General features: G+C 42.5%; 2 protein-coding genes across 6 annotated transcripts in view; one reads left to right on the top strand and one right to left on the bottom strand.

Moving 5' to 3' along the window:
* epb41l5 (erythrocyte membrane protein band 4.1 like 5) overlaps positions 1–41572 on the top strand; it is a 168144-nt gene extending 126572 nt beyond the window's left edge. The window contains exons 16-24 of the mRNA XM_043694224.2: positions 1726–1895; positions 2762–2865; positions 6996–7115; positions 8635–8696; positions 13118–13222; positions 15222–15324; positions 32013–32090; positions 33024–33172; positions 33850–41572. Of these exons, the coding sequence (XP_043550159.1) occupies positions 1726–1895; positions 2762–2865; positions 6996–7115; positions 8635–8696; positions 13118–13222; positions 15222–15324; positions 32013–32090; positions 33024–33172; positions 33850–33913 (955 nt within the window). The 3' untranslated portion in view covers positions 33914–41572. The remainder of the gene's footprint in view (positions 1–1725; positions 1896–2761; positions 2866–6995; positions 7116–8634; positions 8697–13117; positions 13223–15221; positions 15325–32012; positions 32091–33023; positions 33173–33849) is intronic.
* A 7447-nt stretch (positions 41573–49019) lies between these two features.
* Positions 49020–114133, bottom strand: klhdc3l (kelch domain containing 3-like). 5 transcript variants are annotated; one of them, XM_043694214.2, is made up of 10 exons: positions 111914–114133; positions 101584–101756; positions 101252–101491; positions 89551–89837; positions 73539–73621; positions 70783–70861; positions 66641–66690; positions 62616–62736; positions 59203–59389; positions 49020–55980 (listed from the first exon to the last, which is right to left on the bottom strand). In XM_043694214.2, exons 4-10 carry the CDS (start codon positions 89711–89713, stop codon positions 55212–55214), a joined length of 1452 nt encoding a protein of 483 aa, XP_043550149.2. In that variant the 5' UTR covers positions 89714–89837; positions 101252–101491; positions 101584–101756; positions 111914–114133; the 3' UTR covers positions 49020–55211. The 5 variants fall into 5 exon arrangements, with proteins under 5 accessions (XP_043550149.2, XP_087845448.1, XP_043550153.2 ...); XM_087989322.1 differs by lacking the exon at positions 111914–114133 and adding an exon at positions 111519–111899; XM_043694218.2 differs by lacking the exon at positions 101252–101491.
* Between the last annotated feature and the right edge of the window lie 30046 nt (positions 114134–144179).

Here is a 144179-nt window from a genome sequence, read left to right as displayed (position 1 = left end):
ATAGGTGGGAGACCAGATTGCTTTCTGGAAGTGGGAAGCCTGAAACCCTGATGCTGAAAATCTTCTGGAAGTCAAGTCAAGCAGATATTTATAAACAAACAAGTGAACAAGCAATGTATACAATGTTTGGTTGCATTAGATTACAAACTGGTTGAATACTTTCAGCTGAAGAGATGATTTTCATTTATCTAACTCAAATTCCTAAAGATCGATTCCAGTTGCATAGTCTAGCCATCTCATCACACCCTGCCAATGGCCCTTCTCTACCTGAGTGAAAGACCTGAGAGGCTGGGTATGTGTTTAACAATTTTGTTGGAATCCAATCCGAATCCTTTCCCAGATTATTTACTGCTGCTTCCCAGCCTGTTCTTTTTCGAGGTGGTGGATGAGTGCCCATTTTGTTCGCCAACCCAAGAACTCGACACCAACCAGGTGTGAAACCTTTTTGCCTACCTGTGACTCCTCATGGTTTGCATTTTGTACTTTGGCAGGGGTTGCTTTTCTGCTTGACTTTAATTCATAATCTTCCTCTGATCCTATCCTGGTGCTTCCTCAAGTCTCCTGTGAAAATCAGAACAGTCTTCTCATTATATCCTACCATCGGGTGCTGTGTTAATGGACTGATACATTGTGCTTCCTAGTAGTTTTGTAGAAATGTCGAAACGTTAATCTCATTTTTAAAAGTGTTTTAAAGGTTGTTGAAAGTCTGATTCAGCATCTGTTGCAATTGAGCCAGGTAAAGTGGTTTGTATAACTGCACAGAAATTGTTCTAAGGTATAGATTGCTGAGACCCATCTAATCTGTCGGAGCAATTTGGTTTTCTGGCCATGAAGCTGTGCTTTTGTTGAATGTTTGCTATGACCAGATTGGTCGTGTGATGTGGCTAATAAAGTCTGGAACAACTTCACTGAAAATTGAGACTAATTAATGACTGCATCTACCTGCGGCTGCCTTAGGCTTATGCCCAAAATTCTTCAGTTCTTTGATTTTCAGCACTGAAATGAACAAACCGATTGTGGGAAGCGGCAGTTTCTGGTGGCCTAAAATTAACTTCTCAAGTTAGATGCGATTCCTACCGGTGGTTCAAAGGTTACATTCTTTTTGCTTTGCGTTCTTTGAAATCCCGAATTGTTGGCCGTGATGATTTGATTAATCTTTGCTCCCAGTGTTTCCAGTACCAGACTGGGAATGTCAATGATGCCAGTGCGACGAAATCAGCAAGTTGACTCTTGAATCAATGTTTAAAAGGGCACAGTCTTCAGGAGGGTGGGTGAGGGGGTAATGGTCTGCCAGTTTTGTAACTTGATTGCATTCATTGTCAGCAGGTCAACTGCAATGTGCACACATGGTGGGTGTGTTACTGCTGCATTTGACACCAGCTAAACATTGAGGTAACTCCTTTATGATAGGCTTGTGGAGGCAGTGCCCCTTTAACAATTGCTAACCCTTTGAGTACTGTAGGAGAACATTTACTGCAGCTTGGAAGGAAGCCTTGCTGAAACGTTAAAGTTTCAGTCAGGACTCAAAGGGTTAACAGAAGCATTAATCTTGTAATAGGCTGGCTGAGAATCTGGTGGTGTTGCTTTCTTTTCCTTCTGTAGCTAATCTGCATGTGGGTGTTCATTCAACATACTAAAGAAGTTTTCCTGAATGTTTGAATACTGAAACCATGTTTCAAGTGATGTTGCTGATTTTTATTTTGTTTTTTTTTTCGCCATTCACAGTGCGCAAATAGCAGATTTATTGGATACCAAAGAGCTCTTGGAGACCTGTGTGGATGAAGTCATAGCAGTGCCTGTTTCTATGACAGCGGCAGGGATTTCAGACACTTCGGTTCAAAGTTTGACCTTGGCTGAAACAAACGAGAGTGCACGTGACAAACCAGATTCAGCAGGTGAGAGGTGATCACTCTGCCTGCTGATGTGATAATAGGGGAGTGGTGATGCTTGTCCTAATTGATGTGTACAATGCCATAAATGATATTTGCACATTGTTCCATTACAAGTGGCCAATCTTGCTCCACTCCAAGAAGGGTTCTTGAAGACCTCCTGCCAAGCTCTGGTCAATCTCCTTGAGACCTCTAGGACTTTCAACTTCCCTCCAAAGCATAGGCAAATGTTGAAATGCAAATAATCTTACTTATTTTTCCTTTTATTTCTTTGTTTGGTAACTTGCACCTAATTTAGACAGAAGACTCCATCTTTGTGCCCACAAATCCTTGCGTAGCCTTGCTGTCCCCCCACCCCCTCCATATCTCTGTAACCACCTCAAACGCTGTAGCCCCCGTGACCTCTCAGCTGTTCCAAATCTGGCCAGATTTTCTTTTTTTTTAATTCATTCACATGTAGCGCTTCTGGCTAGGCCAGCATTTATTGCACAGAAAGCAGTTGAAAGTCAACCAGATTGTTGTGGTCTGGAGTCACGTATAGGCCAGTTTGGGGAAGGATTACAGTGTCCTTCCCTAAAGGGCATTGGTGAGCCAGATTGATTTTTACGACATTTGACGATGGGTTCATGATCATCATTAGACTCTTAATTACAGAATTTGTTTTAAACTTAAATGCGACCAGCTACGGAATTTGAACCCCTGGGTCCCCAGAACATGACCTGGTCTCTGGATCAAGAGTCTAGTGATAATTCCTCAATGGGAGAGGGGGATGCTACTGTTTTTACTCCATGTATGAAAAGCATTTGCAATGGGTACTCAAACCTTAGTTGTTTAACAGATTCTGATCTCTCTTGCCTCGTTCCTTGTTTCAGCACTGGATGAAGTCGTAGCAAAACTGAAACAGCTCCACATAGAGAGCAGTCCTGCTCCTGGGACCAACCCCCACATAAACCTCACTCTGAATGTGAATGGCCAGGTAAGAATGACTCGAGGCAGCTTTAACATGGTTTCAGATGAGTTTCCCATATCAAATGAACATCCCTTTTCTGTTGTTGAAGTGTACAAAGGTACTGGTGATGGTGAACTCTGAAATGATATTATCACACAAAAGGAGGCCATTGGGTCCACTACGTTTGCACTTGCTTTCCCAATGAGCAATTCACTTAGTACAAATCCTCTGTTTTCTCCCTGTTAGAGCCTCTATGTTCTTCGAGGAGCGGAAGTTAGGCCATTTAGTTCATTGAGTCTGCTCCGCCATTCAATCATGGCTGGTAGGTTTCTCAACCCCATTCTCCTGCTTTCTTGTCATAACCTTTAATCCTCTTGATACTCAAGAACCTATCTATAAACTATGACCTGGCCTCCCACCCTTCTGTTGCAATGAATTCCATAGATTCACCACTCTCTGGCTGAAGAAGTTTCTCCTTATCTCCATTCTAAAAGGTCTTCCTTTACTCTAAGGCCATGCCCTCAGGACCTAGACTCTCCTACAATGCAAACTCTTCCCAACATCCACTCTGTCCCGGCTATTCAGTATTCTGTAAGTTTCAATTCTGAACTCCATTGAGTATAAACCCAGCGTCCTCAAAAGTTCCTCATATGTTAAACTTTTCATTCCTGGGATCATTCTTGTGAAGCTCCACTGAACACGCTTCAGGGCCAGTACATCCCTCCTGAGATATGGGGCCCAAACCCGCGCACACTACTCCAATCTGACCTTGTAGATAGTACACTGCTGCTACTGAGTGTCAGTGGTGGCAGGAGTGGATGCAGTGCCGACCAAGCGGGCTGCTTTGTTCTGGATGGTGTCCAGTTTCTTGAGTGTTGTTGAGGCTGCACTCATCCAGGAATGATTTGGAGATGCCGGTGTTGGACTGGGGTGTACAAAGTTAAAAATCACACAACACCAGGTTATAGTCCAACAGGTTTAATTGGAAGCACACTAGCTTTCGGAGCGTCGCTCCGAAAGCTAGTGTGCTTCCAATTAAACCTGATGGACTATAACCTGGTGTTGTGTGATTTTTAACCTCATCCAGGAAAGTTGGGAGTAATCCATCACACTTTTGACACCAGCCTTATAGTTGATGGACAGGCTTTGGTGAGTTAGGTGGTGAGTTATTCGTCGCGGTATTCTTAACTTCTGACCTGTTCTTGTAGCCGCTGCATTTACGTGGTGAGTCCAGTTATGTTCCTGATCAATGATAAATCCTAGGATTTTGATAGTGAGGGAATTCAATGATGGTAACATCATTGAATGTCAAGGGATGATGGCAAGATTGTCTCTTATTGGTGATGGTCATAGCTTGGCATTCTTGTGGCACAAATGCTACTTGCCACTTGTCAGGTGCTGCTTGATAGCACTGTTGATGACATCTTTCATCACTTTCCTGATGATCAGCAGTAGGCTGGTGGGGTGGTAATTGGCTGGGTTGGAATTGTCCTGTTATTTACGAAAGGAACATACTTGGGGGGACACACTTTCCTCATTCCTGAAGAAGGGCTCATGTCCAAAACATCGATTCTCCTGCTCCTTGGATGCTGCCTGACCTGCTGCGCTTTTCCAGCAACACATTTTCAGTTCCGATCTCCAGCATCTGTAGTCCTCACTTTCTCCCCAATTTTCTACATTGTCAGGTAGATGGATGCCAGTGATGTAACTGTACTGGAACGGATTGGCTAGGGGAACGGGAAGTCTTCAGTACGATTGCCTGAATGTTGCAATATCCAGTGCCTCCAACAGCTTTTTTTTAATTGAGAAAGGTTTTTACAAAATTATAAGAGTGCAAAAGATAATATAACAATCTTATGGTACAACAGTAACAATAAACTACCTACTACCTTAGTTTTGGTTTGTTCTGTAAACTATCACAAAGACACAGAACAATCTTCCCACATTACAATGCAATAAATAATTAAACATAATAAATTAAATTACCTTGAATTGAACTAAACTAGCTTGGTTTAGTTTACACCACTCAATGCTCCATTGAAGCTCTCCTCAACGGGAGCATCAGTTAATATACCCATATTTATTCAGACTTCTTCCTGTCAGGGTCCCTGGACCGCCAATCCAGTTTTTGTGGCTATGCAAAGGCCTTAATCAGTATGGGTGACGAATCCACGTCTATATGATTCAAAAAGGGCCGCCATGTCTTATAAAATAAAAGCTTTGTTTTCTAGTGCACCACCAAGAAAGTCTGGGAGACATGCTCTGCCACTAACTTATGCCATCCCATAAGACCCAGGGGGTTTTCCAAGATTCAGCTCATTAGAACGTTCTTCCTTGCACAATACGTGAGAATGTTCAATTGTCTCTTTCCATGCTCATCTAGCAAAGGCAGATTCGGCAATCCCAGAAGGAAGGATACCGGGTCCATCTTAATGTCCGTCCCCAAGATCCTCTCCAACACATACGCTATGACATCCCAATACCTACAGATCTTATGACACGAGTAGACGCAGTGTGAGTGTACTGGTGTCTGTTTTATATTTAGAACATCTTGGGGATGCTCCTTTCTTAAATATTGCTAGTCATTCTAGGGCCAAATGGGCACTGTGGAGAATCTTTATGTTGCAGAGCCTGTGCTTTATTTTCACATTCTCCCATACATCCAACGAGGTTTCTGTTCTAGTGAATTGTTTAATTATCCACCACCATTCATGACTGGAGGTGGCAGGGCTGCAGAGCCTAGATCTGATCCTTTGGTTTTGAGGTCACTTAGCTCTATCACTTGCTGCTTCTACTGTTTGGCATGCAAGTAGTCCTCTTTGGTAGCTTCACCAGGTTGACACCTCATCTTCAGGTATGCCTGATGCTGCTCCTGGCATCTCCATTGAGCCAGGGTTGATCCCCTGGCATGACAGTAAAGGTTGAGTGGGGAAATGCCGGGCCATGATGTTACGGATTGTGCTGAAGTACAATTCTGCTGCTGTTAATGGCCCACAGCGCATCAAGGATGCCCAGTCTTGAGTTGCTAGATCTGTTCTCCCATTTAACATTGTGGTAGTGCCACACAACACGATGGAGATTGTTCTCAGTGTGAAGGCAGGACTTGGTCTCCACAAGGATTATGTGATGGTCACCCTTACCAATACTTTAATCGATAGATACATCTGCAACTGGCAGATTTGTATGGATGAGGTTAAGTATGTTAACATTGGTTCTTTCGCCACCTGCTGCAGACCCAGTCTAGCAGCTATGTCCTTTAAGACCTGACCAGGTTGATATGTAGTACTGCTGCTGAGCCACACTTGTGGTTGACATTGAAATTGCCCACTCAAAATACATTTTGTGCCCTTGCCGTCCTCAGTGCTTTGTTCTAAGTGTTGTTCAACATGGAGGAGTACCGATTCATCAGCTGAGGGAGGACAGTATGTGGTATTCAGCAGGATATTTCCTTGCCCATGTTTAATCTGAAGCCATGAGACTTCATGGTATCCAGAGTCAATGTTGAAGACCCTCAGAGCAACTCCCTCCCAACTGTATACCACTGTGTCTGACCTACCTGTGGGACAGGACATGTCCAGAGATGGTGATGGTGTCTGGGACATTGTCTGTAAGCTGTGATTCCGTGAGTATGACCATGTCAGGCTGTTGCTTGATTAGTCTGTGTGACAGCTCTCCCAATGTTGGCACTAGTCCCCAAATGTTCATGAGGACTTTGTAGGGTTGATAGAGCTGTTTCTGCCATTGTTTTTTCCGCTGTTCAAGTCGATGCCAGGTGATCCGTCAAGTTTCATTTCTTTGAGACTTGTAGCGATTGGTACAACTGAATGGCTTGCTAGGCCATTTCAGAGGGCAACTGAGAGTCAGTCACATTGCTGTGGGTCTGGAGTTGTGTGTAGGTCAGACCAGGTGAGGATGGCAATTTCCTTCCCTGAAGGACATTAGTAAGCAAGAGGGGTTTTAATGACAATCGACAATGATGTCATGGGGGTGAGTAGATTCTTAATTCCAGATTTTTGTTTTCATTGAATTCAAATTCTTAATTGACTGATGGCATCTATTTTTATGTTAAATGAGGTTGCCTCCAGTACTGAGAGTCCACTCAGTGTATGTTTCTGGAAAGGCATCTTGATCTTTAAAATGCTGTCTGTTTGTATCAGGAGGAAACTTTGAAGTTGTTGGACAAGAACCTCAAGAACGCAGCTGATACTCTTTGCTCTGCCATTCCTGAGAATGTGAAAAGTAACATTGTGAAAGCACAGCCAGAGGTTCCTATGAAGGTAAAGCAGTTACAAGACTTTTTTTTCCATAATTAACTATCTCAATTGCTGGCAAATGACCAAGTTTTCAAAATAGAGGAAAATAATTGAAAAATCTGTCAGAACTTATTTTTCTTAAAGCAATGAACAGCTGAATACAGTTAGATTTACATGTCGTTTCAAGAGCTGTCCTAGCTGCACTTTTTATTACAGTCAGCTTGCAGGTGAGACTTACTGTCCTTACTGTCATTTTTAGATAATAGCTATCTGTCATTATTGTTAGTCATGATCTTTGTGAGAAATTACAGCCAAGGGTTTGAGCCACTGATGGACTAGAACAGCTTTCTACAGTCAGCCTTTAAAGACTTTAACCCCAAATCTAGTGCTGAGCTCCAATAGCCTGGTTAGCTCAGTTGGTTTGTGATATGGAGTTATGCTAACAGCGCAGGTTCAATTCCCGCAGCAGCTGAGGTTACTGTGAATATCCCTCCTTCTTAATCTCACCCTGTGCCCAAGGTGTGATGACCCTCAAGTTTAACCACCACCAGTCATCTCTCTCTCTCTCATGAGATCTATGATCACCTGGGACTGTGGTGACTACTACTGCTTGGCTCATGAATGGTCCTTTTCTGGGTCTGAAGATTGTGGGTTCACGTCTAGCCTGACATTCCTATGCAGGACTGAGGGAGTGTTGGACGTGCAGTTTTTCAGAAAGGGCATTAAGCCAAGTGCTCATCTGCCCTCTCAGCTGGGTGTTTTTTATTCTAAGAAGGGCAGGGGAATTCTCCTCTGTCTTAAAGGTCAAAGACACTCAACAAGTTGTTACACTGCCACTCTGGAGCCTCCTTGTCCCCAAATTGCCATTCACAATTCCTACTTTGTGATGTTGGCCAAACTAAAGTACTTAATTGACCTTTTGGGGTGACCTAAAGTTGTAAAAGATGTTGAATAAAATGTAAGTTTTCCTATCTGAATTAGTGGCTTTGCTCATGACATGGTGCCTCCGTGAATCTGTTAACACAACAACTGACCCAATTCCTGCCCAGCACTGATCACAGATACAATGCCAGTGCTAAGGACTGGATTCCAAGCTGTGGGAACCTGGAACACTGGCCTAAATACATAATGTCAGAGAAAATCACAGCCCAAATCAGCTGAAAACTTGAAACGAGGAATGTTAATAAATTGGATCTAACAGGTTTGCATTGCATGGACTGGACTGTATGTAACACAGGAAATCAGTGACATTTAGCAGTGCTCATGAGGGAATTGGAAGTGCTAATATGTTAAATTATACTTAGCTCACACAAATTGAGATTGATTGGGATGTTTTGAATGAGGTTCTGCTGTAAGCTGCAATTTCAAGTGATTGTTGGGATGGTTTAAAATGTGACATTGTTGTGCTTGTCTTGAAAAGTGCAAAACGAATGGTAACCTGCGGCAATGCCCAGTTGACTTTAGGTGCAGTGTGTTTATTTTGTATCTGGTAATAACGGTGTTCAGAATCTTTCTTAATGAAGTCTCGTATCTTCCTCCTCAGGGTCTGAGAGATGCTACCAGACTGAACGAGAGAAACTCCAATCTGTTTGACACTGTCTTCGGGTGAGAGCCAGAACATGACCTTTACTGTCAACCGTTTTCTTTTCCACACTGATTCTCCCTTGGGACTTTTACACAGACTGTGGCAACTCTCTGTAGCTCCCTCCCAAGGACTGTTGTGTGCCTGCAGCCCTAGATTGTGACTGGTAGCAGTTTATTTGACTGTCATCAATCAAATGAAACCTGCTCTTGCACAATGTTAGCCACATATTTACTTGGACACGTGTGTAGATTCCTTAGCCACGTGGGCATTAGGGGTCTACGCCTTTCATTTCAACATCCATTCACCTTCAAATGGCAACCCTATACCAGGTCAAACTATACCGAGGGAGTGCTGCGCTATCAGAAGTGCTGTCTTTCAGCTGTTAAACCAATGCCCAAATGCATGCTTGGGGGAGAACAGCAGGGGCTGTATTCCTGGAGTATATCCCTCAATCAACATTGCAAAAGACAGATTATCCAATCATTAGCATGTTGCTGTTTGTGGGAAATTTGGTTTGTGCAAATGTTTCCTGCTTTACTGTTCCCACATTACTATGGTTTACAAAGTACTTTATTGGCTGTAAACTTTGGGACACCAGGTGGTTCTGAAAGGTACTCATATAAATGCATACCCTTCTCAAACTCTCCTGCCAAATTTTACAGGCTGACATAGCCCAATAGGTTATCTCCCATGATCATACTTTATTGTTGCCTATTTGCAATTCCATAACATCACCCAACTCTCTCTTCTATCACAGTTTATCTACTGCTGGGGCCCTCATTAATGCTTTTTTTTTAGATTACTTAGATTACTTTACAGATTACTTTACAGTGTGGAAACAGGCCCTTCGGCCCAACAAGTCCACACCGACCCGCCGAAGCGTAACCCACCCATACCCCTACATTTACCCCTTACCTAACACTACGGGCAATTTAGCATGGCCAATTCACCCGACCTGCACATCTTTGGACTGTGGGAGGAAACCAGAGCACCCGGAGGAAACCCACGCAGACACTGGGAGAACGTGTAAACTCCACACAGTCAGTCGCCTGAGGCGGGAATTGAACCCGGGTCTCTGGCGCTGCGAGGCAGCAGTGCTAACCACTGTGCCACCGTGCCGCCCTTTGTTACTTTTAGACTTGGCTATTCCAGAGACATCTCCCACAGTACCTGGTGCATAAACCTACGGTCATAGGAACTCTGCTGTTTGTGTATTCACACGTGGCAAGTCTCTGTCACTCCTGTGTATGTCCTTACAAACCAATATTGGATTGTGATCCAGTAACATCTTGATTATAAATTCCCATTCTGCTTTGCATATGCCTTTGTGGCCTGTCTCTGTATTCTCATCAAGTTCCACCATCCTTGGGTATGTGTGTTAATCCAATACTGGTCACTTGAGCATCCCTGCTCTCAACTTGGTGGCCCGGCTTACAGTTGCCTAGGCCCATGAGCTCACCTACACCTCACGATCCTCCTTTTAGGATCCTCCTTGAAACCTCCTCCTTTAGCCAAGCCTCTGGTTATCGGACTTAATATTCCCACATGTGATTAGCTGGCATCTTTGTTCAAGAATGCTCCAATGAAGTGCTAAGTCCATACAAATTGTTAGTGAATTTGTTTCAGAATAATGCTTTTACTAATGCCGTTCAGGGTGGCATGGTGGCTCAGTGGTTAGCAATGCTGACTCACAGCACCAGGGTCCCAGGTTCAATTCCAGCTCTGGCGACTGTCTGTGTGGAGTTTGCACATTCTCCCCTTGTCTGAGTGGGTTTCTTCCGGGTGCTCCGGTTTCCTCCCACAGTCCAAAGATGTGCAGGTCAGGTGAATTGGCCGTGCTAAGTTGCCCGTAGTGTTAGGTGCATTAGTCAGAGGGAAATGGGTCTGGGTGGGTTACTGTTTGGAGGGTTGCTGTGGACTGGTTGGGCCGAAGGGCCTGTTTCCACATTGTAGGGAATCTAAAAAAGACCGAGAGGAGGTAGAATTCCTTCACTCAGACTCATTAAATCATACAGTACCAGAGTCTGCCTGCTAAAAATACATTACTACCTACGTTTAATCCCAGATTTGCACTAAACTCGAAGCCCTGAATGTTATGACACTTCAAGTGCTCATCCAAGTACTTTGTAAAGGCTGTAAGGTTTCCTGCCTCAACTACTCTTCCAGGCAGTGCATGCCAGGCCCCACCACCATCTGGGTGAAAAGATTTTCCTCATTACCCCTCTAAATCTCCTGTTTTAATCGCTTTAAAATTATATCTCCCTGTTATTGACCCTTCGACTAAGAGAAACAGTTACTTCTTGTTCACCCTGTCTCTGCCATCATCTTCTACACCTTAACCTCTGCTCTCAAGAAAACAACTTGAGCTTATCCAGACCCTCTTCAGAGGGTGATGAATCTTTGGGATCCTCTTTTCCACTGGGTTGTGGATGCTCAGTCCATGGATTTCTGGAGACTCGTGACACAAAAGATGTGAAGATAATGTGGGAAAGTGATGTTGAGGTGGATAATGAGCCATGGTCATATTGAATGGTGGCACAGGCTCAACAGGGAAATAGTCTGCACCTCCTTTTATGTTCCTGTGTTAGCACATAACTTAGGCCTCAGTGCAGTATGGAGGGAATTGGCGTTGTCAGAAATTCCCTCTTTTAGCAGAGATACTAAATCGATTTCATTCCTAAAATGGAAGAGATCAACAAATACAACTGTTAAAATAAATAAGAGTTCTCCTATGCTCCTGGCCAACGTTCCACAGCCAATCCACCACACAGCTCTCAAACAATACAGACAGACTGGTCATCGTATTTGTTGTACTGCACCTAAGAGTCGCTAAATCTATGGCATTATTCATTCGCCATCCAGTGCTTTACGCTATCTGAAAACTGTCACGTTTCCTATCTCAATGCATTTCCTTCTCGCTGTAGTTCTTGGCCTTACCACTAGGTGATGCATGAGTGTGACAGGGAATCACCACCTCTCCCCATTGGTTCTGTTTAATTATTCCATACTTGAAGTACAATTGGTTTGTAAGGAGCTAAAGTCCATCTAATTTCTGTAATCTTCAAACTAATTTTTTGAATCTTTCAATTTAAGCTGTTAACTAAAAGTGACAATTTTTAGACATTATTAACATTTTAATGTATATCTATCTTAGTGTCTCAGTGAGTTTAGCCAAAGATCAGCTGACTGGTATGGGTCAGGAAAACTCCAGCGATTTTCTGAGTTAGTTGGTTTTGAATGACATGTCGGTGAGGGAGATGCGGTTGTCCTCCATTTATAGAAGGGTCAATTGGTTTGGTTTGTGACCATAATATCTACCCAACAACTATTGAAACAATTGTCTGGATTAAATCCAAAATCTAAAAACTCCCTCCAGTTCAATAATCTGTCAGAGATTTGCTATCTGGGTGATGTTAGTCAGGTACTGAGGAAATCCACAGAACCTTGACAGAGTTTAGACATTCAAGGAAGACAGACTACATTGGTGTGAGGTGTGGTGTCAATTCCTATTTGAAACCTGTCGATGATAATGTACATTTAGCCTTCTGTCTGTCACCAGGGGTCACTGGCACATTTGTTGGTGGCTACTGGTGAACAATCCAACAACAAAGCACCAACAACCTGGTCTTCTGCCCCAACTGGGGTGGCATGGTGGCAGTAGTAAGCACTGCTGCCTCCAAGCACCAGGAACCCAGGTTCAATTCCAACTTTGGGTGACAATCTGCGTGGATTTTGCATGTTCTCTTCGTGTTTCCTCCCACAAGTGCTCTGGTTTCCTCCCACACTCCAGAGATATGCAGGTTAGGTGGATTAGTCATGGGATATGCAGGGTTACGGGGGCTAGGTGGGTCTGGGTGGGATGCTCTTCGGAAGGTAGGTGTGGACTCAATGGGCTGAATGGCCTGCTTCCACACTGTCGGGATTCTGTGAACGGAAACAGAGTAGACCAACTTGGTGCTCATTACAGTCATATCATCGACCAGATTTGACACCGAGCCACATGAGTTATTAAAGCAGGTCACCAAATACTTGCTCAAAAAGACCAGATTTCAGGAACTTCTTCAAGAAAGCTGGAAAGGTAGGGAGTCAGAGTGGATTAGGGAGTGAATCCCAGAGCTTAAGGTCAAGGCAGCTGAAGGCACAATCAGCAATGATAGGAAATCAAAATCGGAGATGTCCAGGAGGCTGCAGTTGGAGGAATGCGGATATTTTGGACAATTGTAAGGCTGCAGGGGATTAGAGATGGGAAGGAGTGAGGTCATGGGACGAAACTGAAAATGAAGATGAGACTTTTTAAAATTGTGGTATGGTCAAACAGTGAGCACAGCACTGGATTTCTAAGGGAACAATAATTTATACGGCATGAGAAAGTGTTGCTGATTCTAGCAGCCTGTAAGAGTCCTACGTATAATATGGCCACTGTCTTTTGTATTTCAAACAGGGGACCAGGAATCACCGATACCTTTTTATTGATGAGCAAGATCCCAGAGTGCCCAGGTGCCAGAGGTCCACTAAAACCCATACCAGTCAGCACCCCTTTCAATCTGTAAGTACGTTTAGGGCTACAACTCTCACAGGACTACATTTGAGGTTGAAGTATTGGTGAAGTGAGCAGGTGGTTTTGCCCAGTTGCCATTTTACAAAAGGGCAATAGTGGACCGCAAGTGATCACAAAGTACTTGCAGGAAGGAATAAAACCCTAGGTAACAATCCCAATGGAAGATTTTGGAGCTGGAGTCAGCTGCTGATCCTCTCATGCCTGCTCTTCCATTTGATAAGATGGGTTTTTACTGAAAACGTCTGATCTTGGAAACTGAGCAGACTCAGGCCTGGTTAGTACTAGGATGGGAGGCTGCCTTGGAATACCGGGTGCAGTCAGCCTTTGCTGCCAGCAGTAGCTCCTCATGTCACTCCTCTGCACTTGCGTTGGAGTGCCTTCTGGCACAGTGGTAGTGTCCCTGCCCCTGGACCAGGAGGCATGGGTTTAAGTACCACCGGCTCCAGTGGTGTGTAATAACATCTCTGAACAGGTTGCTTCGAAAAATAAGTTGAATAAAATAATTTCACAACAATCAACGATAGTTGCTGTGCCCAATCATTATTGAGAATGTGGTGAGGAATAGAGAGAGAATCTTCAGGTCACTTGTTTGAAGAGGAGGCAGTTTTTGTTCATCTGTTTGAGAGAATAAAGGGAACAATAATTTATACGGCATAAGAAAGTGTTGCTGCATGGATGTTGCATAATGGAGAATGCAATGGAATTCAAATATTTCTTTGCATTTACTCTAGTGGATGGGGGGATGGATTTGAAGTGTTGAATAGCCTATTTGATCATTGCACTGATGCAATGCTCAATCATCAGCATATCAAACCACCATTTCATTTCAGTTTTTAAAAACCTGTATGAATACAATTGCCTTCAAAGCCCCCAAAATTTAAGAATAGGATCTCAGGATCTATTTTAATTGTGATTTTGAAATGAACTAATTAATCAGTTTCCCCAGAGATGAAAACATAAAACAAGTAATTATAGTTCATCACATGGCTATAGATAACCATTGAAAGAAAATACAGCAAACCTTTTATTAACTGGCACTTGTAGTGCCAGGAGTATTCTGGATTTTCAAGAGTTATGCATGACTGCAGTATACTGTATTTACAGCATAAATATACACTGATATAGAATCCCTACAGTCTGGGAGCAGGCAATTTGGCCCAACAAGTCCACACCAACCCTCTGAAGAGTAACCCACCCAAACCCATTACTCTACATTTACCCCTGACTAATGCACCTAACCTACACACCCCTGAATACTATGTGCACTTTAGCACGGCCAGTTCACCTGACTTGCACATCTTTGGATTGTGGGAAGAAATTGGAGCACTGGGAGGAAACCCATGCAGGTACAGGGAGAATGTGCAAAATCCACACAGACAGTCGCCTGAGGTGAGAATCGAACCCAGGTCCCTGGTGTTAGGAGGCAGCATTGCTGACCACTGAGCCAACGTGCTGCCTTCAAGGTAGATCACAATATTTGATGTATATCAAGAGTGCTGGTTAAAATTTGCTGTATGGATTTTTTTTTTTCATTCATGAGGTTGTGGCCATCGCTGGATAGGGCAGCATTCCTTGTCCATCCCTAATTACCCAGAGGGCAATTGGGCAATTGAGAGTCAGCCACATTGTTGCAGGTCTGGAGTCACATGTCGGCCAGACCAGGGAAGAACAGCAGTTTCCTTTCCTTTCCAGATAGGTTTTTCTTCCACAATCAGCAACCGTTTCATGGGCCTCAGTAAACTCTTAATTCCAGAATTTTTTGTTTTACTAATTATTGATTTCAAATTCCGCCATCTGCCATTGTGGGATTTGAACTTGGGTCCCCAGATAATTACCTGGGTCTCTAGATTTATAGTCTAGTGACAATACCACTAGGCCATCATCTCCCTGGCAAAATAACAAAAGGATTGCGAAAGTTACATGCTTTATTAGGCTAGCTGTTTGAGTTGTGATTGTGGCACAATGTGTGTTCCTTGTTTCTTGCCAGTGATGATCTGATTGAGAAGGAATCTGCTGCAAACTCTGAGATTCCAACAATCCCCTTGACTTCAGTTCCCACAGATACGCCCAGTGACTTGCCAGCTCTGAAGGTAAGAAGGAAAGATCAAACTTGCATTTTCCCAGCACCCTTTGCATTCTGAGGACAACCAATTCAAAGCTGATTGAGAGTAAGAAATGCCTATTGGTGTTTTGTATTTAAGGTCTGATTTTCATCTCTGGGATATTGGCTGCTGGAGAAAGTGAGGACAGCAGATGCTGGAGATCAGACTTGAAAAGTGTGGCGCAGGAAAAGCACAGCAGGTCAGGCAGCATCCAATGAGCAGGAGAATTGACGTTTCGGGCATAAGCCCTTCTCCTGCTCATTGGATGCTGCCTGACCTGCTGTGCTTTTCCAGCGCCACACTTTTCGACTACTGGACATGAAAATGTGGAAACAGGCTTGTACTTTGCTATTGATTGTCAAGAGATTCTGTGGATTTTGTTTTGCTGCCAAATTCACCAAATGAACATATTGATGTATGAAACAAGCACTTGTGCACAGCAAGCTCCCAATTGTGCCATTGTTATAAACAGCCAAGTAATTTGTCTGCATCGTATTTGTTGACTGACTCTGAGAGAATCTTTCCTCCAGAACAATCAGCTAATTCTAATCACACAGACCTTGGGCAATGTAAGAGGGTTTTTGATCTAAATCAAAGCCTTACTCTTCCACACTTGAATGTCACTCTATTTCTTTCATGTGAAGGTGAATGTTTGAACATAATGAGATCAGCTTGAATAATGGTTCATTAATACTCTCAAACTAATGCATTGACAGATTCCATGACTGTGCATGAAATAGTGTTTCAGGAGCAGTGAGTGCTACTGCTCACAGTAACTCTTGCCACTTGAGATGTTGTTCAGCCACTTTCCCTACCGCCATATCAAATCTGCTTAGACCAACCGTCGTACGGTGTTTTATCGGACACTTGTGAATTTCTGTATTTTTTCTAAAGCACCTATTCAGATACAACATATCCCTATGGCTTTTTCCTCAAATCCCTTGTTTAACAGAGATTTATATTCATGTACAGTCAATAGATTGCAAATCCCTCCTGGTTGCTAAGGTATCGAGCAGGTTGGGGCTTGTTTGTAATCTGTTTTACCACAAGATGGCAGTAGAATAAAGAACAAAGAAAATTTACAGCCCAGGAACAGGCCCTTCGGCCCTCCAAGCCTGAGCCGATCCAAATGTACTGTCTAAACCTGTCGGTCAATTCCTCAGCATTTGTATCCCGCTGCTCCCCACCTACTCATGCATCTGTTCAGACGTATCTTAAATGAATCTCCCATGCCTGCCTCTACCACCTCTGCTGGCAACGCGTTCCAAACACCCACCACCCTCTGTGTGAAGTACTTGCCGTGTGTATCCCCCTTAAACTTTCCACCTCTCACTTTGAAAGTGTGACCTCACGTTATTGAATCCTTCACCCTGGAGAAAAAGCTTGTCTCTATCCACCCTGTCTATACCCTTCATGATTTTGTAAACCTCAATCAGGTCCCCCCTCAATCTCCTTTTTTCTAGTGAAAATAAACCTAACCTACTCAACCTCCCTTCATAGCTAACACCTTCCATACCAGGCAACATCCTCGTAAACCTTCTCTGCACCCTCTCCAAAGTGTCCACATCCTTTTGGTAATGTGGCGCCCAGAACTGTACACAGTATTCTAAATGTGGCCGAACCAATGTCTTGTACAATTTTAACATGACTTGCCACCTCTTATACTCAATACCCCGTCCAATGAAGGCAAGCATACTATATGTATACCCTTGAGTTTCGAAGACTGAGAGGGGATCTGATTGAGACGTATAAGATTATGAAAGGATTGGACACTCTGGCAGTAGGAAACATATTTCCACTGATGGGTGAGTGCCGGACCAGAGGACATAGCTTAAAAATACGGGGTAGACCATTTAGGACAGAGCTCAGGAGAAGCTTCTTCACCCAGAGAGTGGTGGCTGTGTGGAATGCTCTGCCACAGGGGGCAGTGGAGGCCCACTCACTGGATTCATTTAAGAAGGAGTTGGATAGAGTTCTCAAAGATAGTGGAATCAAGGGTTATGGAGATAAGGCAGGAACAGGATACTGATTAGGAATGATCAGCCATGATTATGTTGAATGGCGGTGCAGGCTCAAAGGGCTGAATGGCCTACTCCTGCATCTATTGTCTATTGTCTATATGCCTTGACCACTCTATCCACCTGTGCAGCAGCCTTCAGAGTACAATTGCACTCCCAGATCTCTCGGCCTATCAACTTTTCCCAAGGCTCTTCCATTCATTATAATTCGCTCTAGAATTAGACTTGCCTAAATGCATCACCTCACATTTGTCTGGATTGAAAGCCATCTGCCACTTTTCCGCCCAACTCTCCAGTCTCTGTATATCCTCCTGTATCCTCTGACAGTCCCTTATGCTTTCTGCACTCCACTAATCTTTGTGTTATCTGCAAACTTGCTGATCATACCAACAGTGCCCTCTTCTAGATCATTTATGTATATTATAAACAACAGTGGCCCCAATACCAACCCCTGTGGAACACCACTGTCACCTTTCTCTATTTCGAGAATCTCCCTTCAACTACTACTCTCTGTCTCCTGTTGCTCACCAGTTCTTTACCCACCTAGCTAGAACACCCTGCACTCCATGTGACTTCACTTTCTCCATTAGTCTACAATGGGGAACCTTATCAAATGCCTTACTAAAGTCCATGTATAAGACATCAAAAGCCCTTCCTTTATCTAAAAACTTGGTCACTTCCTCGAAGAACTCTATTAAGTTGGTGAGGCATGATCTCCCCCACACAAAACCATGTTGCCTATCACTGATAAGCTCATTTTTTTCTAAATATAAATAGCTCCTATCTGTCAGTACCCTCTCCAGCAACTTCCCCACCATCGACGTCAGGCTCATTGGTCTGTAGTTACACATAATATCCCTGCTTCCCTTCTTGTACAGGGGGACAACATGAGAAACCGTCCAGTCCTCCGGTCCCTCACCTGTATTTAAGGATGCCACAAAGGTATCTGTCAGGGCCCCAGCTATTTCCTCTCTCGCCTCCCTCAGCAACCTGGGATAGATCCCATCCGGTCCTGGGGATTTGTCCACCTTAATAACCTCTAACATACCTAACACATCTTCCCTACTTATGCCAATGTGATCCAGACTAATCAAACTTCTATCTCTAATCTCAAGATTCATCATGTTCCTCTCCTCAGTGAACACTGACTCTCCTTGGAAATGGAACAAGCTATCTCTCTTTGTCCTTTGTAATTTATTTTTTAAGCATGTCCTCCCCATACTCATTATTTTTGAAGGCCCTCCCCTGTTTTTAAAGTGCTGATCCTGAGATACGCTTTCTTCTTTTTCTTTATCAATGTCCCTTGACATCCAATGTTCCCTGGACTTGTTGCCCTTGCCCTTCACTCTGAGAGGAACACACTGGCTCTGAATTCTCACTGGAACAGCCCATTGATTGGCCACGATCATAACAAATGGAGGGGCAGGCTTAAAGGGCTAAATAGTCTACTTCTGCTCCTGTTTTCTATGTTTCTAACACCATCATGGCCAAGCTCCTGTCCAAACCATGCACCATCCTGACTTGGAAAGATATCGCCATTCCTTCAGTGTCACTTGCGTCAAAAATCATGGAACTTCCTTAATCACAGCATTGTGCATGTACCTCCCTCGGCCACGGACTGCTGCAGTTCAAGAAGGCAGCTCACCACCACCTTCTTCTAGGCAATTCCAGATGGGAGCAAATGTGAGCAACTATGCCCACATCCCACGATTGGATTGTAAAATAAAACTCAGATTCATTGTCACTTAAAAGGCTGCATCACCACCTCCCCTAGGCGCCACCCAATCTAGAAACCCGTTTTTATAGCTTTTGTCAATATAAACCACTAATATAAGCCAGTGTTCAAAGAAAATGATAAAGACAAAATTGCTGAATGATTTTTCTCTGGGTTTGGTTGAAACCAATAATTTCTAATTCCTGGGCACTCCGAGCAATCCTGGAGGACTGGCGCCTCTACTCTGTATTTTTCCGGACTTATCATTCTTCATGTAGGGGTGTGGACAGGATTTCACTGACCTTCCTTGATCCAGGATAAAAAATCTGGTCGATTTTTATTCATGCCTCCACCTGACTACAGAACCCATTTTAAGTCCCTGTACTTAACACGATTATGTTTAAATAAACTCTTCTATCTTTTAAGCTTAATTGATAGTTAGATTGTTGGCCGTCAGCCAGCTTTGCCTGAAGTCCGCTATTTATGGTGAATGTGCTCCCTCTGTTGAAATAGGTTGGAAATCGCACTGTTTCAAATCAAAAGTTTAGTTGTGTACGTTTCAGAGCTGACCGCTTGGTTTTTGAAACAAAAACAGAAACTACTGAGGAAATTCAACAAGTCTGACAGCACCTATGGGGAGAAAGCAGAGTTCAGAAGGGTCACCGGACTCAAAATGTTAAATCTGCTTTCTCCCACAGATGCTGCCAGATCTGTTGAGTTTCTTCAGCAATTTCCGTTTGCAGAAGCACAAGAGCAGGCCCTTTGGTCTACCAGGTTTGTGCCAACCATGATGCCATTCTAAACTAATCCCATCTGTCTGCATGTAATCTGTCTCTCTCTCTCTCTTCCCTGCCTGTTATTGTCTGTCTTAATACCTCTAAACACTGCTTCAATCACCTCCCCTGGCAATGCATTCCAAGCACCTACCACTCTACCAAACAAAACGGACCTCACACATCTTTAAACATCCCCCTCTCACCTTAAACCTATGCCTTCTAGTATTTGACATTTCCACCCTGGGAAAAAGACTCTGACTATCCACCCTATCCATACCTGTCATAATTTTGCATACTTCTATCAGGTCACTCCTCAGCCTCCGATGCTGTAGTGAAAACAATTCAAGTTTGTCCAACCTCTCCTCATAGCTAATACACTCCAATCTACGCAACATCCTGATAGAGTCAAAACTCCAAATGTGGCCTAGTTAAAGCTTTGTAGAGCTACCATGAGTTGCCAACTTTTATCTCAATGTCCCAACTGATGAAAGCAAGTATGCCATGTGCCGCCTTTACCACCATATCCATTTCTGTTGCCACTTTCAGGGAGTTATGGACTTATACCCCAAGATCTCTCTGTATATCAATGCTCCTAAGGGTCCTGCCATTTCGGGATTCTAAAAACATTTACTGTATACTTCCCTCTTTCATTTGATCTCCCAAAATGCATCACTTCACACTTATCGAGATTAAACTCCATTTGTCATTTCTCTCGCCCAACTTCCCAAGTGATCTATATCTTGTTGTATTCTTTGGCAATCTTCCTCACTATCGACAGCTCCAACAATTTTCACATCATCTTCAACTTCCTAATTAGCTCACCTACAATTTTCATATAAATCATTATACAACATAGGTCCCAGCACTGATCCTTATGGAACACCACTGGTCATATTCAAAAAAACACCCCTCTGCAACTGTCTTCTGTGACCAAGCCAATATTGTATGTAACTTGCCAACAACTCACTGTGGATCCCATGTGATTTGATCTTTTGGACCAACCTCCCATGAAGGAACTTGTCAAATGATTTATTAAAATCCCTATGATACATCTACTGTTCTTCCCTCATCAATCATCTTCATCATTTCCTCATAACACTCTGTTAAATTTGAGAGACAAGACTTCTCCCACATAAAGCCATGTTGACTATCCTTAATACGTTTGAGTAAATCTAGTTGGTCCATCCTTTTCAAAGTGAGTTTTTGTTTCAGATCTTCAGCAACCACAGCTCCTTGTTTTATTTTACATTTGTTTTTTGAGTTGAGATTAAATTTTGAGCACTACATCCTAACTAAAACATCAGATGTGAAAATCCACATTTTGGCTGTACCTGTGATTAGCTGATTTGGGAAGAGCACAGTTTGTTCCTTTATATGGCACCTTTTTGAAGTAGTGCATGTGTCTCAAGCCACTTTGTGGGAATGATTCTTGAAGAGAATTAGGTGTTCAGTACCATAATGCACTATTAGGGCAAGTGAGCAAGAGCTTGGCCAGAGGTTGTCTTCAGCATTGACTTGAAACAAAGAGAGGTGTCCGGAGGGTATTCCAGAAGTCAGGGCAATGGCAGCTGAAAGAATGGCTAGCAGTGATAGAGTCATTAAGACGAGGGACGTAAAAGAGACCAAAATTGGAAGAATGCAGAAGACTTGGAGAGCTGATGAAATTTAGGAATCCGACAAGGTGAGAACAAGCACAATTTGAGAGCAAGGAGAACAATTTTACATTTGAAGTGTCACCAGAGAGGGAGCCCTGTAGGTCAGCAAGCACCATGGTGACAGCAGAATGAAGCTTGGTGCTGCTTTGGCTGAGGGGGACAAAGTTAAAAATCACACAACACCATGTTATAGTCCAACATGTTTATTTGGAAGCACTAGCTTTCGGATCCTGCTCCACAACCACCTGATGAAGGAGCAGAGCTCCAAAAGCTAGTGCTTCCAAATAAACCTGTTGGACTATAACATGGTGTTGTATGATTTTTAACTTTGTCCACCCCAGTCCAACAACAGCTCCTCTTTGGTACTGAGAACTGAATTTTTGATAAGCTTGAGTTTGTAGGTGCTACAAGGAGCGAGGCCACACAGGGTCTTCCAGAACTGTGGGTAGTGTCCTTGCTTCTGAGCCATAAGCTACAGGTTTTTAAGTCCTGGGCTACCGAAGGTGTGTTCGCAATGCAGCCAAATTGTCAGCTTGTAATTCCATTACATCTGATGGTAGGCAGCAAGATTGGGACTGTCTTCTGGTCTCAAATCCTACAGCAATCCCATCCTAACAGTAATCAGATGGAACTCTGAGAAAAATAGAAAATAGGAGCAGGAGTCGGCCATTCTGCCTTCGAGCCTGCTCTATCATTAATTTAATTCATTCATGGGATCTGGGCATCACTGTCCAGGTCAGCATTATTGCCCATCCCTAATTCCCATAGGATAAAAATCACACAACACCAGGTTATAGTCACAGGTTTATTTGGAAGCACTAGCTTTCAGAGCGCTGCTCCTTCATCAGGTGCTTGTTTGGTACTATAAGATAGTTAAGAATTAACCACATCGCTGTGGGTTTGGAATTACATATAGGACAGACTGTGTAAGGATGGCTGCTTCCTTCCCTAAAGAATATTAGTGAACCAGATGGAGTTTTCTGACAATTGACAATGAATCCATCATTTATCCACGACTATCATTAGACTCTTATTTCCTAGAGTTTTATTGAATTCAAATTCCACCATCTGTCATGGCTGGATTCGAACCTAGGTCCCAGAACATTACCTGGATTTGTGGATTTACAGTCCAGTGATATCACTGGGCCGTTGCCTTCCTTAAATATGATTCAATATGATCCTGGCGGATCATCCAACTTCGTATCTATTTGCTGTTTTCTCGCTAGACTCTTTGATACCTTCTTAGCACGAAGAGTGATATCAAACTCATATCAAAATTATAACAGAACATTGCTTAATGTCAAGAAAAAAGATTATTGAAGGAAGTTTGAAAAAAAAAGGCAATGAGAAGGGGAGATACACCAGGTATCCTGTATTGGTGCTGCACTTTAAAGCAGGAGATGGATAAATGACAATGAAAAATAATGATGGGGAGAGTGAGTCAGTGATTCAGGAGCTGAGGGTAAATCAAATCCACCCTTGTTGGGCCCCATAAATGTTCAACATCTCTTTGAATTTCTTTTGTTATGACTCTGTGTTATGCTGCTCATGTCTCATAGTAATTCCATTTCTGCCATTTAGCCATCTCCTGCTTTTCACTTGCGTGATTTGTAGCTGCACAGCTTTACCCTCAAACTTGCTCAATTTTTAAAAATTCTGTTTTATGGTTCAAGAACACCACCTTAGGACAGGGGCTGGGTGGGGGGGGGAAAGCTGGTAACTGTTTCAGCAGCTGATGAGCTGAGGCTGGAGTGGAGTTGAAAGTTGCAGCTGAGGTAGAAATAATAGCAGTTTTAATGAACTACCCTGAGTGAACTTTTGCTTTGTGCCATTTCTCCCTCCTTTGCTGCTGAAAGTACCAATTTCAAATTGGATGCAATTCCCATGCTTTCCTCTGGGATGCTGATCAGTTGCTCATGTATTTGTGTTATCCTGGACAAAGAGGTTAATCAGCTGTTCTGTGACCAATCATTGAAGAGCTTGATGCTGTTAAAATGGAAGGGGACGGTAATCTGCTTTAGACTGAGGCACCTTTCCTGTGTTATTGCAGTTAAGATGTACCATTGAAATATCAGCAATTCCTGTCTCCATGTTTTGCTAGCATCGTAGATAAGTGAGAGCCTCCAGTTTCAATCCCAGGCTATGTTTGCAATTTGACCCTCTTGCTATTCAATAAAATATTTTTTTTCATTAACCTGTTTGGATGTATTAGAATACACCTTGGTGGCACTTGGGACTCAAACCTGTCCCTTCTTGCCCAGACATCGGGACAGTACCACTACACCAGAGTACCCTTCTAAACATTCTTACATCAACCTGTTCAGTCAGATAAAGGGACTTGAACCTGACCCAAGAGTAAGGGCATTACCACAGTGACAATGGTCCTGTATACCTTCCACTTGACAGTCTAGTAAATTGGCTGCACTCTTACCATCATTTATTGTTCAATGAGCGTTGCAGTAACCTGTAAAGGGGGTTTGGGAAGGAGGATGGATTGTAGAGGACTCTCTAGTTTGCACAGGCTACTCCCCAGTCTCCTGTGCTCTCCTAGGTTTCGAAGTGATTGCCCAATTCTGAAACAAGGTCATGGTGCCACTCGAACTGTGTCAACTTGTGCTGGGACTAGTGATCAGAGTAGATCAGGGCAGGTATAGCCACGTGACCAGGACCATTTGGAGGAAATATCAGTTTAAAGAAGCTGAGTTGTGGCAGAGAGCTAACATGGGTGGCACAGTGGTTAGCACTGCTGCCTCACAGCGCCAGAGACCCGGGTTCAATTCCCGCCTCAGTTGGAGTTTGCACATTCTCCCCGTATCTGCATGGGTTTCCTCCGGGTGCTCCGGTTTCCTTCCACAGTCCAAAAATGTGCAGGTTAGGTGAATTGGCCATGCTAAATTGCCCGTAGTGTTAGGTGAAGGGGTAAATGTAGGGGAATGGGTCTGGGTGGGTTGCGCTTCGGCGGGTCGGTGTGCACTTGTTGGGCCGAAGGGCCTGTTTCCACACTGTAAGTAATCTAATCTAATCTAAACTTTCTGGAATTTTTTTCTTTCTGCGATTTCTTTGGTGCATATCAATCAGCTAGTGACCAGATCAGAAAATGTTTTATTTCTGAATCCAGGGAACAGCTTTTCTTCTGTTACCTCAGAGGTCTAATTGGTCAGTCTGTCTGTAAAGGCAGCTACCATATATTGACATTGACTTGGATCTGTGCTTTCTCATCGTGGAACCTCCTGAACCATCTCCAAAATGTTGAATTGCTGAAATTAAGACAAAAATCACTAAGTTGCCACTTCTGGACAATTTAAGCCCTTCTGTGCTCTGCCAAACCTTCTTTAATTCTGTTTCAGGGGACGTTAAGCATTTTGTGTGTCATACTGTGTTGCAGGGTTTTCGAATCGTGCAGTGCAGAAATGGACCCTTCAGTCCAATTCATCCATGCCCACCAGATTTCCCAAACTGGTCCCATTTATCTGCATTTGGCCTATAAACCTTTCTAATCCATGTATCTGTCCAATGTCTTTTAAGTGTTGTAACTATACCTGCATCTACCATTTCCTCTGGCAATTCATTCCATGTACAAATCACCCTCCATGTGGAAAAAGGTTGCCCCTCTCATTCATTTTAAATCATTCTCCTCTCACCTTAAATCTATGCTCCCTGGTTTGAATTTGCCTACCATTGCGAAAAGATGTTAGCTATTCATCTAATCTATGCCTCTCATGATTTTATAAACCTCTATAACTCACCCCTCAACCTCTGCTGCTGCAGGGAAAAAGTCCCAGTGTTGTTGTTGGGACCAATCCCTGGCGAGTGGTTCAGGTCTAGGGCAGTGGTTCTCTCTCAGGTCAGCTTCAGCAGAGGGGAGCCAGATCCTGGGGGTGTAGTTAGGAATGTGTGTGGGAAGGTGGGCTCCAGTTAAGAGTTAGAAATAGGTATTTAACAGTCTAAGGCGAAAGTAAGTACTACAGATGCTGGAGATTACAGTCAGAGTGTCGTGCTGGGAAAGCACAGTAGGTCAGGTAACATCCAAGGAGCATGAAAATTGATTTTTCGGGCAAAAGTCCTTTATCAGGAATGAGGCTGGGAGTCTCGGGGATGGAGAGATAACAGTTTAACCTTTCCGGTGTAACCGTGTGCCCAGTTGCAGTGGAACCCTTTGGATGCCCTGATTTTTTAGTTCATACTTTTGGGATTTTCCACTGTTGAGGGAAATGCTCAGCAGAATCTTTAATTTCCGTGTAACTACACTCTGGCTTCCCCTATATGGAGTGTCCATCTACGCTGCAGAAATGATTGTCAGCCCATCAGAAAATCCAAACTTAAACAGTTTCTTCATTTCAAAGACCCAGCACTTTCTTCGGAACCGGGACCCCCTGAAAGTATGATTTCAGTTTTTGGTATGAAATGTTACCCTCTCCATTGGCACATCGCCACCTTGGTGATTGAGCTTTGTTGTCACTCATTTCTTGTCAAATTGCATTTTCTTCATCAGTATTGTCGAGTGTAACAGTGTAATTTTGGGCAATCTCATGTCGCCAGTTTGCTACCTCCCGATGATGCCTAATGATTTTAAATATACCCGGTACAGCCCTTGTTGATATTTTTGATGTGTGCAATCTGTAATTCTGACCAATTAAAGGGCTTGTTAATTGCACTGTCATTACTCTTTGATCTCATGCAGACGCTAACTCTGAGACATTCTGACGCCTCAGTCTAACTCGAATTGTTGTTCTCTGGGTGGTTACCTCATTGTAGAACCGGCCCCAAAATGAACCTACTTCTGTATGTGCAAAGTGTTTTGTGCTATTTCAGTGATATTATGAGCTGCTGCTTATCTTAACTTCTGCTGTTTAGAAATAACTGGATTTTAGCTCAGTTCTATTCAGCTGCGATAAGCTTAGATGTTGAGTGTTAATAGGTAATCTTTCACAGAAAGGCAGTGAACAGTTGGTATTGCTGTAATGATACTGTTGAGTTGCTACATTGTGGTTTCAGCAATGTATTTGAGGTTGTTTACGCTATCACCGCAGGTGGTATGAAGGAGTTCATATCTAACAATTAACTCACTCATGTAGAATCCGAGACCATTAATAATGTTTATTTTTGGAGGCTGTGTCTCTGTGGGATACTAAAGGATTCACCCAGTCCTGTCCCTGTACTTCTCTTATTGACTCTTGCCTGGCTTTGATTTGCGGAGTTGTTTTAATGTGTAAAATGAAGGCTCTTTGTAATAATGTGATATACTTCATCCTGGCTTTAGATTCATACACAAGGCTTGGCCATCTCTGGTGTATGTGCCAAGTACCTTAAGCAACCACCACCAGCCTCTGCCGTAGTGGCACTTTAACAATTCATAGTGCTTTAATGAGGTAGGGAGGAAAGGACGTCGAGTTTAATTGAATTAGGAGAAGGTCCAGGGAGATACTGAAGGCATTGTTGAAGAGGTGTAGACATTACACACCATCTACAGTACACCAGCAAGAGTTCTTGTGTAGTAATAATGTCCAAATGTTAGGACAAGGAGACCCTGGATTCAAGTCTCACTTGCTCCAGAGGCATGTATTAAAATCTCTCAACAGGATAATTGGGCAATATCTTCTTCCTCCTTAAAATTAGCTAATGAATCTGGATCTCAGTTCTGTGAAGAATCTCTCATGGACAGTGGAAGTGTCCTAACCTCTGGGCAGTGTTCTGGGTTCAAGTCATAGAGATGTACAGCACGGAAACAGATCCTTCGGTCCAACTCGTCCATGCTGACCAGATATCCCAACCTAATCTAGTCCCATCTGCCAGCGCCTGCCCCATATCCATCTAAACCGTTGCTATTCATATACCCATCCAGATGCCTTTTAACTGTTGCAATTGTACCAGCCTCCGCCACTTCCTCTGGCAGCTCATTCCATACATGCACCACCCTCTGTGTGGAAAAAGGTGCCCCTTAGGTCCCTTTTATATCTTTCCCCTCTCACCTTAAACCTTTGCCCTCTAGTTCTGGGCTCCCCCACATCAGGGGAAAAAGCTTTCAGGTCCCACCTGCTCCAGCGGGTGTCATAACATTTAAACAGTTTGATCAAAAATATCTAGAGTACATAAACAGGTAATATGGTCAAACTGGTCAATTGTCAGTGTTTAAGCTCCACATATAACTTTATCAATATAGCTGTCTGTTTCTTTATGCCTCCATAGACTGGTCCAGCTTCCCTCTTAAATGCATCTATGCAGTTCATCTCAACTACTCGTAGTGGGTTGAGTGTTCTTACTGAATGTGCTGTCTTATATTTATGTCTTTCTTATATTTATGTTTGTCTAGTTTGTGCGTGCGTAGATGTATTTCGCTTGTTTATAACCTCTCCAACATCTTCATCATTTTAAAGACCTCAGTTAAAGTGATCCCACCCACAGCCTGCCTGTTGAGGTGAAAGGGCCTCCTGCTTCTTCAGCCTTTCCCGATAAATATATCATCTCCTTTCTGGTGTCATTATTCTTGTATGTTTCTTTCTAATATGAACACAAGTATGCACTACATCAATCTCAAATTTGAAAGTTTGTCAGTTTTTGGACACAGGGTGTTTTAAAGTTCCTCTAATCTTTCTGTCTGTTCCTGATGCTTGAAATTCACCCGCATGCTCATGTTAAACTCTCAGGTTGCACATCACCTATCTGATTGTCAACTGGAGGAGCCTGCTGTTTGAAGCATTGTATGGAATACGTAGATATATAAATTACATCATTACTGTGACAGTCAAATTCAATGAAGCATCACTATTTTATTCAATGCACAACAACATTGTTTTTAAGACTGAATTCAAATGTGCTACAAACTTGCTAAACATTGTTGACTATTGCACTGTACTGTATGAGCAAGTACCAACAGCCGACGTATTGCAAAAGTGCTGTGTCTGTATTGGCATGAATTGGCTCCAGAGGGCAGCAGAGAGACACTCTGGAAGATAAACAGAAAACTCTGTGACTCCTCCTGTTTCCTAGCCACTCGAAGGTCAATGCCAGTGACATAAAGCAAGATCACTGAGTTTCTCAGGAATTGGAATTTTCCAGTTTATCCTGAAGGCCTCCCTTTCGTGAAGCTTGGGCTGGCTGTGGCAAGATTTCTTTTTATGAATGAAGCAACTTTACTGGGTGATGCCATGGGTCTGGTAAGATTTTGCAGCCGACTTGAAGGTGCAGAGAGATGAGCTGTGAGGGTGAGAGGTTTTCTTCGAGGATCTCCAGGTGGGGGCCATGCTGCTGAAGGTAGGGGGAGGTCAGGTGCGATAGAAGGGATGGAGCGATTCGGACTCAGAGAGGTGAAGGTGCAAATGGATTGTAAAACTCAGGCACTGGAGAGCTACTGGTAACTAGGAGACGATGTGTATAATGCAGAAGATGCAGGATCAGTTCATTCCAAAAAGGAAGAAAGATCCTAGGAGGAGGCATGGGTGGCCGTGGCTGACGAGGGAAGTTAAGAAACATATAAAGTTAAAAGAGAAAAAAAAACATAGCAAAGTTAAGTGGGAAAACGGAGGACTGGGAGGCTTTTAAAGAACAACAGAGGATTACTAAGAAGAAAATACGCAGAGAAAAAATGAGGTACGAAGGTAAACTGGCCAAAAATATAAAGGAGGATAGTAAAAGCTTTTTTAGGTATGTGAAAGGCAAAAAAATGGTTAAGACCAAAATTGGGCCCTTGAAGACAGAACAGGGGAATATATTACGGGGATCAAAGAAATGGCAGAAGAATTGAATTGGTACTTCAGATCTGTGTTCACTGGGGAAGACACAAGCAATCTCCCTGAGGTAACAGTGGCTGAAGGACCTGAACTGAAGGGAATTTATATTTGCCAGGAATTGGTGTTGGAGAGACTGTTAGGTCTGAAGGTTGATAAGTCCTGGGGCCTGATGGTCTACATCCCAGGGTACTGAAGGAGGTGGCTCGAGAAATCGTGGATGCGTTGGTGATTATTTTCCAGAGTTCGATAGATTTGGGATCAGTTCCTGCGGATTGGAGGATGGCTAATGTTGTACCACTTTTTAAGAAAGGTTGGAGAGAGAAAGCAGGAAATTATAAACCAGTTAGTCTGACCTCAGTGGTGGGAAAGATGCTGGAGTCTATTATAAAGGATGAAATTATGACACATCTGGATAGTAGTAACAGGATAAGTCAGAGTCAGCATGGATTTATGAAGGGGAAATCATGCTTGACTAATCTTCTGGAATTTTTTGAGGATGTAACTCTGAAGATGGACGAGGGAGATCCAGTAGATGTAGTGTACCTGGACTTTCAGAAAGCTTTTGATAAAGTCCCACATAGGAGGTTAGTGAGCAAAATTAGAGTGCATGGTATTGGGGGCAAAGTACTAACTTGGATTGAAAGTTGGTTGGCTGACAGGAAACAGAGTAGTGATAAACGGCTCCATTTCAGAATGGCAGGCAGTGACCAGTGGGGTACCGCAGGGATCCGTGCTGGGACCGCAGCTTTTTACGATATATACTAATGATATAGAAGATGGTATTAGTAATAACATTAGCAAATTTGCTGATGATACTAAGCTGGGGGGCAGGGTGAAATGTGAGGAGGATGTTAGGAGATTACAGGGTGACCTGGACAAGTTAGGTGAGTAGTCACATGCATGGCAGATGCAGTTTAATGTGGATAAATGTATGGTTATCCACTTTGGCAAGAACAGGAAGGCAGATTACTACCTAAATGGAATCAATTTAGGTAAAGGGGCAGTACAAAGAGATCTGGGTGTTCTTGTATACCAGTCAATGAAGGTAAGCATGCAGGTACAGCAGGTAGTGAAGAAGGCTAATATCATGCTGGCCTTCACAATAAGAGGGATTGAGTATAGAAGCAAAGAGGTTCTTCGGCAGCTGTACAGGGCCCTGGTGAGACCACACCTGGAGTATTGTGTGCAGTTCTGGTCTCCAAATGTGAGGAAAGACATTTTGGCTATTGAGGGAGTGCAGCATAGGCTCACGAGGTCAATTCCTGGAATGGCGGGATTACCTTACGCTGAAAGATTGGAGCGACTGGGCTTGTATACCCTTGAGTTTAGAAGACTGAGAGGGGATCTGATTGAGACATATAAGATTATTAAAGGCTTGGACCCTCTGGAGGCAGGAAACATGTTTCTGCTGATGGGTGAGTGCTGAACCAGCTTAAAAATACAGGGTAGACCATTTAGGACAGAGATGAGGAGAAACTTCTTCACCCAGAGGGTGGTGGCTGTGTGGAATGCTCTGCCCCAGAGGGCAGTGGAGGCTAATCTCTGGATTCATTGAAGAAAGAATTGGATAGAGCTCTCCAGAATCATGGAATCAAGGGTTATGGAGATAAGGCAGGAACAGGATACTGATTCAGGATGATCAGCCATGATCATATTGAATGGGTGCAGGCTCAAAAGGAAGAATGGCCTACTCCTCCACCTATTGTCTATTGTCACTGTGTGGTGGTGGTGGTGGTGGTGCTGAGTGTGGGGGGGCAGTGGGGGTTGGGCATGCATTGCAGAAGACATCAATGATGGTGCAATGTAGATGAACAGGGCTGTAAATGGGAAAGGATACAAATATACAAGTTAAGAGCAGGAGTTAACCTGTCGCGGCTGCCTGCCATTCAGTATACTCATGGGTGATTTAGTTAGTCTGATTTCTGCCTACCACTTAATAACCTTTCACTCCCTTTTTTATCGGGAGAAAATGAGGACTGCAGATGCTGGAGATCAAAGTTGAAAAGTGTGGTGCCGGAAAAGCAGGTCAGGCAGTATCTGAGGAGCAGGAGAGTCAACGTTTTGTCAGGAATGAAGAGCTTATGCTCTAAACATCGACTTTCCTGCTTCACAGATGCTGCTTCACCAGCTGTGCTTTTCCAGCACACACTTCTTCACTCCCTTTTTTTTAAATCAAGTATCTGTTTCCTTTTGCCTGAAAACTATTTGAGAACTCTATTTCCGTCACCTCTCATGAAGAGGAGAGAAGTTGCCAATGGGCCAATATCCTGGAATTCTCTTCCTAAGGGCATTGCAAATCTACCAACAGCAGGTCAAGGAGCCAGTCGCCATCACCTTGTCGAGGGCAACTAGGGGCAGGCAATAAACGCTGGCCCAACCAGCAACAAGTGTGAGCCACAAGTGAATTTTTAAAAAGTAATGCAGTGATGGATTTTGTATAGGCTGGAGACCACGAGGAGTGAGATACATACTTGGGCAGACTTTGTGTTGGTTCACCCCCTTCTTTAGCTTAATGACAAAACAATTCTGCTCATCCAGGTCTCCAAGTGCTAATAGCTTAAATAGGTGACGTGCTGTTGGACCATCATTTAACTGCTCTGGAACATGCACACTTGTGATCTGAGGCAGTTTTGCCTCAATAATTGTCAGCCTTCACCATCTGTGGGAGTTAGTTGCTTTTGCTCTCCTTGTGGCCCAGGGCCATGCCTGAAAAACCACTTCCCAAGGCACAGTAAGCATCAATGACACTGGCTAGTTTCCCATGAAGCTCTTTGTTGTGTTTACAGAATGTTGCTGAGGATCTGGACAACCTGTTATCAGCACTGAGTGAGAATCTGATCGATTTCACAGAGCCCACGCCAGTGGTAGGTTCTGTTTACAAATGTGATTTGTTGCTGTCATTGGAGCCTTGCAGTTTAACCCAACAAGTACAGGTTATGGTCTGGGCAGCAGCCTGCTCACTTCCTATTGACGCAAAACCAAAACTTCCTCTTACACACCCAAAATGCCTTACAGCCATTGGAATCTTTTTTGAGCTGCTGTAATGTAGGAAACACCACCCAATTTATAGACAGCAAGTTCCCACATACAAAGGTGTTGTGATTAAGTAATCTGTCTTAATGATGGTTGAGTAATAGATATTGACCAGGACACTTGGATAGCAACCCTGCGTTCTTTGAGATAGATCCACCTTAGAAAGCAGACGAGGCCTTGGTGTTAGATCTCAGCCAAAAGGCGGCAGCACCAACAGTGCAGCACTCCCTCAGAATTGTACTGGAGAGTAAGCTTGGATTTTTGTACTCTCATTGTAGATTGGGACAACTTGTGACCATGTCGGCCATGACTGACACTAACACGACTAAGGGTTCAAAACCACTTCACATCAGACAACCTAAAGTGTAACCGCATTCCCAAACACCACCTTCCAAATCCAAGGTGTCAAAGGGTCCAGTAGTAACTTGTACTTTTCGACACCTCCTTGGAACTATTTTTAGTTGCATTTAAACACACCCCTTTATTCATGTTCACTATCAGATTGTTGTAAACCTCTTACTTCATTGCACACATGGTTTTATTCATGCGGGTGATTTTCCATTTGGGAGCCGGCTGTACAATCAGAGAGTCCAAATACCAGTCTAGAATTAGCCATTGCTCTTCCTCCTAATCTTATTCCCAGTGACCCTGCCAGTATTAGTCAATCTGAAGTTAAAATATCAATGAACTTCTTTGAAGAAATAGTTAGCTTTGTCTTTAGATGTTTCTGTTTTCTTCAATTTAATGTTTTGGTGTCAATCTAGGACATGGTGGTTCCTAACGGGATATTCAGTCGTGATGTCTCTTCAACTGTAATGGAACCAAATCCATTTGCTGAACCCGCAATCTCTCCATTTCCATCTCCGACTCCAGCTCAACATTTCTTGGAATCAACATTTCCATCAACAACCAGGTAAAGTCTTGTTAATAAAAACAATAATTGCTTGAGATCAGCGCAACATTGAGAGCCGAAGGGCCTATACTGCATTGCAATGTTCTATGTTCTAGAAACTCAGTAGATCTGACAGCATCTGTGGAGAGAGAAAGAGTTGACATTTTGAGTCCAGTATGACTTCTTCAGAACCGCAGAGAAAAAGTCTCATGACATCCTCTACTGTTGGATGAATGAACCCAAGGCTAGTGTCTGGTAGAAAATGGAAACATTAATCGCCAGAACTGAGTGGTTGTATAATCTATTAAATTTGGATTTATCCATCTGTAATGTCGAATGTTACATCCTCGGAACCTTCATGACCTCTTCCTCTTTAACTCGCCACCTCCAAACTGGCCTTCATCTCTGTTTGCTCTACTTGTAACTATTGTGCTGAGTCCTCACTCTCAACCCTCATCACCTATCCCATTTTAACACTAATCCAACCTTCAGACCAAGCCTCTGGACTTTGTCCATCTTCCCATCTGCCTCTCGACTCTTCCCCACCACAGAAAACAGCCATCACTCTTTCATAACCAAGCAATTCAGTCACCTTCCAAAATGCTCCTGACCTCTCTTCAGCTGCTGTGCAGCACCTTGGGAGCTCAAAATGTTAAAGATGTTATCTTAGTCGTTAACATGTTGTTTGTCTCCCGCAGCATTATCACAAAGGATGTGGAGAAGACTGTGAAGCCCAAGGGACTGTTGACAACGGAGTTGTGAGGTCTACAGAGTTTGCCTTTGACCCATTTGTCAAGTGAAAACAACAGTCCAAGGTGCCTGCCTTCATTTAAACTCCTAAGATATTCCATGTGGAGTAACCAAGCAATGTTGATGACCTCCTTTTGTACAAAATCTGAGCTCAACCTTCCCTTCTGAGGCAGTGGCTGTAGGAATACTCCCCTAGTGGAATCTTGATTTTCAGACTCTCAACAAAAATAAGGCTTTTCGTTTCTGTTTGAGAATGTGAATTCCTCTTAAGCTGCTTATGGGTTAAAGTGACTGGAAAAACCGCTCCAAGTATAGAAGGTTACTTGGAACCTTGACCATTGTTTCATCTCAAAGAACAAACTGGCAAGAGGAATAGTTTGTGTTGACTACTACTGTACTTGCAAGAAGGAACTCTTGTCAGAAGCTGGAGTGACAGTAAAGGAGTCTGTTTCTGACTGAATGGGAATGATGCAAGTTGGAAATGAAGTTAAAACACTGTAGTCCCAAATCTCTGACCCAAATTCTCCAGTTAGAGTGTTTCTTTACATGTGAATGAGCTCTGTATTTTGCTTTTATGAAGAGCAGACATTTCCGCGTCTCCGAGATATTAATTTTGAGAGGCACATTCAGCACATAGATCCTGGATCAAACTCCGAGATATCAGCGAAGAATGTCTGAGAGGGGAATTGGAAGCCTGGAGAGAGATGGTAGCATCAACATGAATCCTGGATGACGCTGATTTTTTTTTTCCCCAAGTTTCCTGATACTCTGGAAATAGTTTGAAAAACTTGAGGTCATTGGTAAGGAGATGGGGGAGAGACCCTTTCACAATGCAAGATGATCTGAGCCTTATCGCAAAATATTGTACTTTTCGCAATTGTTCCCTCACCTGCACAATCTACCAGTAACCACCAGAAGAATCTTGGAAATGCCCAACTGGTCAGTCAGTGATGGGTTCACCGGACATTTCTTTATCAGATATCAGAAATGTAAAGGACTACATTGTTTGAGAAGATGACAAAAAGAAGATAAAATAAAAAAAACTGTGCCCATGCAATTTTTACCAGCAATTCTTCTGATACTGTAAATGTTTCCATGTTGAATTTACAGTTTTGTTTTATCCCTAGCACTGTCCTTTCTATTTTGGTCTGTTTGTTGCTGCTTGTTTCTCTCAACACTCCAGCTGATCCCTTATGCCCTACAGCATACCTGCTGCTGCATCATAATTGGATTCTTAAAGAGCTGTTTGTGAGTTTCCTGTGTCTCTCACTCTGTCAGAAAGGTTTTCCCAAATTGTGATGGCCAGAGGAATTAATTCCATGGGGATGGTTGCATGCTGCCTGTTCCACTTATGAGCTATGGTTTTGTCATTGCTGATCTCTCTGTGTCTGTCTGTCTCTTTCTTTCTTTCTCTCTCTTTCTCTCTCTTTTTCTCTCTTTTTTTCTCTCTCTCTCTCACTCTCTCTCTCTCTCTATCCCCCTTTCTGACTCTGTCTGTCTGTTTCTCTTTCTGACTGTGTCTCTGACTCTCTCTCTGTCACTTTCTGACTCACTCTGTCTCACTCTCACTCTGACTCTGACTCTCTTTCTCTGACACTCTCTCTCTCTCTCTCTCTCTCTCTCTCTCTCTCTCATTCAAACGCACACATAAAACGAGGTATGAAATGTGCTCTGACTAGCCCTCCATGTGGAACTACCTATTTTACTCCCCCACCTGAACTATTCTCCTGCTTTCATATTAGTTATCCAAATAGCCACCTTCGGGATCTACTGTTGAAACTCTTACTTAGATCAACAGATTGTGTGTGGATCAGTGCACCCTTTAAAGTTCTTCAAGTTAGTAGTGCACCGGAATGCATCTGGCCATTGATCTTGTTGCCACCTTTTCTCTTTGAGAGGGAAGATATCTCCGGTCTAATTAGCACCTTTTCTTGTTGGTACCATGATTGGGCTTTTTTTAATCATAGGGTCATAAAACCCATTGTAATTGTTCCTTATATATTCTCCAAAATATGTCCAGCTATTTATTATTATTATTTCATTGCACATTTCACTATTTGTGAGGTGGAGTGGTACTGTTCACATTTATCCCTATGTAGTACGGCGAACATTTTATCAACAAGCCCCTATGGGACCAGGAATATTTCAGTTGATCAAGATGTCCACATAATCAATGTCAAAAAACTAGGTAATGGAAACTAAGTAATGCAAGGGTTACATACATCACTGATATGTTTTATTTACAGCATAAATCATTTAAATAATGAAACTTTGCCTTCAGTAAAACTTACCAGCAAAGAGCCTTCTCACTTGCACCTTCAACTGATTACTCGAACATCACAAAGATCACGATAATACAGTAAACGTCCAGTATTTCAGGTATATAATTTTTGCCGGTTTAGCAAGAGTACCAGTTCAGAAGGTGCTGGTGAAAAGTTTGTTGCCCTCATTCTTCTCTGCCCCATGGCAGCCACTCTTTCCTTCCTTTAACCTCTCATGCTATTGTTATTTGAGTGCAACCTCTACAGCTCCTTAGCCGACAGTGGTAATCCCCGTGCCTCAGTACTCATGTTCTTATCTTTCCCCAAGTGCCCAAGCCTTCCTCCGTTCTTTGTGCTGGCTGTGAAGGTTGTGTGTTCAGCCCCTATAGCAGGACACACTGGTGTTTTGCATTGCTAACCTTTGGGGTGGGTCACATCATGAACTGGAATCCTGCCTGGGATCCACCTCATGACCACACTTAAAGGGCAGGAGTTTATCCCAGTGATTCACCTCTCCACCATTTGGAGGACATTAAACTCCAAAGAGCGATATATTAACCTGAACCACTCCAATATTTCAATGATTCACTGTGATTTTTGAGACCTTGGACCCGCTCATTCTGATTATGACAATGCTTCTAAACAGGAATCTTCACCACATTCCTTACTTTTGTAGTGAAAATGTTTTTTTTAAGTGTAGTGTCATTTTGTCATGAGAACAAGTCTCTTGTTAATTGAACTCCTAATAATTGTAATTCACTGACCTGGAGGGGATAAACCAATTGAATATTGTGCTCACAGTTTGCAATGGGACCAGGCAGCTGATATGATTTGAAATGGAGAGACTGACTGATAGTAATTCTCTTGTCAATGCATTTTTATAATTCCACATCCATTTACTCCACTGTACTCCCCGCTGGAAATCAAGGGTGTTTGAAACACACAAGGACAATGTGACCTATGCTTGTCTTCGTCAAACACCCTGGTTAAAGACAAGTTGACATTCTTGAAAAAAAGTGTGCAAAATCCAGAAAGAATAATAATTTGTTATACTCCATTGAGGTTGATGTGTAACTTTAGCTTCATATCAACATAACTTTAATGTAATTTGGTGTTAAGTTTATGTATTGTGTGTGAGGTGAATATGTAACAGTTCCTTGTGAAGTGATCTTGTATTGTTTCAGTTGAAGCTGCTGTATTCAGTGCAAAGCAATGTTCCTGTGATAACTTCCCCAACAAAACCCACCACACCCAGGTCAAATCCTCCTCCTTCATTTGAGGGTGCCTCAGTGATGGCATTATGATGAATTAGGTCTATCTTATTCATAGGAAATAAAAGCTGGAAATATTTGTCAGGTCTGGCAGGCATCTGTACAGAGTAAACCAAGTTGATATTTTTGTTGACTTCAGAAGATTAGAAGCAAACCGTTGCAGATGCTGGAAATCTGAAATAAAACAAAATGCTAAAGGAGCTCAGCAACTCTGGCAGCATCTCATTTACTACAGTCGGCACCCTCAATGCTTTTGCTGTGGGCACCCTCACTATTGTTCTGAGTCATTTTCCCCCAGTCTGTCACCAGCATTTTAAATGCTTATTTTCCAGCTCCTTTCAGTTCTGCAGAACAGTCATAGAGTCATACAGCACGGAAACAGACTCGTTGGTCCAAGCAGACCATGACGCACATAATCCCAAACTAAACTAGTTCCACCTGCATGGCTCCTGCCTCATGTCCCTCCAAACCTTTCCTATTCATGTATCTATCCAACTGTCTTTGAAACGTTGTAATTGTACTCACATCTACTACTGCATCAGGCCCACCACATCCACACACAAACCAGCCTGTGTATGTAAAAAAAAATTGCCCTGATGTCTTTAAATATCTCTCCTCTCACCTTAATGTGACCCTCAATCTTGAAATTTCCCATCAAGGAATTTCCCTACCATTAACTCTCTCTGTACCTCTCATTATTCTATAAACATCTACCAGGTCCCACCGTAAGGGATCCGAAACATTAATCCGATTTGACTCTCCAGAGACGTCCTCAGTATTCTCCTCATTAATTTCAGAATTACTTTGCTTTTATTTTCTTATTTCCTTGAAGTAATTGTTTCAGCTGTATACACTGGTGATGCGCCAGATAACCTTTTCATTTTCCACACTTAACCACAGTCAGCATTTGGAGAGCTCCAACGCTCCATCCATTAAAATGACCCTTTAGACTTTCAAAGCTTGTGTCTGCTTGGAGTAACTGTGTGTTCAGTGGCACCACAATTCAGGAAGGGTATGTTGGTTTTGGAGTGTAAGCATTGAAATGAAACAGTCTCAAGATCATTAGTCTGTGGACCTCTCTTTCCTAGAGAGTATAGAGACAGGGTCTTTGAATACTTTTAAGGCTGATTCATATAGATTCTTGACTGACCAGGGAGCCAAAGTGCATAGGAAATAGTCAGAAAAGTAGAGCCTGCAATCAGATCAACCATGATCTTATCAATTGGCAGTGTTAGTCCAGCTCCTAATTCAGATACTCATATGTAACTAAGACTTATGGAGTTAAATTAGGCATAAATTACTTCAACACAGCTTCTAGTTCCTTGAGTATAGAAAGCAGAGGGCATTATTGTTGGGTGCTTACAACAGTAAAATAAATTTGGTAGGATGGGTATAGTGAATTCTGTTTCCTCTGGTGGGGAACTCCGAAATAGGAGGCCCTATAAACTGGGCAGGAATGAAACCAGGAAGTGCTACTTCACATGAACAGGTTCCGCAAATTTGGAACTGGAGCAATTTGGGTGTCAGACTGAGATTGGTAGGGTTTTGTTAGGTACGATTATCAAGGCTTTTGCAGCAAAGGTGGGTAAATGGATCGAGATACAGATCAATAGTGAAAGGATGGAATGGTGGACCTAGCTTGAGTGGCCACAAGCTGTTCCAATAACATAAAATACTTGCAAACTCAAATTCAATCAGTAATATCTGGAACAGAGATTAGAACTCTAACAATATCTTCCTTATGCCTGATTTCAGCCACATGTCTCTGAGGTTTCCTGTAATGGGCAATCTGGGTAACCCATAGTCAACTTGTCACATCAGCCTAATCCCAGAGCAACTCTTCCGTACATTGAAGATATCTCTGCCATTTCTAAAGCATCCCTTAGAATCAGTTTTCCAAATCAACATAAATTTACTTCGCCAACAAGTGGGAAGCAGAGATAGAAAGTTCACTCAAAAGGCAGTCATGCTGACTCTTTTTGAAAGGATTATCCAATTCGCCGCACCAAAACCAGCTGCTCCCTCCGCACTCTTACTTCCTTTTCAATATTTATCTAATTCCCTTTTTGTAAGTTGCCATGAAATCTGCTTCCATGGTCCTTTTACACATTACACAGTGAGTAATGATCAAGAATGCAAAGAAAATTATCTTCACCTTCCACATTCTGGCGAAAAGTCATCTTGACCTGAAACGTTAACTCAGTTCCTCTGTCCACAAATGCTGTCTGACCTGCTGAATATTTTCACCGCTGATTTTAATCTCTTTACTCCCTCCCAACAACTTTGCCAGTTACCTTAAAGAATTATGTAAAGTATTGTTAAATGTCCCCTTTCCCTGTACAGACAAAAATGCCCCTTAATCTTCTGTCATATTTTAGAGTCATGGTCAAGTATGATTGAGAAAAAATCCAGCTGAGAATTGGGGGTTCAAGCTTGTTTTTTAAAAAAAAGTATCAGTAAAACAGACTTATCGAAATAAAGCTGTATCTACTGTTGTTCCATGTGAGAGCAAACTAAACTGCAATCCCAGCATGGAACCTGGTTTGATAGATCATCTATGTTTTAATTTTGTTTAGTTAATGGAACGGAGGGGAGTCAGTCACTAAAACGTAGGGCTGCATTTGTTCTTTGACAGTAGCCTGAACTGTCTACAATCTAACAACCTGAGGACTTCTTTTCCCAAACTCTTCTGGCTTTGAAAACTTCACAAACTACAATAACCAGTTTACACTGAACTGAACTAAAGTCAAATCTGTTGGGAGAGAAATAGTTCTCTTAACTGAATTTTGCTGTGGGTGAGAAACTAAAACTCTTTTGAATTCAATTCTAAATTGTTCATCACCAAAACGCTGGTGTTCTCCTGAGGTTACTGAAATTAAAACAATGGCCTAATGTGTTTGCACTGCCTGTCACAAACCCAAAGTATGAACATCTTGTTCCATCAATGCTCCAGGGATTCTCCCAAACCTTTCCTTGTAATAACATGTCTTTTTGGAACTGGTGCATTTCAGTCACTGTTTCAGAATTGCTTTCTGACCTCAGCACTAATCCACAAACAGAAGCCAGCGTTTTAAAAACTGTTCAAATTCCTTTTGTGGAGGTGGGTAACAAGGATGTGTTGGGCCAACAGGTTGCTTTCTGTGCGCCATGAGAAATAAAATTCACGGGATGTGGGCATTGCTGACTGGGCCAACAGTTACTGCCCATTCCTGGTTTTCTTCAAAGGATCATTGCAGTCCTCAAGGTGTAGGTATGCCCACAATGCTGGTAGGGAGGGTGTTCCGTGATGTTAACCCAGTATCCGTGAAGGAACCCGTGATGTGCAAACTCTAAGTGATGATGTCTTTGAAGAATGCATGCTGTGGTTTTGAATGTAATCCGATTTGCTTGTGATGCTACACTAAAAATTGGGCAGGGGAATGTGCGGCATCTGTGTTGAGCCATGGATGTTTGCCAGTTGTTTGAGATGGTGACTGTGTGGTGTAGTCAGGAGCTTTGGATAGAGCAATGGATAATGGTGGAGGCTCCAACTTCCTTTCCATCACTTGGCTAACCAGGAATCTGGCCCGCTCTTGCTGCTGCCATTGGTATATTTTGGGAGGATTAATGTTGGTTAATCTGCTCTGTTTTTAATGCACTTTCCACGCTCATGAAGTCCTGCAGTGGGACTTGAGTCCAGGATGTCAGGTTCAGCTGCAACCCACTGTGTTTCACAACCTTTGGCTGGACTGCTGGATGGTTTTCCTGTGTTAGTGCACCTGAGAGAAGGGGGATGTTTTGAATAAAGGAGTACTTAAAAAAAGTATACAAATATATTTCTCAGCTAGTGTACAAGATAGTATCACTGTCTTTCAAGTGTAATTTGTCTTGTTAATTTATAGCTCTAGAATGTTATATACAAGTGCAATTTGCATTAGTCCTCAAATAATTTATTTTTTGATTAAAAAATGCACGTTTTCACAATGAGTAGTCTACATAGAGACAAATATTAGAGGCACAGCACTGATTTCTGTATTCCTGGATTTCTGTAAGTTTGTCAATTTTTAAAAAGTTGTTTGTAGTTTACTTACTCTTTTGTACATTTATACAGTGTAGTTTTTCTTGCCCTCTCAGTACAATAAAAAATTATTTGGATGCAACTGATGGGAAGTCCTTGGTGTTTGTACTTATCTGAAGAGGAGGAAATTTGCAGGATAGGGCAGGGGAGTGGGGGTTGCTGGGTTGCTTCTGCAGAGAGCTGGTACACGTGCCAAGGGTCAAGTGGCTACTGCCTGCGGTAAAACCATTGATTGTTTTCAAACACCCTTGCACTCAGCAAACTCCTTCAGCCCTAAAACCTGTTGAGAACTCTGCTCCTCCAGATTGTACCTCTTGCACATTTCTGATGTCTCTCTCTCTCTCTCTCTCATATACTTGGTCAACTGTACAGGTTTTTAAGGAACATTGTGACAGGAGGGAACACTCAGATATAATTGGTACATCAGCTGGTTGGCACACCTAGATTGCTCAAGAAGCAGAGGGAAAAACTCACAGAAACAGTGTTCGAGAAAAAGAAGAATGATAAATCAAGGCCCGAAAAGCCAATCATGCAAATATTCGTGAAGTGGAAGTTTATTGGTAACTAACACCAAAATAGATGTAAAGGCAAGTTGTGAGAAGGATGCAAACCATTTATGGAGACATATTGATAGGAAAAGTAAATAGTCAAAAAGTTGGCAAATAGATTATAATGTGGGAAAATGTGAAGCTGCTCCATTGTGGAAGGGAGAAGAAAAGAACAGTATTATTTAAATGAAGAAAAACAGCAGAAAACTGCAACACCAAGGAATTTGGGCGTACAATCCTCAGCTAGCACACAGATGCAGCAGGTAATCGGTGTTGAAAAGTGTGGTGCTCGAAAAACGCAGGTCAGGCAGCATCTGAAGGGCAGGAGAATCGAAGTTTCGGGCAGAAGCCCTTCATCAATGTCCATTCTCCTGCTCCTCGGATGCTGCCTGACCTGCTGTGCTTTTCCAGTGCCACACTTTTCAACTCTGATCTCTAGCACCTGCAGTCCTCACTTACTCCCTGCATAAGGTAATCAGGAAGGCTAATGAATGTTGGCCCTTTTTTCAAGGGGGCTGGAGTATGAAAGTTGGGAAATCTTACTGCAATTGTACAAGATGCTGGTGAGACCACATCTGGAATATTGTTAGCAATCTTTGTCTTATTTAAGGAAATATTTAATTGGAGGCAGTTCAGAGAAGGTTCACTCGGATGATCCCTGGTAGGGAGAGATTGTCTTAGGAGCAAAGGTTAAACAGGTTGGGACTCTACTCACCGGAGTTCAGAAGAATGAGAAGTGACCTCATTGAAACATATTAAATTCTAAAGTGGCTTGACAGGGTAAACACTGGGAACGTGTTTCCCCTCATGGGAGATTCCGGGACCAAAGAGCATAGTCTCAGAATAAAGGGACACTAATTTGAAACTCTGATGAGGGAGAATTTCTTCTCTGAAGGTTGTATGTCCTTGGGATTCCTGTCACAGCAGTGGGGACAGAGCCTTGCTCTATATTTAAGGCTGAAGTGGATACATGGGTAATCGTGAATTATGGGGAATGTAGGCATGAGCAATCTTGGATCAGCCATAATCATATTGACTGTTGGAGCAGACTTGAGGAGCTGAACAGCCTTTTCCTGTTTTATTTTGTACAATCTTATTGTCTATTAATCAGCAGTGAAATAAATTTCACTTGCAAAATCGTGGGTTAATTCAGGATTTACTGGAAGCCAATTATGCTTCACAAGTGTAATTGAAATTTCTGGGGCAGCTGAGAAATTTGACCAAACATACACTGACTGCATTAACAGAAGCTTTCAGAAAGCACTTGCACAACCGCACAGGAAGCTCATTTGAGAAAATACACGCCTTCCCCTCCCCCCCCCCCCCCCCAATACTGGTAAAGGTATAAATTGGCTCAGTATGAAGAAGCAAACGATGGTGTGGGATGCTGTTCAAATGGGTGGTGGTTTGTAGTGAGCTTCTCTCAAAGTTTGGGTTCATTGCTGTGATCTTTGTGAACCATCTAGACAGATGTAAGGAGCAGTTGAGAGTGTGGTGCTAGAAAAGCACAGCAGGTCAGGCAGCATCCGAGGAGCAGGAAGATCGATGTTTCGGGCATAAGCTCTTCATCAAGAATAAGCTGTTAGAAATGAAGAAGTCAAGGGTGGGTAACAGGCCAGCATTGGGTGTCCAGGTGGAAGCGGTGTGTTGGAGGTGTGAGAGAGGGTCCTCTGTGGGTCGGTGGGAGGGAATCTTGATTGAAGAAGTGGGCCTGGAGGTGAAGGCAGCAGAAGTAGTGTTCAATGTCGCAACGTGCCAAACTCATTAATCCGGGAGCGTAGAGTGTTCTGGTGAGTGACGTCACTGGTGGATGTGATGTCAGCGATGGAGTCATCCTTGTTCTGGTGAGTGATGTCACTGGGGGCAGAAGTGTGGGCGGCACAGTGGTTAGCACTGCTGCCTCACAGCGCCAGAGACCCGGGTTCAGTTCCCGCCTCAGGCGACTGAGTTTGCATGTTGTCTGCGTGGGTTTCCTCCCACAGTCCAAAGATGTGCGGGTCAGGTGAAATGGCCATGCTAAATTGCCGATTATCTTATGTTCTTTTATGTCCGATATGGTAGAGAAAAAAGTGTTTGTTGTGTGTGTGAATTCTTCTGAGGATGGAGAACACCAGGGGTCCTTTGCAGGTTTGGAAGAGTGGGGCCCTGAGCTGAGGCAGGGCTGACTGTCAAGAGATTAAGTGGTGCCTGCAAGTGTGGAATGGAGAATCCAGAAGAAGAACTGTTTCTGAGGTTTTGGCTTTGTAGTACATACTGGTTGTCCTCTTCAGTCCAAATTGTGTTTGTCTGAATGTAGTCGGGAGTGCATGTGGGATCATACAGTTCTGTAGGCAGGCATTGAGGAAGGAGACGTGGCTGTGGTAACGAGTCTGTTTCAGGACTTGTTTCAGGACTCAGAAGAGCTTCAGGGCAGAGGAGACAACCTGGGGGGTGCAGTGAGAGAGGGACTCACTGAGATTCTTGTAGAGAGAGGAGGAGAACTGCTTCAAGGTAGGCATCCTGGGAAGAGGCTTTGCAGTAAGGTTAAAATCAACTAGGAGAAAGTGAGGACTGCAGATGCTGGAGATCAGAGTCGAGAGTGTGGTGCTGGAAAAGTACAGCAGGTCAGGCAGCAACCAGGGAGCAGGAGAATCGACATTTCAGGCATAAGCCCTTCATCAGGAATGAGCTGTTAGAAATGAAGAGGTCAAGGGTGGGTAACAGGTCAGCACGGGGTGTCCAGGTGGAAGGGGTGTGTTGGAGGCGAGAGAAGGAGTCCTCAGTGGGTGGGCAGGAATATTGATTGAAAAAATGGGCCTGGAGGTAGAGGCAGTGGAAGGAATGTGCAATGTCGCAACACGTGTCAAACTCAGTAATCTGGGAGTGTAGAGGAATGAAGGTGAGGCCTTTGCTGAGGACTGAAAATTCATCCTCAGTGAGGGGAAAGTCTGGATGAATTGTAAAAGCTCCGCAGGGCTGGGAGCTAAGACCTGAGGTGCAGCTGGAGCTGGGTGTGGGAGTGGAGACTGCCACTTGGGTGGGTGTGGTTATGGGATCAGGAGTGATGTCACCAAGGGAAGTGACACGCATGAAGGGCTGATGCCTGAAACATCGATTCTCCTGCTCCTCGATTGCTGCCTGACCTGCTCTGCTTTTCCACATACTTGACTCTGATCTCCAGCATCTGTGGTCCTCACTTTCGCCTAGATGTAAGGAGCAACGTGGGTGGCACAGTGGTTAGCACTGCTGCCTCACAGTGCCAGAGATCCGGGTTCAATTCCCGCCTCAGGCGACTAACTGTGTGGAGTTTGCACGTTCTCCCCGTGTCTGCGTGGGTTTCCTCCGGGTGCTCCGGTTTCCTCCCACAGTCCAAAGATGTGCAGGTCAGGTGAATTGGCCATGCTAAATTGCCCGTAGTGTTAGGTAAGGGGTAAATATATGGGTGGGTTGCACTTCAGCGGGTCGGTGTGGACTTGTTGGGCCGAAGGGCCTGTTTCCACACTGTAATCTAATCTAATCTAATCTAAAAGTTTGGAGATGATAGGAAACTTGGTGAAGCAATTGCTCATAATAAACTTGATAGTGGACTTTAAGGTAAGGTAAGACAGGATGGGGAAATGGACGATGGTTCTGAGAAGCATGAAGCATTCTCACTTTTAAATATTAAAATATTCTGTTCAATAGCTGGGGCACAGTCCCAAAGTCATTTAGTCTCATCAATCCATGCCGACTGTAATCCCAAATTAGACTAGTTCCACCTGCCTGTGTTTCTTCCATATCCCTCCCATCCTTTCCTATTCATGTACTTATCTAAATGCCTTTTAAACATCATAACTGTAGCTGCATCCACTACTTCCTCTGGCAGTTCATTCCACACACAAACCAGTCTTTTTTTTAAAAAAGGCCTTTTTTTACATCTTTCTCCTCCCATCTTTTAAAGTATGCCCCCTAGTCTTGAAATCCCCCACCCTGAGGAAAAGACACTGTCATTCACATTATCTATATCCCTTGTTGTTTTATAAACCTCTAAGGTTACTTTTCAAACTCCTACAGTCCAGTGAAGAAAGTCCCAGCTTATCCAGCCTCTCCTTATAACTCAAACCCTCCATTCCAGTAACTGCTTTGTAAATCTCTTCTGAACCCTCCAGCTTAATAATATCCTTCCTATAACAGAGCTGAGGAGAAAGTGAGGTCTGCAGACGCTGGAGATCAAAGCTGAAACTTTATTGCTGGAACAGCACAGCAGGTCAGGCAGCATCTAGGGAACAGAAGATTCGACGTTTCGGGCACATGCCCTTCTTCAGGAATGGGCATTCCTGAAGAAGGGCATGTGCCCGAAACGTCGAATCTTCTGTTCCCTAGATGCTGCCTGACCTGCTGTGCTGTTCCAGCAATAAAGTTTCAGCTATAACAGAGCTGACCAGAATTGGTCACAGTATTGCAGAAGAGGCCTCAGCAACGTCCTGTACAACTTCAACTTTACATCCCAACTCCTCTATTCAAAGAGCTGAGCAATGAAGGCAAGCATGCTAATGCCGCCTTAACCATCACATCTATAACTTGCTTGTCTGTCTTCAACACTTCCTTATGTAATCTAATTAATAGTTCAAATACGTACAGAGGAATGTCTTCCTCACGTAGTGGATCCCAGAAACAGGGTGGTGAACTGCTACATTCGGCTGTTTGGAGTGAAATCAAGGAGCACTTTCACATGATGGAGTTTCAGTTTTCCAAGCTTCTTCATCTACAAGGTTAACTGCGGTCTGGCAGACTGAGATCACAAGATTTTTGTTCAGCAAAAATATCAAGTTAAATGGAATAGGAATCAGTTAAATGGAATAGGAATCAGTTAATAATCTCATTATTCAGTAGAATAGGCTTAAAGGACTGATTGATTGGTTTGCTTCTATTCATTTGAGTGTGTCATGTTTTCATTCACTTAGATGACAAAGTTATAGGGAATCCAAAGCATCAGTATAAAGCTGTTGAACAGCTTTTGTTCCCGAAACGTCGATTCTCCTGCTCCTCGGATGTTGCCTGACCTGCTGTGCTTTTCCAGCACCTCATTATCGACTCTGACGTCTAGTCCTCACCTTCTCCAGGTTTTGTTCCTTCCAGGCAGAAACATCCAATTCATTAAGACCGAGGATCATAAATTAGCTTCAAACTAAATATCACAGTATGGTTTTATTTTCCTTCTGTGTTAAGTTTTCTCATTTCACCGTGTGGATAAGTCACTGGGGCAGGTGTATCAGAATGCACTGTATAATCAGCAGTTGTAGGATATGTGTCATGTAAGGAATAATTGAATGGAGCACAATGTATGTTGAAGTGTAGTGTTGTGCTTTATGCGGAGGGCAGATCAACACCAGTATCAAAGTAGACCCTGCAATTTATAGGGAACCCAGTTGTGCATCTAGAACAACAGTGGTAATGGGCTACCCAATTATTAAGATACAAGTTTAAGATACAAGTCTCGCCACCAAGTAAAATATAACATTAAAACTGATAACAGGAGGTTCTTCATTGCAGACAGTGAGGCATGGAGTAGACTTCAGGATAAAGTTGGGAAAACAAACAGAACCACAAAGTTTAATGACAGACTGTGGAAAAACCTTCAGCCCCTTCCAAATCGATGACCTATTCTGGAAGTCTCAGTGCAAAGTTATAGCTACCTGTTTATAAGCCAACTTGTGTATTTACAATAATTTTTTAAAAAATCACAAGGAGTTTCATCAGAGTATAATCAGACTTTATTTTTCTTTTGGCTTTGTATTCAAATCAGGGTACTGATTAAGGATGATCAGCCATGATCATATTGAATGGTGGTGCAGGCTCGAAGGGCAGAATGGCCTACTCCTGCACCTATTGTCTATTGTATTAAAAGCAAAATACTGCACGTGCTGGAAATCTGAAATAAAAGCAGAACATTCTGGAGAAATTCAGGAGGGATGGAAGCATCTAAAGAAGGAGAAATAGATGATGTTTTGAGTCCAGTCTGACTCTGGGGAACTAAAAGGTTCTGAAGCAGAGTCAGATTGGACTCAAAACATCATCAGTTTCTCCTTCCATAGATGCTGCCAGAAGTGGTGAGACATGGCAGCCAATTTAGCCACTGGCGTAGGTGTTAAGGAGAGTCCTAAAGGAGGACAGGGAAGTTAAATAGAAGAAAACTTCCACTATTGGAGACTCAGACGTTTGAAGGTTCAGTTATCATTAATGTTAAAGAAAGTGGGTAAAGCACAAGAGGCCAGAGTTAAAACAATGCAAAGGACTTGGAGCATGGTAGGGGTGAAAGTGATTTGGGGTGGTAGAGGGAGCAAAGCATGGAGGGATAGGCTCACAAGAATTAAAAATTAAAAATTACTGTTGGACCAGGAATTAAGCAGCAGCATTTAACTTTTAAGAGCATGAGTGAATCTGGATATACGTGAGGAATTTAATATAAGACATGGTTAACTCAAAGTCTGGACAACGCAAGTCTTAAGCAAATGCTTTAGCCAGTACGCAAACAATGGTGTCGAAGGGACAGCTCAGTGGCTCACAGCGCCAGGGACCCAGATTTGATTTCTTACTCGGGTGACTGTATGGGGTTAGCTCGTTCTCCCAGTGTCTGCATGTTTCTGTGCTCCGGTTTCCTTCCACAGTTCAAAGTTGTGCCAATTAGGTCATCCTAAGTTGCCTTGTAGGATCTAGGAATATGCAGGCTAGCCGTGATAAATGCAGGGTTACAGGGAGAGGATTGGGGGTTGGGTGTGATTCTCTTTGGTAGGCTGAATGGCCTCTTGCTGCCTTATAGGGATTCTGATTCCATGATATCCTGGGGGAACGTGGGTTTGGGGTCTCATTTTCTATGTTTAATGTGATTATCCTTGAGGTTCAATATACAACTAAGCATTCTTGCAGTAATGATAACTTGCAAATTTCTGTGAAGATGGGCTTCAAAAAGAATACTTTAACAACAATCAATGTGAAGCTTTTAAGGAAGTGACCAGAAGCAAATTTAATTGTAAACATTAGCTTTATTTGTAACATGAAGGCGCCTGCTTATTTATGATAAACATTCCACAAGTGGGTAAAGATGTAAAATACAAACAAAAGCATTCTACTGTAAAACTTCAAACCCAACACTTCAGTGTGAGCAACAGCTGCTTTTATCACTGCATTTATTTTGTTTTCTGACTGTTTAGTAAACATTTGCATCGTACACATCTAAAGTAAAACCACACACACACTTTCATTGTTTTAATTCCAGAGCTGAATGCTCACGTTATAGCCTTTGTTTGACATGAGGCATCACTTAAATTTCAAAAATAAGTTAGACAGGTTTACTAACTAGCCTCTGCCTTTTGTGTAAAACTAATGGAAAGAGACGGATTATTCCACTAAGTAAGCAATATTTGATACATTAGTGAACCAGCATCATTGTGCACGATAAATAACCTGTAGAAATTTATATTGGTTTTATTTGCACCACACTTATAGCTGCCTAATAAATGCTGGCCTAGTGACATGCATATCCCATGAATGAATTTTTTTTTAAAAAAGTGCAATAGTCTCATTCTAGAACACTGATTATAAACTATAATAGTGGCGTTTCCGCTACTAGTCAATCTAAACACTCCTGTGCTAACACAGGCTTGTTTGTTCAAATTCTCTCTCATCCTTTTGTAACATAACAAAGAAACTGTGGTTCCTGGGTTCATGCCACAGATGTAGGTGCAAAGACTATCGAACCATGGCATTCTGAAAGCAGAGCTCAAGGATTCCCAATGGCAGCAGCAGACTGTAATGCACAGTCAGCACAGTGAAGGAAACCTCCAACCTGACATGGGCCTTGTACAAATGATGTAAATGCGCAATAACTTCCACAATCCAAACTGCTGGATTGTGCAGCAGTACACAGTAAGAAGATAGACTTTTTTTCTCAACCACACTTGCAGCAATTATTCCACACAGTAACATTGATAACAGTCTGCAGCCAACTTTTCCAACTCATTAGCTAAATCAGTAAATTGCACTGCAGTGGATCCAGTCTAAGCTCCTGCACACAGCAACCCATTCAGTACATCATTGCCCCTGTCACCTGGCTCAGGTTCACATAACTGAGTCAGCACCGTGTGCCTGGTTTGACACTTTGGCTAGTCTTCTGAGGCCTGGGATGCAGATTCAACTCAGGAAGGAATCGGATATATACTTATATTTAATCAAAGGAAAAGATAAGGTAAAACATGAAATTGATATCTCTTTCAGAGAGCCAACACACCCAGGCTCTGGAATGAATGATGCACTAAAAGCATACCGAGTTCTATTGGATATGGTTAGTGTGGCAAGAGACTGAGGAGTCTCAACAATGGCAATATGGCATACTAGCCCGTTATTGCATTCCAACTATTTAGATCCTGCTGTATGTACTGTAAGATTAAAAATAGGAAAATTGATTCCAAGCAGAACTTATGAGTCTAAAAAAGTATAAAAGAAACCTCAATTCACTGAGACTTTAAAGTTAATAGTGCAATAACTTTGTCACTTTCACATCACCTGGCCTGCAAACTAATATCTTGGCAGAACACTGGAGACTACCTTCAGTCCATCCATCTCTACTTTTACAAGCACTTGAGATTGACAAATACATAGATAACATTTCTAATGTTAAATCCAATGTAAATTTTAGATAAGCAATCTGTATATAAACTTTTGCAATATAAATTCTATTTCTGATAGCTTGTATTTTATAACCACAATCATTAGTAATACTTAAGACTACATGTCTCTAACCCACCATATTTCCTCTAATCCCTGTCACTGTCAGTAATATTCCTGACACCACGTAACTAACCTCTAATACCCAAACTCCATATCATTTATATCCTCGGCATTCAGTCACTATTCTCAGTAATATGTGACTGCACATAAACAACACCCAGAAGCTATTTCATTAATACCAGTTAAACCCTGTCACTACTCTCGGTAACAGCTCTGACTCCACATAACTAACTCCTGGTAATACCTCAGGCACATCATTAATAAACAGCAGTATCCCAGATGACACGTGACCGATTCTGGTTAAACACAAACTCTGTGTCATTAACTCCACTCATATCCCAACTCCACACTACTCATTTCACATTGTTTGTCGTTACTCTGAGCAGATGTGGACACCACACTTAAAGAAGGATATATTGATCTTGGAAGGAGTATACATAGATTTACAAGGATAATGCTTGGATGTCAGGGGTTAAGTTTGAGGAGAGATTATACAAATTAGGCCAGATTTTTCGAGAATCTGATCAAAGTCTTCAAGATATTAACAGGAAAAGACAAGGTAGAATTTCCATTGGTTGGGAATTCTAGAACTAGGGGGGCATAGTCTGAGAATTAAGGTCAGACCATTCAGGAATGATGTTAAGAAGCCCTTCTACATACAAAGGGGGTAGAGGTTTGGAATTCTCCTCCACAAATGGCAGTGGGTGCTAGATCACTTGTTAAATTTAAATCTGACATAGACATATTTTTGTTAAGGGAGTAAGGAATATGGGTCAAAGGCAGGTATAGGTCACAGATCAGCCTTGATCTCAGTAAATGGCAGAACAGGCTTCAGGGGCTGAATGGCCTACTCATCATCCTACATTCTTATGATCCGATCAACACCTTTGCACACTCTCCATCACACCTCTTTCCAACCACACATACAGAGAGGATTTCAATATATGCCAACTTTCTGGGTGTGATGAGGACTCTCAACATTTACTGATTGTTTTAGGCTACAGCAAATTTCTTCCCTCCTTTGTTGTGAAACAATTTACTAAGTGATTGATGTCCAAAGTATTTTTTATTAAAAAAAAAGGTGCAAAGGCCAATAATGGTTTGAATTTAAATGGCTTTAGCCAAAGGCACTTGAAAGATTAAAAAGTTCAGTTGCTAAGAAGAGACGAAATGGTTGGTGCTATAAGACTGGAGGCAGAGGATGTGCCCCTCCCATACTGGGGCAGGTCAGAAAGTGATGGTGCATGTAACACAATTGGATATTTACAATAAACTACAAGACTGAGATCTGGTCCACCTCTCACACCTTTCCAGCTGGCATTTCCACACCTGCCACATCCATTACAGAATCATGAAGCACTGGCAGACCCAAATCCCACTGAGAGGCACTTGGACAGGTCTGGACCACCATTCAAGCACCTGCTACAGTTTGGCTGGATATTGGAGCTACAACGGTGCCCTAGCCATTTGTGCAGGGGCTGGGGGGTGATCAATAGATGCCTCTATTGTGTGTACTGAATACATGCAGCACCCTCATAGGTCACAGGATTCTGATGGGACTGAAAACAACACTGATTTTAAGAATAAGTGACCATATAAACAATGCACATGTGACTCACCATCTAATTATAATGGACAGCACATTCAAAATAATACTTTTAAAAATGAACCATGCATTTAAAAAAATCCAGACAATGAGTTAAAGATGATAATTTTAGCTCCGTTTGTCTTCAGGGTTGTTTGGTTAAGCTTCTGCCTTATGGAGGGATTTCTAACGGTGTGAGAACAATTTGCCAGTCGCACCATAAACATGCCCAACCACTCTAATGCAGTGGGTGACAAGTCTATTACTGTCCCAACTGACCAACTCAAAATCCAATGGTTGGTATTGTGCTCCATTCCACTCCACATAAACAACGATTGGAAGTAAGAAAAAACCTCCAGCCCCTTTAGAACAATTTCCAGAGTCCATTTATGATCACTGTATCATAGACACATTCCCCTATTCTGACCCCCCCACAATCTCTTGTAACTTATTTGAAGTTCCTCAGATTTCCCCCATTCCTTGTTAAGAGACCCAGCAGTGCCAATCAACCCATTCAATACACAACAATCCACTGCAATCTTAAAAGCTGTTGATTAAAAGATAGTTCTCAGTGAAGCAACTCGTTACTTTTACTGACTCTATTTTCCCTGTTTGTGATCTCCATTTCATCTTGACTCTACATCAGTGGGGAGGCCCAGTTCCCAAAGACACTAATCAGTTGTAGCACTGCAGCTAAACAGCCAACTACACCACATTCAATGACACCTTTAAAGGTTTCAACAACAAAAACTAATACGCATGCTCAGTACACTGGCTTTAAAAATATTACAGAAAGCAGTCTGCAGTATATAACTTTTTCCAGTACGAGTTAAAATGCATCAACTGTTTAACTCATTGCTACACGTTTATTATCTGCTTTTAATGATACAAGTATTATCATGGGCAACAACAAAACAACCAAACTTCTGATGATCCATATTACTGTAAATAATCATGTAAACATCAACTTCTTGACTTAAGGCTTGAAACCCATCACTTTTCATCGACCGCACGTAAAAACCGACTCTAGCTTTTCAGCAATTATGGCATAAAAATTTCAAGGCCCAAAGAATAATCGTGATGATGTTAATGATTTTAAGTGTATAAATATGAATGAACATTAGAATCTGAAAATATACACCTAAAATGGTTATATATTGGATAATTATGGAGTGAAATAAATAAATATATATACACATATATAGTTTGTAACATTTTAAAATAAACAAATGTTAGCTAATATGAATTCTTTAGTGATGTCGTTTGTTACTTTATCTTGTTGCGAGGTGGTCCTTGAGCCCAAATCAAGCGTCCATGTCGGCCACCAAGACCATTAAAAGTCTCTACCTTGATGTTTACAAGCTGGTTTTGAACATTCAACTACTAGTATTTGCCAGAACTCAGGCAAAGGATCTTGTGTAAAAAACATTTTACCTCCTTTCTCCTTTCAAACGCTGCCTGCATTTCAGCAGTCTGCTTTTACATTTTGAATTTTGCTCTATATTTTCTCTCATCATTGAAGCTCCTCCGAGGAAGCAGTGGGATAACCAGGTCTCTGTTGCACCTTTTGAAGTAGCTTTCACTATAACTCAGGTTTCGTTTTATTTCATCTTGCTAGATAGACAGTGCACTCGTTCTAGCTTAGCAGCCTCAGTTACCACAGCATTTAGACTGGGTTAATGAGTATTTTCTTTGGAGATTGAAGAGTTAGATGAATGTTGCACAGTAAGGCTTGGTAATAGGACTTTTCCCTAATTGCGCTGTGGGTGTGGTCTACAGCTGGTTTAAGACAGCGGCTCTCTGCTATGTTCTCCATGACAATTAGGAATGAGCAACAAATTCTGGCTTTGCCTGCTTGAGATCATCCAACGACAGAACAGTAAATCAAAATTAGGAACTTTTGATGGCTTCTCACTACCAAGGGGAGCAAAGCACCTGAAATTAAGCATCTGTATCATGTGCAGAATCTTCCTGTGCAGATGAACAAGATAAATGGTAATGCAAGACATTGCTTCGGAAGAATGCTGGGCTCGAAGCAAAGCAGTTGACATCTATAACTGGAAGTCAGAAAATGAAGAGGGAGGAAACAGAAAGTGAAATCTATTATTCACCAGCCCAACAAAAATCCTGGCATTAAGAATAGCAGATGGAACAATTGCCAAGAAGAAAAAAGCCCGCTCCCAACCACGATGTCCCTCCATAACCACTCTGGCTATTTGCAGTGTTACTTAGAATGCCAAAGAGCCTTGCCATATTTCACAAGCAAGACTTCTTGGCAAACCTTTTTTTTTTAAAATTGACCACAGCTTGCACAATTCCACTAAAATAATCTTAATCACAGCTTCAACATCAGTCAGGTCTTTTATGCAAACCTGCAGGAATTCCCAATTCTAACCATCGGTGCTTAGTATAAATGGAAGACCATTGTGAGTATTTAATGGGTGCACTTTCCACTCTGTTTGCATGTCAAAATCTACAAACACATTCTGCATATTTGTCAGATTCATATCAGGAATTGTTCTGATACATACAAAGTTTGATAAAAAAATGCGCAAATTTGTCTGTTTGCACATTCTAGCTTATAAGAGTCAAATTCTATATAAAATCTATAAAAATATAACGACTCTTTAGAAAATGTTTGTTCTGAATTAGCAAATCACCACAATGGCAAAAACGTACAAATAAAGCTCTCAATGTTGCATCTCTTGATGACTAAGTGTGCCCTGAAACAAAAACGTTAATTAATTCTTTGATGAAAACAATAATAAGGTAACTTGCAAGGTTTTTTTTAAAAGAACTAGCACTTTAAAAACATTTCACAAGCAAGGTTTTTTTTAAAAGAACTAGCACTTTAAAAACATTTCACAAAGCTTCATTTGCCATAATGAAATGCAGCCATTCTCAGATAATGGCTTTCCACCTACAATCAAGAGGACTTCTGGGAGGCTTTTGCTCGTGTGGAGTGTTACATCGCCTTGGTCAAGGCAGGGTGTCCCGGATTCTCGCAGAGCACTGTCTTCGCGATACTCCAGGGTACTGCCATCTGTAGGAGGCAGCTCCTTCGGCTGAATTGGAAAGCAGAGCCCATTATTTGAACGCCACTCACCCTCAGGATCAGTAGGTTCGGGTGCAGCCAGACTCAGAAGGTTTTCACTGCTTTCAGAAGACCGCATACTAAATGTTTTCATCTCTATGTTCGAATAAATGTTTTTTTCCCTGACCTTGACTGGCGATGGGCTGCAGTAACCGGGTGCCTGTGTGGAAAAATTCAAGCAGCAGGCTCCTTTTAGGGCAGCCAGGCGCTCCCCATTGTGTGCATTGTGCAGGCTGATGCTACTATCCGGGCAGATGAAGCTTGGGGTCGATGCTGTGCAGGAGATTTCATCAACAGGTTTCTCCTGGAAGCTAGGACCAACTCCGACTGTACAGTGATAGATTTTTGAAGGCGGGCTTGTGTCGGTTGCTGGGTTTAATCTCTCCCAGGTCTGTGTTTTCAACTGGAATTTCCACAGGCTGTTGTCCGAGCTGTTGTGGTTCCTTCCTCCACCAAAGATTAACATGTTGTCCTGGTATACGACAGCTGAATGACCCACTAACTGGTGAGGCCCAGACCTATGAGAAATCAAGAACAAATTAGCTTAGAGTCATAGAGCTGTACAGCAAGGAAACAGACTGTTCGGCCCAACTCGTCCATGGTGAGCAGATATCTTAAATTAGTCCAGTCCCATTTGTCAGCATTTGTCCCATATCCTGCTAAACCCTTTCTATTCATATACCCATCCAGATGCCTTTTAAATGTTGTAATTGAACCAGCCTCCACCACTTCCTCTGGCAGCTCAGTCCATACACAGACCACCTTGTGTGTGAAAAAGTTGCCCCTTTAGGTCCCTTTTAAATTTTGCCCCTCACACCTTAAACCTATGTTCTCTAGTTTTAGTCTTCCACACCCCAGGGAAAAAAAACCTCGTCTATTAACCTTATCCATGCCCCTCACGATTTTAGAAACCTCTAGAAGGTCACCCCTCAGCCTCCGACATTTCAGGGAAAATAGCCCCAGCCCGTTCAGCCTTCAATAACAAGTCCTGAAAACATTCACAATTGGCATGCTGATGGATTTGTGAAAACCTGCAACAATCGTGGGTTGTGGTTTGTATTCGGCACACTATGTTTGTGGGAGGATAGAGCACAGGGGGTTGTGTTGAGCTACAGATCACACTAAGGAAGGGAGGTAAGAGACTAGAGATCAGGCAGCTGCATAAGGAACAAGCTTTGCAAAGTAAATCAAATGGTGTTAACCCTGGTTTAGCAGCTGTCCTCATCTAAGAATATGGTGAGAGAAGAAAAAAAAGATTCTGATATCTAGAATGCACTGGCAGTCACACAAATGTTTATATTTCCCCATTGATTAAATTAAATCATGCAGAAAGGCTCAGGACAATGAACTTTCTTTCCCTATAAGGCAGCAAAGCCTCCAGTGAACGTGTTCCTGACTATGAATGGGTTTGTCAAAATTAATGCAAGCTAAGAGTGCACTCTGTAAATGGTTCCAATAGAAAGGAAAAAAGAGTGAAAGTGTGAATGTGGAGATAAGAAAGGAACAGTCAGAACCACTTCCCAAAAAGACCACGGCTCAGTGAGTATGTTATTAGGAATGACCATTGAAGCAGGTAGTGTAAGTGAGTCTAGTGACCAGATGTATTTAAGCTAAAAGAAACAAAAGGAATTGAAGGATATTTAAAGTGAGATAATGTTGAATCTGTCAAAAAAGTTAAAAGCTATACGGACTTAAAAGCATTTTTATGTACCAAAACGTGCAGAGTTTCTCATGAGGAATCTAATTCGTAAAGCTGCAAAAGCAACAGCAACTTGCATTTGTATAGCACCTTTCCTGTAGGTATTTCATGTGTGCATTGACATTGAGACAACAAAAACCTTGGCACTGATCCATATCTTTTTATTCTTTAAGGGAATGTGGGCATCACTGTCAAGGCCAGCACTCGATGGCCATCCTGAACTGCCTTTGAACTGAGTGGCATCCAAGAGTCAACCATGTTGCTGTGGATGTGGAGTCACATGCAAGCCAGATCAAGTAAGGATGGCAGATTTGTTTCCCTAAAGTTAGTTGTTAACTTTAAATCCCAGATAGATTATTGTTCTGTTAAGCAAAGGTATTAAGTAAAGGCAGGTACATGGAGTTAGACCACAGATCAGCCACGATCTCATTGAATAGTGGGTCAGGCTTGAGGGGCTGAATGGTCTACTCCTGTTCTCACATTCCTAAAACACATTTCTTAGCCAAATGGGTTTTTAGAGAAATTGATGACAGTTCCATGGTCACCACTACTGAAATGAGCTTTCAATTCCAGGTTTTTATTAAACGAACTTAAGTTTCACCAGCTGCCATGATGAGATTTGAACCTGCAGCATCAGAGCACTAAATGGGCCATTAGATTAGTTCAGTGACATTTTCACCATGCCAGCACCTCCCCCTAAGCAGCTTCAGGACAGATGTCCAAAGGATTAATCAGAAAGCTAGGTTCTAAGGTCTCACTGAAAGCAGGCATAATGGGTAGAGAACATATGAAACAGGAGCAGAACTAGACCATTTATCCCCTAAAGTCTACTCTGACCCACTACAGGAAACATCAATTTCAAATCCACCTTGCCAAAACTATTCAATATCTTGTAGATTTCAATCAAGTCACTCCTCACTTTTCAAAACTCGAGTGAAAACAAACCCAGCCGGTCTAACCTATGCACATTCCAGATATCAATCTCGTAAACCTCCTCTGAACCACTTCCAATAGGGTTGGTGGCAGACTGGCTAGCACTGCTACCTCAAAGTGCCAGGGTCCCAGGTTCAATTCCAGCCTTAGGTAACTACCTGTTTGGAGTTTGTACATTTGCCCTGTGTCTTTGTGGTTTCCTCTGGGTGCTCTGGTTTCTTCCTAAATCCAAAGGTGTGCAGATTACGTGGATTGGCCATGCTACATTGCCCATAGAGTCCAGGGATGCGCAAGGTAGGTGGTTTAGCCATGGGAAATGCAGGGTTAGGGGGATAGGGTAGGGGTTGGGTCTGGATGGGATGCTCTTTGGAGGCTCAGTGTGGACTCAATGGCCTACTTCCACACTGTAGAATTTTAAAATTCTATATTTTAAGCCTTCTCCAAAAAAACAAAAGAAGCCAAAACTGCACAGAGAATTTGCCTTGTGTTCAGAATTTGTTGCGTCATACTCAATCAACCAATACTCTGTGTAACTGAGCCATAGAGAAGGCTGGGGGAGCAATCCCAGAGATAAAGGCTTTGACAGATTAAGGCACAGTTACCAATGGTGGTGTGCAAGAGACCAGGATCAGTCTGGAGCAGAGTTTCAGACATCAGGACAACGAACGATTTTTAGATTAGATTCCCTACAGAGTGGAAACAGGCCTTTCGGCCCAACAAGTCCACACCGACCCTCCGAATAGTACCACCCGGCCCCATTTCCCTCTGACTAATGCACCTAACACGATGGGCAATTTAGCATGGCCAATTCACCTGACCTGCACATTTTAGGACTGTGGGAGGAAACCGGAGCCCCCGGAGGGAATCCACGCAGACACGGGGAGAATGTGCAAACACAGACAGACAGTCACCCGAGGCTGGAATTGAACCTGGGACCCCGGTGTTGTGAGGCAGCAGTGCTAACCACTGAGCCACCATGCCACCCAGGCTGGGTTTGAGATGAAGATTAATTTTACGAGTAATCTTTAGAATTAATTAGTTATTCAATTAGACCCAGTTGCTGCTCACTGAACCACGACTACATGCGGGTGTCGAAGTCGCTCTTTACCGTGCTCTGATCCTGGACCATATGCAACTGCTGAAGTCCCACTTCCAAAAGTCATTCTGTTCGACAAGGCCAACCAGTCCACCAAACAAGTACATTCCTCTCTTGTAGACAGCTGCAGAGTGACTGTACCGAGGTCCCGGACCTACGTCCCCACAAGGAGTAAACACTGGGCACCAATCTTTGGCAACTGTTGGAAAGATGCATTTTGGTAACACTGAAATTGAGATGCAAAACTGCAAAGTTTATTTATTTTGTAAAGATATTATCTCCCTTTCCTACAGCTTTGCTTTTTCTCATTTTTCTAAAACCTGGTTATGGGAGAGACAGTCCACTGGCTGGGTCAGCAATTAATGCTCAATCAACCATATCGGTCACTCACTGCCTGAGCGGGTAAAGATGGCAGATTTCCTTCCCCATAGGACAATAGTGAAGCAGATTAACTTTTATAACAATTGGCATTAGGTTGGCTTTTTAATTCCAGTTTTTAAAAATGGAATTAAAATGTCACCATCTGCTGTGGTGGGATCCAAACTCTGTTTCATTTCCTCAGAAAATTAGCCTGGGCTTTTGGATTGCCAGCCCAGTGACATCACCAGTGCTTTCCTTTCTGATCAAATCAACCTAGGTTGGGTCTGCTGGGATTGTTGATATTTTAAGTTTACTTTTAGGACAGTGAACGCAGCAGTAAGTTGTAAATTGCACCAACTTAACAGTTATTAACCTTTTTATATTTGAACAACACAGATCTGTTGCAATCTTACATTAGCAGTAAAAGATTACCATACGGCAGCACGTTCTCAAATAACCATCCCCAGAAAATCCCGTGGCCAGCACAGCCCAGCTCACTTGCTGACTGCAGCCGTTTCTGAACCGAGTCCATATGGAACTCCACCCAACGGATACTGCATGTGTTGACCAGTTGTAACGTAAAAGAGCTTCCTGATGTTAGCACTATATTTCCTTTTAGTCAATTTGAAGTTGCACTCCCTTATCTTGCTGTGGTTTCATTTATATTTTTTCTGCGCAGCTAACACATGCTTCAATCCCATCATGCCAACCAAAGAGGCCGCGGTCAACTGGTGGTTTCCTGCTGGGCTAGCTGCAGTACCATTTGCACAACATGCAAAGAAAAACAATCAAACTCAAATGAACAGTTAACTTAGGGTAAAATAATAGACAATAGACAATAGGTGCAGGAGTAGTCCATTCTGCCCTTTGAGCCTGCACCACCATTCAATATGATCATGGCTGATAATCCTTAATTAGTATCCTGTTCCTGCCTTATCTCCACAACCCTTGATTCCACAATCCTTGAGAGCTCTATCCAACTCTTTCTTAAATGAATCCAGAGACTGGGCCTCCACTGCCCTCTGGGGCAGAGCATTCCACACAGCCACCACTCTCTGGGTGAAATAGTTTCTCATTTCTGTCCTAAATGGTCTATCCCCGTATTTTTAAGCTGTGTCCTCTGGTTCGGCACTCACCAATCAGCGGAAACATGTTTCCTGCCTCCAGAGTGTCCAATCCTTTAATAATCTTATATGTCTCAGTCAGATCCCCTCTCAGTCTTCTAAACTCAAGGGTACACAAGCCCAGTCGCTCCAGTCTTTCAGTGTAAGGTAATCCCGCCATTCCAGGAATTGACCTAGTGAACCTACGCTGCACTCCCTCAATAGCCAGAATGTCTTTCCTCAAATTTGGAGACCAGAACTGCACACAGTACTCCAGGTGTGGTCTCACCTGGGCCCCGTACAGCTGCAGAAGAACCTCTTTGCTTCTGTACTCAATCCCTCTTGTTATAAAGGGAGGAACATGATTGTGTGAACCTCTAGAGTAAGAGCAATGACTTAAAGCCATCCTCATAGCTGTTGTGTTCGGCAGACGTGATGCTAGTGTTCATGACATGTGCCTGGATGGTACCATGCACACACGCGTACCACCCCCCCCCCCCCCCCCCACACACACACACATAAAAGATCTTGCTAACCCAGAGGGCCGAGGCAAACGCGATTCTTTCACAGCACCATTGCCAATTACAACGAGACTGCAGTCTGTTCCTCGGCCTTCCACCCAATTCATAAAAGGTTACTTGTCAGCTTCTGCCTTTCAGGCTGTGCTTTCAGTTGGGACACAATATTAGGTATGGCTCACCGAGTTTACCTCATGAAAAGCAAAGACTTTTAGACCAGAAAGATGACAGTTTCGAGTCCCTTTTTGTGCGCTCAGTGAACTGATCTCAGTTGGTCTTCGGAAGGAGTGCTTCGTGTCACTGCACTGACCAGGCTTCCCACTCCTGGTTGGTTTTTCCAGAAATCCAACTGACTGGAGGCACCTGCAGATGGATTTCAGGGGAGGGGAAGAGTGGGCTGAGATCTCGTGAACACCAATGCTCATCACAGCCTTCAGCCTTACATGGCTGAATAATGACATGAGCTACTAAATGGCAATGGAATTTATGCTTCCCCTGCATACAGGAATAAAATAACCCCTCCAGGAGAAGAGGCTGATGCAGGGAGAAAATTGGAGAGGAAACAAAACAAAAATATCACAATGCACATATTAAATTTAGCTAAACTGTAAAAACATGCCCTTCTGGAGGAGCGTCACTGGACCTAAAACGTTAACTCTACTTTCTTTTCACAAATGCTGCCAGACCTGCTGAGTTTCTCAAGCAAACTCTGTTTAAGATTTCCAAAACTGTAGTTTGTCATTTTACCTCCGTATCTACCCTGTCAAGTTCCATAAGAGTCTTGTACGTTTCAATATAGATTGCCTCTCATTCTTCTAAATTCCAGTGAGTACAGGCCCAACATACTCAACCTCTCCTCATGAGGCAGTCTCTCCATACCCAGTATAAGACAGTTTTATTTGTGAACAAAAGGTTGCCGGTAGCAAAAAAAATTACATGTAATTCCAGACACACAAAAATGGAACAGAAAGGACGGCACAGTGGCTCAGGGATTAGCACTGCTGCCTCACAGCACCAGGGTCCCAGGTTCGATTCCAGCCTCGGGCGACTGTCTATGTGGAGCTTGCACATTCTTCGTGTCTGCGTGGGTTTCCTCCGGGTGCTCCGGTTTCCTCCCACAGTCCAAAGATGTGCGGGTCAGGTAAATTGGCCATGCTAGATTGCCCATAGTGTTAGGTGCATTAGTCAAGAGAGAAATGGGTCTGGGTGGGTTACTCTTCGGAGGGTCGGTGTGGACTGGTTGGGCCAAAGGGCCTGTTTCTACACTGTAGGGAATCTAATCCAATCAAAGCAACCACTTAACACCCAACAGATAAGTGATTAAAGTGGCATGTAAAAACATTCCCCACGAGTTATGGTCAATGTCTTGAATATTGAATGTTACACCCAAAGAAAAGACCTATTCTTGAAATAATTTGAATGAATTGCTGGTTTTCTCACTTACCAAAGCTAAAGCTCCAGAACTCCTGTGAGGGTCCCTTTATATCGACATAACCACCATATACATACATTTGAGCCTCAAACACCACAGCAGTGTGGCCCTTCCTATTTTTGGGCACCTGTTTCTGAAGAAACAGAAGATAATTATTGTTAATTGTATGCTCATAACTTTTCAGTCATCCGATGCACTGTGATGTGGTGGTTCAAATCCCATGTCAGTAACAGGCTGAATTTTAAATGCAACTTCTGCATTTGGAATCCAAAGCCTCTATTGGTAACGGTGATCATAAAAACAACTGTAAAAGCCCATCTTGTTCACTAAACCCCTGAAGGTGAGGAAATCTCCAAATTGACTTGGTTTGGCCTAGATTGCCATCCAATGCCCTGTGAAATGACCTTGGCAAGCAACTCTGTTCCATGACATATTGAGAAAGGCAAATGCTGGGCTTGACAGTGAAGCCATTTTCCCATGAAGGAATAAAGGAAGCCTACAACAATTGTGCACAACTGGAATTGGAATTCGGCAATCAGAACGGCTACTGCAGTTATCCAACAGGCCAATTTACTTTCACATCCAATGCACCAGTTAGTGCTTCAACTCCCAGAGGATGATCTGGCACTTCCCACTGGCCTGTGAACACACAGGAGTAATTACAAATTGTACTTTGAGGTGATTTGTTACCTATTAGTGTGGAATTTACTGCCTTAAGACAGAATTGAAAAGATCAAGCAAGGCAAAACAATGGAAGACGCTACAAATACAAAGTTTACAACTGTAATCATGTGGGGCTGTCTGTTGAACTGAACATAAATGACATGTTTAGTGCATATTTGTTAACATTAAAGGGGGATCAGGCTGTCTTACTGAGATGAAACTGCATCATATTAACGCTGGACGATGGTAAGAGCATCTGTGATAACACTAACAATGCCAGTTCCTCAAGTCTACAGCACCATTCAATAAGGTCCAATTGTGGCTTCAACTCCATTTTCCTATCTACTCACTATAAACTTTGGGATCCCTCTCAATCATGAGTCCAACTCAGCCTTAAAAATATTCAATGATCCTGCCTCCACCACACTCTGGGGAACAGAATTCCATAAAGTAATGACTCTCCCAGAGAAAAGAATTATCTTCATCTTTGTTTTAAATATTAAAATTGTATTTTTCTGATCCATGCACCAGAACACCCAGATCCCTCTGTTCCACACAACACTGTAATCACACTTTAGGTAAATATAGATTTTTTTTCTACTTTTTGTGCTGTATTTTCATCACATTTTCCCACGTGAAATATTCCATCTGCCAATTTTTTTGCCCACTTACTTAAATTATCCTTTTGCAGACTCATGTTCTGTTTGCAACTTACTCTCCAGACCCTGGGTAGACAATTAGCCCTGAATTTTCATCCACTGATATTCCGTCTCAGCAATTCTCCTATTTACTGCTTCTTCCACTTGCCAATTCCCTCTCCTGAACACTCAGTGAGCCCGGATTCAGAAGAGAGTCAGCAAGTCAGAGAGGAAGTGAGAGAGAGGTACTTCCAATCAGAATGTTGTGGAGGGAAGCAGAGAGTGAGAGGGAGATGAGCAGGAGCGAGGCGGTGAGCAAGAGGATCAGTTAGCCGACATGTGACAGTTGACATGGGAGTGTTGATGAGAATAGCTGCTAGTCACGGGGTCATGCAGGGAAGGGGAGAGCGAGAGGAAGGATTGGGGAAATAACTCCACAAAGGCTGTTATCCCATCACCAAAGTCACCCTTTATTTACATGTACACATTACTTCAGTGGTTTGGCCTCCTCAGAACTAGCTTGGAGAGTTAAAAGATCTTCTGACACTCCTGTTTATATCTGTCAGCCCCAGCTCCCTGACTGGATCAGATTAACAGCCCCCATAGGGAACTCAGCTTCTTTGTGGTCCATCTTGCTGACTTTGTCACAATCACTGCAACCACACCTCCCCCCCCCCCCCCCCCCCCACCCCAACATCCCGGGACGTAGGTCTTTTTCTTAAAAGCATAAGACACAGGAACAGAAATAAGGCCATTCGGCCCATTGAGTCTGTTCCACCATTTAATCATGGCTGATATGTTTTTCAACCCCATTTTCCCACTTTCTCCCCGAAACCTTTGATCCCCCTTGGCAAACAAGAACTTATCTATCCCTGTTTTAAATATACTCAATGACCTGGCCTCCACAGTCTTCTGTGGCAATGAATTCCACAGATTCACTACTCTCTGGCTAAAGACATTTCTCCTAATCTCCATTCAAAAGGGTCTTCCCTTTACTCTAAGGCTGTGCTCTCGGTCCTCGTCTCTCTTGCCAACGGAAACATCTTCCCAATGTCCACTCTGAAGCTTACAGAATACTGAACAGCCTGACAATCAGATCCCCACCTCATCCTTCTAAACTCCATTGGGTACAGTTCTTGTAGCCTCTGCTGGGGTATTTTCACACTGGGACTAGTTCCTCCACCTAGATGAAAGTGAGGACTGCAGATGCTGGAGATCAGAGTCAAGATTAGAGTGGTGCTGGAAAAGCACAGCAGGTCAGGCAGCATCTGAGGAGCAGGAAAATCAATGTTTCGGGCAAAAGCCCTTCATCAGGAATGTTTCCCTCAGTTAAGGGTGGCATGGAACGGACTGCAACCTCTCTCTTGTGCTTGGAGCATCTCAGAGGAAATTCATCCTCCTCTTGAGTTGGCGAAGGTGTCGAGGCTGTGACATCTGCCATGTCCATCTCAGACTTTGAGGTTTCTTCGACGTTAGACAGAGGGGGAGAACCCCACGTGTTCAGACAGCCTTTCCGGATATTCTGAGGGGCTGGGTATGTTTTGCTCCTGCCCCATTTGCACATTTAAAGCTTTTGCGTGGTCAATGTGCTTGTTCAGGAGCGCCTCACCAATCAGAGCTTTGTCCATCACCTTGCGTCGATCATGCCTCCTTCTCATGCAGGACCATTTCCGTAGGTTCGGCACCAAACTTCATTCCCTGAAGTAAACTGTCTCTCTCACTTACAGGAGACTCGTGTCAGGCATTGCAGATCCTGATGCCTTTTCACCCACCACATCAGGTCTGGGAACACCATCACCTGTAAGTTCCCCTCCAAATCACTACGACGCTGACTTGGAAATATCTTGATGTTCCTTCAATGTCATTAGGTGAAAATCCCCTGGATTTGCCTCCCTAATGGCATTGTGGGTCTACCTACAGCACGTGGATTGCAACAGTACAAGGAGGCAGCTGACGACCACCTTCTTAAGGGCAGCCATGGATGGGGCAACAAATACTGGTCAAGCCAGTGATGCCACACCCCATTAGTGAATTAAAAATAGAGTTTGAGGAGTGGCACAACAGAAGTACTCAAGAGTAAGTAAGTTATGACAAGGTGGATAGTGAGAGACTGGTTCCATTGTTTGCTTGGATAACGACGAATGAGGACACATAGATTTTTTTTAAAAAAGCAACACAATCAAATGAAAGGCTAGAAAAACAATCCAGTACACAGAGAATGTGGAACTCTTTTCAAAAACCATCGCTGAAGGAAAACACAGCAATATTTTGTAAAGGGGGAAACTAGATGTTTGAACAAGTGCAAAATGGAGGTTGTGGGGAGCGAGTAGGTGAATGGGTGTAGACTGTGTGATTCATGTAGAGAAGGATATCACTGCTAAACGATTGGTGAAATGACCTAATTGTACTCTTCAACCAGGTAAAATATATAGGATCAGTATTTACATGGCAGCCATTGTGACCACCAGATGCTCTAAAGCATTTTACAAACGATGAAGTCCTTTTCCAAAGTGTAGTGGCTGCTACAATGCGGGAAAGATGGAAATGTGCGCACAGCAATTTCCCAGAAACATGTGGTAAGAACTAGACTTTTTTTTAAAAATCTGATTATGGGTGAAATATTGGCTCGAATATTGGGCCTTCTTTGCTGACAGATGGCAGACTGATTTAGCTTCTCTTTGGAAAATAAGTATAAATATCAGCACTCTCCCTCACAGAATGAGGAGCATTTCTTACCATGACTTCACTTGAAAATGTCTGGTGCCACCAAGTCCATCTCTCACCATCTGTTAAAAATAAAACCTTCATTTAAATCCAACATGATGTGCAACTACTTGTACGAACCACAAGAGGGTACTTCACAGAGTTTATTAGTTGGAAAACAAAGTCTTTTATTAAAATGGCCTACAGAGAAAAGTCAAACTGAAGCAAACAAGATTCCACAAGTTCTTGGGATTCAAAGCACTCCCAAGTTCAAGCCTGTGGAATTCCCCAATACATTGGAACTCCTAAATTCTGCTTTCTCTTTATGTTTATGTACAAAGCATATAATATTAAACAGTGGATTATACTGGGAAGAGACCACTTACAATTAATAGTGCTGCTGGGATAACACAAATGTTTGAGATTAAGTATATATATCACTTTGATCATTATTTCAATCGCTACAACATCTCAAAGAGGTTACTCTGAGAAAAGCAGAGAATTACCCTGTGGCTAGTGTTTCAACAACCCTTCACTTGTGAACTTATTCCTTTTCCAATCACGGCAGAAAAACAGCACAATTACAAATTCAGAAGAATTCTCTCTTTGTTTTGAACCCTACCCGACTGAAAGATGATATGTGCTTCTGGAGATTCAGTTATTCAATGGTGTTTATTTAAACTGAAAAGCAGACCTTTTAGAGAATCCACATGAGAGTAGATATTGGGATATTTTGTGGATTCATATTCACTCATGATGCAAGGTTACACTGACTGAGATGCCCCAATGTGTTTTATCTGGGGAGAGAGATGGTCACAATTTTATTTTTGAACCTCACTTTGTTCTAATGTGTTCCAGTTTTTAAATGGAACATGGGCTTTGCTGGCTAGACCAGCATTTATTGGCAATCCTTAATTGCTCTCAAGGTGGTAGTGGTGAGTGCCTTCTTGAACTGCTTCAGTTCAAAGTGGGGTAAGTTGAACTGCAGTGCTCTTAGGAGAATGAAATTCCAGGATTGGGACCCAGGAAGAATGATATAGTTCCACATCAGAATGGTGTGTGGTTTGGAAGGGAACTTGCAGACAGTGCTATCCCCACAGAACCTCTAACCTTACTGTTCCAGATGTTAAAGACTAGAAATTTCGAAGATACTGCCTTGGTAAATTTCTGCAGTAAAGTCTGGTGCTAATTTGGGTCAGTGATGGAGGGAGCCAAAATGGGTGTTAACGGGATGTGGATGTTTTGGGGGGGGGGGGGGGTGCAATCAAGCAGGCGTAATGGTGACAAACTTCTTCAGCTTTGGTGGCATTGCATTCACCTGGGCAATTTGGAGGAACTTGATCACAATCCTGCCTTGTGCCTTTTACACAGTGGACAGATTTTGGGGTAGTCAGGTGAGTTATTCAACTCAGAATTCCTTGTCTCTGACCTGCTTTTATACCTGCAGTCCAGTTTTTAAATTAAATTATAATATAGTTTAATCGATATTTGCTGAATGTAATTTTACTAATTAAAGTTAGAGTCAATCTGCAAGCATCCATGAAAATGGTATTCCTAAATGAAACAAAAATATTTTACTCATTTTTACCCATTATTTTTTATTATCGACATTCATCACAGCTGGGTATGGTCACCCAGAGGCTGTGATCCAGGATAAGCATTTAAAAGACTGAATTCAAATGCTAACATGGCAAATGGAGCCGAGCAGCAGGTGACCATGAAAGCTGCTGGAATGTTCCAAGCATCCAACTTACCATTTAGCTCACCAACCATCGAAACCTGCATCCCCATTCTAAGCGATTAAAGACTTAACTGCAATCTCGATTTGTCAATATGTTGCATCGGTTGTATGATACTTTGATCTATTACTGCGATTTTTGAGAATATTTGTAGCTCAGGTTGAGATGCAGGTTGTAAGTTAGCTCGCTGAGCTGGAAGGTTTGTTTTCAGACATTTCACCACCATGCTACGTTACATCTTCAGTGAGCCTCCAATGAGGTGCTGTATGACCTGCTTACAATTTGTGTGTCTTGGTCTGTTAAGGTGGATGGTATTATTCCTGGTTCTTTTTCCCAGAGATTGGTAAATTGGGTCCAAATCGATGTATTTATTGATGGACTTCCAGTTTGAATGTCAAGCCTCCAGGAATTCCCGTGCATGTATCGGCTTGTGCTAGGATGGGTGTGTTGTCCCAGTCGAAGTGGTGTCCTTCTTTGTACGTAAGGATACTAGTGATAGTGGGTCATGTTGTTTTGAGCGTAGTTGATGTTTGTGTATCCTGGTGGGTAGTTTTCTGCCTGTAACAAACACCACATTGGACAGACAGGCACATCCATTCTAGGACAGACTAAACAGAGATATACACGGGAATTCCTAGAGGCCTGGCATTCAGACTGGAACTCAATCAATAAACACATTGATATGAACCCCATTTACAAACCTCTTGAGAAAAAGAACCGGTAATGATTTCACACACCTTAACAGACCAAGACACATAAATAGAAAGCAGGACAGAGCACCAGCGCCTCACCGGAGGCTCACTGTTGTTACCTAGCATGGTGACAAAATGTTTGAAAACAAACCTGCCAGCTCAAGAAGCAAATTTACAACCTGATCTTTTACTATAAATTCTGTGTCCTATAAACCTGCCCCACTAGCTACCTGATGAAGGAACAGCGCTCCAAAAGCCTGTACTTCCAAATAAATCTGTTGGACTGTAACCTGGTGTTGTGTGATTTTTAAATGAATTAAATGTGAAAGTGGCGTTTTATTTGCAACTTCCTCAACCAAATTGGGAGGAAGTGTTTGCTTCAAGAATGAAGAACTGCAGTAACTTTTAAAAAGTTCTCCCTTGTGTTGATGGGACAGGATGTTGGATGGTATTAGGAGCAGGAGGTTGGCTAGCTATTACTCTGAGAGCTCTCATGCAACTGAGCCTAGACATAAAAACATATATGCTGAGGAAGGCTTTAAGCACGGCTGACAAACGACAAAACAGTGAACCCCAAAGTCTTTCCGAGGACCAAGTGTAGGGACGGGGTTGGGGTTCGTTAGAGAAAGAGAACTTGTCCACCCAGACCTGGTAGTGTCATAGAGTCATACAGCTCTTCTGCTCATCAGGTCTGTGCCAACGCATCTACACTAGTCCCACTTTCCAACACTTGCCCCATAGCCTTGAATGTTATGACATTCCAAGTGCTCATCCAAGTACTCTTTAAAGATTGTGAGGTTTCTTGCCTTTACCACCTACTCAGGCGAGGCACTCCAAATTCCCATCGCCCTGCGGTGAAAAATCACTTCCTTAAATCCCTTCTAAACCCCCTCTCTTTCATGTAATAAAATTAAGCCCTTTAGTTACTGACCCTTCAACTCAGGGGAACAGCTGCTTTTTACTCACCCTGTCAATGCCCCCCAATCTTATACAACTTAAACAGAAAGCAAACAGCCAGAGCTTATTCAGTCACTCCTTCTCACTAAAATACTCTGTCCCAGGCAATATCTTGGTGAATATCCTCTGCACGTCCTTCAGTGCAATCACATCCTTACATCTGAGGTGGACATTGGCTCAAAAGCTTACACTGTTTCTGCGCACTACCAAATATTTACCAAACCAGTTAACTTGTATTGTGCAAAATAAAACACAATCTCAAGAGAATGTTGACAGTTTTAGAAAACATAAAATGAAAATACTTTATTGTTAATTTGTAGCTCAGATAGATAGTAAAATAGATCCCAGGTGAGTCAAACACTTAATAGCTGCAATACTATCAAAGTGACATGGCTTTGCTATATTCAGCTATCTCTGTGCCTGCAAGGTGATTTAACAAGTGCAGGGAAAACTGTGATTAAAAAAAAATCAAATTCCTCATTTATTGCAGACAAATTGCAGCTACTGTGAAATCATGAATGTTGCTAAAACCTAATTGGTAAATCGCTTCCATCTATTTTCCAATGGCTTATAGTTCATTTCTTGTACCTTTCCCATAATTTCTGATTCCAAACTATTCTCCTCCTTCTTCCAGGTCACCACAAAATATTTTATAACCTAATGAGCACTTGTAACTGGTTAGATCTTCGGATACAATTTTACTCTGCCAAACGAGAATACAAAGACTGAGAGGATATGAGCCAAACACACTTTTGCATTACAACTACTTACAATACATTCTTCTTACCAATATCGTAGATCCAGAGAGGTGTTCTCCCTTGGGTATATGCAGAGTCCATCATTCCACCAAACACATAGATCATTCCCTTCCAAATCAAAACACAGAAGATTTCAAAGCTACAATGGTATACGAGTTAATAAAAATTGGTCAAAGGTTAATTGCCTTTTCAAAGCACAAGCATTCTTGTTCAAGGTTAAGAGATCTGGTCAGGAAAACAAGGTATGTCACCCTGTCATATAACACAGATCACATAGCCATTTTATTTGTGACTATTTTGTGCGCGAGCAATGCAATTAGTCTCACTTCCATGTTCTTACCCCATGTCTCCTCAAACACATATCCATATCCCTTTTGAAAGTTACTACTGAACCTAGTTTGACCACACTTTTAGGCACTTCATTTCAAATAGCTGCAGAACAAAACTTGTTGCATAGTAGGACTTCTCCTAATGTACCCCTGACTGTAAATGTTCCCATTGGTGTGAAGATTGAGAACAAAAGGCAAAGATTTAAGGCCACTGGCAAAAGAAGCAATGATGCTATGAGAAACTGCTTTTACACACAAAGTGACTAAGGTCTGGAACATACTGCCTGACACCAGCCTCCTTCCATGATATAACATTTCTATGATTCTGTGACTTTTCTTGCCAATTATCTTAAACCCATATCCTCTGGCTATTGAGCCAAGAGTTCCTCAAGCCCCACCTGCTCTGTCAAGTCTCTTATCACTTTGAGCACCTCCACTAAATCTTGTTTTAACCTTTTCTTTCCCAAGGAGAACACTTGCAACTTCTCTCATCACTGCATGTAGCTGAAGTCTCTCATCTCAATACAAGGAATGTGTAGGCTAGGTGGATTAACTATGAGGAGTACAGGGATAAGTGGGCTGGGGCTGGGTGTAAGATGACTTTTGGAGGTTGGTGTGGGCTAAATGGCCAGCATCCACACAATGGGAATTCTGTGACTGGGTTTGCTTTTGGGTGGCATGGTGGCTCAGTGGTTAGCACTGCTGCCTCACAGCGCCAGGAACCCAGGTTTGATTCCCACCTTGGGCGACTGTATGGAGTTTGCACATTCTCCCAGTGTCTGCATGGGTTTCCTCCGGGCGCTCTGGTTTCTCCCACAATCCAAAAGATTAGATTAGATTAGATTACTTACAGTGTGGAAACAGGCCCTTCAGCCCAACAAGTCCACACCAACCCTCCGAAGAGCAACCCACCCAGACCCATTCCCCTACATTTACACCTTCACCTAACACTATGGGCAATTTAGCTTGGCCAATTCACCTAACCAATTTAGCAAGGCCAATTTTTGGACTGTGCAGGTTAGATGAATTGGTCATGCTAAATTGCCTATAGCCAGGGGTAAATATGGGGAATGGGTCTGGGTGGATTACCCTGTGGAGAGTTGGTATGGACTTGTTGGGCCGAAGGGCCAGTTTCCATACTGTAGGGAATCTAATTTAATCTAATCTCTGTGGTAAATCTTCTCTGCATCCTGTCTCTATCCTGCATCCTTCTTAACGTTCAGATCCCAAAATCAAGATTGCATTTGAGACAATACTCCAGCTGAGAACTAACCAGCAATTTAGAACTGCTTTCTCTAACTTCCATCTGGTTCAGTGTATTGAGATGAATTCAGATGCTGGCTATCAAAAAGAAATTTCTCATCAACAATAACTCAATAGTGAAAGATTGCAAAGCTCTGAGATAGAGTGTTCTAATGTCTTGGTCCATGAATCACATAGATTTGCAGGCACAGCAAGTAATTGGGAAATGTTAAGGTTTATTGCAAGGGGAATTGAACACAAAAGTAAGGAGGTTATGCTTGAGTGATACAGGGCATTGGTGAAACCACATCTTATCTATGCAAGGATGTAAATAATTTGGAGGTAGTTTAGAGGAGATTTACCAGACTAAACTGAAATGGGTGGGTTGTCTTATGAGGAAAAGTTGGGCATGCTGAGCTTGTATTCAGTGGAATTTAGAAGAATAAGAGGCGACTTAATTGAAACAAGAATCTTGACAGGATAGATGTGGCAATGTTTCCTCTTATGGGAGAATCTAGAACTTGGGGTCATTGCTTAAAAGTAAAGGAGAGCCACCCCTTTAAAACAAAATGATGCCTTTTTTTTCTCCAGCCAGAGGCAATGAGAGTTTTGGTAAGCTAGGAAGTTAAAGGTTATCAGGGGTTGGCAGGAATGTGGATTTGGGTTATAGTCAGATCAGACAAGACATGATCTTACTAAATAATGGAGCAGGCTCAAGGGGTGGTGAATAGCCTACTCTTGCTTCTAATGTTCATAAATTCTCCCACGGTGCAATAACTTGCTCATTTTGAGATTTCTATAACAATGAAGATAAGAATGACAAACATTTGTTCACTCTATTAATCGGCTCATGTGAGAAATTTCTTTTGTGACCATCCCAAGTGCAACCCACTTGCAGTTGACCTGTACAGCTGATGAGACATTGCTTTCTCTCAGAAAGTACATATGCCTTGAGCCATTTACTTCCTCATGCCATCAGTGATCAGAATGTTATCACACTGCTTAACAAACTGTAGGTACAAAACCACATCTGGCCACTCTGCAGTCCTCGCATCGGTGGTTAAAAAAGCTATTTCAGTACAGAGTGCAGACATATTTTAAATTGGTCACGTAAGGTTTTGATAGCCCACACTGAGAGCATCCAATCTGATATAACATTTGTTCTGCCTGCAACAGATCCAAGGCATGTTGGATCGCATCTACTGCATTCTTACTTCATGGGCTACCAACGAGGGCTCCTCCAACTCTTCTGGTGCAGTTCCAGCTGCCCTGTCCAACTCCTCCCAGTCATTCTGAGCTGAAAAATACAGAAGTATTAACCATATTGCTACACATTTCCATTAGGAAGAGATGGGTTTAGTAAAATTGCAGTTATGAAGCTTGGGGAGTTTAGGAATCAAATGCCAGGAAAGGAGGGGATTGGTCACATCGGGACAATGCAAGAGAGAAGGGATTAAGAATGATTAAAAGTTAGCAGAAGATTACCTTGTGTCTAAAAATTACTCTGACCAGGCACCTTGTTAAATAACTCATATTGTTGACAGCGTAAGGATTGAGAAAAAAGATACCAGAAATGTTGCAGACTATTTCCAGACATAAGCGAGATGTTATAGAGCCATGCAAAGCAAAACCGAAATAACAGGATTGTGATCGGAGTATAAGTTAGAAGTTAATGGGAAATTATAATAGAATTGAAACTGGTATTTTCGATAGCTGCATTATGCTTACACCTTCCTAACCCTGAATACCATTCACCCAGCATTGAATATGATAACCTAGTGGTTATATTACCAAAGAATTAATCCAGAGGACTGGACAAAGAACTCCCAAGCACTCAGCTTCCCACCTCCGTAAATCTTCAATAAACCAGCCTTCAATATATTTCCATCTCTCACCATATCAGTTCCAAAATCCTATTTCTCATCGACAGACCTTCCTTTATTTTCCGAGGTTTGTAACCTCCTTCAACCCTGTGTTTCAACACACATCTATGATTTGCATCCCTAGTCTCCCTTCACTGCTGCTTCAGCTTCAGCCTCACCTTTTGGAATGTTCCACCAGAGCCCTCCCTTGTGCAAGTGCTTCACCCTCTGTCTGTAAGGGGCAGCATGGGGCTCAACGGTTAGCACTGCTGCCTCACAGCACCAAGGATCGACTCCAGCCTCAGGTGACAGTGTCAAGTTTCCACATTCGCTCTGTGTCTGCGTGGGTTCCCTCTGAGCACTTCTGTTTCCTCGCATAGTCCAAAGATGTGCAGGTTAGGTGGTTTGAGTCATTGAGATGTACAACATGGAAACAGACCCTTTGGTCTAACCCGTCCATGTCGACCAGATATCCCAACCCAATCTAGTCCCACCTGCCAGCACCCGGCCCATATCCCTCCAAACCCTTTCTATTCATATACCCATCCAAATGCCTCTTAAATGTTGCAATTGTACCAGCCTCCACCATTTCCTCTGGCAGCTCATTCCATACATATACCACCCTCTGTGTGAAAACGTTGTCCCTTAGGTGACCTTGTTAAATTGTCCATAGAATCCAGGGATGTGTAGGATAGGTGGATTATGGGAAATGCAGGGTTACCAGGATAAGTTGCGGAGGGTGGGTCTGGGTGGAATGCTGTTCGGAAGGGCGTTGTAGACTCAATGGGCTGAATGACCTGCTTCCACACTGTCAGGATTCAGTGATGCTCACCTCATTTGGTCCCCAGCTTTAAACCTTCCCTAACAATTATGTCCGATCATGCTTCTCCCAGTTAAACATTTCTTTTGTATTTAGTTATCTTTGCTGTTTAAAGAGATGCAAAAGTTTGAAGTGTGAAAACATATAATTGCAGACTACAATGCATAGAAGACTAATCAACCAAACCAAACACAACATGAAGGTATGCTGCAAGGCAACACCATGTCATTCAGTGAAGCTCCTTTGACAAGGTTAAGTACAGGGCCTTTTGAAAAGCCCCAGTAACTTTGATCAAAAGGTTCAAAACCAAGTGAAAGAACTGAACCACATTTCAGGGAAGGGCCTGGTATGTTCTTAGCATGATTAGCCGTGCACCTGCAACGTTAAAACAGCTTAGTCACTCTCCTCACAAATTACTCAATCTGGCAGAACTTTTGAAATCTGCCCACAACACTGCGGTGTCAGGCACACAGAGGCAGAGCTGAACATTACACCTTATACCCTGCAGCACAACAACTTCCTGTGCTGCCCCTGGTTAATGTAGTGAGGTGACACCCGAATGGGGAAACTCCTGCAGTGCACATCACAGCCGTGCCATTGGGAGCTTAAGAAGCAGAATCCTTAAGAAAATAAAAAGAGATGTATTTTTATCAGACTATACTGAAATTGTATCCTTTAATGCTTCTAAAATGTGCCAAGTTACTAAACTGTGCTTCAAGAAGTCTTTAACTTCTCAATACTTTAGGACATTACCTCAATTTCTTGCTCTGTAAATACACTTATTCCAATTTCCCTTCTGCAATCAAATTAATTTGCCAACCATATGTATTCAGAAAACAGGCCCATATAAATATTGTAAGTCCACTTCTTTTTTCTCAGTAAAGTTAATATACTTAAGCATTATGATTTGTCTGGAGAGTGAGCCATGACTCAGTGAGTTGCACCCTTGTTTCTGAGTCAGAAGCTTCAAGTCCCACTCAAGAAATGAGCACAAGGCTGACACACCACTGCACCTCTGAGTATGTGCTACACTGCGAGGTGATGTACTTGCAGAAGGTTATCAAGGAAAAGGATTACAACATGAATGAAATACTGAAGTTCAGGGGAACATCGGTGTGCATATCCACAAATCCCGGAATTTAGATTGAAATAACTCCACAGAGGCTGGTAATAGCTTAATAGTAATAGCTTAAGCCTATACTCTCTGGAATTTAGAAAAATGAGGGCAGATCAAATTGAGGCATTCAAGAAGTGGATGCTTCTTCTTGTGCAGCATTCTTAGGATAAGGAGTAGCAAATTTAAAACAGTTGAGGAGAAACTAAGGATTGTGAATCTGTGGAATTCACTATCCCAAAGTGTGGTGGATGTTGGGACAGTGAGTAAATTTAAGGAGGAGTTAGACAGATATTTAATTGGTAATGGGTTGAAGGATTATGGAGAAAAGGCAGGAAAATGGGGTGAGGAGCATATCAGCCATGGTCGAATGGCCGAATTCTCTTTTTGTATCTTATACTTATGAACTACCCTTTATTTATACATGCATTGTATTTGAAACTGATCCACCTCTCTCAGAGCCAGCTCACAGGGTGAACAGAACCTCTGACAATCCTGTTTATTCTTTTTTTGGTTTTTTTTGGACAGTCTTTTCATTTTTTTTTGTTTTACTCCCACACTACCGCCTAACTGCGGTAGTGCTTATTTTTTCCCCCAGCACCCACGTTGTGTGTGTGCAGGTGTGAGACACAGTGAATGACACAAGGTACACGAATCTTTATTCAAATTTCCACTATCAGGAAGAAAGGAAACACCCGAGTGGCCTGTGACAAGCAGTGCCCTTCACATCAAAGGGCAATGCTGTGTGATCAAACAGTGAAGGGGAGGGCTGAGATCAAATCAAAATAGAGTTGGAGGGGGAAATAATGCACTCCACTCGCTGCGGCGCCCACCTCTCCCTGAATAACTCCAGGGTGTCGGTGGATACTGCGTGCTCCTTTTCCAGAGAAACCCGGCTCTAACGTAACCGCGGAAGAGGGGCAGGCAGTCGGCCCTAACGACCCCCTCCATGGCCCGCTGCCTGGACCTATTTATGGCCAGTTTGGCCAGGCCCAGGTGCAGAACAATCCTGTTTTTTTTAAATCTCTGACAATCCTTTTTTTTAACCCCCACACTACCGCCTAACTGCGGTAGTGCTTATTTTTTTCCCCAGCACCCATGTTGTGTGTGTGCAGGTGTGATCTGTCAGCCAGAGCTCCCTGATTGGACCAGGTTAACAGCACTCATCAGGGAACTCATATTCTGTGACATCCACCTGGCTGACCTTGTCACAATCACCTCATAAGATAGCTGTGAGGGAATATGGAGTACTTACCTTTACTGGCCAAGACGTAGAATACAAAAGCATAGAGGTTATGATTAAATCATTTAAAATGCTGACGAGGCCACAAATGGAGTGCTGCGTGCAGTTCAGGCCACCACATTATAGGATGGATATGACTGCAGCAGGGAGAGAGTGTAGAGGAGAATTATCAGAATGCTGACCGGGCTGGAGCATCTAAGCTATAAGGAAAGATTAGATATCTTGAGATTATATTCCTTGGAGCAGCAAAGGCTGAGAAGGGACCTAATAGAGATGTATAAAGATCATGACAGGCATGGATAAGATTGATAGGAAGGTACTTTAAGTTACTACAATAGTCAATAATCGGGGGCACAGATTTATGATGAGAAGTAGATGGCTAAGAGGAGAGTTAAGAATTTGTTTTCTCTCAGAAGGTTGAGGGAATCTGGAATTCACTGCCTGAAAGGATGTTGTGGAGGTGCCAGTGTTGGACTGGTGTAGACAAAGTTAGAAAAGCACAGGAGGTCAGGCAGCATCCGAGGAGCAGGAAAATCGACATTTCGGGCAAAAGCCCTTCATCAGGAATAGACATTGATTTTCCTGCTCCTCGGATGCTGCCTGATCTGCTGTGCCTTTCCAGCACCACTCTAATCTAGAATCTGGTTTCCAGCATCTGCAGCCCTTGTTTTTACCAAGACAAAGTTAGAAGTCACACGACACCAGGGTTACAAATCAACAAGTTTATTTAAAATCACTAGCTTTTAGAGCGCTGCTCCTTTGTCAGGTGAAGTAACCTGAAACCCAACTCGACAAGGGAGCAGCGCTCTGAAAGTCTGAGTTCAAATCAACCTGTTGCGACTATAACCTAGGATCGTATGACTTCTGACTTTGAAAGGATGTTGATCCTGAAACTCCTGTAACTGTTAAACAACATTTGGATATTTACTTAGGATGCCAAGTCTGAAAATGGAATTAGTGCAGTTGGATTTTTGTTGACTGGCATGGACATGATGGGTCGAATAGTCTCCTCTTGTCCTGTAAACATCTACGTCATTTCATTAAAATTAACAAATACTTTTAGCATTTGATTGCTTAATTCTGCAAAGTAAAATTTATGTTGAAACTTTCTCTTTATATTCGTAAATATCCTAAATTTTTCATACAACCACCTGTTGTGACTCAGATCACCAGCTCCGTGCAGACAAATACTTGCTGCTAAATATTTGCTGTGCTTTGGCTGGATTCAAGGTTCCTGTAATTGGATGCAATAAATTATTAAATGAGACATTTAAAAGGTTCCATTTTCCAGGTCAAGGGCCTGTTAAATATTACACAGGACTCTTTGAAGAAGAGGAGTTTCTCATCTTGTCCCAATCATCAAAAAAAAAGATTCCCCACTTATTTATATCACTACCTTTGATGAAACCTCTTGGACACTGAATCTCTATGCAGTTTTGTTGACACGACTGTTCATTGTACATGAAGCACTTCGAGCCGATTTGACAATGTGATAAGATTATATTTTGGTGTAATCATTTCATTTTTCCAGTCTATGCACAAGTATTTTAATTAGCCCATCATTCCAAATCTACAAAATTCCATTTTTTAAAAAACCACTGTCCACATTCATAATACCTTTGAAGTGGAATCATGGATGTAAAGTAGAAAACCTGGCAGCAGTTTTTGCACGCAGCAAGTTCCCATGAACAGCAATGTAATAAAGACCAGATGACCTCTTTTTCCGAAGTTGATTGAGGGATAAAGTTTGGCCTAGAGATTGGAGACTGTGCCCTTCTTGAAAATAGTGCCACAGGATGTTTTGCATCTGTCCAAGCAGGCAGATGCAATCATTCGTTTTATTTCAACCTACCTTCAGGGATTTGTGGATACGCACACTAATGTCCCACTGAACTTCAGTATTTTTTTAGGATCTTACCATTCATAGTGCAATCCCTTTCCTTGATAACCCTCCACAAGTGCATCACCTTACATAACTTACTAAATTTTGTGTCATCCACAGATTTCTTGTTGGAACCATTGATGTATATCATAAGCAGCAAAGGTCCCAGCACAAAGCCCTGCAGAACTCCAACGGAAACATATGTCCAGTCACAGAAACATCCCTCTACCATCACCTTCTGCTTCCTACCTCTCAGTCAATTTTGAATCCAAAGTACAACTTTATATTGGATCCCATGGAATCTTACTTTCTTGACCAGTCTGCCATGATGGATCTTATCAAAGTCCATGTAAATCACATCAATTTCATAATCCTCATCAACACTCTTGGTTATCTCCTCAAAAACTTCAATCCAATCCAATTTGTCAAACATGACCCTCCCTCATCTCCCAGACCGTCCATAACCTCATCACCTCAGGGGACCTCCCATCCACCGCCTCCAACCTCATAGTCCCACAACCCCGAACCGCCCGTTTCTACCTCCTGCCCAAAACCATCATCTCCCAGACCGTCCATAACCTCATCACCTCAGGGGACCTCCCATCCACCGCCTCCAACCTCATAGTCCCACAACCCCGAACCGCCCGTTTCTACCTCCTGCCCAAAATCCACAAACCTGACTGCCCCGGACGACCCATCGTCTCAGCCTGCTCCTGCCCAACCGAACTCATCTCGGCATACCTCGACACGGTCCTGTCCCCATTAGTCCAAGAACTCCCCACCTACGTTCGTGACACCACCCACGCCCTCCACCTCCTCCAGGATTTCCGCTTCCCCGGTCCCCAACGCCTCATCTTCACCATGGACATCCAGTCCCTGTACACCTCCATCCCCCATCACGAAGGACTCAAAGCACTCCGCTTCTTCCTTTCCCGCCGTACCACCCAGTACCCTTCCACCGACACCCTCCTTTGACTGACCGAACTGGTCCTCACCCTGAACAACTTTTCTTTCCAATCCTCCCACTTTCTCCAAACAAAAGGAGTAGCCATGGGCACCCGCATGGGCCCCAGCTATGCCTGCCTCTTTGTAGGGTATGTGGAACAATCCATCTTCCGCAACTACACTGGCCCCACCCCCCATCTTTTTCTTCGCTACATTGATGACTGTATCGGCGCTACCTCGTGCTCCCACGAGGAGGTTGAACAGTTCATCCACTACACCAACACCTTCCACCCCGACCTCAAATTCACCTGGACAGTCTCGGACTCCTCCCTCCCCTTCCTAGACCTTTCTGTTTCTATCTCAGGCGACCGAATCAACACGGACATCTACTACAAACCTACCGACTCCCACAGCTACCTGGACTACACCTCCTCCCATCCTGCCCCCTGTAAAAACGCCATCCCATTCTCCCAATTCCTTCGTCTCCGCCGCATCTGCTCCCAGGAGGACCAGTTCAAAATACGTACAACACAGATGGCCTCCTTCTTCAAGGACCGCAATTTCCCCCCCGACGTGGTCGACGATGCCCTCCACCGCATCTCCTCCACTTCCCGCTCCTCCGCCCTTGAGCCCCGCCCCTCCAACCGCCACCAGGACAGAACCCCACTGGTCCTCACCTACCACCCCACCAATCTCCATGTACAGCGCATCATCCGCCGTCACTTCCGCCACCTCCAAACAGACCCCAGCACCAAGGATATATTTCCCTCCCCTCCCCTATCAGCTTTCCGTAGAGACCACTCCCTCCGCGACTCCCTTGTCAGATCCACACCCCCCACCGACCCAACCACCACTCCCGGCACCTTCCCTTGCAACCGCAGGAGGTGCAACACTTGCGCCCACACCTCCCCCCTCACTTCTCTCCAAGGCCCCAAGGGAAACTTCCATATCCGCCACAGATTCACCTGCACCTCCACCCACATCATCTACTGCATCCGCTGCAGCCGGTGTGGCCTCCTCTATATTGGGGAGACAGGCCGCCTACTTGCGGAGCGATTCAGGGAGCACCTCTGGGCCACCCGGACGAACCAACCCAACCAACCTGTGGCACAGCATTTCAACTCCCCCTCCCACTCCACCGAGGATATGCAGGTCATTGGACTCATCCACCGCCAAACCACAACAACCCGACGGTCGGAGGAGGAGCGTCTTATCTTCCGACTGGGAACCCTCCAACCGCAGGGGATGAACTTGGACTTCACCAGTTTCTTCATCCCCCCTCCCCCCACCTTGTCTCAGCCGGATCCTTCCAGCCCGGCACCGCCCTCCTGACCTGCAGTCTTCTTCTTGACCTCTCCGCCTCCACCCTACTCCGACCTATCACCCTCACCTTGACCTCTTTCCACCTATCACATTTCCAACTCCCCTCCTCCAAGTCCCTCCTCCCTACCTTTTATCTTCTCCTGCTGAACACTCTCTGCTCATTCCTGAAGAAGGGCCTGTGCCCGAAACGTCGAATCTCCTGTTCCCTGGATGCTGCCTGACCTGCTGTGCTGTTCCAGCAATAAAGTTTCAACTTTGATCTCCAGCATCTGCAGACTCACTTTCTCCTCCCTTAAGAAATCCCATGCTGACTATCCCAACTGATCCATGACTATCTAAATGTAGATAAACCCTGTCCTTCAACTTTTTTAATTAGTTCATCACCATTGAAGTCAGATGGACTGGTCTGTCATGTCCTGGTTTATCCCTTCCTAAGATAATGGGAAGGTATTAGTAATTCCCCAGTCCTTGGATGGAGAGGAATTTGTTAAGTGTGCACAAGAAAGTTTTCTTATTCAACATGTGGATGTATCTACAAGAGAAAGAGCAAAATTTAACTTTCTCTTGGGAAATAAGGCAGGGCAATGAATGAGATATTGGGGGGACCACTTTGGGGCAAGTGATCATAATGCTTAGTTTTAAAATAGTGGTGCAAAAGGATAGACCTGATCGAAAGGTAAAATTTATAAATTGGAATAAGGCCAGTTTTGACCGTATTAGGTATGAACTTTCAAACGTTGCTTGGGGGAGGCCATTCACAGGTAAAAAGGGACAGTTGGAAAGTGGGAGGCCTTCAAAAAATGAGTTAACGAGATTTCAGCCACAGCCTGTTCCTGTCAGTGCAAAGGGCAAGTCTGGTAGGTGTAGGGCATGCTGGATGACCATAAAAATTGAGGCTCTGGTCAAGAAAAAGGAGGAGGCATAGGCTGGTATTACCAGCTAGGATTGAGTGAAGACTATAAGGCAGCAAAAGTAAACTCAAGAGGGAAATCAGGAGGGCAAAAAAGGGGACTTGAGATAGCTCGGGTGAAAATGGTTAAAGAGAATCAAAAGAAATTATACAAAATACATTAAGGGCAAACAAGTAACTGGGGAGAGTATAGGCTCCTTAAAGATCAACAAGGCTTTCTATGTGTGCAACCACAGGACATGGGCGAGATACTAAATAATTCGCATCAGTATTAACTGTGGAGAAGGACATGGATGCTAGGAAACTTGGGGAAATAAATACTGATGTCTTGAAAAGAGTTCATATTACAGAAGAGGATAAATCCCCAGGGACTGATCAGTTGTATCCCAGAAATTTGTGGGAAGCTAGCGAAGAGATTGCTGGGCCCTTTGCTGAGATATCTGTATCTTTGACAGCCATAGGCTTGGTGCCAGAAGACTGGAGGGTGACGAATATGGTGCCATTGTTTCAGAAAGGTGGCAGGGAAAAGCCAGGGAATCAATAGACTGGTAAGCCTGACATCAGTAGCGATTAAGTTGGAGGGGATTCTGAGGGACAGGATTTACATGCATTTGGAAAGGCAAGGACTGAGTGAGGATAGTTAACATAGCTTTGAGCAAAGGAAATAGTGCCTCACTAACTTTACTGAGTTTTTTTTTGAAGAGGTGACAAAGAAGATTGATATAGGCAGAGCCGTAGATATTGTTGATATGGACTTCAGCAAGGTGTTTGACAAGGTTTTGGATGGTAGACTGGTTAGCAAAGGTTAGATCATATGTCATCCAGGGGGAGCTAGCCAATTAGATACAAAATTGGCTTGAAATTAGGAGATAGAGGATACTGGTGGAAGGCTGTTTTTCAGACTGGAGGCCTGCGACCAGCAGTATGTCGTAAGGATCGGTGCTGAGTCCACTGTTTTTTTTATCGCTTATACAAATGAATTGGGTGTGAAGAAAGGAAGTATGGTTAGTAAGCTTGCAGATTACACCAAATTGGTGGTGCAATGGACAGTAAGGAAGATTATTTCAGAGTGCAACATGACCGTCATCAGATAGGCCAATGGGCCAAGGAGTGGCAAATGAAGTTTAAGTTAGATAAATGTGAGTTGCTGCATTTTGGTTAGGCAAATCAGGGCAACACTTATACACTTAATGGTAAGGTCCTAGGAAGTATTGTTGAACAAAGAGACCTTGGAATGCAGATGCATAGTTCCTTGAAAGTGAAGTCGCAGGGTAGACTGAATGGTGAAGGAGGCATTTGGCACACTTGCCTTGTATTGGTCAGTGCATTGAGTACAGAAGGTGGGACGTCATGTTGCAGATGTACAGGGCATTGGTAAGACCAATTTTAGAATACTGCATTCAATTCTGGACTCCCTGCTATAGGAAACATGCTGTTTAACTTAGAGTCACAGAGATGTACAGCACGGAAACAGACCCTACAGCCAACTCATCCATGCCGACCAGATATCCCAACCCAATCTAGTTCCACCTGCCAGCACCTGGCCCACATCCCTCCAAACCCTTCCTATTCATATACCCATCCAGATGCCTTTTAAATGTTGCAATTGTACCAGCCTTCACCATTTTCTCTGGCAGCTCATTCCATACACATACCACCCTGTGAAAAAGTTGCCCCTCAGGTCTCTTTTATATCTTTCTCCTCTCACCCTAAACTTATGCCCTCTAGTCATGGACTCCCCCACCCTAGGGGAAATACATTTTCTATTTATCCTATCCATACCCCTCATGATTTAGTAAACCTCTATAAGGTTACCCCTCAGCCTCCAACGGTCCAGGGAAAACAGCTCCAACTTATTCAAAACTTCTCCCTATAGCTCAAATCCTCCAACCCTGGCAACATCCTTGTAAATCTTTTCTGAACCATTTCAAGTTTCACAACACAAGACTGAAGGGTTTGAGGTATAGAAAGAGGCTGAATAGGATGGTTGGAGGCCGAGGGGTGACTTTATAGAGGTTTATAGAATCATGAGAGACATGGATAGAGTGAATAGCCCATGTCTTTTCCCCAGGTTATGGGAGTCCAAAACTGGAGGGCATAGGTTTAAGGTGAGAGGGGAAATATTTAAAAGGGACCCAAGAGGTACCTTTTTCCACACAGAGGGTGAAATGAGCTGCCAGAGGAAGTGGTATAGGGAGGTATAATTACAACATTAAGCAACATTTTAAAGGCATCTAAATGGATACATGAATAGGAAGGCTTTCGAGGGATATGGGCCAAATGCTGGCAAATGGGTCTAGATCAGTTTAGGATACCTGGTTGGTGTGGATGAGTTAAACCAGATGGTCTATCTCTGTGCTGTATAACTTTATGACTCTTCTAATACCAATCTGTGGCCAGAGAGGATTTGAAAAATACTCCCTGATGTTTCCTCCATTGCCTCTGTCAATAGCCTGGAATACATTTCATTCAGGCCTGCAGATTTACGCACTTTAAAGGCTACTAAATCTGCTTGCACCTCCTTTCGCTCTATGATACTTTCTCCTTATATTTCATAGTACCCCATCCTGAAGAGTACACCTGAATCATCATTTTCCATTGTGAAGACTGATGCAAAGTATCAATTGAGGACTATGCCTACACGCGCCCTATAGTCCAAATTCGGTCCTAATCACTCCGTTAGGGTTTACCTTTATTCTACCTTCTCAACGTTTTCTCATGCACTCTGTTTGCTTTCATAACTTCTTTTTTAAGACTCCGCCGCCCCCCCCCCCCCCCGCCCACTTCTTTATATTCCTCCATGGAGTCTGCTATACTGAGCCCATGGTATCTGCTAGGAGAAAGTGAGGACTGCAGATGCTGGAGATCAGAGCTTAAAAATGTGATGCTGGAAAAGCGCAGCAGGTCAGGAAGCATCAAAGGAGAAGGAGAATTGACGTTTCGAGCATAAGCCCTTCTTCAGGAATGAGGAGGGTGTGACAAGCAGGCTAAGATAAAAGGTAGGGAGGAGGGACTTGGGGGAGGGGCGTTGGGAATGCGATAGGTAGAAGAAGGCTAAGGTGAGGGTGATAGGCCGGAGAGGGGGCGGGGGCGGAGAGGTCAGGAAGAAGATTGCAGGTCAAGAAGGCGGTGCTGAGTCTGAGGGCTGGGACTGAGAAAAGGTGGGGGGAGGGGAAATGAGGAAGCTGGAGAAATCCACATTCATCCCCTGTGGCTGGAGGGTTCCTCGGCGGAAGATGAGGCGCTCTTCCTCCAGGCGTCGTGTTGCCATGGTCTGGCGATGGAGGAGGCCAAGGACCTGCATGTCCTTGGCGGATTGGGAGGGGGAGTTAAAGTGTTCAGCCACGGGGCGGTTGGGTTGGTTGGTGCGGGTGTCCCAGAGGTGCTCTCTGAAACGTTCCGCAAGTAGGCGGCCTGTCTCCCCAATGTATAGGAGGCCACATCGGGTGCAGCGGATGCAGTAAATGGTGTGTGTGGAGGTGCAGGTGAATTTCTGGTGGATGTTGAAGGATCCCTTGGGGCCTTAGAGGGAAGTGAGGGGGGAGGTGTGGGCGCATGTTTTGCATTTTTTGCGGTTGCAGGGGAAGGTGCCGGGAGTGGAGGTTGGGTTGGTGGGGGGTGTGGATCTGACGAGGGAGTCGCGGAGGGAGTGGTCTTTCCGGAACGCTGATAGGGTGGGAAGGGAAATATATCCTTGGTGGTGGGGTCCATTTGGAGGTGGCGGAAATGACGAAGGATGATCCAATGTACCTGGAGGTTGGTGGGGTGGTAGGTGAGGACTAGTGGGGTTCTGTCCTAGTGGTGATTGGAGGGGCGGGGTTCAAGGGCGGAGGAGCGGGAAGTGGAGGAGATGCGGTGGAGAGCATCGTCAACCACGTCGGAGGGGAAATTGCGGTCTTTGAAGAAGGAGGCCATCTGGGTTGTACAGTTTTGGAATTGGTCCTCCTGGGAGCAGATGCGGCGAAGGCGAAGGAATTGGGAATATGGGATGGCGTTTTTACAGGGGGCAGGGTGGGAGGAGGTGTAATATAGGTAGCTGTGGGAGTCAGTCGGTTTATAGTATTCGTCCATGTTGAGTCGGTCGTCCGAGATAGAGATGGGGAGGTCTAGGAAGGGGAGGGAGAAGTCTGAGACGGTCCAGGTAATCTGAGGTCGGGGTGGAAGGTGTTGGTAAAGTGAATGAACTGCTCAACCTCCTCGTGGGAGCACGAGGTAGCGCCGATACAGTCATCAATGTAGCGGAGGAAAAGGTGGGGGGTGGTGCCAGTGTAGCTGCGGAAGATGGACTGTTCCACATATCCAACGAAGAGGCAGGCATAGCTAGGGCCCATGCGGGTGCCCATGGCTACTCCTTTGGTTTGGAGGAAGTGGAACGATTGGAAGGAGAGTTGTTAAGAGTGAGGACCAGTTCAGTCATGGTATCTGCCACAAATCTCTCTTTTTCCTTAATTCTAAACTTTATATTCTTTGCTATCCAGGGTTCTCTGTTCTTGGTCCTAGCCTTTGTCTTTATGAGAACAACTTTATCCCTGTATTCTCGCAATATTCTCCTGAATACCTCTCACTGCTCTAACATTTTTATCTGTAAATAGCTACTCCCAGTCTACCTGGGTCAAATGGTGTCCTGTCTTAGTAAAATTAGCCTTTCTGCCGTTTAGTACATGTATTTCTGGCCCATATTTATCCTTTTCTTTAACTATCTTAAATGTACATGAGTTATGATCACTATCACCAAAAGGATCACCAAATTGATATGCCTGGGCTCATTTCTGAATATCAGGTCCAGAACTGCCCATCCCTGTTAGGCTTTCTATGTACTGTTGAACACGCAAAAACATTCTCCTGGAAGAAAATAAAGCATTTGTTTCCTCCCTACATTGAACACTAAAACCATCTTAGTTTGATTTTACAGCCTCATTATTCTTGAATTCCATTTTTTTGATCCTCTATTTCTCCCTGACTGTGTGGGTGTGTATAGTACACATCCAACAGCGTGTTTTTTACCTCTTTTTTTATTTCTACCCATTTGGCCTCATTTGATGAACCTTTCAAGATATCATCCTTCCTTATTGCTGTACTTGATTTCTTGATCAATATGCAAATCCGCCTCTCCAACTTGTCTGATTAACCTATAACCAGTGGTTGTAAAGAGAAAGCTGCCAAACAGCCAAGTCTCGGTCATGACAATGGTATCATACTGCCTTTGTCTGTGTCCCCTCAGCTCACCAGTCTTATTTCTCAGGCTCACTGATTAAAACATATTTCATTTTGCCTTGCTAAACTCACTTCTTATCTATGATTTGGATGTGCCGGTGTTGGGCTGGGGTGGACAAAGTTAAAAATCACCCAACACCAAGTTATAGTCCAACAGGTTTATTTTGAAGCACTAGCTTTCAGAGTGCCACTCCTTCATCAGGTGGTTGTGGAGTCTACTCGATGTTCCCCTTCCTACTCCCTTTCCGACATTACATCCTTAGCCTTCTCCATTGCCACAACAAATCAAACTGCAAATTGGAGGACCACCTCATCTTCCATCTGGGCTACCTACAGCCCGGGACATTTAACATTGAGTTCTCCAATTTCAAATAATCTCTCTTCCCATCACCTGACTTCCTTCCCAGCCCCTCCCCCTCCCTTCCATTCCTCTAATCGACCAACCAGCTTGTACCCTCCACCTGTGTTCACCTATCCCCACCTCACCACCCTTCCCCCCCACCCACCCGTTTTATCTGCAGCTTCCCTTACATCCATCCGCAGTCCTGAAGGGTTATACCTGAAACATTGACTTCTCCACCTTCTGATGCTTCCTGGCTTGCTGTGTTCTTCCAGTCTCCTGCTTGTCCACCTTGGAATCCAGCATTGCAGTTTCTTTGTCCACCCCACTGCCTGGTTGCCAACCACTTTAACTCCCCCAAGGACATGCAAGTCCTGAGCCTCCTCCACCGCCAAACTCGAGCCATCTGACGCCTGGAGGAAGAATGCCTCATCTTCCGCCTTGGGACCCTCCAATCATACAGGATCAATGTGGAGTTCACCAGTTTCCTCATCTCTTTTCCCCTCACTTTATCCCAGATTCAACCCTCCAACTCAGCACCATCCTCTTGAACTGTCCTACCCATCCATCTTCCTTCCCACTTATTCGCTCCACCCTCTTCTCCAACCTATCACCATCACCCCCCCCACTTCCATCCACTGATTGTCTTCCCCCCAACCCCAACCCCCTCCCATTTATCTCTCAGCCTTCTTGGGCCTCCCCACATTTCCAATGAAAAGCTTATGCCTGAAACGTCAATTGTCCTGCTCCTCGGATGCTGCCTGACTGTGCTTTTCCAGCACCACTCTTTTTGACTTCTACATTCAATACAGTCAAAGACGATCTTGGGTCTGTATTCCACATTCTGTACAAGGACCTGGATTTCCCGAAAAACTCTGTCTGTTCCAGCTGAAAGTAGATTCAACCACGGAGCATCCATAGCTCTCTGGGATCGGCATGTTTACATGCTGTACATCTCTATGACTCTATGAGTAACTCACTGGTAGCTCTCCATGTCTCTGATCATTCAGGAGATTATCACCCTGGCAATCTTTCCCAAAATTTCCTTTCCCTTTCCCAAACTTGTCACATCCTACACAAGACTGGGAATTCAACCTTCAGCTATAATAATATTGGATATATCTATCTCCTGTTTAAGTACCCATTCACCACACATCAATCTACCTACCTACTTCTGTACAAGCTAAACTCCCAGTCTGACCTCGAGTGCTTGTGTAGAACTAGTTAACAGTCAAAATAGAAGTTGCTGGGAAAGCTCAGCAGGTCTGGCGGCATCTGTGAAGAGAAATCAGAGTTAATATTTCGGCTCCAGTGGCCCTTCCGTTCGGAGGAAGAGTCACCGGATCCGAGACAGTAACTCTGATTTCTCTCCATAGATGCTGCCAGACCTGCTGAGCTTTTCCAGCAACTTCTATTTCCATTTACGATTTACGGCATCCACAGTTCTTTTGGTTTTTATTTAGTTAACAGTCAATTCTTATTTAGATGCAGTCAGCCAAAACCCGATGCCAGCGACAGGTCAAAGACAGTGAGTATTCACAGAATCAAATCAAGTGAAAATCCAACATCTTACCAATGTTGTACCTCCAAAAATCTCTCATCCCAGTTTGCCTCCGACCACCATAAAGATACATGTATCCCTCGTAGATGCAACAGCCATGCTTGTATCGTTCCAGTGGTGCTGCTTTGGACTGGGAGAGCTGCCTCCACACAGGTTGGCCAATTCCCTTTTGCATAACGCTCCTGTCACCACCAGGTTATTACCCAAATAGATAGCAGATGAGGAACCATGATGCTTTCCCACGAAATACAGCGCTCACATGCCAGATGACACCATCTGGACGAATGTCACAGAATGTTCTAGAACAAAAACAACAGTTTAATCACTCATTTTTGATTTGGAATGCATGACACAAGTTGAAATGTACAAACGTTAATCTAAAGACAAACTGAAAATGCTGGCGTATAACTTTGGACATGGGCTCCACAAACTTGTCTTTTCCTCTGATACCATCAATGCCTTCAGTTTCTTGTGTTTTCTTTTTAATAACTCAGGACTTCCTCCATCCCACCCTGACTATTTTGGAGACTGCTAAACTAACTGCATCACTGCTGTTACAGATCTCATTTTCTCTGGATGAATGTGTGATTGGGTCCTTCACTCTCTCGCTTTTACCTTAGCTACTAGATTTCCAGGGGCTTTCTATTCATTTAGCTAAAGTCACATGATTTCTTGGAAATGCTGTCTTCAGCTGACTGTTCAAAATGACTTTCTGACCTTTTTTTGAAAATAGAACAAATCAGAACTTCACAGTATTAAAAGTCAGTCCATTTCCCCTCCACCTTTGAACCTAAATCCCAAATAATAATACTACACTGAGAGTTCACGGTATAGAGATAACCGAAGGAACTTTCAACTTTGAGAATGTAGAAAATATGTCATTAAATTGATATGCAATTTAGATGTATTCCATTGTGATCCTTTTGATTTTGTAATTCAAAATTTCTCTCAATCTACAAAATCAATTGGTTCCCTGTTGCATGTCCTCTTCAGTGTTCGTGACAAGAACAGATAAAAGATGAATGCCTGCAAGGTTGCTGTTCAGGGTAAAAGCTTTCAATTATTCTTTCTGATTATTGTAATTAAACCAATTCAAAATAGTTCTTAGTTCATTTTTTCCACTTTGTATTGTAAACTTTTATGTTATTTATCAATAGACAGAAAAAGAAATTTGGTCTATCAAGTCAGGTGTTATTCGGGGGATCTGACTTGTCCAGGATTACCATCAGCAGGGATTCATAACAAATGGCAATTGGAACTACATGAACTGAAGAAGGCATGTAAATGGAAAGAGACCACCTCTTTTACAGCTAAAACAGACTCACCCAAACTCAATCATATTGGACTCGAAACGTTAACTCTAGACCTGCTGAGTTTCTCTAGCGCTTTGTTTTACTCCAAGCCCAACTACCTGTCTCTAAATCAGCACCTTCCATTTTATTGCAAAAGTGTTACTCAGACACATAATCCATATTTTATGTACACATGTTCAATCTTTGGCCTTTTAAATGGCAAAGTCCACTTAAAAACAGAGAGTGTGCAGAAGCATCAAGAAAATCAAAAGACTGAGATTAAGAAATCATTTTGAGCCTCACAGTATGGAAGTAGGAAGGGAATATACTATTTTCACCATTTGTGCAGTTGTTCAAATGCAAATTCTAATCGCCAAAAGAGACGTCATGCTGGGATTTCATCTGGTATGAAAACGAAGCTAAACTAGTCAGTCAATCACCCGGAAGGCAGATGCAATTTGGAAGTTGGAATTATAGAACATAGAACAATACCGCGCAGAACAGGCCCTTCAGCCCTCGATGTTGCGCCGACCTGTGAACTATTCTCAGCTCGTCCCCCTCACTATCCCATCATCATCCATGTGCTTATCTATGAATTGTTTAAATCTCCCTAATGTGGCTGAGTTGACTACATTAGCAGGTAGGGCATTCCATGCCCTTACCACTCTCTGCGTAAAGAACTTGCCTCTGACATCTGTCTTGAATTTATCACCCCTCAATTTGTAGTTATGCCCCCTTGTACATGCTAACGTCATCATCCTAGGAAAAAGTCTTTCACTGTCTACCCTATCTAATCCTCTGATCATCTTGTATGTCTCTATCAAATCCCCCCTAGCCTTCTTCTTTCCAATGAGAACAGACCCAAGTCTCTCATCCTTTCCTCATAAGATCTTCCCTCCAGAACAGGCAACATCCTGGTAAATCTCCTCTGCATCTTTTCCAATGCTTCCACATCCTTCCTGTAATGGGGCGACCAGAACTGTACACAATATTCCAAGTGTGGCCGCACCAGCATTTTGTAGAGTTGAATTATTCCTCAGAACAACTAAGATCTTGAAATGTCCTGATATTTTCATCCCAGCCGCTGAGTTCCATTTAAGCGGTGCACCATCTCTTGACTTAAATGAAGAAGAGTAGATTGTATTGACTTTTCTTTCAATTTTTGCTCCGCTTTTAAGGGTAGCCCTGTTTCACTATTTGTGACTTCAACCAAATGAATTCCATGCACAAATCCTGCACATTCACCTCCCCCAAGTCCTAACTCTCAAAAAGAAGTATTAGCGGTTTCTAGAAAATAAAGTATCATGAAAAATATGCATCTACATTGTAACTTTTCACAATTTCAGGGTGCCCCAGAATACTCTGCAGCTCATTTGGTCTACTTTTGAATTGTAGTCACTGTGGTATTACTGGAAATGCAAAGTCTTGACAATGGATGCCCTTTAATATGGTAATATGATCCCTCATTTGCTAGAGATAAGTATTGGTCAGGACTTGAGAAAGAATTCCCCTGCTCTTCAAATAGTGACATGGGATGTTTTATATTCAACTCAAAGCGCATAGGCAACCTCAGTTCCAAATTACATCTGAAAGCTAACCCTGGCAACACCTCCTCAGTAACGCAGTGGACCATCTACCTAGAGTGAGTGAGTATGTTTGACTTTCTGGGCTAGGTCCCGAACCCACAACCTTCTGATTCAGGAAAGAGTACCACAACTTCTCACATTGTTTAGGAAAAAGCAATTAAAATAAATTTTCTGGTATGTTAACAAATACAATAACCCAAATAATAAAAAGGAGGAATATCTTGTGGTGCAGTAGGTTGCATCCCTGCCTTTGAGTCTGGGCTCAAGACCAACTCCAATGGAGGGGTGTCTAACCCAGCCACAGATTGAGCACCAACTTGTAAACTGTTCCAACGTGTGCCGTGGCAGGCACAGGAGAGAACAAGAACAGGAGAGTTTCCTGGCTAGCCATTGCAGAAGGCAAAGGATATCACTGCAGCACCTTACAACCAAAACTATGGACCAAAGCAGACCCATGATCACCTTTCAATGTCTAGTACCTGAAAGAGAGAATGACAGATCATAGAACAGAATCCCTACAGTGTGAAAAAAGGCCATTTGGCCCATCAAGTCCATACCGACCCTCTGAAGAGCATCCCACCCAAACCCACCCCCCTTCTCTATCCCTGCATTTCTCACAACTAACCCACCTAGCCAGCACATTCCTGGACGCTATGAGGCAACTTAGCATAACCAATCCACCTAACCTGCACATTTTGGACTGTGAGAGGAAACCGGAGAAACTGGAAGAAATCCACACAGTTACAGGGAGAATGTGTAAACACCACACAGACAGTCGCTCAATGGTGGAATTGAGCCCAGGTCCCTGGAGCTGTGAGGCAGCAGTGCTAACCACTGAGCCACCGTGCAGCCCCAAACCAAATTGTTATAGATCTGTTGAATGCTAAGAATCCCGTGGTTTCAGAAACCCATTTTAAAAGTTCAAAGCTATACCCTGCCTCTCCCCAACCCCTCTGTCCTCAGTAGTGCCGAGGAGCATTCACCTCCATTACACTTGCAGGAAAGATTGGCTGACTATGGGCAGCTAATCCCACCAGATTTCAACTGCTTTCCAAACCTTTTCGGGACTTTAGCTGTTGGGATAGGTGCAAGCCCTGTGGAATTGTACTGAACTGACCTCCACAGGCTTCGGAAGCAAGTTTTAAAAGGTGGCATTCTTGTTGGCAGTCAAGAAAGTTACACACAGTTGAGCTGTCAACGTAAGGAATCACTTCTACTTGCAGAGGCTGGTAGAAGCTTGGAAATTGCTTAAGCAAACAGCAAATGATGTTCAATTGTCAATTTTAAATCTATATTTTTTGATTTCTCAAAGACAAAAGTGTTATGAGGCAAAACGGGAGGAGTGGGAATAAATGGAGTTAGGTCACAGATCAATGAATGATAATGGGAATATAAATGATCCTAATGAATGATAAAACAGATTCGAGAGACTCTAATGCTTTCCCCTGCGTTAATAAAACAAAGAACTGCAGATACTGGAATCTGAAACCAAAACAGAAATTGCTGGAGAAACTCTGGCAGCATCTGTGGGGGAGAAAGCAGAGTTGACATTTTGAGTCTGGTGACCCTTCAGAAATGTTAACTCTGCTTTCTCTCCACAGACATGCTGGGTTCTTCCAGAAATTTCTGTTTATGCTTTCTCCTATTTCTATGTTCTCATGTTTATTATGAATAGAGCCAAATCCAAATCAGTCAGGACTTATATATGGGATCAACTAGCACACTAAATAATAGGAGCAATGCCTGGACATGAATGCTTGGGATTCTAGTGATGGAAGGGAACAAATTGGCAATGTCATCAGCAGCCTTTTGTGCACCAAGCCAAAAGGAACAGCCGCGTTAAAAATATTTGCAAGTTAAGGGGAGGAAATGAGGCGGTGTATGCAGAAGTCATACATCTCAATGCAGGAGAACTAGAGATGAAAGGAACCACTGTTGATTCATACTCATTGGACTCCAGTGTTAAAATGATAGATCATATCCTTAGCACTAATGTAAAGGTATTAGCAGATTTTGTTTTAGGCCTGTTGAAATGTTGTCCTGCCCCATTAATCATGGAGCAAGTTATTCTTCCACATGGACCTGTCTGACAAGACAAATGACATTCTTGTCCTGTAGACTAATCTTTCATTTACAACTGCCACATTTTGGTCATTAAACGTTAATACACAAGACTGAAATGTGTGTGTTACAAATTTGACAAGCAAACTGCTTTAAGCTGACAAGACTCTACATGCCACTGGGGAGTATTTATTTTTCTCAAAGCTCTCTCTCTCTCTGTTCAGGTTACTGCACTGTTTACAGCATTCAGATCAGCAGCATTTCATGAGGTCTGCTTGTTAAAATATGTTAGAAGAAAGTGAGGTCTACAGATGCTGGACATCAGAGTCCTGAATGTGTTGCTGGAAAAGCACAGCAGGTCAGGCAGCATCTGAGGAGCAGGAGAATCAACGTTTTGGGCCAGATGAAGGGCGCTGGCCCGAAACGTCGATTTTCCTGCTCCTGTTAAAATATGTTGCCTACCCAAACCCTCACTCCATCCACCCTCCGATGTCCCCCTTTCAAATCCAACCATACCACCATACATCGCCTCTCTGACACAGGACAGGGACAGTGTTCAGGTAACAGCTGAATTTACTACAGGGAGCTGGCAGAGGCTCTTGACAGGATTTCTGAAGGTCAGCACACATACTGCTTTAAGCCTCTCACCTCTGTAGCAGTGGGAAGTCAAGCAAGCTATTTGGCCAGTACGGTCAGGTCTGTGCTGGTTCGGGAGGCCAGTGTTGCAGGGTGGGTGAGTGGAAAGGAACCGTAAGTGAACAAATCATCTGTTGAGCCCTTCAAACTGCCACCAATCCACCTTTTCACAGCTTCTTCCCCTACATTCTAGAACTTGCTGATTTTGAACACCAAGGTTCTGGCCTTTCAACCTCACATTCAGTCGAAACTCTTGACAATACAGCACCGGAAGAGGCTATTCAGCCCATCACATCCGTGTTGATGGTTTGGAAGAGTTATCCAATTAATCCCACGCTGCTTTCCATTCCCTATGGTTTTACCAATCAATTCCCCTTCATATAAAATATCTAATTTCCAAGTTGCTATTGAACCTGCTTCCAGCACCCTTTCAGGCACTGCATTCACAAGTCACACTATTAAAGATCTACCTATTAGAATTTTCTAGGTTTCCATGAGAGACCCCTTCATTCTTCTCAACTCCGGTGAATATAGTCCAAACCAATCCAATCTCTCCGCTTATGTCAGTCCTGCCATTCTAGGACTCAGTCTGGTAAACCTGATTTGCACTCCCTCAATATCCAGAATATCCAGACAAGAGTGACCAAAACTGCACACATACACCAGATGTGGTCTTACCAATATCTTATATGGTTGCAGCAAGACACCTTGGGTGTCTGGTACTCATATTCTCTCATTAAGAAGGCCAAAATACCATCTGCTTTCTTCACTGTCTGCTGTGCCTTTTTGTGAATGGTGGAAGAGGACACCCAAATCTCATTGTATCTCTCCCTTTTCCAATCTATCATCATTCAGATAACAATTTGCCTTCCTATTTTTCTACCAAATCAGATAACCTCACCTTTATCCAGGTTACACATCATCTGCCATGCATTTTCCCACTCTCTCAATTTGTCCAAATCTCACTGAAACATCTCTGCATTCTCTTTTCACCTCCCCACCCAGCTTTACATCATCTGCAACCTTGGAGATGTGACACAGTTTCTTCTTCCAAATAATTAATATATGCTGAGCAGCAGGCAGTGATTAGTATCTTAAGACCATAAGACATAGGAGCAGAAATTAGGCCATTCAGCCATTGAGTCTGCTTAGTCACTCAATCATGGCTAATAAGTTTCTCAGTGAGGACTGCAGATGCTGGAGATCAGAGCTGAAAATGTGTTGCTGGAAAAGCGCAGCAGGTCAGGCAGCATCCAAGGAACAGGAGAATCGACGTTTCGGGCATAAGCCCTTCTTCAGGAATGAGGAAAGTGTGTCCAGCAGGCTAAGATAAAACGTAGGGAGGAGGGACTTGGGGGAGGGGCATTGGAAATGCGCTAGGTGGAAGGAGGTCAAGGTGAGGGTGATAGGCCGGAGTGGGGTGGGGGCGGAGAGGTTTCTCAACCACATTCCCCCGCTTTCTCCCTGTAACCTTTGATCCCCTTGATACTCAAGAACCTAATAATCTCAGTTTAAATATGCTCAATGATCTGGCCTCCACAGCCTTCTGTGGCAATGAGTCCTAGAAGTCACTGCTTGCTGCTTTGAAGAAGTCCCATTTCTTTCTTTATTCATTCTCCGGGATGACGGCATCGCTGGCTGGGCCAGCATTTATTACTCATCCCTAATTGTCCAGAGGGCAGTTAAGAGTCAACCACACTGCCGTGGGTGTGGAGTCACATGTAAGCCAGACCAGGAAAGGAGGCAGCTTCTTTCCCTTAAGGAACCAGAAATATTTTTCTGACAATCGACAATGGATTCATGGTTATCATTAGACACTTAATTCGGATTTTTAAAAATTGATTTCGAATTCTTCTATCTGCAATGGTGGGATTCGAGCTTGGGTGGCCAGAATAATATCTGGGTCTAATTATCTAATTTATTCCAACTCTTTGCTTTCCTTTGCCAACCAATTCTCAATGCATTTCAGTACACATGCTTTCATTTTGCATGCTATTCTCAAATGTGGGACCTTATCGAGAGCCTTCTGAAAATTCAAGTGAACTACATCCACTGGCTCCTCATTATCCACTCAACTAGTTCAAGAAAATTCCAGCAGATTTGCCAAATACAATTTCCCCATCATAAATCCATCATGACTCTGTTTGATGTGTCATTTGTTATTACACCTTTTATAAATAGACAAAGCTGGAATCAAACTATGCAATACTGCCAAGTATCTAACCACACTCTCCGATGCTAAAATCTCATATCGTCAGCTTTTTCTGGCCCAACACCCAACATGATTGTAATTGTATCTCATTCTCCCTCCCCCTTCCACTTTTGTACTTGCAGTGAATCCATTGACAGGATACTCCATTTAATTTAGAGTGGTGCTGGAAAAGCATAGCTGGTCAAGCAGCATCCGAGGAGCAGGAAAATCGACATTTCGGGCAAAAGTTTAATTGTTATTCTACTTTTGAATTTTCAATTTCAGCTACAAAAAGATTGGTTTAAATAAGAAAAAAAAACTTACTCTTCTTAGTCGGTGCCTTCCTTTTAAAGCAGTCATTGCAATTCCAGCCCAAATCAACCCACTTTCCAAACTCTGTCAGCAAAAATGTTTTAGCCCAGCAAAGGACTAAACACAAGTAATGCTGTTCTAAAATTTTCTGTCATTCGTAAAGGAGCATTTGTGATATCGCACAAATGTAGAATGCCTGTCATGCATACACTTAAGAAAAACTACCTCATTGGATATCAAGTAACCTAGAATGTTTTGAAGTCACAAAGAACACAATCGACATGTGAGCTCCTCCTTTTAAGGAAAACTAGTAACAATTTGTTTCTCATGGTCCTGTACATATGCCTTTGTAAAGAGGATTACTCCAACAACATTCTCAGCAGCTTCTGAGGTCTGCATGTACAGAGTTAAACCCAGAAATTATTAGATAATGGCTGTGATTCTCCAGAGGATATGCTTTTCAGGCACAGTCCTAAAATGCAAACAATTAGAAATTGACCTAAACCTCCAGTACTTATACTTTGACGCTTTCTGTAAAAGGTCACATTATTTATATTGTAGTAAGTGTATAACCAATTAGTTTTAATGGCATAATAACTTCATTGTTATTGCTAATATCATACTCACTGGCCCTTAACAACTAAATTTCACATTGGTAGAATATCAAATTTCTCCATTACAATAAAAAACTCTGAAATGATAACTTTTCAGAGTTTATATTGATGTAGCTACAAAGATTTCTCATAAGTCATAAGAATAGCAACATTTTTGAAATCTGCGATAGATGAGTGAAAGAAAAGAGAGAGAATTTCAGGGTATTCGAGAAAACTACATGAAATAATTTTTAAAAAGGCCAGTGAAAACTGCTGCAATGATAAAAGGAAAAGAGTGACTAAAATGAGCATTCACCCTTAGTAGCTAAGATTGGAGAAATAATAACAGGAAACAAGGAACCAGCAGATATTTCAAACCAATATTTTGTATCTGTCTTCACAGTAGAAGACACAATAAAGTCTCAAGTACAGTTGAAAAAGGAACTTAAATCACAATCACTGGAGAAAAATTACCAGGAAAACTGAGGAGATGAAAGGCTTACAAGTTCCCAATTGATGGCCAACATCGTTGCTTCTTAAAGGAAGAGGCTACAAGCTGTAATTTTCCAAAACTCTCTAGATTCTAGAAAGTTTACATTTGCAGTTTTCCAATCTGCTGACATACAGTACAAAGGGATGAGTCAACTTGTTAAATAAAAACAAACCAAAAAAAAGTGAAAATACTCACAAAATCTGTAGACAGAAATAGCGTTAATGTTTGGGTCAACATTATCTTTCATCAAATTAAAATTCTGATAAAAAGGGCATCTTAACCTTGAGCATTAATTCTACTTCAGCCCACTGGTGCTGTCTAACCTGCTGAGAATTTCCAGCATTTTAAAATTTTAATTTTAGATTTGTAGCATTTGCAGAATTCGGCTTCTTTTTATTAGTGCCAACGTGGATTAATGACAGGTAAATTATGTTTGACAAATTCTGAGGACAGTTTCCAAAAGGAATTTGATAATGTTAAAATTACTGCCCAAGATAAGATTACATATATTGCAGCACAATTTTTCAGCATTGATAGAAGATCAGCTAAATAAAACGAAACAGTTATAGTGTCATATAGCATGGAAGCAAACCCTTCAGTCCAACCAGTCCATGTCAACCATGTTCCCAAACTAAACTAGGAAAAATGGATCACCTTTTCAGGTTGGTAATTTGTAACAAATAGACCATTTCAGCGATCAGAGCTGTCACCTCAACTATTTATGATCTACATTAATGACTTAGATGAAGGGCTGACATTACCAAATTTAATTTACCAGGCAAATTATAAGTATTAAAGAAAATAGCAAGGAGAATATAGAAAGCCTGTAAAGAAATTTGGAGAGGTGAAGTGAGTGGGGAAAAATGTCAGAATGAGTATATTGTGGTAAATGGGAGATTCCTGATGAAGGGCTTATGCCTGAAACATCTACTCTCCTGCTCTTCGGATGCTGCCTAACCTAATGTGCTTTTCCAGCACCACGCTTTTCGACTCTGACTCTCCAGCATTTGCAAACCTCACTTTCTCCTAGTAAATATGAGCTAGCAGAATAGAAAAACAGAATACATCCGAATAGAGACAAACTACAGAAAAGGGCAGTACAGAGAGAGACCTCATGATTTAAACATGATTCTTCAAGTATGCAATTACATCTAGTAATTTTGAAAGCAAATAGAATGTTGAATCTTAATTGCAAGCAAAATTTTGTCTAAATGTACAGTTTATTACAGCTGTAAATTGCTGGGGCCATCTGGACAGTTGTGTACAGTTTTGGGTTTTCAGCAGGAGACGCAAAAGCAATAGAGACAGTTAGACTATAAGACCATGAGAAATAGGAACAGGATGAGGCCATTTGGCCCCTTAAGCCTGCTGTGCCATTCTATAAGATCAATGGTGATCCAACATTCCTCACATCCACTTTTCCGCCCACTCCCTGTAACCCTTGCCTCTCTGACTGATAAAGAATCTATCTCAGCCTTAAATATACACAACTCCGCCCCCAACGGATACCTGCGAGGAGGAGTTCCAAAGATGCACAACTCTCAGGAAAAAAAAAAGGATAGATCACAAGATTAATTCCTAGAATAAATCTTACGAGTCAAAACTAAGCATGTTGGGTCTGTGCTCATCTGGCGTTTAGAAGAATGAGAGATGATCCTATTGCAACATAAAAGATTTGAAGGAAAATGAGGGGATAGCTACTGAGTGGATATTTTCTATTGTTTGGGAATCTGTAACCAGGGGACATCCCCCAATCAAGGTGGAGGTGAAAAGAGGAATTGCTTCTCTCAGACTGGGTCTTGAGTGTTTGGAATTACTTACGAACATATGAATCAGGAACAGGCCATTCAGCACTTTAAGCCTGCTACAACATTCAACCAGGTCATGGTTGATTTGATTGTAACCTCAAATCCACATTCCCATGTACCCTGGATAGCCTATTCCCCTTTTCCTAGAGAACATATTCCTACATTTGTATTACAATTATTCAGAGACACTGTTTCTACTGCCTTTTCAGGAAGCATTCCAAAATTTCCCAACCTTCACACAGAAAAACAAAATTGTCCCATTCAAGGAACTGTCTTCTCCACATCTCCCCTATCAACACTCATTAGGATCTTTTACGTTACCCATTAGTCTTCAGAGATACAGCAGATACAAGGCTAGCCTGTCCAATCTTTCCTCATAAGACAAACACCCATTCTGGGTATTAGTTTAGTAAACATTCACAGAAATGTCTTCAATCCATTTCTATCCTTCCTTAAATAAGGTGACTGCATTTTGCATGGTATGATCTGCCTGTACTGCTTGCAAAACAAAACTTTTCACTGTACACAGTTACATGTGACAATGATAAATGAAACCAATACTCCACTTGTGTTCTGCATAATTAAAACATAAAACTTCTGATTTCTGAACTTCATTCCCTTCACAATAACATTCTATTAACAGTTCTAATTATTTCTGGCAACTACATATTTCACTTTTGGTGATTCATGCAAGAAGACAACCAGATCCCTCTTCCACCTCAGAGCTCTGAAATATCTTACCTTGCTTATTTCTCCTGTCAACACTTCCCTTCCACAAAGAGCAATGCAGGCTGGAGCAATTAATACATTCAAGGCCAAGTTAGACAGAGTCAAGGGATATGGAGGGAACAGATTAAGGCCACAATCAGGTCAGCAATTATATGATAGAACGATGAAACAGGCTTGACGGACTGAATAGACTGCTGCTGCTGCTAAGAAATCCTGTGACTTTGTGAAAGTCAATCATAATATTTCCACCATCTGAAAATTTAAATTAAAAATAAAAGTATTTAATGCTTTTAAGATTCTGATTTGCTATCAATTAAACTACTTCACTGCAATTTATTGCTTACCTTGTTTGTTGACATTAATACACCTGGAGATCACCTTGACATTGCAGATGAGAAAGGGGACGTTCACACCAGAGAGATCACTAGATCTCTACGCACAATGGTCAGCAACGAGAACCATTACTTTGCCACTGAACTGGTAATCCAGATTATGTGTTTACCAGAAGAGCTAAAGACTGAAATATAAATATAAAGAATTGCTGTTTTAGTGCCAGTGTTGTTATTCACTCGACAATGAGCTGAACATGGTTTGTATATAATTCACCTTTGTCATGGTGATAGCTAACTAATACTGTGTCAATGCAGAGAGGAAGTGACTCAGAGTTAACGTGCCACGTGCTACCAATTTGATTAGGTAACATAATCCCATATGCATCTGTCAAATATGCTTACTGCAACCAAAAGACAACGTTACAGTGAACAGATGGGAACAATCATTTATTCATGTAAATGACCTTCTGCGGCATGGTGCATGGAAGAAAAGCTGGAAATACTAAACGCCTTGCAGTAGTCACAAGTGGAAAATACAAACCTACACTACCGGAGCTACATATTAACATGCTGCATGCTCCAAAACTGTCAGATGTTCAAGTATTTCAGGTCTGACAGGTAAAATCAAAAGCAATTAATTTAAATGTGGAGAAGTTCATACTTATCTAAACCCAAAATGCTTTTGGCATCATGAGCTCAGCCAGCATTTACTGTCCATCCCTAATTGCCCAATGGATATGGAGTCACATGTAGACAAGACCAGGTATAAATGGCAGATTTCCTTCCCCAAGCGACATTAGTGAATCAATTGCATTTTCATGACAATTGATAGCAGCTACATGGTTGCCACGAGGCTAGCTTAGTGACATTACCACCATGCTACAGCCTCAGCTTAGACCATAAGACCATAAGACACAGGAGCACAAACATGTCATTCAGTCCACTGGGTCACCTCTGCCATTCAATGAGATCATGATTCGTGTGATAATCCTCAACTCTACATACTTGCTTTTTCCCCATAGCCTCCAATTCCTTTACTGACTAAAAATGTCTATCACAGCCTTGAACGTAATTTAACAATCCAGCTCGACAGCTGTCTCAGTAAAGAACTCAATAGATTTACTACCCTCCGAAGAAATTCCTCCTCATCTGTCTGAAATGTGTACGCCCTTATTCTGAGATTCTACCCTCTGGGTCCAATGCTCTTAACAAGTGGAATACAACCTTTCTTCATCTCCTGCATCAAATACCTTAAGAATCTTGTATGTTTCAATAAGCTAGCCCTTCATTGTTCTGAATTCCAATGAGTACAGGCCCAACCTACTCAATCTCTCCTATAAACACTCCTTTCATACCTGGTACCAGCCTAGTGAACCTTCTCTGGATTGCTTCCAACGTTAATAATTATTTTTCTTGGATAAAGGTGCCCAAAACTGTTCACAACATTCCTGCTCCGTTTTGCCGACTGTCTTGTACAATTTTTAGCACTATCTCCTCACTAATATACCCTATTCCCTTTGAATTAAAGGACAATGTTCCATTTGCCTTTTTTATTACCCATTGAACTCGTCTACTAGTTTTGTATGATTTATGCACAAGGATTCCCAAATCGCTCTGTTTTCTGCAGTCTTTCTCTACTTAAATAATATTCAGCTCCTCTATTCTTCCCAAAGTGCATAACCGCATATATTCCCACATTATTACCTGTCACCCAAGTTTTTGCCCATTTGTTAATTTGTCTACATGCCCCTGTAGTCTCTTAGTGCCATATTATCACACATTTTTTGGTCATTATCTTGTAGGCTGCTCACATTCAAGTACCTCTTCAACTGCCAATTAAAAATATTAAATGGTTTATATTTTAAAAGATTTATGCAATTAATTTCTATTATCTTTTCAGGTACAACATTTTCCAGATTCTGTCAACCACAGAAAAATATTTCTTATATCTGCTTTAGAACGGTTCCCATTAATTTTAACTCTTTTGCCATTTGCCTATTTGCTGGAGGGAATATAGCCACTCTCTATTTACCCTGTACTAAGTCCCATAATTAAGTTTAAACCTATAACCTTCCAACTCAGAAGCAACAGTACCAATTAGCTGAAACAAAACAAAAGTCCAGACCAGTTTGAGTGAATTAGATTACTTCATTTCATCTTCCATTGTAACAAGGTCAGGTAACAAAAAAAAGCATTTCTTTATCTCATACATGCCAGTCCATTGTGTTGGAAAGAAATCTCAATGTGCAGGTAAATAAGTAGAATATGATAAATAATAAGGACTGAGATTACAAATCAAACAGAAGCAGTAATCAGGAGGGTATTCAGGAGGGTACTCAAATGGAATGTAAAAGTGGCCTGGAGGTAGAAAATTATGAACAATATTCCATTATCAATATTAATCCTGGCTGATTCAGTTAATTACCCTACCTGAAAGTTTTCCAAGATATTGACACTTCTACTTCAGCATGGCAATCCAGTGCTGGGTTTTCCAAATAATACAATAGATCAGTTTAAAAATAAAAGGTTTTCTCTTCTTCCAAGCTTCAATTATTATAAGATGGGAATGGGCAGTGGGTTAGAAAAGTGTGGATGTGGCTTAAGTTCCCTTCCCTGTGCAGTATCAGGTACTGAATGCTGTGGCCAATTTCCCCTGTACAAGGCTAAGCATTCTTTATGTGTCAAATGGTCAGGACCATCCTTTTAATAAACCGATGCAAACAATAAAAGGCATAGCCACTTTTAATTAATATCTGTTATTTTGAAACAAAATTGGATACATGTTTACCCATGATGCACTACTATTACAGCTCATGACACAGAGCAAAAGGCATTCCAACATGTTGCAATGACTTCAACAATGCAATTTTACCACATGATTCAGCTTTACAAATGAAGACACCACGATTTTTCACTCACATTTCTATTGACTCATTCTGAAGTGGTGAAAATATCTTTATGGAAGGAGATACACAACTAGGGTTGGGCTTAACCTCAGCAATAAATGTTTCCTGATATGAAAAGATTGTACATTCTTGTGGATTGACTTCGTTCCGTTCACATGAAACTACATCCACAGTTCAACCAAAATGCAAAGCTGTCCTAAAACAAGTGGGTGTATGCTGCTAATTCTCAAGACTATTGGAACTTGTATAAGCACACTGATCAAGCAAAGACAAGAGTGGACTTGCTGCAATGCCTTGAAAGTTTAGACACCAAGGCATTGCTTTCCTTGGATTAGGAATCTAAAAACATGAAAGTTAAAATAAGGGGATGCTCATTGAGGATGGAGATGAGGAGGACCTTCTGTAGTCGCTTGGTAATACAGATCTTTAATATTGCTGAAAAGGGTGACAAATAGTGTCTGTTTCCATGCTGCATGACTCTGCGGTCCCAAACTAAACTTGCCCCACCTGCCTGCGTTTGGCCCATATCCCTTTAAACCTTTCTATTCACGTACTTATCCAAGTGTCTTTTAAATGTTGTAACTGTACCTGCATCCACCACTTTCTCTGGCAGTTCATTCTGCACACTAAATACTCTCTATGCGAAAGAGTTGTCCCACGTCCTTTTTTAAATCTTTCTTCTCTAACCTTAAAAATATGCACCCAAGTTTTGAACTTTCCCACCACAATGGGCTACAAAGCAAAGTCAAATAGAATAGCGGGTTAACAGTACACCCTTACCCAATGAGCTCAAAGCATTCTACGTTCACTCTGAACAGATCAGTGGAATAATGCTACCTAGCTCAACAGCCTCGGTTGCACCTGCACCCTATGGTCACTGCCTCAGACATTAGATCAGTCTTCTTGAGAGTAAACTGATAGATAGTGACCAGACCGGATGGAGTCTTCAACCATGCACTCAGATCCTGTGTGGACAATCATCTTGGTGCCAAAGAAAAATCATGCAATGTATGTCAATAAGTACCATCCATAATTATAAAATGCTTCGAGAGGTTAGTCAGGGCTCAGATCAACTCCAGCCTACCAGATTGTCTTGATCCTTTTCAATTTGCCTACCTGTGCAACAGGTCCACAACAGACACCATCTCCCTGGCCCTACACTCATCCCTGGAACATTCTGGACATCAAGGATATCAATGTCAAGCTCCTATTGCCAAAACCTTTTCACTTGTAGTCATCAGAACTATTGCAAGAATGCCAACTCTGACTGGCTGAGGTATTGCTATGGAGAAAGAAAACAGGTACAATAGGTTCCCCAAGCTCATGATTCAAGTAGGACCCCACGTTGACCATATTTGCATATCTCACACATTAATGTAAGTCACTTCTAGAAACCACGACAACAGACTAGTGACATAACTCCACAGAGGCCTGTCACCAAGTCACCTTTTATTTGCCCATGGAGAATCATAGAGTCATGGAATCATACAGATGTATAGCATGGAAACAGACCCTTCAGTCCAACTCGTCAACACCAACCAGATATCCTAAATAAATCTAGTCCCATTTGCCAGCATTTGGCCCATATCCCTCTAAACACTTCTTATTCATATAACCATCCAGATGCCTTTTAAATGTTGCAATTGTACCAGCCTCCACCACTTCCTCTGGTAGCTCATTCCATACACGCAACACCCACCGTGTGAAAAAGTTGCCTCCTCTACCCTGGTGAAAAGATCTGGGCTATTCACCCTATCCGTGCACCTCATAATATTATAAACTGCTGTAAGATCACGCCTCAGTCTCTGATGCTCCAAGGAAAATAAACCCTCCCTATTGACTTGACACTGACCCAGTTCCCTCAGAGCCAGCTCTCAGAGTGAACGGGATGTCTTACACTCCTGTTATTTTTCTTTTTTTTCCCTTTGCCTGTGTTAATTCTCCACTCAAGCCTTCTTATATCTTTCCACATGTAAACCTCGCAATGTACAGGTATATATCTCCTTCACTATCACATTGCTTATTAAGCAACTCTTTCAAAGCATTTGAAATGATTCCATGAAGGCCAGTATCCTGTCACCTTTATATACACGTGTATAGTACATGACACTGATCCAGCTTCCTCCGAGCCAGCTCTCAGTGTGAACAGAACCCTTGACACTCCTATTTATTTTTTTCTTTCCTTTTTTTCTTTTTCCCCCCACACTACCTAACAGCAGTAGTGTTTATTTTGTCCCCCCCCCCCCATTTGGTGTGTGCAGGGGTCGGACACAGTGAAAAACAGACATTCCTGTTCTTATTGGTCAACCAATGCTCGCTGATTGAGCCTGTTAATCTTGTCCAATCAGGGAATCATTCTGTGAGGTACACCTGGCTGACCTCGTTACAATCATTACAACCAGCACTGAAATATCTACGTGACATTGCACAATTGTGCAAAAGGCAGACGGTTTTTTTGGATTGATAGCAGTATCCTGCAAGTCAGAAATACAACTTGTGTAGCCATTGCACAGTAACAGCTTGCTTAATCTGTTGTTCACATCTGGGGCTTTTCTGTGTCAATTTGCAGCAAACTGAATCTTCTCAGGTCCAAAGATAGAGACCTAGTGCCTATTTATGCTACTGCTAGAGACTGTACATAAGTCTCCTTATTAATATTAAAGGCTCCATTGATTATTTTAAATTGGGTCTTAGTGTAGCTATTAAGGCTACACTACTTATCAGTGTGCAGGATACATAGCAAACATTCTGAGCAGGATAGCCATAGTCCCAATAAAGATGCACTATTATCAGGTATGTAGGGCATATGTGAGAAAGTCTATAGCCTTAGAACTTGTCTCTAAACATTTAGACTAAAATGTAATGCTGAATTATAGAACACATTTACTGAACTAGAAAATAGGCAGGCAGGAATGCTCAGAAAAAGGGGGGAACTTAAGGAATGCAAAAGCTCACCAAGTGATAACAACAGGATGCTCTAAGACAATTAAGAACATTTGCCTTAGCATCGGTGAATCAGTGTGAACAGGACACCAACTGTTCCCTTGTGAAATTAATGACAGCGTTTGATTCTGATCCTGAAATGAAACTCGCTACTAGCAAAGACTTTGTAATTAACGGTCAGATGCTGCCAATTATAATGGATTCTTATTACCCCTTGCAAGCAGGGCTGACACAGAAAGAGAGAGAAAAAAATCTTTGCTGACTTGAGAGTTCAAAAGGACACGAGAGAGAGACTATTTTAGTGCTGAGGCTGTTGGTGCTAGTAGAAAATTAACCCTTAGTGCTTATTTGTAATGGATTGAATTTAAGTGCATTTTGGGATTTTATGATGATATTGAGCAGCCATTACTGGTTATTAAACACAAACTCTGTAAAAGATAATATTGATGAAGCCTTAGCTAACTTGCTGTTCTTGCAGACCACTCTACATACCTTACAGACTGCTCCACAGTCAATTCTAACTAATCAGATCTTATGTCTTATTTGAATTTGAATCACAAACTTGAAAAGGCATGTTTAATTTGAGACTAATTAATCATTTTAGATACAACCTTGCAGTGACATTTCAGCCTCAGGTACAGAATGATTTAGTGCTTAAGACAAAAAGCAGGAATCTGCTCCCAGCTTAAATTATTCCAAACCTAACATTGAAGAGATTCTGACACAATCTGTCGGGAACCCATTTTATCGTCAAAATTTGCCCTCCTTGCTAAGGAGCCATTCCATAAAACAATGATATCAGACATCCGAGCTGTGCAAGGTTACCTTATGACATTTCCCACTTCATGTAGACTGGTACTTCTTTATAGGAACTTATCTCGCCGCAGACGCCTAACTCGGCTGGATTTCTTTTTCCCATCTGATGGATAGCTCTCGGCCTGCAGAAGTGATCAGTCAAGCACACACAGACCTTACGAATTATTGTCTTTCACTATTATCTGTCTAATTAAGAACACGCAATGTTCTTGTAAACTTTTGTATAAAGGAAGCCACTTCCTATCAGTACGTCGGCGTAGCCTGCTAGGGCACTTGAAGAGTTGGTACCCTACTCTCCTAGGTTATTAGAACCTAGTTAGTTTAGCTTATAGCTATCAGTGCTATGTTATAACAGTGAATAAAGAGGATGACTAAAATTAAACAAAACTGTCTGTAAGAGGTTTTTATTCCAGACTTCCAAAGAGTATGATCTCCGGGACGAACCAAGAGAGAAGCTTACAGGTCTGCATCCACAAGGGATTCCCTGGGCTGTCTCAAATCTGTACTTTAACATATGTCCCAGTGATCGGTTGATCAAATCAAACCACATGTTCCTTCAATTGTTCGTAGTTGGTACAGTGCAACCTATGCTTGCAGAGCAAAATATCTGTTAACTGTGATTCTGCAATTGGGCAGTACTTACTGAACTTCCGTGTGTGTAGTAATAGCTACACTAACAGCCAATTTAAAATAATTAATATGGAGACTTATGTACACTCTCCTGCAGGTGCATGCATTCGAAGGGGCTCATTCTCTACACAAAGAAGGAATATGTTCATGCGTTGCCTTTTCTTCATCCGGGGATGCTGCCTGAACTGCTGTGCTCTTCCAACACCACTAATCCAGAATCTGGTTTCCAGCATCTGCAGTCATTGTTTTTACCGGAACTTAGGGAGCCTATCACTCCTGTTGTTTTCTCCGTGGCAATGCCTCAACACAAGTCAATTTGTTAACCAATCGGTACCACTTCCTCCTATAGTAGAAACTGTTGTGATCAATTGGAAGTTGGCACTCTTGTGTTTGTCCTGATGAGCACAAAAACACTTCAGCAACACATCTCTTCACTCAGAGGGTTGTAAACCTTTAGAATGGTCAACTGAAGGGAGTTAAAGATACTCCATCATTGTAAGCTGATAAACAGGGATTTAATCTCTCAGGGAATCAAGAGATAGGAGGAGAGGTTAAGAATGTGGACAATCAGCCAGGATTGTATTAAATGGTTCAGCAGAATCTAGAGGCCAAATGATCTACTTCTGTTTCTATTTGTTATGGTCTTAAAGCACAATATTGTAACCATTGTCCTGTACTCTAGCACAAATACTAAAAGGGGGAAGAAGGACTTCCAAGTTATTTTTGAAATGAGCTGTAATCAACAGTATTGTATAAGACTGCAGTTACGCCACATTTGGAGTACAGTGTGCAGTTTTGGTTGCCACACTATAGGAAGTATGTGGAAGCCTTAGAGGGTTCAAAAAAAGAGGTTTACCAAGACATTGCCTGGATTGAGTGCATTAGCTATAGAGAGAGGCTGGACATACTTGGAATGTTTTCACAAAAGCACTGGAGACTGAGGGACGACCTGATATAAGTATATAAAATTATGAGAGGTATGGATAGCGAGAGTCTTTTATCCAGGTGGAAATATCAAATGCTTGGGGTAAGAGGTTTAAAGTAAGATGGGAAACGTTTAAAGGAGATGTGTGAGGAAAGTTCTTTTTATGCAGAGGGTGCCTAGAACGTGCTGCCAGGGCACGAATTAGAATGATGTCACGGTTGGCACAAACAGTAGACCATAGGGTCTGTTCTTGTGCTGTACTGATCTGCGTTCTATGTTCTGTGAATTATAGCCCATGTCATTTCTGCTTCAGATCTTAGTGAGTGATTATAAATCTTAGTGATTAATTCTAGATCTGGTACCCTATGGAGGAAAGAAGAGGTTGCTTTCAAAAAGGAGGTGCGGTGTACCATGCAGCTGGACTTATACTGATATGCCAACAGCAACGAGGATCAGGAGCTGAGTTTTGACATGAGTTAACATAAAAAAACTGTTTCAAGAGCTTTTAAAATGTAAGCCACAGTGCATCAAGTAACAGATACAAATTAAATTACTAAACACTTTTTAAAATAGTAAGGAAGGTAGCCCTGAAGGGAAATCTGAACTAGTCAAATAGCTGTAAAATACACAGGGTGTATAAAAACACAGCAAGTACAATTCATAAAATATCCAAATATCGTCAACGCTATGAAGGCTAGTCGCAAGGACTCTTCCCAAATAATTTTTTTTTCTTTAGCTCTGGTGACCTTTATATTTTTAAAATAAATGGTCCTTTGCTGCAATCTGTAACTTGGAAAACAACACTCCAAAATCTGTGCATATGCACGCAGTAGCATTATCCATGAACATGACACCCAGGCAGAAAAACAGGAAGATTTTTATGGCACTATGTTATCCACAGTAATACAATAACCAGATAACCTGCTCATCTTGTAATGTCAATTTGAGGGATAAGTTTGACCAAGATCTCAGGGAAGGGTCTTCTGCTTTTCTTCAATACAATGCCTTGGGACACTATACATCAAACTGTAAAGGGAAACTGGACTTCAGTTTAACATCCTGATGAAGGACTTTTGCCCAAAACGTCGATTTTCCTGCTGCTCAGATGTTGCCTGACCTACTGTGCTTTTCCAGCACCACTCTGATCTAAACTTCAGTTTAACATCCACATTTGAAAATGGCATCTCTGACATTCCTCAGTACTGCACTGGAGCATTAGCACAGATATTTGTGCTCGAGTGTCCTTCCCAGTTGCCTGAGTCAGTGTTCCAGGTTCAAATGCCACTTCAGGACCAGCGCACAAAAATCAAATCTGATACTTCAGTGCTGAGGGACCTGGGTACTGCCAGAGGTGCAGCCTTTTGGACGATACATTCAACGGAGGAACCTCTGCCGGCTCCGATTGATGTTCAAAAAAACATGACACTAATCTGAAGGAGTATTGCCCAATGTTTATTCTTCATCGACACTACTGATCTATAGTAACTGGTTATTATCATACTATGGTGAGAGTTTGCCGTAAGCATGTTACCGTATTTCCTACATTACAACAGCGATTACAGATTTTCAAAACGCACTTCGTTGGTTGTACAGTCCTTTGAGATGACAAAAGGGGCACAGAAAGCGCTACACAAATGCAACACTAAACCTCAGGAATGAACCTTCTGACTTAAGGGATCTAAGCATTACAATTGAGTCCATGGAAGACAATCAGAAGGAAGACTTACAATAGTGGGGGCGGGTGAACGTGCAATTTTGAGATCCAGGCACGAGCTTTTCCACGCCTGAACGTCATATTTGAACCTACAATAAGGTGACGGGACAGCCAGCGACTACAACAGCAGTCTAGTTGTTGGCTGTATCAGACCGATTGAATCCAACGGAGCACTTTATCTATGGGTAGGGAAGTAGGACGAAAACATTGTTCAACTCCAAATCCTGCTGTTTAAAACCACCAAAGTCCGCGCAACTGTTCCAAAAGTTAAGACATTTACAGCCTTTGCCGTTTTCACGAAACAAATGTATAGACTGCATAAGGCGAGAACTAAGAATGCAGTCCTGTGTAAAGGATACAATAGTTATTGTAACAGTAACAGTTTCAGAGTAGCACTGGGAAAATTACCCGCTGCTGGTCACAAAGTTGTTACAATTCACAAAGTATCCATTTGTCTCTCAATCTGGGTCAACATTCCATTTACTTCAGCGACCATCCCATGGGCTATCTGATCACTTCAGACATCGCACTGAGAACGCCAAAGGTTATCCTCGGCAAATGCAACGTGAAAAAAATAACAACTGTCCTGTACAGTCACAGGCTCACCGTTTGCCAAGAAGTTCCTGAAAGCTCAGGAGGTACCTCCCAGCTGTCAATGTTCGGCAGATTTGCTAACGGCATGTCCGGTGCTGCCTCCTGCAGTCCTGGATGCTCGACAAACAAACTGTGGCGGGTGATCAGGAGAATCTCCTTGCAGCTCCCAAACCCAAGCAGACTCTCAGATGAAGGTTTTTTTTTTAAGTCCGGAAGTGTGAGAGAAACTCTTGCAGTTTGTGTGGCTAGACAGAGTTAATATGACTTCTCAGTCCTGAATAGTCATGATTTGGAGATGCCGGTGTTGGACTGGGGTGTACAAAGTTAAAAATCACATATTGGAGTCGAAACGTTAACTTTGTTTCTCTCTCCACAAATGCTGCTACACGTAGTGTTTCTCCAGCACTTTCTGTTTTTATTTCAGTTTTCCAGCATCCACGGTGTTTTGCTTTTAAATAAGCACGGAGAATGCTGGGGAAACTGGCAGCATCTGTGGAAAGAGAAACCGGGTTAACGTTTCGAGCCTGGTATGTCTTTTTAAGAACCGGTAAATTGCTTCCATTTGATGTTAAATTCACTACAATTCCGCTCACCCCCCATTATCATGGGGACATTGCATTGAGTTATAGAGGTGTCCAGCATGGAATGAGACCTTTAAGTCAAACTAGTCAATGCTGACCAGATATCTAATTAATCTAGTCCCATTTGCCAGCATTTGGCCCATATCCCTCTAAATGCTTCCTATTCATATACCCATCCAGATGCCTTTTAGATGTTGTAATTTTAGCAGTCTCCACCACTTCCAATGACAGCTCATTCCATACACCACCCCCTAGGTGAAAAAGTTGCCCCTTAGGTCCCTTTTAAACCTTTCCCCACTCAACTTGAAGCTAAGCCCTATAGTTTTGGACACCCCCATCCTGGGAAAAAGACCTTGGCTATTCACTATATCTATGCCCTTCATGATTTGGGACTAGATTGGGTTGGGATATCTGGTCAGCATGGACAGGTTGGACCGAAGGGTCTGTTTCCGTGCTGTACAACTCTATGGCTCTACGACTCTATTCCAAAAGCGGTGCAACCATTGTGTTGTACACTTGCAACATGACATCCTAACTCATATACTCAACTATCTTCACTATTTTTTCTACCTGTGACTTCATCTACAAAGAACTGTGAACTCCAAAGTTGTTTTTTTTGGTAACATTCCCCAGGACCGTACCATTAAGACCATGCCCTGATTTGCCTTACTAAAACGCAATACCTCACATTTATCTAAATTAATTTCCACCTGCCACTCCTCAACTCATGAGCCCATCTGATCAAAGTCCCATTGTATTCTGAAATAACTTTCTTCATTTTCCACTACATCACCAATTTTGGTGTCATCTGCAAACTTACTAACCATACTTCCTATATTCACATCCAAATCATTTATATTGAATTGGGAGTTCCAGGGCATGCCGACATGGGCACACAGACACAAAATGGCTGCTGAGCCATAAATTGGTCACTTAGCACACAAGATGGCCGCTAAGCCATTATATGGAAAAGTACAACGAAGCATACACAAACACTGCCTGAGGCCAACAGGATACCAGCACAATGGACACAGAGCATAGAGAATTAGTTTAAGGCGGGTGGGGGAGTGGATACATATCAGTACATCTACTGCCCGCCAAACTGTCTGAGTCCAACCACCACCTTCAGTAGAAATGTTAAGTATCTGAGACTGCTTGTATACAAGTGTTAATACTTTCGATTTGCAGTAATGGAAACGATCTTCCTTCTCAGGAAGAACAATCACGACCAATTATTGCAGCAATGAACTTCTGCGTAGCTGCTGAAACTGACAATGACTCTGTGATATTTTCTGTAAAAAAACCATGCTGTTGAAACAAAGACTCGATATCTGGACAATTATACCATGAAATGTATAAAACACGTACTCCGAGGGTGAGAGAAGGCTCACAGCTGACAGCCATGTTGGCGGATGTCTCTCTCTGTCTCTGGAGCTCCGATTTCTTTATACAATAAACTCTGTCACTGAATCCTGATTCTGACTCCAAGACTGGTGATTTTTTTTCCCCACAGTAATATAAATGATAAAAAGCAGTGTATCCAGCACAGTGCTGATCACAGGCCTCCAGTCTGAAAAATAACCACCACCACCCTCTGTCTCCTACCTTCAAGCCAATTTTACATCCATATGGCTACCTCTACCTGGATTCCATGTGATCTAACCTCGCTAACCAGTCTTGTTGACTGCTTGGCTAAAGTCCATATAGACAATTTGGCGAAAGTGGGTACTGCAGATGCTGGAGATTAGAGTCAGGAGTGTGGTGCTGGAAAAGCACAGCAGGTCAGGCAGCATCCAAGGAGCAGGAAAATCGACATTTCGGGCAAAAGCCCATCATCAGGCTTTTGCCCGAAATATCGATTTTCCTGCTCCTTGGATGCTGCCTGACCTGCTGCGCTTTTCCAGCACCACACTCTTGACTCCATATAAGATAACGTCCACTGTCCTGCCTTCATTAGCCTTCTTTGTCACTTGTTCAAAAATCTCAGTGAGACATGATTTCCCATGCACAAAGCAATGTTGAATATCCCTATTCAGCTCTTCCTTTACAAATACATGTAAATCCCATCCCGCAGAATCCCCTCCAACAACTTGACACGACTGACATCCAGCTCACTAACCTGTAGTTTCATGGCTTTTCCTTACTATCTTTCTTAAACAATCATAACATATTAGCCAACTTCCAGTCTTGCGACACCTCACCTATGGCTTTCAATGATATAAATATCCCAGCAAGGGGCCTAGCAATCACTTCCCTTGCTTTCCACAAAGTTCTGGGATACACCTGATCTGGTCCTGTGAATTTATCGAACTTTATGCATTTTAAGATGTCCAACATCTGCTCCTCTATAATGTGGACACTTTTCAAGGTATCACTATATATTATCCAAGTTCTCTATCTTCCGTATTCCTCTCCGACAGTAAATACTCATTTAATATCTCACCCATCTCCTGCAAATCCACACATGGACAATCTTCCTTTTGTCTTTAATGTATTTGGAGAATATCATTGGATTCTCCTTAACCCTATTTGCCAAGACTATCTCATGTCTCATTTTTGTCTTCCTGATTTCCTCTTGAGTATACTCCTACTGAGCTTACAATCCTCTCGGGATTCACTTGATCCCAACTGTCTATTCCTGCCAATATGATCCTGCGTTTTCTTGACCAGAGCTTCAATTTCTCTAGTCACCCAACATTCCCTACACCTACCAGCCTTGCCCTTCACACGAACAGAACAAGCCTTTGAACTTCTATTATCTCATTTTTAAAGGGGCTCCCACTTTTCAAAGATCGCTTTACCTGCGAACAGCCTCTCCCAATCAACTTTGAAAGATCTTGCCAATGCCATTACAATTGAGCTTACTCCAATTTAGAACTTTAGCTTTTAGATCAAGTCTATCCTTTTCCATAACTGTTTTAAAACTAATAGAATTATGATCACTGGCCACAAAGTGCTTCCCCACTGACACCTCAATTACTTACCCTGCCTTATTTTCCAAGAGAGGTTTAAGTTGTCCTCCTTCCACATACTGAATAAGAAAGTTTTCTTGTACACACTTAATAAATCCCTCTCCATCAAAGTCCTTAACACCATAGCAGTTCTCGTCTGTGGTTGGAAAGTTAAAATCTCCGACCATTATAACTCTATTGTTTTTCCAGATGTCTGAGATCCCCTTAGAAATTTGCTTCTCAATTTCCCACTGACTATTGGGAGGCCTATAGTACAATCCCAATAAGATAATCATCTCTTTCTTATTTCTCGGTTGCACCCAAATAACTACATTGGACATACTCCCAGGAATATCCTCCCTAAGTATAGTCATAATGTTATCCCTAACCAAAAACGCCACTCCCCTTCCTGTCTTGCCACCCTTTCCATCCTTCCTATAGCATCTGTACCAAGGAACATTAAGCTGCCAGTCCTGCCCTTCCCTGAGCCATGTTTCTGTAATGGCTATGATTTCCCAGTCCCATGTTCCCAACCATACCCTGAGTTCATCTATCTTACCTGTCAGGCTTCTTGCATTGAAATAAATGCAGTTTAATTTATCAGTCTTATCTTATTCTTTGCCTTGCTCTTGCCTTCCTTGACTATTTGATTTGCTCCTCTTTTCAACTGTACCAGCCTCAGACTCAGCTCTTTTCTCACTATCTGTTTAGGTTCCACCCCAAACTACTACCCCCTGCCCCCAACCACCCTATGCTAGTTTAAAGCCTCCCAAATATTACTGGCAAGAGATTCCAATGACCCAAAAATGCAAATCCCTGCCCCCTGTACCATCTCCTCAGCCATGCATTCATCTGCTCTATCCTCTCATTCCTACTTTCACTAGCACATAGCACCAGGAGTAATCCAATTATTACCACCCTTAAGGACATGCTTTTTATCCTCCTGCCTAATTTCTTATAATCTCTCTTCAGAACTTCATCCCTTTCTCTTTCTAGGTCATTGGTATCAACATTTACAATGACCTCCTGCTGGTCACTCTCCCCTTTGAGAATATTCTGCACCTTCTCCAAGACATTCTTGACCCTGGCACCAAAGGAGACAACACACCATTCCGATGTCTCATTGTCAGCCACAGAAACATTTATTTGTACCCTTGTGTCACATATGAACAGTGCTGCCATCTCCCATGGAGGTGAGAATGAGCTGAGAATTAAAACAAATTAGGACTTTGGCCGAAAATTCTAATTTGCAGTTCCTTCCCACCCCTGTGTTGTTTTCGAGGGAAACATTTTCTGCATTTGGGAATGCCTTAAGCATGAGCACAGCACAAAGATCTTCTGAGGTCAAGGCCATTATTGTGAACCCAAAAGATATATTTGCCTCACCACCCTCGTGCTGGTATGGGTTTGGAAGCCCTAAAAGATATTGATGCAGTTTGTGCCCATGTGTAGCAAGACCTGGACATGATCCAGACATGGGCTGATAAATTGCTGCCCCCAACATTCCTGCCCCAATAGCAACAAACAATGACTATCTCCTACAAAATAGAATCAACTGTCAGAGCTTGACATTCAAAGGTATCACCATTCCTGAATCCCCCATTTTCAATATCCTGGGGCTAACATTGACCAGAAACTGGTTAGATAAGTCATATAAATACTGTGGCTACAGGAGGCTAAAAATTCTGTGGCAAGTAACTCACCTCCCTGTCTTCCCATTGTTTGTCCAACAGCTGAAAAATGTGTTGTTGGAAAAGCGCAGCAGGTCAGGCAGCATCCAAGGAGCAGGAGAATCGTCGTTTCGGGCATAAGCCCTTCTTCAGGAATTGTCCAATATCTACAAGGCACAAGTAAGTCTGATTTTATCACCTAAGACGGAGATAAGACCAAGTTTTTTTAAAAGGGTGCTAGTGAAACTACCATTTCTCATCCTCAGCATACCAGGTTTCATTTCCAGAACAATACTTTATTGGTTAATATTCTACTTTGGGAAAAGAAGATGTAGTACAAATAGTAACCCTGGTAAGTGGATCCAATTTTTTCCATATCTGATCAAATCATGGGATCTTTCCTTCGGAGAAAGGACAGTTGGCTTATTGTGCTTGTGCCAGCTCGGTGGAAAATCTATCAGATTAGTACCACTTCCCCAGTTGTTCCCTATAGCCCTACAATAAATCTCAGTTATTTTTCATGGAAATAAAGCTAGAAGGTTCATTTTCAGAAGGTTTGTCACCCAACTAGGTAATGTTTTCAGTGAACCTCCGGATAAAGCGCTGGTGGCATGACCCACTTTCTATTTGTGTGTTTAGGTTTCCTTGAATTGATTATGTTATTTCCTGTGATGGCATCATTTCCTTTGGTGATGTCATTTCCTGGGATTTTTTTCCCTCAGGGGATGGTAAATGGGATCCAAATCAATTTGTTTATTTATAGAGTTCCAGTTGGAATGCCATGCTTCTGGGATGAATAATATTTTGTTAGTGTTCCTGGCTTGGGATTGTGAAAAATCTATCATAGTTCCTATTCCCAATTGGTCTAGTAATCTGTGTTGGAATAAAGTCATAAAATGATGAACAGTTGATTATTCAAAAAGAAGAAGATAGGTTAACTTAAAAAGTGCAAATGTTATCAGAGCATGCACAGTTTGAGCTAACAGAGAGAGAATAGCCAGTTGGATAAGAGAACAAAACACTGGCAGGATTTCAAAACAGTGGTGTGATATTTTATCATGTGTCAGCTCCTGCAATTTGTTACAGCCCCTGCTGGAACCTGCAATTTCCTGAATAAAAATGTTTTAGATTAGATTAGATTAGATTAGATTACAGTGTGGAAACAGGCCCTTCGGCCCAACAAGTCCACACCGAACCGCCGAAGCGAAACCCACCCATACCCTTACATTTACCCCTTACCTAACACTACGGGCAATTTAGCATGGCCAATTCACCTGACCCTGCACATCTTTTGGACTGTGGGAGGAAACCGGAGCACCCGGAGGAAACCCACGCAGACACGGGGAGAACGTGCAAACTCCACACAGTCAGTCGCCTGAGGCGGGAATTGAACCCGGGACTCAGGCGCTGTGAGGCAGCAGTGCTAACCACTGTGCCACCGTGCCGCCCACGGTGGCACAGTGGTTTTATCAGATATTAATTGAGAATAAGTTGCAGAATGGAATTCTGGCCTTTAGTTTTTCCACAATGCTCAAATCCAATGAAGTCCATCAAAAATGCAGTCACTTATTGTAATGTAGCTAAGAGGTAGGAAATGTGGAAGCCAAGTCGTCCACAGTAAGCTCTCATTAACTGTTATGGTGTGTAATAATTATTGTATAATTTGGTGATGTTGGCTGAGACATAAGTATTGACCAAAATACCAGGGAGATTTGCCCTTTAAGTGCCATTTGCAATAAAGCCATGAAATAATGAACAGCTGATACATAACTGAATATTCAGAAGAAAAGATAGATAAAGTTAAAGAATGCAAACATTATCAGAGGATAGCTAGTTGGATTTGTTACTAGAGGGCTTTGTTGGCTGAAGGACCTCTTCTGTGCTCTGTGAATCTATAACAGCCTACTTAAGAGGAAATAAAGTTCTAAAATAAACAAAATTGAAGTCCGAGATTTTTAGATCTAAATCTTGTGCAGCAAAATTCTGGAAATAATCACAAAGCAAAATAAATTCATAACATACCCTCACTGCTGATCAGTTTTCCTGGAAAACTGCAGATGAAGCTGACAACATATTGATGGAAGTAATGATGAATAGCGTCACTAATCTTATTATGGAGCAGTTTATTTTGGGAGAGAGTTTAAATCAGAAACATCAAAGCCCTGGAAAGCTGCAGGACATTCCTGAGCTTCCGGGGTCAACGAGAGGGTCTAATTTATAAAGGTGCTGGTGCTGGACTGGGGTGGACCACAAAGTTGCTACCTGATGAAGAAGTAGCGGTCCAAAAGCTTATACTTCCAAATAAACCTGTTGAACTATAACCTGGTATTGTGTGATTTTCAACCTAATTTATAAAGGGCAGACTGTGTCATTGTGGGTGCTTCTCTCGTATTGATATACCCAGTGTAGCCAGGAAATGTGGAGAGTGTTCACTGTTTCTTTGGTGGCGGTCTCTGTTGTATGTTTAATCTTTTCCTCTTCCTCATTTTTGGGACCTGTTTGTGCCAATCCATATTGCAGCATGCCTTAACTCCTTGGACATAGTGGTCTACACTATTATCCAGACTGATAAATAAGTGAGGGAAACCAAGGGTCCTGAGACAAAGAGGCCATGCTACTGGCTCTGTCTACTTCACTATATTGTTCTCACTGCAGAGGTGGGGAGGCAGGGATAATATTGTTGACAAAGTAGGGTGAAGGTTATTGGCACACGGAGATGTTTTGTCTTTTTCTGATGGCTGCTGTTAGTCCAGCCAGAGTTATGATCAGAAGCCCTCATGTAAATACACTGTCTATGTCAGATATTACAAACTAATGACTGAATGTGAAAACGTACTTCTGCTTTTAAAATTTTGCAGAATAGTATTGCAACATCTTTTTATTTTTAAAAATCTAGATTTTAGAATACAGTTTTTAAAAAAATTATTTCATGGGATGAAAGTATCAGTGGCTAGGCCTCTGGGTTTGGGAACCCAAAACTAGAGGGCATAGGTTAAAGGTGAGAGAAGAAAGATTTAAAAGGGGCCTGAGGGTCAACATTTTCACACAGAGTGTGATGTGTGTATGGAACAAGTTCCCAGAACAGATGGTGGAGGCTGGTACAATTACAACATTTAAAAGGCATCTGGATGGGTGCACGAATAGGAAGGGTTTAATGGGATATGGGTGAAATGCTGGTAACTGGGATTAGGTCAGATTGGGATTTGTGGTCGATATGGACGAGTTGGACCAAATGGTCTGTTTCCGTGCTGTATAACTAGGACTCTATCCAGTAAGACTGCTTTAAATAATCATTTTAAATAAGAAATTGTTTATTTGCCTGATTAACAGTGACTTCCTGACTAAATACATTAGAAAGTTTGCTTTGCACAAATTGGAATGGAGCAATTGATTGAGATGAAAAGACTAGCTTTTTAAAATTTGGTAAGTTATCATTTCAATTGGTATGGAATAATTTTAATTCCAACGAGAGGAATAAAAAAATTCTTGATGAGAAACATTTTTGCTGCCATCTAATTGCATGTACTGAATCTTTTATCTTCAAAGGTTTAGAATCACTGTTTATATATGAAAAGAACTGTGGAATACAGTAGATAAGGAGCTTGTAAAGAAATCACTCCAACCGAGCGAAACGAGAAGATTTTTTAGAATTACTGCTAATGTTTTACAGATTTGTGTCAAACAACATGAAAGCACAGCTGGCAGGATTTGGTAAAAGGAATCCATGGAACACATTACACCACGGAAAATTGAAAATTATAATGGAATTACAGAAGATCGCACGTCCAAAACTACCAGTGACACTTCGATTCAGCAAGAACAGACTATAATTATAAACATCTGGTAACAAGGACAGTAATCCACGGATTGTATCCAGGCATGATAAGTGTGCTACTTGAGAGCATTATACTGAATGTAATGAATACAGTTCATCCACAAAAATAACCAGGCGTATTTGTAATTAGGTGGGCTTACTTACATCACATACATTCTTTTTCATTGTGCTTGAGGATATAGTGAACAGTCTTTCTGGATTGAGATCTTGGGTTTAATTATTAATTAAATTCAGGCACTCCTTGCCAAATGTTGCAGTTCCCCTAGTTTCACAGAAAAAGCTTAGCAGAGATTTTCAGCTAGAGTTCTTAATGTACGCAGTAGTCATTGGACTATTTAGACTGACTGGAGATCAGTTGAATTAGCTGGCACTTGAATTGATGAGGACTTACATAATATACATTGGAGGTGCCTTCAAGGAATAATCAAATATAGTTTGTTTTATTTTTACAGCTTCACACATGGGGGTTGCTTTGTATTTGCAAAAGTAATGCTATTTCATTTCTCTTGAATGAGAAATAAAGTGAAATAGTATTCAATCACTTCTGTTTGGGGAAATTGTACTCCCAGCCAGGAAGTTCTTTACATTGTTTGGCACTTTCTTGTTTGTCCAAGAGAGCATTATAATTCTGCAGAGGTATCACACATCCACAACATTCACACTCAGCAACAAGAAAAAGACTCCACTCTAAGAATTCCACAAAACATGCATCGATTTAAAAATATGGATTTCTTGGTATTTGCGAATTAATCTTGACATCACACTGGATTTAGACTCAATGCCACTGGGGGAATTTTTCCCTCTGATGTGACGAAAATGACTAAAAAGGTGGAAAAGTACACTGAGAATGAAAAACTCAGATTCTTGGCATCAAGAACATTTGTTCAATTTACCCCTCAAATGACAACTTCAAAATCTTACCATTGGAGGTTACTGTATTTCTGTGTATTTACATTTCATTAAAGCCCTAGCTTTATCTTATTTATATAACACTTTCAATTTTACTCTCCTCTACCAAGACTCTACATGGCTCAAATTCCCAAGACGTAAACCAAAGTGAGCACCTGATGGTTGCAACTCACTGAATACTTATCCTGGTTTTCACCTAAATACTTCTTAAGAAGAACGTCCTGTATGTTGCCTGGGCAACTTTCTCCTCTACCAATTATTCTCGAAAGTCGGGCATCAACAAATAATCAGCCCCACCACACCACTGTGCCTGCTCTTGGATTAACTCACACACCACTTTAACTCTTCAACACTTTGGCCTTGATTGTTTCTGCCAGCTCATTTTGCATGTTGGCACACAGACACATCCTATGCATCTATGCAGGAAATATCTTAAGGATCTAAAGCTTTGATTTTTCAGTGCTCAGTCATTTGCATGTCCTTGGAGGTGGTGAGACTCTGAGGGAAAGTCACTGATCTCGCTTGCAGTCACACTGTCTATGTACTGAGTCTAGAGCCAGGGACTGAAATCACAGGCCATAGTGCTGCTCCTGGCCCAGACTCTGTCCCCAATCTGACTACAGTGGCCCCAAGACCACACACAAACACAGTGGCCATGGACCCAAATGAAAGTGGTCATCACATCCCCTGTATCCAAGTCCAGCACAGTGACCCATCTCCAATTACAGGACATCATAGACCTGAGCACAAACCTGCAGAGTTCATGAACAGAAAAGGTTTTCACTCCAACAATGCTCCAATTATATATGTCTATTGGTGCTTAATTCAGTACGGTCTGCACTACATATCCTGGCAACCAGCATGATGTGTATATACTGAGGAAGGAGCAGATACCTCCTTCCAAAGTCCTTGGGCCATAACATCATGGCTGTTGAGAGACAATGCTACATCCTCCATACATGGCTGACACCTTTCAGAGATCCTCAGACCAATGCTGCTCACACTTCCACCAAGGCCCTAGTGCAACAGACTATAGAACTCCTGAAGATAAGATTTCGACATGTGGACTGCACCGTAGAGCCTTGTAAAGTAAATGATTCCACATCATTATGACCATCAGAATTGGAACTTACAAAGTGAGGATATCTTGGATAAAGACACTGAGGGAATGGTAGCAAATTCTTCAGATGAAGATGCAGCTAAGGATCAAGACATTGGCCAAGAGGGTCTTCCAAGGGAGCATGACAGAATAGTGCATGACTTGTCCTACCTGCCTATCTTCTTTTCTACCTATCCACTCCACCCTCCTCCCTGACCTATCACCTTCATCCCCTCCCCCACTCACCTATTGTACTCTATGCTACTTTCTCCCCACCCCACCCTCCTCTAGCTTATCTCTCCACCCTTCAGGCTCTGTGCCTTTATTCCTAATGAAGGGCTTTTGCCCGAAACGTCGATTTTACTGCTCCTCGGATGCTGCCTGAACTGCTGTGCTCTTCCAGCATCACTAATCCAGAATCTGGTTTCCAGCATCTGCAGTCAATGTTTTTACCTATTGTTGAACCTGTTAGGCCAGGGATAACGCAAGTGATACTCGCTTAGAGGATGAATGAACCGGGGTTGGATTACAGTTAATCATTTAACATTGTGTATAATATTGAAAGCAGACCATGCTCAGTGCCAGGGGCATGTGGACATTGTGATTTTTTTGCAGCCTTTGACCTCCATGTAGCTTAACAAATATCCCCATTTATACATCTGATTGTATACTTCATTTGCACTTATTGCCAGAGAGATGTATGATCGAGTTAGAAATACAGATGCCTTTAAAGCTCATCCAGAAGATATTTTCTAATCAGCCTGTTCAAGGATGGTATGGCACATCTCTGGAGCAAGTTGGATTTGAACACAGGTCTCCTGGCTCAGAAGTAGGGACACTATCACTGTGCCACAAGAGCTCCAAGGCTCAGCCAGAACATATTTACTAATCAACCTGTTCAGACATGGAGTCATAGAGATGTATAGCATGGAAACAGACCCTTCGGTCCAACCTGTCCATGAAGACCAGATATCCCACCCAATCTAGTCCCACCTGCCAGCACCCAGTCCATATCCCTCCAAACTCTTCCTATTCATATACCCATCCAAATGCCTCTTAAATATTGCAATTGTACCAGCCTCCACCACATCCTCTGGTAGCTCATTCCATAGATGTACAACCTTCTGCGTGAAAAAGTTGCCCCTTAGGTCTCTTTTATGTCTTTCCCCTCTCACCCTAAACCTATGCCCTCTAGTTCTAGACTCCCCAACCCCAGGGGAAAGACTTTGTCTATTTATCCTATCCATACTCCTCAATTTTGTAAACCTCTATAAGGTCACCCCTCAGCCTCCGACGCTCCAGGGAAAACAGCCCCAGCCTGTTCAGCCTCCAACCCTGGCTCAGATCCTCCAACCCTGGCAACATCCTTCTAAATCTTTTCTGAACCATTTCAAGTTTCACAACATCTTTCCAATAGGAAGGAGACCAGAATTGTATGCAATATTCCAACAGTGGCCTAACCAATGTCCTGTACAGCTGCAACATGACCTCCAAACTCCTGTACTCAATACTCTGACCAATAAAGGAAAGCATACCAAGTGTCTTCTTCACTATCCTATCTACCAGCGACTCCACTTTCAAGGAGCTATGAACCGGCACTCCAAGGTCTCTTTGTTCAGCAACACTCCATAGGAACTTACCATTAAGTGTATAAGTCCTGCTAAGGTTTGCTTTCCCAAAATGCAGCACCTCGCATTTATCTGAATTAAACTCCATCTACCACTTCTCAGCCCATTGGCCCATCTGGTCCAGATCCTGTTGTAATCTGAGGTAACCCTCTTCAATGTCCACTACACCTCCAATTTTGGTGTCATCAGCAAACTTTCTAACTGTACCTCTAATGCTCGCTTTCAAATCATTTATGTAAATGACAAAAAGTAGAGGGCCCAGCATCGATCCTGGTGGCACTCCACTGGTCACAGGCCTCCAGTCTGAAAAACAACCCTCCACCACCACCCTCTGTCTTCTATCTTCGAGTCAGTTCTGTATCCAAATGGCTAGTTCTCCCTGTATTCCATGAGATCTAACCTTGCTAATCAGTCTTCCATGGGGAACCTTGTCAAACGCCTTACTGAAGTCCACATAGATCACATCTACTGCTCTGCCCACATCAATCTTCTTTGCTACTTCTTCAACAAACTCCATCAAGTTTGTGAGAAATGATTTCCCATGAACAAAGGCATGTTGATTATTCTGAATCAGTCCTTGCATTTCCAAATACATATACATCCTGTTCCTCAGGATTCCCTTAAATAACTTGCCCACCACCGAGGTCAGGCTCTCCGGTCTATAGTTCCCTGGCTTGTCCTTACCACCTTTCTTAAACAGTGGCACCACGTTAGCCAAGCTCCAGTCTTCCGGCACCTCACCTGTGACTATCGATGATACAAATATCTCAGCAAGAGGCCCAGCAATCACTTCTCTAGCTTCCCACAGAGTTCTCGGGTACACCTGATCAGATCCTGGGGATTTATCCACCTTTAACTGTTTCAAGACACCTTCTAATCTGGACATTTTGCAAGATGTCACCATCTATTTCCCTACAGTCTTTATCTTCCATATCTTCTTCCATAGTAAATACAGATGCAAAATATTCATTTAGTATCTCCCCCATCTCCTGTTGCTTCACACAAAGGCCGCCTTGCTGATCTTTGAGGGGCCCTATTCTCTCCCTAGTTACCCTTTTGTCCTTAATATATTTTTTAAAACCCTTTGGATTCTCCTTAATTCTATTTGCCAAAGCTATCTCATGTCCCCGTTCTGCCCTCCTGATTTCCCTCTTAAGTATACTCCTACTTTCTTTATACTCTAAGGATTCACTCGATCTATCCTGTCTTTACCTGACATATGCTTTCTTCTTTTTCTTAACCAAACCCTCAATTTCTTTAGTTATCCAGCATTCCCTATAGCTACCAGCCTTCCCTTTCACCCTGACAGGAATATACTTTCTCTAGATTCTTGTTATCTCATTTCTGGAGGCTTCCCATTTTCCAGCCGTCCCTTTACCTTCGAACATCTGCCTCCAATCAGCTTTCAAAACTTCTTGCCTAATACCATCAAAATTGGCCTTTCTCCAATTTAGAACTTCAACTTTTAGATCTGGTCTATCCTTTTCCATCAGTATTTTAAAACAAATAGAATTATGGTCGCTGGCCCCAAAGTGCTCCCCCACTGATACCTCAGTCACTTGCCCTGCCTTACTTCCCAAGAGTAGGTCAAGTTTTGCACCTTCTCTAATAGGTACATCCATATACTGAATCAGAAAATTGTCTTGTGCACACTTAAGAAATTCCTCTCCATCCAAACCTTCAACACTATGGCAGTCCCAGTCGATGTTTGGAAAGTTAAAATCCCCATACATAACTACCCTACTATTCTTACAGATAGCTGAGATTTCCTTACAAGTTTGTTTCTCAATTTCCCTCTGACTATTGGGTGGTCCATAATACAATCCCAATAATGTGATCATCCCTTTCTTATTTCTCAGTTCCACCCAAATAACTTCCCTGGATCTATTTCCGGGAATATCCTCCCTCAGCACAGCTGTAATGCTATCCTTATCAAAAATGCCAGTCACCCTCCTCTCTTGCCTTCCTGTAGCATTTGTATCCTGGAACATTCAGCTGCCAGTCCTGCCCATCCCTGAGCCATGTTTCCATAATTGCTATGATATCCCAGTCCCATGTTCCTAACCATGCCCTGAGTTCATCTGCCTTCCCTGTTAGGCCTCTTGCATTGAAATTAATGCAGTTTAATTTATTAGTCCTACCTTGTCCCTGCCTGCCCTGACTGTTTGACTCACTTCTGTTCTCAGCTGTACCCATCTCAGATCGATCTCTTTCCTCACTATCTTCCTGGGTCCCACCCCCCACACCTTACCATTTTAAATCCTCCCAAGCAGTTCTAGCAAATTTCCCTGCCAGTATATTAGTCCCCTTCCAATTTAGGTGCAATCCATCCTTCTTGTACAGGTCACTTCTACCCCAAAAGAGATTTCAATGATCCAAAAATGTGAATCCTTCTCCCATACACCAGCTCCTCACCATGCATTCATCTGCTCTATCCTCCTATTCCTGCCCTCACTAGCTCGTAGCACTGGGAGTAATCCAGATATTACGACTCTTGAGGAACTCCTTTTTCAATTTCTGCCTAACTCTCTGCAATCTCCCTTCAGAATGTCAACCTTTTCCCTTCCAATGTCGTTGGTCCCAATGTGGACAATGACCTCCTGTGGCCCCTCTCCCATGTGAGAACATTCTGCACCCTCTCCGAGACATCCTTGTTCCTGGCACCAGGGAAAGAACACACCATTTTGCTTTTTCTCTCCCGACCACAGGATCGTCTGTCTGTACCTCTGACTACAGAATCTCCTAACACAATTGATCTCTTGGAAGCTGACGTACCCCTCATTGCATTAGAGCCAGTCTCAATACCAGAAACTTGGCTGTTCGTACTACATTCCCCTGAGAATCCATCACCCCCTACATTTTCCAAAACAGCATACCTCTTTGAAATGGGTATACCCACAAAAGACCTCTGCACTAGCTGCCTACCTCTCTTCCCCTTCCTGGAGTTAACCCATCTATGTGACTGTATCTGAGACTTTACCCCCTTCCTATAACTGCCATCCATCACAACTGTTGCTGTTGCAAATTCCTCATTGCTTCTAACTGTCTCTCCAACCAACTACATATCTCTGGAGAAGATGGAACTTGAACTCTGGCCACCTGACTCGATTGCCCAATCCTTGACCAGAACATCCCAGAACAGTGGACTATCTACTTAAAGTTGTGTTCTTACAAGTGATTGTTAATGGATGAAAAGTACCATGGATGATTTGGTAATGGGAAGAAGAAAACCATTTAGTTGTGTGTAAGTGCACTGCTGGATCTAGCAAACACTTAACAGCTGAGTTCTTGCATTGGCCATAATGAGCTCTGCACGTAATTTGATTAATTGGAAAAAACACGGGTGATTTAGTGGCTGTGGAGAATAACAGGTGAAAAGTACCACAGGTGATTTGGTGATGGGAAAACAGCCAACCATGTGTGTGCGATTACCCTTCTGGATGTAAGACAAAAAGGGCAAAAAGAGCTGAGGGGCCCTTGTGGTGTAGTGATAGTGTCTAACCTCTGAGCTAAAAGGCCTGTGTTCAAGTTCCACCTGATTGAGGTGTAACAACACATCTGAAGAAGTTGATTGAAAGAATCTATCACTGTCCTCTTACATTATCCTTTAAGAATTCTTCCTATCTTGTACTTTAAATCAATTGTCTCCTATCTCAAAAAAACACAGATGTGTTCTTGGCTACATCAGTACTAAGGTGTTCTTGGAGAGGGAACACACAGTGCCCATCAGTACCTTGGTGGACAGTGTTGGTCATTTGGGCGATTTGATATATCAGTGGTGGTTTTGTAAAATAAAAGCTAAACAGCTGAGTTCTTCATGGTCACATCTGTGCCTGGGTGTCCAGAGGTTGTAATTTCAAAGATACTGTCAAAAGACATTCTCTGGGTCAGAATAGAAACCTAAGGATAGATGCTTTGACCACCAGAGAAATAATGGTGTAGTAGTAGGGAATAGAAGCTATTGTAGGTGATTCTCTGGCTATGACTGGATAAGTAAGCATAGAATCAAGAGACGTTACTTCTGAAAATTACCTAATATGAGAAATCAGTAATGAGAACATTCTAATAAAAGACTAAATTAAGTGAATTAATAGAACCACTCTATATGCTTTTACAAACAGGATTATCCGTCAAGATTTTCATTACTAACTGTAGTTCGTAGTCCAGATTATGAAGTCCAGATTAAAGAATAAAGAACAAAGAGCATAACAGCACAGGAACATGCCCTTCGGCCCTCCCAAGCCTACGCCACAATATTTTGCCCTTCCATACTAAAACTGTCTTCACTTACAAGATCCATATCTCTCTATTCCCTTCCTATTCCTGTATTCGTCCAGGTGCTTGTTGAATGCTGCTATTGTGTCTGCTTCCGCCACCTCCTGTGGCAGCACATTCCAGGCACTCACCACCCTTGGTGTGAAAACTCTCCTCTCATATTTCTTTTAAACCTCCCGCCTCACACCTTGAACCTGTGTCCCCTGGTAATTGACCCCTTCACCCTAAAAAAATGCTTCATACTTTCCACTCTATCTATGCCATTCATAATCTTATAAACTTCTGTCAGGTCACATCCTCCAACCTTCTGCATTCCAGTGAAAACAAAGCCAGTCTATCCCCCAAACCAGGCAACATCCTGGTAAACCTTTTCTGTACCTCTCCAAAGCATCCATATCCTTCTGGGAGTGAGGTGAACAGAACTGTACTCAATATGTCAAGTGTGGCCAAACTAACATTCTATAAAGCTGAAAAATAACTTGTCTATCCTTACACTCAATATTCCTTCCAATAAGAAAAGCATGCCATAAGTCTTTTTTACTATCTATCTACCCGCACTATTACCTTCAGTGATCTATTGACCTGCATATCCAGATCCCTCTGCATATCAATACTCTGAAAGGTTCTGCCATTCCCTTTATAATTTCCACCTCTACTTGACCTTCCAAAATGCATCACCTCATGTTTGTCCAGACTAAACTCCATCTGCCATTTTCTGTCCATGCCTCCAACAAATCTATATCCTGCTGTATCCCCTGACAATCCTCCTCACTCTCTGCAACAGCAACAATGTTTGTATCATTAGCAAACCTACTAATTAGACCAGCTACGTTTGTCTCCAAATCATTTATGAAGATCACGAATAGCAAATATCCCAAAACTGATCCCAAACGAGCACCACTGGTCACAATCCTTCATTCTGAAAAACATTCTTTCACTGCTACCCTCTGTCTCCTATGACCAAAGTAGTTCTGTATCCATCTTGCCAGCTCACTCCTGATACCATGTGATTTAACCTTTTGTACCAGTCTGCCATGAGGAACCTTGTCCAATGTTTTACTGAAGCTGGAAATGTGTTGCTGGAAAAGCGCAGCAGGTCAGGCAGCATCCAGGGAACAGGAGAATCGACGTTTCGGGCATAAGCCCTTCTTCAGGAATGAGGAAAGTTTGTTCAGGAATGAGGAAAGGTCGGGAAGAAGATTGCAGGTTAGGAAGGCGGTGCTGAATTCGATGGATTTGACTGAGACAGGGTGGGGGGAGGGGAAATGAGGAAACTGGTGAAATCCGAGTTCATTTCCCCTCCCCCCACCCTGTCTCAGTCAAATCCATCGAATTCAGCACTGCCTTCCTAACCTGCAATCTTCTTCCTGACCTCTCCGCCCCCACCCCAGTCTGACCTATCACCCTCACCTTGACCTCTTTCCACCTATCACATTTCCGACGCCCCTCCCCCAAGTCCCTCCTCCCTACCTTTTATCTTAGCCTGCTGGACAAACTTTCCTCATTCCTGAAGAAGGGCTTATGCCCAAAACGTCGATTCTCCTGTTCCCTGGATGCTGCCTGACCTGCTGCGCTTTTCCAGCAATACATTTCCAGCTCTGATCTCCAGCATCTGCAGACCTCACTTTCTCCTCAATGTTTTACTGAAGTCCATGGAGTCAACATCAACCACTTTTCCTTCATCAATCATCCTCAAAACACTCGATCAAGTTGTGAGGCAAGACACTCCCACACAAAACAATGCTGTCTATTGCTAATAAGTCCATTTGTTTTTAAATACATGTCGATCTTGTACCTGAGAATCTTTTCCAATAATTTCCCAATCACCGATGTGAGACTCACAAGCCTGTAATTTCCAGGATTATCACGATTATCCTTCTTAAATAGTGGGACAATATTAGCTATTCTGGGATCTCAGTTGTGGCCAAAGAGGATACAAAGACATCAGTTAATGCTCAAGCAATTTGTTCGCTTGCCTCTATTAAAACATGGGGTAAACTCTCCTGCTTAATTTAAACCAGCAACACAGAAAAGATTTATCCCGTGCAATAATCTGTGAAAATTCGAGAGGCCACGAACTATTTACAACTCATTCCTGTAACCTATCTTTTATGTTTCCCTTCTACAATCTAGTCCAATAAAACCTCCGATGAAGATTTACAGATCAAAGCATCTTATCTCAAAACCAGGCAGGTTTTGGTTCTTCTCTGTATTCTGGTCTTCTTTTCTTCTCCTCGGGGATTCTGCTTCACAGGTTACTGATCGATAAAGGTACCTTTAAGAGAGCTATTCTCTGGGCAGTTTGCAGATGTCGTTGGCTTGGCAATGCTCCTCCCAACTGTTTTCCCCAGTCTTATACCCCCAAAGCATTGTTGTTGGCTTGTAATATTGTCAATATACTAAATTCAAACTGATATTTTTTCATTTGGGGTATATTTTAAACTGATTGGCTTAATTCGAATCTATTTTTGTCTCCAGGCAATCAGCTACACTAACTGTTGCATCAAAAGGTTACATTATATCATTTTTCAGAACACTTGGTGTTGTCAGGTAGTTCTCTTGCTTTTAAGTCTCTTAAAGGTGGTGTACACCCACATCTTCATAACGCCTCCCTTTTCTGATATAGGGATAGATTCCCTCTATTGTCCTTGATTGGTCCAACCTTTTCCCTGGCTATCCTGTTACGTTTTATATATGTATAAAAAGCCTTAATCCTGTTTGCTAATGACATTAAGTTGTACAAATGAAAGACATAAATTGAAACATTACATATTTCATCATAACATGATTGTATTTATCATTCACTTGTCATTTGTGCCTCTTAATATTCAAATTTTGATTAAAAGATTAGGTTTCCTCTTGATATTTTTATCTGCAGCAGTGATTCTTAATAAGGACAGGCCCTGCAGCCAGAGATTGTGATGTTTTTCCTAATACATCAGGAACATTTCATTGTTAAAACATTTTCCTTTCTTTTTTCAAAATTGTTTCAAGAAAAATGGAAGGACAAATTGGGCAATCTTTATTCAGAGAAATTTTCTATTGAAAATGATTGAGTATTTGTGTTATAAAGACAGAAAGAAGGAAAGAAAAAGACTTTTTTAAAATACAGCTACTTTGAATAGTTTAGGTGATTGTTTACATACCAATTGCTACTTTGTTGATATGCAAATTAAAAGCACCATTTATTTCCTCCAGCAAAAACAAACAAATAATTTGTCTTCATTTAGGTGGCATTGTTTTAAAGGTGATTTAAATACAAATTGTACAGAAAAGTAAAGTGTTTTTTGGTTAAATCTAAACCATTCATTTTATTTTTAACCTCAGTAATGTTCTTGATTATTGCTTTTACTGCTTGGGTGGTTTATGAGATTAATCGCTCTTTACAGAACCTGCCTGGTGGCTCAGTGGTTAGCACTGCTGCCTCACAGCAGCAGGGACCCAGGTTCAATTCCCGCCTCAGGTAACAGTTTGTGTGGCGTTTGCACATTCGCCCCGTGTCTGAGTGGGTTTTTAGGTGAATTGGCCATGCTAAATTGCCCATAGTGATAGATGCACTAGTTAGGGTGGGTTGCTCTTCGGAGGGTCGGTGTGGACTTGTTGGGCCAAAGGGCCTGTTTCTACACTGTAGGGAATCTAGAAAAAATTATATTCTGTTAACTTTAAACAAAATCAGCTATGCCATCATTGCTCAAAGACAGAGATTTCAGGACAGCCCCCTCATCATCAGCAACGCATTAAAAAGACATCTGCTGCCAGCTGCAGCTGAGAACCCGTGCTGAAATAGTGCTGCTACTTCCGAGCTGGCCAAAATTGTTATGTCAGATCGTTGATTGCCCTCTGAACCAACCAGAAAAACATAATTGCTGATTATCAACTGTATCTTTCCATCTAAAAACAGAAACTGCGTGCCTCAGTCTGTTCCAATTCTGAATCAGTTTTGCTTTGCTGGCTCAGGCAGGGCCTGGAGGCATAATTGCTTAGGTGATCTGAACAAGATTTTGCTCAACAAGTAATGCAAATGCACTTGCAGAAATATTTGAAGCCAAACTATGTTCTATATCATAGATCGCCCACTACAGAAGCAGCATAGAACATCGAACATAGAACAATACAGCACAGAACAGGCCCTTCGGCCCTTGATGTTGCGCCGACCTGCGAACATCTCCCTACATTATCTCATCATCATCCTTAAAAATCATTCCAACAGGTTTAATTGGAAGCACACTAGATTTCGGAGCGTTGCTCCTTCATCAGTCCAACACTGGTATCTCCAAATCATCATCATCCATGTGCTTATCTAAGGATTGTTTAAATCTCCCTAATGTAGCTAAGTTAACTACATTGGCAGGCAGGGCATTCCGCAGCCAGGCAATTGAGTCCAAGCTCAAGCATTGCCCAAGAGGGGCAAGATTCAGACATAAAGCTCTGAAAACTGCATGTAATTCCATTTCTTAATTTTTATCACTAGTTCAAAGATATTTTTAATGCAGATGAAAAGTGACTTCCTTTTTGAAACCTTCCTCTCCTTCTCTGAAATCTATGCATCCTTGTCACTGATCCCTCCACCCGGGGACAAGTTTATTCCTGTCTACTCTACTTGTGCACTTCATAATTTTACGTGACAATCATGTCCCCTCTCAATCTCCTCAGTCCGAAGGAAAACAATCCCAGTTCTGATGAAGACTTGATGCATTATCTTACTCTCTCTCCATGGATGCTGTCCAAACCTCTGTGATTTCCAGCATTTGTCGTTTTCAAAACAACCCCAGTCTATCTAATTTCTCTTCATAGCTAAAATTCTACAGCCCAGGCAAATTCTGGTAAATCTCCTCAGCATCCCCTTCAATGCAATCACCTCCCTCCTGTAATGTGGGTTTTAGAATCACAAACAATATTCTAGCTGTGGCCTAACAAGCTTTTTATACAATTCCAGGATCACATCCATACTCTTTAACTCTATGCCATGACATATAAAGGTGAGTATGTCATATGCCATCTTAGAGGAGAAAGTGAGGTCTGCAGATGCTGGAGATCAGAGCTGAAAATGTGTTGCTGGAAAAGCGCAGCAGGTCAGGCAGCATCCAGGGAACAGGAGAATCGACGTTTCGGGCATAAGTCCTTCTTTCAGCATATGCCATCTTAAACTCTTTACTCACTTATCCTGATAGCTTAAGGGACCGATGGACATATGCACCAAGGTCTTTCTGATCTTTGGTGCTTTCCAGGGCCCCACCATTCATCATGTATTCCCTTGCCTTGTTTGCCAAGTGCATCCAGATTTATCTGGATTGAATATCATTTGCCACTGATCACCCCATCTATCCAGCCCGTCATTATCCTCCTCACTATTTAGTACTCAAACAATTTTTGTATCACCCATAAATTTACTGAACAACCCTCCTACATTCAAATCTAAATCATTAATATAATCCCCAAGCAGAAAGGGCTTCTCCAAATGCAGATTAATATGTCCCTCAGAATTGCTTCCAATAACTCCCCCTTCCCTTTATTCCAAGTGAGGTTAGACTGACTGGCCTGTTGTTTCCTGTTTTACCCCTGGCTCCCTTCTTAAACAATAGTGCCATGTTGGCTGAACTTTGGTTCTTTGGCACATCTCCTGTGGCCAGAGAGAAATTGAACATTCAAACAAGCACCCCTCCTATTTCCCCTTTTGCCTCATTCAACAACCTGGGATCTGCTTTACGCAGCCTAGAGATTTATCCACATTTAAGCCTGCCAGACCACTCCTCTCTGTCCATGCTAATTTCTTTAATTGTATCAATTGAGAATTGTATTAATTCTCCCTGATTTCTGTTCCTACATTGTCCCCACCAGAACTCCAGAAAATCTTTGAGGAGCAATATTGACATGAGCTAAAAGGGATTGAATCTAAATGTGGTGTGAATTGCTTAGGTATGCTGAAGAATCAATTGTCAGTACCAGAGGATTGGACTGCGAACCAGGTGTTGTTGGTTACTCAGATAAATAGAAACTCTGGAAACTATGCTGTTAGGACGGTTATGACCTGAGCATGAGAGGGTTCCTAGTTGTATGTCTTCTTGGTGTATCCACAAGGTATTCATTGAGAACTCTACCTACATCCTTTGGCTCCACGCACAAATTACTTGCTATGGTCCTTAATGGGCCCTAATTTTTACTTCATTTTCCTTTTCCCTTCATGTTCCAGTAGACTTTACTTTACCTGCTAGCATCCTTTCATGGTGCCTTTTAGCTCTCCTTATCTCCATTTTAAGTTCCCTGTAAACTAAACTCCTCTAGAACTTCGGTTGTTTTGATTTCTGCCGTAAGCCTTCCTTTTTCTCTTAATCTAATTCTGTATATCCCTTGATATCCAGGGTACACAGAATTTGATAGTCCCAACCTTTTTCTTTTATTCTTTATCTAACAAAACAAACTCTGTTACTTTTAATGGTTCCCTACCTTTTACCTCATTTTCAACAAGTCTAATCTTAGCACTTAACCAGTGATCTATGATATATGAGGGATAAGAAAGACTGCATTATTTTATGGCGTAACCTTAACTGCTTTGATGAAGGACTTAAGAACCTCAACACAACATAACAGCATTGATTTTTCAGCCTGGAACATTGCTGAGCAATTTTCTGGAAAGCAGAGCAAGGGCACCAAGAGAAAAGTTACATAATAGTACTGTTCGTGCTTGGTTTATGTCCCACTTAAGTCATACTTCACTGAGGAAATTCAGTCTTCAACATAGTAAAAGTAAAAATAATGACCTTCTCATAGATGGTTCAATACTTTTTTGGCTAGGACACAGTGAGGTCTGCAGATGCTGGAGATCAGAGTTGAGAGTGTGTTGCTGGAAAAGCATAGCAGGTCAGGCAGCATCCGAGGAGCAGGAAAATCGATGTTTCGGGCCAGAGTTTTCTCAGATTACAACAGGATCTGGACCAGAAGGGCCAATGGGCTGAGAAGTGGCAGATGGAGTTTAATTCAGATAAATGCAAGGTGCTGCATTTTGGGAAAGCAAATCTTAGCAGGACTTATACACTTAATGGTACGGTCTTAGGGAGTGTTGCTGAACAAAGAGACTTTGGAGTGCCGGTTCATAGCTCCTTGAAAGTGGAATCACAGATAGATAGGATAGTGAGGAAGTCGCTTGGTATGCTTTCCTTTATTGGTCAGAGTATTGAGTACAGGAGTTGGGAGGTCATGTTGCGGCTGTACAGGACATTGGTTAGGCCACTGTTGGAATATTGCGTGCAATTCTGGTCTCCTTCCTATCGGAAAGATGTTGTGAAACTTGAAAGGGTTCAGAAAAGATTTACAAGGATGTGGCCAGGGTTGGAGGATTCAAGCTACAGGGAGACGCTAAACAGGCTGGGACTGTTTTCCCTGGAGCGTCGGAGACTGAGGGGTGACATTATAGAGGTTTACAAAATTATGAGAGGCATGGATAGGATAAATAGACTAAGTCTTTTCCCTGGGGTGGGGGAGTCCAGAACTAGAGGGCATAGGTTTGGGGTGAGAGGGGAAAAGATATAAAAGAGACCTAAGGGGCAACTTTTTCACGCAGAGAGTGGTACGTGTATGGAATGAGCTGCCAGAGGATGTGGTGGTACAATTGCAACATTTAAGAGGCATTTGGATGGATATATGAATAGGAAGGGTTTGGAGGGATATGGGCCGGGTGCTGGCAGGTGGGACTAGATTGGGTTGGGATATCTAGTTGGCATGGACGGGTTGGACCGAAGGGTCTGTTTCCATGCTGTACATCTCTATGACTCTATGATTCCCTGGGGTTGAAGGGCTCCAAGGCGGAAGATAAGGTGTTCTTCCTCCAGGCATCGGGTGGTGAGGGAGTGGTGATGGAGGAGGCCCAAGACCTGCATGTCCTCGGCAGAGTGGGAGAAGGAGTTGAAATGTTCAGCCTGTGGCTTACCTACCATTTGGCATGTATGACATGTACAGCAAATATTAACCACATCCTTCTGCATTCCAGGCCAATAAAAATGTTTTTGTACCTTAGCCTGAGTCTTTCGTACCCATAGGTGACTTCCTACAGGTAGTTCATGTGCCAGCCGTAACACTTCCTGTCTGTATGCTACCAGCAATACAATCTGGAGCACTTTGGCCCATTTCTCCTCTGCACTAACCTGCTGTGGTCTCCATTTCCGTCTTAGGGTTCTATCTTTTAGATAACAACCCTCTGGAATATTCTCTGCCTCCTTTTTAGAGTATGCATCCATATATATATATATATCTTTTATCGTCTTATCTTGTTGTTACAAGTCTCTGAGCCTTTCAGGACTAAGCACTTCTGTCTGACCCTCTGCCTGTTCAGGTTTTTCCTGCACCATTACATCAAACAGGGTATCCGCAAACTGAACCTCAACTCCTTCATCTTTTTTCTTTATTTTTCACTTCATGCTGTGACTTATGACAGTGGGATCTGGTTACCACACAATCTGGGAAAATACCTGGTCATTTCTGTTTTAACTTCTCAGTTTCTTGGTTTTCCTTGGGATTCTCCACAACAAGGGGTGTCACTCCTACCTTGGATCCTGCCAAATCATTCCCAAGAACAAACCGAATTCCAGGAACTGACATTCTGTCAATCATTCCCATTGTAACTTCCCCAGTCTTAAGTTGGCACTTCAACCTGATCTTACATAGGGGAACGCTAAATTTCTGTCCATCTAGCCCACAAATTACCATACTCTCAGGTAACAGATCAGAAACAGTGCATATTCACTCATTCCTTACAATCAGTGATTGGTTAGATCCTATCTCTTAAAATGATAACTTTTTGTCCTTCTCCCCCTGTTCTTTCTGAGTAAACTTTACCCACAGAACTGAATTCTTTGTAGAGATCAGGTACTAACTCCATACATAGCCCAGGGCTAGGCTGTACACTGTCCTGCAATTCTTCAGCTCTTTTTGGGGTCTCGTTTACTACCTTCACCAATGCTACTGGCTTAGCTTCTTTTACCACATCTTTTCCCACAGTGCCTTTCTTTAAAGACCAGCACTGTGTCTTTACATGTCCCACTTTACTACAGTGGAAACACCAGAGGCCTTTCACCTCCTTTCCACCCTAATGAGCTTCTTTTTTATCTTGTGGTAAATTCTTACCAGGGCTTACTACTCTTGGTTTAGTTGTGTAGGATCTCTCCTTCTCCCAATTTCTATCCCTCACAGAATGAAATTCTGGCCGGCAGCTTGTCTTATGCACCAGCATGTACTCATCTGCTAATTCTGCTGTCCTTCTCACTTCCTGAACTTTCTGTTCTTCCATGTGAATTCTTACCATCTCTGGCAGTGAGTTTTTAAACTCCTCCAGCAAAATAATCTTTCTGAAAGCCTCAAATGTCCTATCTATTTTAAAGCACACACCCATCGATCAAAGTGACTATGTTTAATTGTTTCGAACTCAACATAAGTCTGACCTGGTTCCTTCTTTGTGTTTCTGAACCGCTGTCTATATGCTTCTGGTACCAATTCATTAGCACTTGAAATAGCCTGTTTAACCACTTCATAATCTCTTGACATCTCATCTGACAATGCGGCAAATACCTCACTAGCTCTATCTACCAATTTAGTCTGAACTAGCATTACCCATAAATCCTCAGACCACTCCATCTGCTTAGCCAATTTTTCAAATGAAATAAAGAAAGCTTCAACATCTTTCTCATCAAAATGTGGCACAGTTTTGACATATTTATATATATCACTACGTTCCCTTTTAATCTCCATCCTGTTAACTTGACTTTGCTGACTCAAGTTCAAATTCTCTCTCCTCTCTGTGTCTCTCTCTCTCTCTTTCTTCTCTCTCTTTCTCTCTCCCTTTCGTCTCTCCCTCTTTGCTCAGCCAAGAACCTTCTCTCTCTTGTTCCTCTCTCTCCCTCTCTTCTCTCTCTCTTTCTCCTCTCTCTTTCCCTTTCTCTCTCCCTCTCTCTTTCTGTTCCCTCTCTTTGTTTATCTTCTAACTCCAATTGTAATTCAAGTTTTTCTACCTCTACTGTACTTGTCTGTTTCTCTGACACACCTAAGTATTTGAGTAACCCCTTTACAATTTCAGCTTTACTTTTGTCAAACCCAAATCTAACTTAATTGCTAATTCTAAAAGTATGGCTTTCTTCTTTCCTTCTAAAGGAAGGAAATTTGGCAAATTTGAGACTATCTTCAAATCCCAGCACCTAAATTCCAATTTTAGGAGCCATTTCTCTCACTTTTAATTTAATTAACCATAAGGATACAAACGCTACAGGAAGGATAGAAAAGGAGGCAAGAGAGGAGGGGGATTGGCATTTTGATAAGGATAGCATTACAGCTGTGCTAAGGGAGGATATTCCCGGAAATAGATCCAGGGAAGTTATTTGGGTGGAACTGAGAAATAAGAAAGGGATGATCACACTATTGGGATTGTATTATAGACCCCCTAATAGTCAGAGGGAAATTGAGAAACAAACTTGTAAGGAAATCTCAGCTATCTGTAAGAATAGTAGGGTAGTTATGGTAGGGGATTTTAACTTTCCAAACATCGACTGGGACTGCCATAGTGTTGAAAGTTTAGATGGAGAGGAATTTCTTAAGTGTTTACAAGACAATTTTCTGATTCAGTATGTGGATGTACCTGCTAGAGAAGGTGCAAAACTTGACCTACTCTTGGGAAATAAGGCAGGACAGGTGATTGAAGTGTCAGTGGGGGAGCACTTTGGGGCCAGCGACCATAATTCTATTCATTTTAAAATATTGATGGAAAAGGATAGACCAGATCTAAAAGTTGAAGTTCTAAATTGGAGAAAGGCCAATTTTGATGGTATTAGGCAAGAGCTTTCGAAAGCTGATTGGAGGCAGAAGTTTGCAGGTAAAGGGACGGCTGGAAAATGGGAAGCCTCCAGAAATGAGATAACAAGAATCCAGAGAAAGTATATTCCTGTCAGGGTGAAAGGGAAGGCTGGTAGCTATAGGGAATGCTGGATGACGAAAGAAATTGAGGGTTTGATTAAGAAAAAGAAGGAAGCATATGTCAGGTAAAGACAGGATAGATCGAGTGAATCCTTAGAAGAGTATAAAGAAAGTAGGAGTATACTTAAGAGGGAAATCAGGAGGGCAGAATGGGGACATGAGATAGCTTTGGCAAATAGAATTAAGGAGAATCCAAAGGATTTTTACAAATATATTAAGGACAAAAGGGTAACTAGGGAGAGAATAGGGCCCCTCAAAGATCAGCAAGGCGGCCTTTGTGTGGAGCCACAGAAAATGGGGGAGATACTAAATGAATATTTTGCATCTGTATTTACTGTGGAAGAGGATATGGAAGATATAGACTGTAGGGAAATAGATGGTGACATCTTGCAAAATGTCCATATCACAGAGAAGGAAGTGCTGGATGTCTTGAAACGGTTAAAAGTGGATAAATCCCCAGGACGTGATCAGGTGTACCCAAGAACTCTGTGGGAAGCTAGAGAAGTGATTGCTGGGCCTCTTGCTGAGATATTTGTATCATCGATAGTCACAGGTGAGGTGCCGGAAGACTGGAGGTTGGCAAATGTGGTGCCACTGTTTAAGAAAGGTGGTAAAGACAAGCCAGGGAACTATAGACCGGTGAGCCTGACCTCGGTGGTGGGCAAGTTATTTAAGGGAATCCTGAGGGACAGGATGTACATGTATTTGGAAATGCAAGGACTGATTCGGGATCGTCAACATGACTTTGTGTGTGGGGAATCATGTCTCACAAACTTGATTGAGTTTTTTGAAGAAGTAACAAAGACGATTGATGAGGGCAGAGCGGTAGATGTGATCTATATGGACTTCAGTAAGGCGTTTGACAAGGTTCCCCATGGGAGACTGATTAGCAAGGTTAGATCTCATGGAATACAGGGAAAACTAGCCATTTGGATACAGAACTGGCTCAAAGATAGAAGACAGAGGGTGGTGTTGGAGGGTTGTTTTTCAGACTGGAGGCCTGTCACCAGTGGAGTGCCACAAGGATCGGTGCTGGGCCCTCTACTTTTTGTCATTTATATAAATGATTTGGATGCGAGCATAAGAGGTACTGTTAGTAAGTTTGCAGATGACACCAAAATTGGAGGTGTAGTGGACAGCGAAGAGAGTTACCTCAGATTACAACAGGATCTGGACCAGATGGGCCAATGGGCTGAGAAATGGCAGATGGAGTTTAATTCAGATAAATGCGAGGTGCTGCATTTTGGGAAAGCAAATCTTAGCAGGACTTATACACTTAATGGTAAGGTCTTAGGGAGTGTTGCTGAACAAAGAGACCTTGGAGTGCAGGTTCATAGCTCCTTGAAAGTGGAGTTGCAGGGAGATAGGATAGTGAAGAAGGCGTTTGGTATGCTTTCCTTTATTGGTCAGAGTATTGAGTACAGGAGTTGGGAGGTCATGTTGCGGCTGTACAGGACATTGGTTAGGCCACTGTTGGAATATTGCGTGCAATTCTGGTCTCCTTCCTATCGGAGAGATGTTGTGAAACTTGAAAGGGTTCAGAAAAGATTTACAAGGATGTTGCCAGGGTTGGATGATTCAAGCTACAGGGAGACGCTAAACAGGCTGGGGCTGTTTTCCCTGGAGTGTCAGAGACTGAGGGGTGACCTTACAGAGGTTTACAAAATTATAAGGGGCATGGATTGGATAAATAGACAAAGTCTTTTCCCTGGTGTCGGGGAATACAGAACGAGAGGGCATAGGTTTAGGGTGAGAGAGAAAAGATTTAAAAGAGACCTAAGGGGCAACCTTTTCACGCAGAGGGAAATGGAATGAGCTGCCAGAGGATGTGGTGGAGGCTGGTACAATTGCAACATTTAAGAGGCATTTGGATGGGTTTATGAATAGAAAGAGTTTGGAGGGATATGGGCCGGGTGCTGGCAGGTGGGATTAGATTGGATTGGGATATCTGGTCTTCACGACGGGTTGGACCGAAGGGTCTGCTTCCATGCTGCACATCTCTATGAATCTATAAGTCACCAAAATTAACCAAATTGTCTCACTTGTGTTTTATTTAAAGTTCTAGTTTTATTTAAAGTTTTATTTAAACTTGCAAGTGTTTAAATCTACTGGGATTTTCCATACCCCCAAAATCTATTCAAATCCACCTAAACCAGTTCAACTCACGAACCTGAGCCCCCAAACTGTTACGACACAGAGTAAACTCTCCTGCTTAATTTAAAACCAGCAACACAGAAAAGATTTATCCCGTCCAGTAATCTGTAAAACTTCGGAGTGGCCAAGAACTATGTAAAGTAAAAATTAACAATTTTATTTCTTAAAGTATAGCAGAGAATAATTAACTAACTACTATTAACAATTTCTTTCTCTCACCTATCTTTTACCTTCCCTTTGATAATGCTAGTCTAATAAAACTCTCAATTAACATTTAGGAAACAACATTTCAAAACCAGGTAGCTTTCGTTCTTCTATTTGGATCTTCCTGTGTCTTCTTTTAGTTTCGTTAGGAATTTCTTCCACACAGATTACTGATCAAAAAGGTACCTTTTTAAGAGAGCTATTTTTCAGGCAGTCTGTTTATATGCTGGGCTTGTCAGTTCTCCTCTCAAATGTTCAATTTTCCATGGTCTTATATCTCATAGCATCAAATTGTCATTGGCTTTTAAGATTGTCAATACACTCAATTCAAACTTGATTGGAAATTGGTATTTTATTAGCGGGTATAATTTGAACTGATTGGCCGGATTTCAATTTTTTTTGTCTCCAGGAAACAAACTGCTCGAGTTGTTCAACCCAGTGTTACAGACATTGTTGCCTTATTGAGAACACTTGGTGCTGTGTCTGGTAGTTCTGCTGCTTTTAACTCTTTTAAATGTACACCCACATCTTCATAAAGTAGGAAGAGAGATGGGGATTTAAGGCAGAAATTCAGAGAGCTAGGATGCAAGCTTAGAGCTAGAACAAACAGAGTTGTTTTCTCTGGCTTGTTGCCTGTGCCACGTGGTAGTGAGGCGAGGAATATGGAGAGAGAGGAGTTGAACACGTGGCTACAGGGATGATGCAGGTAGGAGGGTTTGGATTCCTTGATAATTGGGGCTCATTCTGGGGTAGATGGGACCTCCACAAACAGGATGGTCTTCATATGAACCAGAGGGGTACCAATAACCTGGGGGGAGAAATTTGCTCATACTCTTTGGAATGGTTTTAACTAATTCAGCAGGGGGATGGGAACCTAAATTGTAGTTCCAGTGTACAGGAGGTTGAGAGTAGAAATAAGGTTTCAAGGTCGCAAGAGGGGACTGGCAGGCAGGCAGTTGGTTTGAATCATGTCTACTTCAATGCCAGGAGCATCTGGAATAAGGTGGGTGAAGTTGCAGCATGGGTTGGTACCTGGGACTTTGATGTTGTGGCCATTTCAGAAACATGAATAGAGCAGGGACAGGAATGGTTGTTGCAGGTTCTGGTATTTAGATGTTTCACTAAGAACAGGGAAAGTGGCAAAAGAGGGGGAGAAAGGACATCTGAGGACTCGTCTACTGAGGTAGTATGGGCTGATGTTAGAAATAGGAAAGGCGAGGTCACACTGTTGGGATTTTTCGATAGGCCTCTTAATAGTTCCAGAGATGTAGAGGAAAGGAAAGGATTTTTCTGCTCCTCAGATGCTGCCTGGCCTGCTGTGCTTTTCCAGCACTGCTCTGGTCTGGAAAGGATAGCAAAGATGACCCTCAATAGAAGCGAAAGTGACAGGGTAGTTGTTGTTATGGGGGATTTCAACTTTCCAAATATTGACTGGAAATGCTATAGTTTGAGTGCTTCAGGTGGGTCAGTTTTTATCCAATGTGTGCAGGAGGGTTTCCTGATGCAATATGTAGACAGGCTGACAAGGGGCGAGGCCACACTGGATTTGGTACTGGGTAATGAACCCGGCCAGCTGTTAGATTTGGAGGTAGGTGAGCACTTTGGTGATAGTGACCATAATTTGGTCATGTTTACTTTAGTGATGGAAAGGGTTAGGTATATACCGCAGGGCAAGCTGGGGGAAAGGCAATCATGATGTGATTAGGCAAAATTTAGGATGCATAGGAATGGCAAGGAAACTGCAGGAGATAGGCATAATTGAAATGTGGAGCTTATTCAAGGAACAGGTACTATGTGTGCTTGATAAGTATCTACCTGTCG

Source organism: Chiloscyllium plagiosum, unplaced genomic scaffold, assembly GCF_037043375.1.
Source record: "Chiloscyllium plagiosum isolate Xiang-an unplaced genomic scaffold, Cpla_swu_hap1 HiC_scaffold_7, whole genome shotgun sequence".
NCBI classification, from domain to species: domain Eukaryota; kingdom Metazoa; phylum Chordata; class Chondrichthyes; order Orectolobiformes; family Hemiscylliidae; genus Chiloscyllium; species Chiloscyllium plagiosum.
Note: the sequence above shows the minus strand (reverse complement) of the source record. Positions and strands in the feature narration are given on the sequence as shown.

Bases quoted from the DNA above. Each gene is read 5' to 3' on its own strand.
- klhdc3l (XM_043694214.2), bottom strand. From the start codon at position 89,713: ATGCAAAAGGGAATTGGCCAACCTGTGTGGAGGCAGCTCTCCCAGTCC. The intron at 66,691-70,782 runs GTAAGAAGAATG...TATTTTTAACAG, and splicing joins TCTCTGGATCTACGATATTG to ATGGTGAGAGATGGACTTGG. The intron at 62,737-66,640 runs GTAAGAAATGCT...CTGTTTCTTCAG, and splicing joins CATTTTCAAGTGAAGTCATG to AAACAGGTGCCCAAAAATAG.